We start from the raw sequence: 112,843 nt of genomic DNA on the forward strand, positions 1-112,843 counted from the left end.
ACTACGGCATTGGTAGGATGACCAAGTCTTCGATGCCACAAAGAGGAACTAACCTTCTGTCCAAGAAAAGCCATTGCCTTGGGCTGTGAAGGCTGAGTCAATGTACATGGGATAGGGTAGATACCATTACGGTTCAGGGAGTAACCTGAATTTCCAAACCTTCACCATTTCCCACTGTAACCTATTCTGCATATTCACAAGGAGTAACCTGATGCAAAGATGAAACATCTGCGACCATATGATGAGATGTGCCACTGTCTGCAATCCAGACATGATTAGGCATATAAGAGCTCTGTGCAGTCATAGCTGAGAGCTTGGAAGATGGAGGTTGCCCCTGATAGGAGTAATTGGATATCTGGAAACAATCAAGAGCTCCATGACCCCTCTTGCCACAGATCTAGCATTCAATCACTTGTGCAGAGCCCTGAGCGGGAGAGGCATCATGCCTAAAATAGCAGTTGACAGCGGTATGGCCACGCTTGCAACAAATCTGACATTCAGGGACAATGTTGCTCTTATGAAAGGAGTTAGAACCAAACTTGGAGCCAGATACCTGGGAGCCAAACATTGGAGAAGATGCAAATACTGGTTTACCAAAATCCCCATTAGAAAACTTTCCTCTACCAAAGCCATTAAACCCATTATACATCATAGAACCTGTAAGATCCCACATCGACCAACGGAGAGGGGGTGATGTGCCTTATATGTGCACACCCGCATCCATCTAGCACGAGGCCTTTTGGGAGCTCACTGGCTTCGGAGTCATGGGAACTCCGAAGTTAAGCGAGTTGGGGGCGAGAGCAATCCCAGGATGGGTGACCCACTGGGAAGTTGGTAGTGAGCTCCCAGAAACAAAACCATGAGGGCCAGAGAGGGGGGGCCCAAAGCGGACAATATCGTGCTACGGTTGAGCCGATCCGGGATGTGACAGAACCACTCGAACCAGAATATCGATTATGAGTATTAGAAGCATATAAAAAGCAACTGTTGAACCAGAAGGGGTCGGAAGTATACCTATACCATTAGATAGAGAATGATGCATAGGAGCATACCCAGTGGAAGAAGAAGCCATAGAATTATACCCATATGAAGGATGGTGAGAGGTAAGCATAGCAGAGTGGGTCAAGATTCGTGCTTCAGCAGTTTGTTCAGCTGCGAGCAATTCAGAACTCCTTCAAAGAAATGAAGGAATCCCTTGCAATCAAGACAGTCATGATCTGTCACGCCCCGGACCCGGGGGTTGGTGGAAACCCCGCGCCCGGTGCGTGATAAAATAAAAACTAAAATAAAATTAAAAAAAATGGCAAAACATGGTTTAAAATGAACTTCTCTTAAAAAAGAAAAATAAAAAATAGATCCGAAATCTTACAACTTTACAAGAAATAAATAAAGCTCTACTCTCTCATCTAATTCAGCCTCAACTGGTTTAGTCCTTGTCTTGCTCACTAATTCATCTGTTAAAATTAAACAGGGTGAGGGATGAGCAACCACCGCTCAGTGAGTAGATTATGTAATATGTCAGTCAAGTAATGCCTTTTTACACACTCTAGAAAATATCATGAAAAGATACACCAATCCAGATCATATCACATCATCCCTTCATATCTCGGTTATCCTTCATAGCATGTAACCAACCACGTGACCCTTATTGGTCTCACTGCCCTATGTCCCCGTGTGGTACATCTATCCCTTGGATACTCCAACATTGAAGTTCTCATGTTCCATGAATAATACATACTTCATAAATATTCCAATCAATATATATATGTAGTGAAAGATTGCACCAAATTAGACATGCTTGACTTGAAATAGAGAGATATTTGTAAATAGAACAAATCCACGATAATTCATGGTTTTCATATTTTATCACAAAATAAGAACTTTTAGAACACATTACATAAACCACTCACCTCGATAATGAGAGCCCTTAAAATAAATTGACAAGACAACCCATCTACCTATCTTCATATACTATCACTCAAAGCAAGCTCCAAGAATTTCATCACCACTCTCTCTCCTTCTTTCTCTCTTACTTTTTCTCTCTGTTTCTTTCTCTCTTCGCATTCATTCTTATGCAAGTTCTTAATGTAGAAGGTTTCCTATTTAAAGAACAAGAGAGGCGGCAAACCAATGTTCACTTATTGGCTGGCAACAAACTTGTTATCCAAGTTTTGGATAACTACATCAAACCAATGACGATAAGATATACAAAATATCTTCCATATTCTAATATTTATGATAGCCACTTGTAAGTCAATTACTATATTAGCATGTGCTAAAGCCACCTCTTACTTATAATATTATAAATTAAACATTTAATTTATATATACTAGCCTCTCTGCACGCGCTTCCGCACCTGCGAGAGGCTTTTTTTTAAAAAAATTAAATTTATTTTAGAATTAAAAAGGAGAATGGGTAGTTGTGTTCCATAAAAATAGGATCCATTATCTGATTTTTCTTTTAATTTTATTTTGTTTAAATATGAAAAATATGAATTTACCATATTATCCTCATTTAATTAATAATTTCAATTCTTAATGCTTGCATTAACCAAGGGCATTTTATGGTATTTTGAATGTTTCACCATTCTCTGCATTTTGCTTTATATATACTAGCCTCTCTGCACACGCTTCCGCATGTGCGAGAGGCTTTTTTTTAATCACGCGCGCTACGCGCGACTTACAAAGTTTCGTTTTAATTTTTTTGCAATTGTATTTTGCTAGATGCCTATATCAACAATTTTAATTTTTTATTGCTTGTATTTTTCTAGATGCCCCTCTCAACAATTCACAGGCCATAAAACAGAGAAAAAAAATACATTGAGACGGGCATCAAGAAAAATAAGGGCGATAAAAAATTAAAATTGTTGATATAGGCATCTAGTAAAATACAATTGCAAAAAAATTAAAACGAAACTTTGTAAGTCGCGCGTGATTAAAAAAAAGCCTCTCACACACGCGGAAGCGTGTGCAGAGAGGCTAGTCTAATGAGTTTTATGAGTTAGGGGGATTCTTTGTGTTCTTTTTTTTTGAATTTTCTGTTTGGTGGAATTAAAAATTTTCCTTGTTTTTTCCCATAATTTGAAATACCTTTTATTAGCTTGGGTAAAAAGCATTTTCCTGTTTTTAATTTTTAGTTTGAATTGTCCTTAAAAATTCTTTTTTTCAATAATTTGGTAACATATGTTGTATTGTATTCATTGATAACCTTCATAAAAATAAATCAATTATCATAGTTGATCATATTGAAAAATTTGAAACAAATGCAAGAACGAATTTAAATTCCTCTTTGTATTTATTGATAACAATTATCATAGTTAATCATTGATCCGAATTTGGTATAGATGCAATTGAATAAGTCTTTATTTAAAACAAAACTCGTTACACCAAAATATAGTAATTGAAGCTAGTATTGCAACCATTGAAAAAGGAAAACAGAAAACAAAAAACAAAAAAATAAAAAAATCATGACAATTAAATTATGATCCTGAAATCCTTTTAGCTGCTGCTTGTACATGAACCTCCTCCTGCAGCAATTTTATGCTCTCTTACTACTATCTTCTTTGGAAGCCTCATGTAGCAAATTGGATCTGCATTTACACAAAAAAAAAAAAAAAAAAAAAAAGAGAAGAAGACGAAAACAACTAAAAAACTTAATATGAAGCAAGATATTAAGAATACTAAAACAATCCATCAAACCAGTAGACTTATGTTTCGGAATAAGTCTATCGCAGTGTGTCATTATGGATGTGTTATTATCAGCTGCATAAAAAGGCAATTATGTCACTCGAAACAAAAAACAAAAAAACAAAGGTATGAATGAGGTACCTTTGGACTTGTCCACAAAGAAGAGCGACTTTGGTTCATTGCTCGAAGAAGTCATGATCGGTGCTTATGTTGACTCACCATGATGCTTCCCTTTTGTTCTGCTTTCATGTTACTCTTGAACTCCCTCCAAGTCTGATCCTCATTTTGCTTTTAATTCCTGTATAAAAAATAATCCCGTGAGGAAAAAAGAAGAAGAAAAAATCAAAGTATAATCTTCTTCGTAACATAAAAAATAGAAGTTGATGCCTGAACTGGACACCTTACATCAATATGAAACTGAATCTGGATCTAAAATGACCTGGACACTTAACAAAAAATAAACATAAAGAAAGAAGAAACTAATAGTGATAGTGTAAACAAATAACAAATGTAAACCAACACCCAATTCCAGTCAGAAACAACCCACCTGCGTCTTCCAGAAAGACAAAAATAGAAATCATGGATTCTCACTAACACATGAACGTAGAGAAATAAAGCCATGGCTTTGTTAGGCACTTTTAGAGGCCCAAATTATCAGCAGAAAACAGAACACCTAGTTATAGTAGAGCCAATATTAAAAAGTCTAATTTTGGGGGAAAAAATGGATTGTATAATAATGGACAACTTTTGAGAGAACCCAAAAGGTAAAAAAAATCATCTTCCAACTAAACTAATGTATGCTGATTGGAAACTTAAAATACAAAATATAACGAAATAAAGAATCATTAACCTTAAATATAGTTTCCTTTGCTTCTTATGGAACCCTTATGCGTCATAAAGAGAGAGGTGAGAGGCGATTCCATCTGTTGAGATAAAATTCTAAAAACTTTTTAATTTCATAAGTCAAACACATAAATAATTACAAACACGAACATAAACATAAACACAGACCTAGACCATAGCCAAGTTTCAGTCAATCAAACATAAATTAGGGATAGCTTTGTGTGTGAGAGAGATTTGTACCATTTACAGAATTGATACTCTGCAGATTGAAGATTATTAAACAGAAAGCATGGAACCGAAATCATTGAAGCAATTCTGGACTTCAAGTTCTTGAACTAATGACTGGACCCCGAAAAGTGAAGAAGAAGAAGATGAAAGCATAAAAAAACTGAAAGGAACTGCTGCCTTATACAGATTAAAACTAAAGAGAAAGAGAAATGGTTATCAGATAACTAAAACTTTAAAAAAAAAAAAATTTCAATTGATCCCTTTTCTCAGAAACTATACAATAATATAAAGGCGGCTAAAAACATAATACTGGAGTAACAAAAACTAGAAGAAAAATAAAACCCATTTTCAACCTTTTCTAGCATAATTGAGGTGCAATATTAATTATAAGTTCCCAAAACAGCCTCCACAACATTCAATGTTAATTCCCTTTCTTCTCTCCAGATTTTTCCAGCCAAAAAGAAAACTGAAGGCAAATGTATGTAAATTTGTAAAATTCACCTGCTCAATATTGACACTGAACGGTCCTTTTGATTGGCATTCAGGGCAAGAACCAACTTTAACTTCTGAATAAGATTTCTGAAAGAATGGCCCCAAGATTGCCCCACATTTATTGCAATCGTACTTGTTGCAATTGGGGAAAGACCCTAAAGCATCGGGTCACAATGCCTCCAATACGAATCATGGTATTCAAATGGATCTGCCTGCACACCATAAGAGCAGGATGACATTTTCACCTCAAAGGAAAAAGGTAGGAAAGATGTAGCAACAAAAGAAGAAAAAAAAATCTCCACAATACCGAATGTTGCGAATCTGATCGTAAACAGGTAAGTTGGTTATCCTAACGTAGATCTTTTGATGGATACGTTTGTAATTGGGGTGTAAACTAAACACCACATTCTTGGCAACATCTTCCATGACTTCCAGGACAGGCTGAGGAGCATCAGCCAACCAAATGGCAATATTGGGATGAGTACCGATGAATTGCTTGTAATCAATCTCCAGACTACACTTATTGGCTACAAAATGCAACAGTGAATTGATTCAAAATTCAAATTAAAGATCCGAGGCATTATGTAGCTTGCAGCTTGCTGCTTGCACAACACATTGAGATAAAAAGCACAAATGGCCAATGTACAGTTAACAGAGCATAAGAGCCAGTTAAATAAAGCTAAGCCCTTACCTAATACCATCTCATTAATGAGGCGCACATATTCAATGTCAGAAGAACCCTTCTTCACAAAGGTGAGCAGAAATTCTTTGAACTTCTTGGCTATAAATCTTCGCACTTCATCTCTAGTAACCCACTTCCTGAGTGTTCCCTGAACACGATACATCTCAAACTTGGCTTCTTAGTCATCATCATCCTGCACATGAAATTCATGTAAAATGAGAAAAGCTTGAAGAAATTTACTCAAGAAATTCATGTAAAAGGTCATCCAAGTCAGAAGCATGATTTGTATAACTAAACCTCATAGCCATCATCATCAGTCTGGTCAGTCATTGGGACATCCTCTCTGGAGTTTCCGTGCTGTGATCTTCTCGGTGAACTCTGCATTCCATCATTATCGTCGCAGCTTCTTGGAGGCCTGAAATCAGCCCTCACCCTTTTTGAAGGCCTGTAGCTGTCATCATCAGTATCTGCAACCAAAATGGCAACAAAATCAACATACACAGCAACATCTTACAAATACTGAAAATTCACAAAAAGAAAAAACGAAAATAAGCACACAAAATCATACCATAATTTTATACCAATTTTCTGGAATAAACACAGGTAAAGAGAAAATCAGCCACACAAAGACATGAACTACCAGATTGATGAGCAGACTGGGGGTTCCAATATTGATTGCTCCAGTTCTTTTTCCTTCAATCTTCCTCCCTGTAAGAACAAACCAAACTCAATTTATGATTTACTTCTCAATTTTCGACATCACAAATGAAGAAACAAACCTAGAAAAAAAAAATAAAAAACCTCCAACCTTTTTATGCAGTGAGTAGATGAGGATTCTTGCTCTACGAAACAACAGAAAGAAGAAACCATGATACAATTAACACTGCTATTGCAAATTCAAAAACAAATGAATGACCAAAACTCTGCTGCACAATTCTCTGATCCTTACAAAATCAAATTTTCATTTCTGTCATGTATTCACGGATGAAAAGATCATAAGAAAAAATCTCAAGCATGATAGCAGATGAAGAACCCTTATTTGAGAAACAACACGACATGCAAGAATAATCTAACAAATATGATTAATTCGAAGATGAATTCCATTCAAAAAGAAAAGAAAAAAAACCCAAAATTAAAGAGAGATACGTACCCCTATATTGATTGCTGAAGTTCTTTTTCCTTCAATCTTCCTCACTATAACAACAAACCAAACTCAATTTATGATTTACTTCTCAATTTTCGACATCACAAAGGAAGAAACGAATGTAGAAAAACAAAAGAAAACCTCAAACCTTTTTGTACGAAATACAGAACTGAATTAGTATAATCGATCAGTGGAAGAGTTAATCCTCGTCCACTTTCTACAATTGGTGATGCTGAATCCGTTTGCCCCCTTACTATTATGCAGTGAGTAGATGAGGATTCTTGCTCTGCAAAACATGGGTGAGTGAGGAAAAGTGTTCCAAGTTTGAGGGTCGTGGTGGGTTTTCGACCGTTTCAGTTTTCTTTTCAGTTTTCTTTTTTAAATCCTTAATCCTATTTCAATAGAACGTGCCAGAATAAACTGATAAGAAGAGCAACTGCTCTGTAATGGGTATGTACTTATTTTGTTTTCTTTTTAAATTAATTAAAGTTCTGCGTAATTGTTCTTTTACAATTGTACCCTGCTTTAATTAAAATTGTGCGCTTTTAATTTTTTCTTTGACAAAGGGCATATTCGGGGTTTTTGAATGTTTCATCATTCTCTGCATTTTGCTTTATATATAGTAGCCTTTTCGCACGCGCTTTCGCGCCCGCAAGAGACTTTTTTTAAAAAAATTTAAATTTATTTTAGAATTAAAAAAGATAATGGGTGGTTGGGTTCCATAAAAAGAGGATCCATTATTTGATTTTTCTTTTAATTTTAAATTTTTTTTAATATGAAAAAGTGTGAATTTACCATAGTATCCTCATTTAATTAATAATTTCAATTTTTAATGTTTGCATTAACCAATGGCATTTTCTGGTATTTTGAATGTTTCACCATTCTCTGCCTTTGGCTTTATATATATAGATAGATATATATATATATATTATATTTCAGGAAATTAAATATTTTGTTACATATTTAGGAGGCAGCCAATGAACAAAATATCGATAATTTCACCTTTTTTGGGGATGCGATATTTTAGCACATTTCCACCAATTTATCATCAATTTATCGATAATTTCACCGATATTTCGGGAACGATAAATGGTAAAAAATTAAAGAACTCACATAAATACACTCACACACGCGCATTGGGGTTCGAACCCCTCCTCATTCCAAGATATGTAGCTTCATAACCACCACACTAGTCATCACTTTGTGATTATAAACTATGAAACCTCATATTTATAATACTTGCAAGCTGTTTCTTAAAATAGAAATTAACATAATTACTTATTGTTTTATAGTTACTTAATTACTTAATATTTCTTTTCTATTTAATCCATTTAATGTTATTGATTATTTTATTATTCATTATAAGTACTTACATTACTAAATTCCCCTTCAAATTGTTGCTTAATTACTTAAATCTATATACTCATTTTCTTTATTTACTATTTAATTCTTCCTTGGATAAATTTATTTATGTTCTTAGTTAATTTTCAATCTTCACTATTATTTTTTTAAGCATGATAAAGTGCCTAATTTTCATGAAAAATCAAGTTGGTTTACATCTTTAATTATTTTTCAATTTTTTATAAATAAAAAATATAAGAACGTGTACAATGTCCAGTGAATAACGTGAAATAAATTGTTGCTTAATTACTTAAATCTCTATAATCATTTTCTTTATTTTCTATTTAATTCTTCCTTGGATAAATTTATTTATGTTCTTAGTTAATTTTCAATCTTCACTATTATTTTTTAAGCATGGTAAAGTGCCTAATTTTCATGACAAATCAAGTTGGTTTACATCTTTAATTATTTTTCAATTTTTGATAAGTAATAAATATAAGAACGTGTACCATGTCCAGTGAATAACGTGAAATAAGTTTACTCATGTATCTTACCATGCAATTTATAAAGTGTAAAATATTGTACTAAAAAATGATAAATAAATTACTAGGGGATGTTTAATTCTCTTTCATTAATTACTCCAAATTTTCAAAGTCACAGAGTTTATCAGCTCGCAATATAATCAACTTAAATCACTCAAACCCACTATGCAATGCATTTCTTTCCAAATTTTTGTGTCAAAATAATAGATGATTGACTAAATAAACTTCTTCTAAAGTTTCATTAAAAATTTCCATGTATTTATCATAATTTCCGTGGTTTTTATCCAATTTTTATCGGTATCGATATTTCCGTGTTTTTGAACCACCGTTATTTCCGAAACTATCGATATTTAAGACCTTGGAGGCAGCCCATTGAGTGTAGCAATCATGAAATCGTCATCTCAGACCTTCACACCGGCTTGAGCAAGCTGATCTCGAACGTGCTTTAAACGAAGAAGAAATCTTTCAATAGAATCCCGCCCCCCTCCCCCTCCCCCCCTTTTTGAGCGGTTTAAAGCTCAGTCTTCAAGTGATTAATAAGGGCTCGTGAAAACTGAGTCATAAAGATCCACCAAATTGAGCCAAGCATCTCGAGCCGTCTTAGTCCCAATGACATATTCCAAGGATGAATCCGACAAAGTGGCGATGAGCAAGCTAAGAAGTGCCTTGTCAGTCTTCAGCCATTCCTTGTAACCGGCAGTGACTTGAGATGTAACACCCTCTTCGTCCAAGATTGCAAATTTTGGTGGCTGAGAGATACAGCCATCGAAATGCCCAAAAAGCTCATACCCCTACAACACAAACTCCAATTGAAAACTCCACTTCAAGAAATTGTTGTCACCGAGACGAATGGTAACCATACTAAGCAGGCCATCAATCTTGATGGAAGGAGAAGAGGCCATTATGAAGCAGGGAGAACCCTAGAATTGCAATTGAATGAAGAAAATGAGAGAACTGGGAAGAAAAGAGAAGGAGGAAAGGAGTGAAATGGCAGCCAGAGAAAGCGTAGAAAGGATCGATTGATTATGTGAAAGCCACTGAGGGCTCTGATACCATGTTAACCAACATATTCAGAGAAGTATGAGAAAGAGATCTGAAGAAGAAGAGGGAAAGATAAACAGAGAGAAATTGCAATCTTGATTTCTATATTGCTTAATTTCCTTTTAGCTATAGCACTATTACACTTTATACCTATAAAGCAGGGCTTAACCGTCTAACCAATCCAGCTGTCTAACGTCCTCACTACTAACAACTCACGTGCTTTGCACACCTAACTCACTAACTGTTTAATATCAACAGTTCACAAGACGGAGGCCAACTCTAACAATTGTTCCACACTTGTCCGCTTCATATTTCAAAACGAAGAGCACCAACTATAAACAATTACACCAATTCCAGTGTATCACCACAAATTAAATGAGATAGAATTAGAAATAAAAAATTAAAAAATTTAAAAATAATTCGGCCTAAGCGGGTCTAGGCGGTTTTTTTTTTAATATCGATTTTTTTTTCCTGACTTTAAAGAAAACCCTCAAGTTGTTGCCTCCTTCACCACATTAAAGAAAACCCTCAAGCTCTTTAATCACCAAAATATCGAGGTTGTATAAGAGTCGATCCAGGTAGTTAATGGCAATGTATGGTATGAAAAGGGTCAAGGTTGCAAGAATATTGTGGGCGGAACCACACTAAGGGCTACAGTGGGCTGTAGCCCAGTGTGGTTTTTTAAGAAAAAAAAAATATAACTTATATATTTAACTTATTTTCAATATTAGCCCAGTCAGTGGCAGTGTACAGATTACCTTATTTCCACTTTCAACATTGAAGTAAATGTCTTTGTCATTTTACTTTTATTTATTTTTATATTACTCCATTTACTTAAGTTTACAATGTAAATAAGGAAGTACCCCCCCATTTGGATTCAAATAAAAATACTAGAAAATCAAATTCCTATCAAATCAAAATATGAAAAATCGGTTTTAGTGCAAAATACGATTTAGGCTAAAAATGATGGCTCATTAAGTCAATATATACTTCATACTAAATTCCCATAAAATCAAGTTTTCTTATTTGATGTGTGAGGAATAAAAGCCGCCAAAAATTATCTTCAAAAAATGATTATTCTAAAAACCCATTTTTCATACTTAGTCAATATTTTTACATCAAACAATTTTTCATGTATGATATAAATGCATGAAGGAACTATGGTCAAACTAGGTAAAAAGCCTTAGATGTTCAATCCACTATGGTGTTAAACCCTATTTGGTTTATGTTAAAACTTATTGAAATTTAGTTTATGGAACTATGAATTAGCATGGTTTATATGATTTAATGTTTACTTTTATTTCTACAAAGACTATAGAAATTGTAACTACTAAAAAAAATAATCATTAAATTTTAAGCTAATAACTTTAGCTAACCCACCTGTTGAAAAATTCCTGGTTCCGCCGTAAATTATGCAAGAAGAGAGAAATTAACTGACGAAATAGAGCTCACAAGTATTCTCTTCTGAGGCAAAAAGATTTTGAGCAGCTTAAGGAATTTTGTGAGGGCATGCGGTCAGATTCTGAGGCAAATAGATTTTGACAAGAACAAACAGTGTGTCACAGACAGCCGTTGGTTATAGGCTCGCACGCGGGATTTAGTTTTAGGAATATTCCTTGGGAAGAGAGAGAGAGAGACTAGAAGCGGGGGTATGAGAGTTTTGAGTGAATGAAAAGTTTCCCCGTGGGCACAATCTTTAGACTGTGGGCGACTTGGCATATTACTATTCATCAATAATATTCCATTGCATCTTATCTTTTGTCTGATTCCAACATTGCAATAAAAATTATTATTATTTTATAGACTCAGTTAACAGAGCTTCTTGATCTAACATGGCATGAACGAAATCTAATAATAACAGAGCTCCATTGCTTTCATGTAAACTCAGTTGGTGCCACAAGGAGTTACAAATTAATTTACAAAATCTAATAATTTGAAAGTATATTATTCTCTGGACTTCCTGGCAGAACTTCTTCTTCTTCTTCTAACTAGTCTTGAATATCGACCCCAATATCATTCTCCTCCTTCCTCACTGCAACCGACGAGACGAGACGAACGAATATCTCCACCATCCTGTGGCACTACCAGGTGGACTCCGCAGCTTTTAAAATACAGTGGATCATAATGTCGATAAAAACTAGCTCGACACATAAAAGGCGGCAGCGGCCACGTAGACTGATTTAGCTTTGCATACTCATCCATCTTACAAAATGGAACATAGAGCAGCCACACGTGAGTTGACTCAAACATTGTTGAACCAAATTCAAACATAACACCATAAATTTGTTCTTCATTGATGTGAATAACGGCATATAAAGTACCGAATCTAGATGGCGTTTCAAAAGCAACAGAGAGAGCCAATCCTTTCTTTTCCCGTCTGAAATCTCGTGGGATTTCGAAGGAAATGTCACAGTTCTTTACGGGCTTCTTCAAATTCTTACGACAGTTGAACCACATTGGAACTTCACTTCCTGGAAATACGACCCCGACTGACAATTGCTTACAAGCGATCAGAAAGTGATCAGAGAAATGAGCCGCAATGTCGAGCAGTCTCCAGCAATTAGACAAGTCCATCGTTATATGCCTCTGTAACTCTTTACCTTCCAAGATGTTTTGCAATTTCGGAAATCTTTCCAATGATATGCAACCACTCACATCTACTGAATGTATGTTTGGTGGAAGATCTGAAATCTCTAAAAGCCTCTTGCAGCCAACCAAGTTCAGTTTTTGCATGTTGACAAATTTGGTAATCCATTCGGGAAGTCTAACAAAATTGGATCCTGAAAGATCAAGTATGCATAATCTGGACCAACAATCAAGAGTCCAAAGGAAATCGATTTCGCATAAATTGGCTCCTTCTATATATAAATGGGAAAGATTGGGAAGCGTTAAAGAACCAGCAATGTCATTTGAGTTGGTTGGAATCACCTTATTTGGAAATCTCACAAGCTTCTGGCATCCACGAAGATAAACAAATTGAAGATTCTGTAACTCATAAATGCTGCATGGTAGATTTGTGAAGTTTTTGCAGTTGCTTAACTTTAACGAATACAGACGAATGAGATATCTGATTGATGAAGGCAATTCTTCGATGGCAGTGCGGGATAGGTTCATCTCTCCCAATGATTCCATCTTTCCAACAATCTCAGGGAAATTTTTTAGACTTCCACAACGACTAAGATCTATAGATTCCAGAGATTTTAAGTGAACCCTTCCTGGAAGTTTCGTAAGTTTACGGCATCCTCTCATACTCAAGCAAATAAGCTTATCAAGGAATCCAACAGAAGGATGAACCTCAACTAAACTTGTACAGTAGTTTAGATTCAAGTCCTCTAAATTTGGGAATCCAGAGAAGTTGGGGGTTTCTGTGAGGAACTTGCATCCCTCCAAACTCATAGATTTTAGATTCTGCAACCTCTATGGAAAGGGAAAAGAAAAAGATCAACCGATAAGCTTTACTTAAAGAGATGTAAACAACAACTTCATAAAGTAAACTCTTGAAAATACCAATGTATGAAAATAAATTGAAAACACGTACCTTGAATCCTTCTCCAAGTTGTGACAAGCTGCTACGAGGCATATTGATTTCAACAAGTTTCTTTGGATTAAAACTCGATGGAAAAGTTTGCAACGGACATTCAGGCCAATCAAGCAACCTCAACTCGTTGGAGAGATAATCCACACGAGTTTCAGAAAATCGTGCATTTCTATTTATGAAAAGTTGAAGATTTTTCATCTTTGAGAAGCTATTAGCACTCAAGGATATCTCATGTTCTTCTGGAAAATTCATCATGATGCCTTTAATTTTACTCGTCCCCTAGTATGAAAGCGCAATAGTATCAAACGATGATAAGATTTTCTTTGTTGTCAAGTTGATTATTTATGTATATATATTCATATTGTATATAATCTACTTAGTACTTACAGTATTTTCTTCTAGGACATGACAAATATCCTCATAAAACCACAATCTGCTTCGTTTTCCTGGCTCGGATGGTGACTCTTGGCGAACTATTTCTTTACCCATTTCTTCTAGCAAGTGATGCATCCCAATACAATCTCTCTCATCTATATTTATGAGGGCCTTTTCCGCGAGCAATACAATACTATACTTAGGGTTGAGGTCACAAATTTCTAGTATTTCTATCACATAGTTTTTATTTTCCCCTCTAAAGAAACAAGCGATGTGCAGGAAAACATTTTTCACATGCTCTTCTAATGCATTATAACTTATTTTGAGAATTTCCTGAATCTCTTTGTTTGGAACTCTTTTATAGCCATCTAATGCAGATTGCCATTGATCAACACTTTTACCAAGTAGAAGTGAGCCAAAAACCATTAGAGCTAATGGAAGGCCTTGAGCATAGTGTACAATAGTTTGTGCGAGTTTCTCATACTCCTCATGCAAATGTTTGTTTCTTGAGAATCCATTCCAACTGCTGAAGAGCTGAAGAGCTTCATGAGGATCTAATTCCTTGACCTTGTATATCTGATTGACTTCATGCGCACTTAACAAATGCTTATCTCTTGTTGTTATGATAATTCTGCTGCCTGAACCAAACCAATCAAATCCTCCAACTAATGTGTTTAACTGGTTCAGTTCATTTACATCATCAAGAATCAAGAGAATTTTTTTGCCCCTCAACCTATCCCTAATCACATTGATTCCTTTATCAACATTGGTCACCCTTAATTCCTTTCCCCTTAGAATCTCATACAGAAGACAATTTTGTAGTTCGACTAGGCCTCCATATGGTATTGATCTTTCTCTAACATCTTTCAAAAAACAACTAGCTTCAAACTTGTGGGCAATTGAATTATAAACAGCTTTAGCGATTGTTGTCTTACCTATTCCGCCTGTCCCCCATATCCCTACCATGCGAACGTCATTTTGCCCAACATCTAAAAGCTTATATACCTCGCATACACGAGACCTTATTCCAATTGGGTACTTCGCGACATTCAAATGGGTACAATCTAATACTTGTAGGGAAATGCTTTCAACAATGTTATGAATAAACTTTGATTCGTTCCTGCCATTTAGAAGTATACAAAATATTTAATGAAATGATGTTTTGCTCTACAAAAGGCAAATGATACAAAACACTCACAAAATGAAAGAAAACTATCTTCATATTATTCTTAGTATTTTTTTCTTCTTAAAAACAACTAATACTTCAAATTCTTGGATATAAATTCAATAAGACTTACAGCATGAGATAATTGTGACTAAATTATAATAGTTTGCCACATACCCGTCCAAGAAAGACCACCCAGACAAATTTGCTGCTCGTGTAAGAGTCGTCCTCCACCTCAAGACCTTCTCCTTGTTGTCTCTGAGTTTGGATTCATGGCCTGCAAGTGCCTGACCAAAACTACGTCTATGGTTTCTCACATCCGAGGGATCCACCTTGTAGAAAACTGGGAAAACCATTTGGTTCTTCGATTCTTTACACTCAAGAATCTTTACGAGTTCATCCAAGCACCACTTGGAGTCTGCGTAGTTTTCAGAGAAGACAATAATAGAAACCATTGACTCTTCAATTGCTTTGAGAAGCGCTGGTGATATTTCTTCTCCCCTACTTAGATCATCATCTATGAAGGTTTTAATACCCTTTTGAACCAAATTGCTGTACAAATGGCCTGTGAAATTGTTGCGTGTATCTTCACCTCTAAAACTAAGAAAGACATCATATGTCCGTGAATGGCGGAAAGAAGAGGCACCTTCATTAGTGGTTGAATCCATTTGATTGCAAAAAAAGATGAGATATCGATGTTGGGAAAGGCTACTTTCCTTTGTTATATATTAGGTGTTTGCTCAGTCTCTTCCAACTCCACCCATGCGGGCTCGAAATCCCAAACACCAATAAATATTTGTGCGAACTCCACTCTGCCAATTGCTTGTATTAAAAATAAAATAAAATCAGGCCATCCCATCTGCGAAGTAATTTCCTCTGTCATCACCGACGGAACTACCTACAGTAGCCCAGGTAGCTTTAAAAAAAGAGGAATTAAACCTATAGCTCATCACATGCTGTTCTCACACAACCCACTTGTGGCCGGGCCCTCATCCATTTTGTGGTCTTGTTGGCTTTTTTTCATTGTCTAGTTGAATTTTATATATGAATAAAGTATTCTAATGTAATAAAGTCTTCTATGAATAAAGTCTTAATTTAATTTTATCGTTTGCTTTTAACAATTTGTATTTCTTAATTCTTATAGATAGTGAAGTGGGAGTGAGAAAGGGTAACAATTTACATGGAATTGGCATGACTTTAGGTTCCCATATAATAAAGTATTCTAATATGACCTCAATTATAAGGAAGTATCTAGTATCCTAGTTTCTATTTTGTGCTACCAAAATCGATTTCATCGCCAATATAAGTGTAAGTCCTTAGCCCTAACTCACCAATTTTTATTTTTTTTCATTGATTTGTCTCCATTGTTCTTGTGTTTATAATTAATATATATGTGAAACCTAATAAATATTTATATTTTTGCATTTTGTATTTGTGAAGCTTATTCAGTTGTTGCCAAGAAATTTTAACAGTTCAAGATGGAAAATGAGTTTCTAGCCGATTTTATGATTGTCTACCTTGAAAAGAACTTATTAACAATATTGATTTATATGGAATACCAAAAGATTTCAATTATCTCAAGGTTCGCAGGGCACAACTTCAATAAGTACACTTTTAATTTATATTGTTGAACATATATTCATTTTGATAATATGTATTTTTTTTGTTGCATTTAATATGTATTTGTTTTATGTTAAAGCTTATTGGACATTCATTAGTCAATGAAACTATGAATTAGAGTGGTTTATATAATTTAATGTACACTTTTATTTTAGTTAGAAATTTTAGCTAGCCCACCGGTCGAAAAATTCCTGGTTCCGCCCTTATCTGTAATCTTCACAGTGAATGAGAAGTCAAAGGCGTATATGAATAAAACAGAAGACTGCACTTTCGTTGCAACATACGGTTGTTTCGCAATTCAAAAGTAACGTAGTAGTTCGCCGTGTTGAAAAAAAAAAGAAAAAAAAAAAGACAAAATGCATAGATGATGAAGATGCATAAAATAACCTCCTCTAAAAATAATATTTTGTTAGAAGACAAAACTTCGTTTCCTTTTCTTTTTTCTTATTATACGACCTAATATTTAGGATCTTATCGACAAAATTTTGAAAAATAATACTGATTCCTGCATCGACAAAATGGCCTAATTTACAGAGTTTAAGTAAATTTTAAACAAAAATTGATTTTTTTTAAAAAGAGCGAAATACTGTCGTATTTTAATCCCCACTAGATACACGCACATCGGACACACTTAGGATATTCATTAGGAAATAAAATATATAGGATCCAAAATTTGGTGTTTATCGGATATAGGACGATAAGCTAATTCGATAGTCACAATACGACATGAATTTGGTATTCTAATTATAATTCACATTGTTAGTTAGCTTGTAATATAATCACCTTAAATCACTCAAACTCACTATGCAATATATTTCATTCAATTCTTTTGTGCCAAAATAATTAACTACCTGAACATCTTCTACAAGTTTCATTACGTCAATGGGGTATAAGTTGATTGAGCTCTTCTACCTCCATTCATGTGGGCAAAAGTTCGAGACACCGAGGCACCCAATGAATATTTGTGTAAACCACCCTTCCCCAATCACTTGTGCTATAAAAAAAAATATTCATTACAAATTTCCATGTTTTTCTCATCATTTCCATTGTTTTTTCTTAATCTAGTTTTTATCAATATCGATAATTTTTCATAGATATATATTTCCAAATTTTTAGACCACAAATATTTTTGAAACCATCAATATTTAATACCTTAATTACTTCTTACCCAAAAAATCTTAGGAAAATTAGGTATTAGACATAGATAACTTTACTTATTAGTATTTAAGACATTTGATATTTTGGTTTGGGTTTTAATACCTAGAAAAGAATTGTTATTTTGGATTAGGCCAAAAAGGAAGACCAGATTTGTTGACCCACCTTACATTAGTCATTAAAAAGACAATTATACCCTTTTCATTTAAAAACCTAACCCAAATTCATTAGTTTCTCAGATCTCTCTCTCTCTCTCTCTCTCTCTCTCCCCATGTCTTCTCCCTTTCTCCTCCCCTCTGTTTCGACCGACACCGACAAAACCCCCAGCCACTGTCACGTCGGCCACCCAGCCACCGAACCGGTCAAGTTTTGACCGGCGTCGCACCCCAAGCAAGCTCCGACCTTCCTCCTACCTCTGCTACTGCTGTTTTGCAGGAAAACCCCGGTTTTGATATGATTTTTACTCGGTTTTCCAATCCCTCGATCTCTCTCTTCCGGCCCTCAAATCCTTGGATTGAGGTATGGTTTTCTAGCTATTTTCCACGATCTAGTTGTTAGTTGGGTAAGATTTCAGAAATTTTGAGGTTTAATTGGTTAATTTCGGAGTTATTTTTCACGAAAACGAAAACGAAACTGCAATGCAGAAAACCGCAGAAACTGAGATGAAGAATCGGCTTCGATCGTTGGTGGTCTTCGATGATCGTTGGTGGTCTAGAGGTTTCTGGAGGTGAAGTTGAAAGGTCGCGCGAATGGGTTATGATTCAATTAATTTCGATTTCGGTTGATGTCGTTTTGGTTCAATTTTGGTTTGATGTCGTTTTTCAGCTTTAGTTTAAAACTAAATGCTGAAAATGGCATATGTTGTAATTTTCATATTTTGTAATGGTATTTTTGTTACATTTTGGTGTTTGGCCTTTTGCTAATTAGACTAAATTGTATTTCTTTCTACTAAATTAGTAAACTATATTATGGTTTAAAACTAAAGCTCCCAAAAATCTTTCCTTATTTATTGTAAAATTAATGAGGCTAACTATTTATAACAAAAAAACCATAATTTCACTCATAATAAGCATCAATATACATCACAGATGCGAAGTAGTTTCCTGTCATCTTCATAGTGGATGTGAAGTCAAAGGGAATAAGAAAATGGTGAAAGGGAAACACCGACAAACCACAAAAAGAAGAAGAAAAAAGAAGCATCAATACACTTTCGTTGCAACATGGTTGTTTACCAAGTAGTGGGGGTTGTGGGAAAAAAAGAAGAAGACAAAAGGTCGATTGATGATGAAGATGACTAAAATAGATCAGGATTGTCAAAAATAACCTCCATAATTGTTAGAAGACTAAATTTTGTTATTGGCGAGTCAGTTAATTCATAATGTGTGTCATGCTAACTATTAAATAGAAAAGTATCCTAATAGTGTATGTGAGTTTAATATATTATCGTCATTCTCTATAAAAAAAAGGTCCTAAAAATATATATCATCTAACAATTGGGGCTTACAGGTAATGAGACACATAACCAAATTAAAAAAAACAAGATTGTAATTAAAGCGATATTTTGTTGATTAAGAATAATGAATGCAATTCTCAAAAATAATATCACGAACCCATTCACATAGAGTGAGAGGGACTTCGTTGGATCTTTTCTTTGAGCAGATCAAACTTGTTGAGTATCAAAATGAAGTCTTTATATGGTCAATGAGTTTTGGGGTGGGTGGTTTCAATTGGGTTGCCACCAAATATATATTACAAGATCAAACAAGCTGTTACTAGATAGTAACTTTTTAATTAATCGCTAAAATAAGTTGGAGGCTTTAATCAGACTTGTTGTTTGATGATGCTATAGTCAATCGTTGCATGACCAAGACCTTTTCCTATTTTTAGTTGAAGAGGTGTCTTTTATTTATTTATATTGTTTTCTCTGCTTACGCTCTTGGGATTTGCAGTACTTTACTGTTTCTTCTATAGTTTTTTTAGTTTAAAAGTATATATGGGTTAAAATAGTAAAAGGCAGAGAATTAAAATCATAAGTGTTTATTAAGAGATTATGTTTCTTAATTGAGTAGATAAATTAAATATAAAATGATTATAGGCCTACAAAATTGAGTGGACAATGGGTTACAAAGGCTACATTTAGGTGGGTTACTAAGTTTTTATGGGATGAATAACATTAAAATATATGTAATATTTTTAATTTAAAAAAAGGTTACTTGGGCTAGAGCCTATGGTAGCCCTCTACCTTGTTCCGCTAGTGGAGATGAGATTGAGAGGGAAGATGCGAGGAAATTATGGGAGGGATAGAGTAACAAAAGTGAAAACTAAAATCTATTTCAAATTATTTTCACTTTTGTTACTCATTCCTCTCATCCTCACCTCTCATCCTCTCTCTCAATCTCATCTTCACTCTTATTTTCCTCTATACTATAGCACAATAAATGAAAACTAAAAATTAAAATTAAAATTATTATCAAACGAGTATTCATTCGAAATTAAGTGGAAATTATAGCTTGGGTTGGGATATTTTTGAAGATAGGAACTTGGTACAGGGTCTATATAAGAAAGTAGATGCACATAGGTACTAGCGCACAGCTTTTGATATATGGAAACAAACAGCCACATTCGTCGTGTGTTTTACCACAAGAAGTTCCAAAACCACAGCAAAGCTAGCTAGTGGTATTACAAATTACAATTTACAGTCATTTTGTCACAAAAATACTCTTGGTAGTGATTTTCTCACTCCTTGGTCGACTTACACTTCTTTTTATTTTTTAGTACTTTTTAATATAATAAAAAAAAGAAAAGAAGTGTACGTGGACAAAAGAGAGTTGTCCTTTTAAGGGAAAACTTGGAGGCAATAATTTAAACATTCGGAGAAACAATAATCCCAAATGTAATAACCATTCATCCACTAATAGCTTGCAAAATATAATTAAAATGGAAAAACGAAAAACAACTACACTAGTAATAAGTTTATGTATCTACTAAAACTTAATTACATGGAGGCAATCTAATGGATCACTAATGATTTTTGAATCAAAACAATCTAGTTCTATATAATTACTGAAAAAAATGATGACTCATTTTTCATGGCCAGAGAAGCGAGCAAAGGTCCTTCAACAAGTTAAACATGTTTACAAGGTGTCACCAAGGCACAAAACGGTCCATAAGCAAACGAATTCTGGCCTCTGAAAGCGTAGAGGAATCCAAGTCCCTCTGAATCTGAGCCATTCTGCTGCTCTCTTTTCTTGCTTCTTTCAACACTTGCTGTTGTTCTTCAACCTCATCATCACCTTCTCCTTGTTTTCCCTTTGATGAAAACACCAGTCGCCTCTTAGCCCCTACCTTGTCTTTTAGCTTTGCCAACTCGCTCATCCAAACATCCACCAATGCAGACATACTTGAAAACTTGAAATTCTGGCTTGGTCTTGACTCTTGAGTTTGATCAAGGATGATGAGGAGAGCTGGCTAATATGCTTGAGTTATATATAGAAGAGGGAGAAAGAGAAAGAGGGCCTCGCCCTTCATGTGGTTTGGATTGGATGAAAAATCAGTGTGTTACAGACAGCCGTTGGTTATAGGCTCGCACACAGACAGACAGCCGTTAGTTTTAGGAATATTCGTTGGGAAGAGAGAGACTAGAAAGTGGGGTATGAGTTTTGTTGGGTGAATGAAAAGCTTCCCCGTGGGTGGGCGCACGGAACTCTCTTCTCTAGATTGTGGGCGACTAGAAGTTGGCATATCACTATTCATCAATAGTATTCCATTGCATCCTAGTTTTTCTTTTGTCTTATTCCAACATTGCAAATCTCTTTCTCCGAAATACCTATTCACCTCTTCATCATCATCTTCAGTAAAAGTAGCCATCTTCATTATCTTCACAGCTGAAGTAGTCATGTTCGGAGTCTTGCTCATCTTCACATAGATCAACACAATTATCTCCATCAAACCTCTCATTAGCATCTTCCAAGTCATCGGATTCAGACTCACCATCTTCCGTAAATATAGACAGGTCTTCATCATCCTGTGTCATTACCAGGTGGACCCCGACGCTTTTAAAATGCAGCGAATCTTGTGTCAAATTCTGAAAATTAACTCGACACACAAAAGGCGACTGCGGCCAGGTAATCTGATCATCCCGGTAAAACATTTCTCTGAATCGAATATAGCACAGCCACACATGACCTGACCCTATCTTTCTGAAATGGTAATCGAACTGAATAAAATGAGGTACCACTCCTGGTTGATTGACGGAAATTTTTGTTAGAAAACCATGGTAACGTCGTCTTTTATTTTGCGGGTTTTCAACAGCAGCATATAGAACCAATCCTTGGTTCTGGCATTTGAAGTTTGGAGGGATTTCAATCAAAAGTTCACATGCTTCATCATGCTCCTTCACATCCTTATGACAGCTGAACAACGTCGAGAGAGCTTCAAAACTTGCTGGAAATACAACCTGAAATCCATGTTTCTGTGAAGATAGAAGGTGATCAAAGAAGAGAGTGATCTGCTCCTTTGCTAAAATGTTTTGCTTCTTTGTGAGGTCACGAGCCAGATTGCCGCACAGTCTGTGGCAATTACACAAGTCCACCAACTCAATCATTTGTGAGTCTTTTTTACCTTTCAGAATGTTGGACAATGATGAAAACCATTCCAATGATACGCAATCACTCGCCTCTAACTTTACTATTTTTGGTGGAAGTTCAGGAATATCTTGAAGCCTCTTGCAGCCATGCAAGTAAAGCTCCTGCAAATTGACAAATTTCGTAATGCATACGGGAATACTTACAAGGAAATCACATCGTGTTAGATCAAGCATGCTCAATGTAGACACACAATCAAGAGTCCAGAGGAAATTAAATTCTGATAAATTGCTTCCTTCCAAAATGAATTCCTCAAGACTGGGAAGCGCTAAAGGATGTGATACTGCACTCCCCAAAACTTCGGACTTCATTTTATTTGGAAATGTAACAAGCTTTCGACTTCCTTGGAGACAAATTTGGTTTAGATGTTCCAACTTATAAATGCTGGGTGGCAGATTCGTAAGATTTTCACAACTGCTTAGGTCTAAAAATTCAAGACTGATGAGATATGCAATTGACGCAGGCAATTCTTTGATGCCACTACCACGTAGAAACACGCGACGTAAGGAATCCATCTTTCCCCCAATTTCAGGGAAAGTCTCCAGTCTTCTGCAATCTTCAAGATTGAGAACTTCTAGAGATTTTGACTTGATTATTGGAAATAGTGTGAGGTTATGGCAACTCTCAAGCCTCAAGTCCACAAGCTTATCATGAAATCCAACAGAAGGATGAACCTCAACTAAACTTGTGCAGTCGTCTAGATTCAAGGACTGTAAGTTTGGAATTCCAGAGATATTTGGGGTTTTTGTTAGGAATTCACAGCTCTTAAAATTCATGGACGTCAAATTTTGCAAACGCTATATAAGACAAAAATAGAAAAGAAAAAGAAGGATCAAACGACAAGGCATAAACAAGTTTAAGCCATAACTCCAAAAACTTAATAAACTTTTGAAAATACGAAGGGATGAAAATATTTTAAATTACCTTGAATCCCTCCCCAAGTTGTGACAAGCGGCTACAAGGCATATAAAGTTCAACAAGTTTCCTTGGATTGAAAGTAGATGGTAAAGTTTGTAAAGGACAACCAGGCCAATGAAGAAACCTCAACTCATTAGATAGATAATCCACGTGATCGCCATAAAATCGTGCATTCACATTGATGAAAAATCGAAGGTTTTTCATCTTTGAGAAGCTGTCATCACTCAAGCATATGTCATCTGGTGTCGGAAACTTTGCTATGATGCCTTTAATATTGTTTGTTCCCTATTATAAAAAAATAAAATAAAAAAGTAGTGTTAACATACAAAGCTCTATAGCAAATAAAAATGCAAAGTGTTCACACACACACACAGACTTACTGTTCCTTCTGTTAGAACACGATAAATATCCTCGTGAAACCACAATCTGCTACGTTCACCAGGCTCATTTGGTGACTCTTGATAAACTATTCCTCTACCCAATTCTTCAAGCAAGTCATGCATCCCAATTGTGCCTTGTTCAATATCTATGAGGGCCTTGTCTACGAGTACTTCAATAGCATACTTAGGCTTGAGGTCGCAACCTTCCAGGATCGTTATCACATCGTACACCTTTCTACCTTTAAAGAAACATGCTATGTCAAGGAAAACTTCTTGAACCGAATATTCCAATGCATCATAGCTTATTTTGAGAGTTTTTTTAATGTCCGAGTGCAGATTCCCATCCAATGCATCATTCCACTCATCTATACTTCTACCACATAGATGAGAACCTAAAACCTTGAGAGCTAAAGGAAGACCTTGAGCATGCTTCACCACAGTTTCTGCAGCTTTCACATAATCATCATCCAAATTTTTATTTCTCCCATTCCAACTAATGAAGAGATCAAGAGATTCACCAAAGTTTAATTTCTTGGCCTTGTATATTATACTAACTTGATGAGAAGTTAGCAAATGCTTATCTCTTGTCGTTATGATAATTCTACTGCCCAAACCAAACCAATCACAACCACCAACTAAGTTGTTTAACTGGTCCAAATGATCCACATCATCTACAATTACAAGGACCTTTTTACGACTCAACCTTTCCTTTATCACATTGATTCCTTTATCGGCACTGGTAACCTTTATTTCCTTTCCCCTTAGAATCTCATAAAGAAGAAGATTTTGTAGGTCGACTAGGCCTCCATATGGTATTGATCTTTCTCTTACATTTTCCAGGAAACAACTTCCTTCAAACACATGGGCCAGTGAGTTATAAACAGCTTTAGCAACAGTTGTCTTTCCTATTCCACCATTCCCCCATATTCCTACCATGCGAACATCATTTCCGTCAACATCTAAAACTTTATGAAGATCTCGTACACGAGCCCCTATTCCGACTTGGTATTTTGCCACATTGATATGGGTATCATTTAATACTTGTAAGGAAATCTCGTTGACAATGTTTTGAATAAATTCAGTTTCACGGCTGCCAATTTGAAGCACAAACAACAATTAAATAAAATGGGATTTTTCTGTATATATGTTTTAAAGAAGTGCTCGACTCGATACTAGTGTAAATTATGTCGTGAATCTATATATATAAAGCAAAAGGCAGAGAATGGCGAAACATTCAAAATACCAAAAAATGCCCTTGGTTAATGCAAACATTAAGAATTGAAATTATTAATTAAATGAGGATAATATGATAAATTCACAATTTTTCATATTAAAAAATAAAAATAAAAATAAAAATAAAAAAATTAGAAAAATACGTGACCAAGCTATGATGTTAGGGAAAGCATGTGATGGAATGGACACTACGATAACAATAGAAGAGATTGGTTTTTGTAACAGAGTGATTTTATTAGAAAGGAGAGAAGTACACTGCTTGGTGTAGAACCATAGGCTATTGGTTGGCTAATTGGCCTTTCAGTGATGTAACTATTTGCTACTTAGTGGGTTTGTAGGACTGCAGGATTCCACTGGCTTGTAATCTCCTCTGTTTCTATTAGGTTGTGTGAGGCTTAGATATAAGACTAGTGTTTGGCTTTCTAGTAGATTTCTTAGTTTTCCGGCAAGACTGCCGACTTGACTAACTGCCATGTCTACGACTTGGCTTTATCAAATATTATCAGCCACATAAGCTGCGGCTTGCTCTAGACTAGAGCATTCTACAAAACTCCTTATATGTTTGTGGCTATTTGTTTAGCCGGCATAGTTCACCGACTTGGTCATTTAGTCCAGTAGCTACCCTCCTCTAGATAGCTATTGTAGCACTTTGGGATTCTAAATTGTTGAAAATACTAATGCCCATTTGTGACAAAAAGATCCAAAAGGTTCTAGAAGAATCATTAATATGACTTAACACTTAACTTGGTGGAAGAGCCTAAACTATTCTAGAGGCTTGGTGGGAAGTCAGCAACTACATGCAACTATGAAGATTATTCTAGAAAGCCACACACTTGTGGAGTAAAGAAATCAAGTCGGTGGAAGAAATCTCTAGAGCATACAAACATGTGGTTGGGAGAAAATGTCCAAGTCGGTGGACAAAGGCTAAGTCGGCTACTCTCATCTATAAAAGGCAATGTAGCCTTCCCAATCAAAGTGAATAGGTAAGGAGTGAACCAATCAACTCCCAATCTATGCGGGAATGTAACAAGAGAACTCCCAAACCATTAGGGAGCCAAGAGCTATCCAAAGGAAGCTATATGTTGAGAGCCAATAAGCTCATCAATCAAAGTGTAAGGGCCAAATAGCCCAAACTATTCTAAATCAAGTGTGGTGGCCAATAAGCCAATATACTAAGGAGGCCAATTCGCCTACACTCACCTATGTACTCCTCCAAATATAATAAAATCACTTTGTTTCCCCTACAATTCTAACAGTGGTATCAGAGCAACACATCACACACCTCTAAATTCCAACATAAATTATTACTCTAGAGAATTCTACCAAATGTCCATCACATTTTAACAGTTACAATAACAGATTCTGCAACCCTGGGAGAAATAAATTGAAATTAAAGCAGAGCCTCCGGATCCTAAATGTATATTAAAGATAGAAATATACCGCATTCAGAAAAGGAAAAAAAAAATATATATATATATATATATATAAAAATACCCCTCCAAGTAATGGGACCCAGACAAATTTGCAGCTTCTGTAAGGGTTTCCTTCCATCTCAGCACCTTCTTCATATTGTCCTCGAATTTACTTTCATCATGGTTAGTAAGTTTCTGTTCTTTGAATTTGCGTTCATGGTTATTCAGTGCCTCACCATAACTACCTCTTTGGTTCCTTACATCTGAGGGATCCACTTTGTAGAAAACTGGCCAAACCATCTGTTGCTTTGATTTTCTACACTGAATGATATGAACAAGTTCATCCAAGCACCACTTCGAGGATGCATAGTTTTCAGAGAATACGACGATGGAACACCTCGATCCTTCAATTGCATCAAGAAGTGCTTGTGATATTTCTTCTCCTCTTGGGAGCTCATCATCTATGAAGGTTCTGATGCCCGTCTGGACCAAATTTTTGTGCAGATGGTCTGTGAAATTGTAGCGTGTGTCCTCACCTCTAAAGCTGAGAAACACATCGTGTGTCCATGAATTGGTGAAAGAAGAAGAAGAAGAAGAAGAAGGGGAAGGAGCTCCTAATAATCGAGTGGTATCTAGATCCATATTGTTGAAAATTTCACAGGCTGAAAGGGTTGGAAATCAAAGTGATTTATTGTCCAAGAGTTTCTGGTTGGCAATGTCAGTGGGGAGAAGAATCATGTGAGTGAAAAATCTTGGTCTTTCTGGGCCCCAAGAGCTCCTACCTCTGGGGGTCTCTCTAGACCCGAGGGACAGTTTAATCAAAAGTAAACGTAGTAATAATAACACACTAGTTCCGGAAAAATAATAATAATAATAATAATAATAACACACTAGTAACAGCACTCTCACCCAATTGTCATGACAAAGAGGGGCTGTTACTATTCAAGCAAAATTGGTCGAGGAAAATGCTCGGCACTTTTTTGGTCAAGGAAAGTGCTCGGCACTTTTTCCTTAAGACAGTTTACGTCCCACTACATTGCTCATGGTCACACTTATCTCCTAAGATACAGCCACCACTTACTTACAATTGTAACTTTTTTTCATTTTACATTTCAAACTTCAAATTCAGTCGGCAATTAGACCAGTATTAACTAGTACATGCGTCGTTAAACTCCTTGCAGTTGCATAAAAATTTGAATGCAAACCCTTTGTGTCTAGAAACAATTCTGCACTAAAAATAGTTTTCAGTTCAACATTGGTCGTGTGTGTTTACTTTCTTGTCTCACCACAACAACTTCCAAAACCACAGCAAAGCTAGCTACGGTCATTTTGTCACAAAAACAACTTTGATGTATTTTATTTTTGATTGTTCGTTTGTTAAAAATAGTTTATGGTTTAATGGTTTATCCTGTTAAGGGAAAGCTTGGTTGCAATAATTAAACTTTTGGTTTATAAATAATTTCTTTAAATCCAAATGTTCATCCGCTAATAGCTTGCAAAAATATGATTAAAATAGAAAAACAAAAAACAAATACACATCAAATTCATAGTACATTTATATATATGCAAGATTAGACTAATATTTAAACATGTTTACAAGGTGTCACCAAGGCACAAAACGGTCCATAAGCAAACAGACTGTGGACTCTGAAAGCGTAGAGGAATCCAAGTCCCTCTGAATCTGAGCCATTCTGCTGCTCTCTTTTCTTGCTTCTTTCAGCACTTGTTGTTGTTCTTCAACCTCATCATCACCTTCTCCTTGTTTGCCCTTTGATGAAAACACCATTCGCTTCTTAGCCCCTACCTTGTCTTTCAGCTTTGCCAACTCACTCATCCAAACCTCCACCACTGCAGACATACTTGAACTACTTGAAAACTTGAAATTCTGGCTTGGTCTTGACTCTTGAGTTTGATCAAGGATGATGAGGAGAGCTGGCTATTATGCTTGGTGGGTTATATAGAAGAGGGAGAAAGAGAACGAGGGCCTTGCCCTTCATGTGGTTTGGATTGGATGAAAAATCAGTGTCACAGACAGCCGCTGGTTATAGGCTCGCACACAGGATTTAGTTTTAGGAATATTCCTTGGGAAGAGAGAGAGAGAGAGAGAGAGAGAGTATAAGTGGGGTATTTGAGTTTTGAGTGAATGAAAAGCTTCCTCGTGGGCACACGGATCTCTCTTCTTTAGATTGTGGCCGACTTGGCTTATTACTATTCAACAATAATATTCAATGGCATCTTAGTTTTTCTTTTGTCTGATTCCAACATTGTATTTCTCCGAAAGGCTGTTTGGAGAATTGTATTTGTAAAATTGGGGATCCACAATTTGGTGATTTTTCAGGTGAGAATCGAAGGAAGTTGGACCTGCTCAGCTCCAAAATGTTAACTTACCCCTCCACCACGTGTTTTTGTGGATTTAAAGAATTGCCCTTAATTCAAATCTTAAGCAAACTTCAATTTCCAAAATTAACTGTAAGTCCTTTTTTATACAAAACTTAAGTTCTGGTCCGGATTAATAGAGATACCATATTCATATTCATGCCAGTCTTTGTATGCCATTTTGGCTTATGAATAAAATCTTCGTTATAAAAAAAACTTAAGTTCTCTGGGTACGTAAAAGATCTCCAACTTGACAAAAGAGGATATTTTCGTTGATATTTTTCACTACAATCCAGTCAAATTTTCCTTTGGCTCCCTATACATGTTCGTGAAAGCTTCTTTAAATAATTTCGCAGTCACCTGGACCAGTGTTGACGTCATAAACACATGGTTTAGAGGCCTCTCTATGTGGGGCAAATATTATGTGATTGTAAGTCGATGACATTGCTAGCCATCTTGCTCATTCCTTAGTAGCTTTAAGTGACCTTAGTCGTAGCTTCGAGTTACGAAAAAACTTAGACTATATGCACATTATAATTTACGAGCAATAAAATAAAATAAAAAACTCAACTTGCTCATCTCTTACTCCATAGGTCCACCACCGAAGATAAGACTAAATATCTTCTGCACCAATAAAAAGTCAAAAGTGTAGAGCAAAGAAAGAACTCTTCAACAACTCCCAAGTGTGTGAAATTATGGGAGATATTTTGAAGCTTAATTGGATATTTTGGAAGATATATAGAAACTTGGTAGGGTATAAAGACTATATATAAACAATAAAGGAAAGCCAATAGTGTTGGAAGTTTGAATGAAATCCAAGACATCGTCCTTATCTATTACATGTCACACTGTCCTTTGAGCCATTAGTTGTCCTTATGCTAGATAAGGCTTGGGTGCCTTGAGTAGTGTCGTCTATTTGGGTGTCTTGAATTTTATGTTGGGTTTCTTCTCTATTATCAAAGCATATACAGAGAGAGGCCGCTCACGCTTCCGTTTATTTTCGTCCTTAAGGTTTTTGTGTGACATAATCGGTCCTGAAGATTACTTTTGCACCTCAAATTGGTCCCTACTATTAGTTTTCGTCAAATTTTCTGTTAAAATGCTGACGTAGCCCACATGTGAGCCCACAAATCCAATAATATAACACATAGCTTTAAATAATAAAAGATACAATATATTTTAAATACCCCCCACGTTCCTCACCCCTTCTTCCCTTCAACCACCATCCTCCTTCCCTGCAATATTTTTGAATGATTTTAGTTGTAGGACTCTAAATTTGTTTTGTTTTGAGCAATAAATTCGTTTTGGGAAGGTAGCAATTATGTCATGTACTCACTAATTTTTATACAATTTTATGAACCACACAAATTTTGATATGACCCAAATATATTTTAGGTTCTAAAATAGGCATAATCCGGCTTGCTTTATTGCCCCAGCCTGACCCACATATTCCAGCCCATGTGAGGGACCCTGGTTGGCTTAACATTAGCTTTAAGCCCTAATAATTTGGGCCGGCCCATTGATCACTCCTAAAGGAATTAATTAATCCAAACCCATCATCATCTACTAGAGAGATGAGAAGTAGACACAAGAAAAATGGACATTTGCACCATATTTTATGCTTATTTAGTTATATTAATATGTACATGATTGAAAATCTAATATACTTTACGAATGCCAAACCCTAGCCCCCTTTCTATCAAAAAACCCTCTTAGGGTCGTTTTCATTTTAAGAGGGGATGAAGTCATTGTTATTTCTTCCCTCTCCCCTCTTTTCTTCCTCCCTCTCTTCTTCCCTCATTTTCAGAGGCAAAAGGTTTTCGTCTTCATTTTGTTATGATTTTCTTTCAACCATCACAGGCGGATGCATATCGGCATCAGATATCCACCTGTGCTTCGGCGTCGAATCTCCACCACCGTCTTCTTTGTTGTTTTTTTATGTTCGGAATAAGTCACAGAGACTTTTTAGGTTCTCTATATAGTTTTCACCTCTTTTTTTGTGAGAGCTTTTCATCTCTCCTTTGTAAGAGTTTTTTTTGTATTGTTATGACTTTGTTTTTTCAAGCTTTTTCTCTTTTTGATTATTTTGTTAGTTTGTAATGGCCGCTTATGACTAGTTTGTATTGGTCCTTTGTGGCTAGTGGCTTTTTTGATTGAATTATGAACGCAATCCTAGAATTTCTCAACCAAAAAAAAAATCTAATATTATTTTAATGGTGGGTTGAGAATTTTTGAGATTTAAAGAAAAGTTGAAGTAATTAAGCTATCTCCAGCCATGGGCTATATCCCAAATATAGCCCTAAAATAATGCAAAACCCATCTCCAGTCAGGGGCTAAACAAAATGTTGGCCAAATTTGGAAGGCCACATTTGGCCCTTTAACCCTCCAACCGAGCCATATGTAGCCCAGCTTTGGCCGTAGCCAAATTTTTTGTGGGCCCCATGCATGTGCTTTTGAAAAAGATAAATTATCAAGTGTGGGTAAGAGCACAAATCATCTCGTGCAAATGCATATCCAACAGCCAACATTAAAAGCGCTGATGTCATTGATGACGTTAGCTGGATATATATATAGGACTATTCTCTAGTGTGGACGTCCGGAACTGCTTAATGTCCGGTCTTTATCGTTAAAAAAAAGCCACTAAAGCACACATAACAGCCTCCAAATTCTCTCTACAGTCCACCAATGAAGGAAAAGCCCAATCAAGAGGTGATGTTTGACTTTTAAGCATCGGCAAAGCAGGGTTTCTATTCTACCTTTACCAAGAAAAGTGATAAATGTGTTTAGGTTGATTTGTTAGCACAAAGAAGGCAAAAAAACAAGTAGTCCGGACGTTAGAAAAAATACAGACGCCCGTAGTAGAGAACAACTCTATATATATATATATATATATATATATATATATATATATATATATATATATATATACAGTCCCGTTCTCCTGGACCCCTGTAGTCCAAGGTGTTTGTGGTCACCCACCATTGGGAATGGAGCGCATTTCGTGGCCAGCCGTTTACCTCCATTGGGAGAGCTCCCGCGGCGAAAGGGATTAGTCACTGCTGTCGGCGGTGGATACCCTTGGGTCTCACCTAAAAAAAAGAAAATGAAATTTTATGTGTTTTAAAATAAATGTTTTCTCCACCCTTAGATTAAATCCAAGGGTGGGTGACCACAAACTTCTTGGACTACAAGGGTCCAGGAGAACGGGACTATATATATATATATATAAGTGTTTTAAAATGTTTTCAATGTTTTCAATTCATGTTTTCACACATACTTTTTAAATGTTTTAAATTCGTGTTATTTAAGAAAAAATTATAAAAAATTCAACACATGTCACTCGAAAATCATAGACTGAAAAATTATTAAGATTCCTTCAGGATAAGACGTGCCACATGGACACAAAATCTTGTTATATATGGAATATTGTCTCTAAATAATAGTTTAATTAAATTAAACAATACATAGTTGTGGGATGTATGAGTGTTGTACCATAGTTTTTCTCAAAATAATAAAATATGAAAGACCCTAAAATATAGCCCTGCATGGCTGGAGATGTAATAATTTAGCTCTGCACTATTCTTTAAAAAATTAATATTTTGGAGGGCTAAATTTTTAGCCATGGACTACATTTAGCCCTATGACTAGAGATGGCCTTAGAGCATCCACAGTGGGAGGGTGTATTTTTGGGGGTGTAAAGCCACTTTTACATCACCTTTACACCTCATGCCTTCAGGGGGTGTAAATACGCTTTTTGCTCCAATGGGGGTTGTAAAGCTACTTTTCTCCATTTTTCCTCTCCTTTTTGCAGCTAGGTCCCACCTGCAAGAGATGTAAAAAAAGATATACAATTGCATCTAAGTATACATCTCTAAGGTAGTGATGTAATTATACATTCATATACACCTCCCATTGCGGGTGATTCCGATTACAACAGGTGTATATTTAACATACACCCCCTTATACACCCCCCCACTGTGAATGCTCTTAGGAGGACCTACTAGATGAGGTATTTGGTTTTTGAACCAAAACTTGTTGTACTGTCCAAAGCTTGAGAATTAATTCTCTAAGTCATCTGCATGTTTCTTGTTGAAAACGTGAACCTTCTATTTCTCCTGATGGAAAGCGATGTCGTGAGAAATTAATTACATTGGTTTAATTTCTTCCAACTGCTACTATAACACTGTTGATCAAGAATTATGTCAATCAGATCGATTCAAAGCGTCTAGATTAATCTACAAAGATGAAAAAACTTGAAGGCTTAAGCCACTCATATGGTTCCAAAGGCCAATGAAAAGAAGGTTTTTCTATATGGTAGGTAATATTTTGAATGATATCTTTCTACTATTTTCAGCTCATGACCAAGAATGAAAAATTAGGTATGAAAATAAGGTTTTTCTCGCCGCCGTTTTTTTCTTTTTTCAAATGTTGGTGGGCTGTTGAACGGGATTGATGTCAACTTATTTATTTATTTTTTTCAATGATTTTTTTCTTTTTGGGTCAACAAGACATGACATTAGTGTCTACAAAAGCAACTTATGGAGACTTTTGGTGTCCAATTTAGTGTTAATATTACTTTAGTATATTGGGCACCAAAAGTGTCAATATAAACGTTTTTTTCGACACCAATGCCAATATAAACTCCTTTTGTGTTCCCAAATGTTGGTTGATTTTTTTTTTTTTAATTGACATGGCATGACCACATCAGTTGCCACATAAGGTGATCGGCTAATATAGTCAATCTTGTGTGTCAAAATAGCATTACTCTTGCCAAAAATGTAAGAGTAATGCTATTTGGACACACAATATTGACACACTTAGTTGACACCCGCTGATGTGTCAATGTATCATTCGATGAACAGAAAACGAGGAGAAAAGAAGAGCAAGTGATACATTGACACATCAGCGGGTGTCAACTAAGTGTGTCAATGTAGTGTGTCCAAATAGCATTACTCTATATATATTTTGCTTAAGCCAAGTCGTATTTTTACCCGGTGAAAGTTGAGATACTTGGCTCTAAAGTAGCTATAAATAAGAACCACTTCTTTCAAATAGAACAACTCATCACACTTTTGCTTCCCTCTCAATTTCTATCTTCTAATTACTGATCATCATCTTCTTAGTTAAGTTTAGAGATGGCTGAAGTTGCTGCTGCTCAAAGCACAGAGGTATTGAAAGTAACGAGCATCAAATCACTTGCTGAATCACCTGCTCTCAACTCTGTTCCTTCTGCATATGGCTTCACCATAAACCCCAACGATGAAGCAGATCCCAACGACCCTGAATTCGCAATTCCCATGGTCGACATGTCTCTTCTCACCTCAGGATCTCCAGATCAACGGTCAAAAATCATCCATGACCTCGTCAAAATTTGTCAAGAATGGGGCTTCTTCATAGTAAGTGGACATGCAAATATACATGCAGTTATATAATCAACGAATTAAAAAATTAACAACTTATTATAATCATGTGCATTGCAGGCCATTAACCATGGAGTCCCTGAGAGCCTCATGAAGGCGATGATCGAAGCATGCCATGGATTTTTCAGTCTACCGGACGAGGAGAAGAATGAGTTCAAATCGGGGAACGATGTGCTGGAGATGTTCAAGTATGGAACTAGCTATAATCTGGCATTGGATAAATTCCTTCTCTGGAGGGACTTCTTCAAGGTCAGGGTGCATCCCGAATTCTACTCCCTCTACAAGCCGGCTTGCTTCAGTGAGGTCTCAATGGAGTTCAGCAAGAGAGCCCGAGAAGTTGCGTTGGAGATAACAAGAGCAATCTCAGAAAGCTTGGGGTTGGGGCCAAACTACATACACAACGCCATGAACATGGATCGTGGCATACAAATGCTCGCCGCCAACTACTACCCGCCTTGCCCTCAGCCAGAACATGCAATTGGTATACCCCATCACACTGATCATGGCCTTGTCACCCTCCTCATCCAGAATGAGATGAAAGGCCTCCAAGTTGAGCACAACGGCAAGTGGCTCACCGTTGATGGCCCTCCCAACGGTTTCTTTGTCAACCTTGCTGACCAGATGCAGGTTTTTTAGTTTTTAATTTTTCTGAACTCAACATGAAATACAATAATTTATCTAAACCTGTTTGGTTTCTTGCAGATTCTTACTAATGGTAAATACAAGAGCGTAATGCATCGAGCCACCGTGAACAACAAAGCTACAAGGATATCGATCGCCATACCGCATGGACCATCTGTAGATACAATTGTTGCACCAGCTCCAGAGTTGTTGGAAAAGGAAGGCCAAGCTCCTAAATACCTTGCCATGAACTACAAGGAATATATACAGCTTCAACAAAGTGCCAAGAACTATATGAAGTCTGCCTTTGATCACATACGAGTCTAAGCTTTTTACAGTGGCCTAGCTTCGTCACGTTTCAACCATATTGAAAGAGCTGCAGTAGCTTCCCTTTTTCTTTTTTTTTCTTTTTTTAAAAAAAAAATTATGCCATCTCTGGTTTTTTATTTATTTATGATCTACTAGCCCAAAACTAGAGTTTATGTAATGAAATTTGTTATTAGATAAAATAAAATAAAAACATATATTAAAAAAACTATTGGCCTTATGTCATAATTTCAGTGTTGAAAACTGTACAATACTTTGAGAGAAAACGAAGATAAAGAAACAGAGATGATGAAGCAACATCCTTCAAGCGCTAAACCAATCAACAAGCATGGAAATTGAAGCCTCAGAATAGCTAGTCAAAAGCGAGTTGGCACCCACGACTCGGCCGAAAATCGGAGCTAAGACAGTTGAGTTGATCCCTCCTTTTGCTTGCACCTCCTGGCTAGACCCAGCATCAGTTGAGCCCGAGGCATTAGAGGCAAGGGTTTGATCCTTTCGGGTCCGCTTGTTCATCTCACTACTCCACATACTTGCCACTGCAGACATGACTGAATATCTTCAACCTTAAAATGCTTGTGAAATTAGAAAGGGGTAGATTTTGAAGCTTTGGGGGTTGGATAATTTTGATGCTTTTTGTGTTGGATAATTTAGGGAACTTGGTAGGTTCTATATATATATATATATATTTATCTGTGGGCTTGTTTTCATAGAAACAAGCACCTACGTTGGTCAGTTTCATTGAACATTCTTGTCTGGCCACAGGAAGTCCCAAAAACCACGGCAAGCTAGCTAGTGGTATTAGAAAAGAACAATATGGAAATGAAAACATTGGGCATTTACTTATCCTATGGATCTCATAAGGCTTCCTGTATTTCTTTTCTGATGGCCCGAAAACCTAACTTTAGTTAGGTTAAGTGAGAGAAATTCTTTGGTCCGGCAGGTAGACAATATCACCAGTCTGGCCACACACACAAACAAGGGTAGTCCCAAATCAATATTTGAAGAAAAACTTGTACACGGAGATGACACTATTTTGCTATTCCCAATCAATCACGCTCCACCACGCATGATAAGAATTCTAAACGATGGAGCATGATTGGATGGGGATGTTTTGCTATCCTTGTGACATGCAAATCTTTCTCCAGTATATGGGTCGCCCTTCAGAGAATGATAATAATAAATTCGATTCCCGAGAGTCAAACTGAGTACCAAAATCTGGATCAGATTTTATCAAAAGAGGGCTGGATTTAGTTTAGTGCATCTTTTTATTAAGAATACCACTGCTCTGTTTTGTTAGTTTCAACTGTCATTCTTACCATCCTCCCCCAATAAAGTGGATATCTAGAAGAAGAAGAAAAAAATGTGAAAGAAAGGGAACTCTCAAAGTTTCCAACTATGAAAGAGGATGGCACTGTCCAAAAACGCATTTCAGGTTGTGTTGTAGTTTTGGTATTCCTGCAGAGATGAAGATCCTGCTCTTTCTGAAACGCAACCTGTGGAAAAATAAACTGATTGCCTATCAAATTGGTAGGAGAAGAAATGGACAACCTGGCTGAGCATATATATAAACGCAAAGAGTACTTCTGGGAAAAAATGCATTTAAATATACAACAGAACAAAAGATTGATGCTGCACTCACATTGGTAAGCAAATTTGCGATATGGAGATCGTGTTGGTTTTCTAGAGACTGCTTTGGGAGATACTGAGAATGGAGCAGAGATAAGCAAATGTGATACACCATGCGAGCAAGCTGCCACAAATCCAAAATCCTCTTACTTTAAATTGCAACTGTGGAAAAACCTTTTTCAAACCTCCAACAGTTTTCTACTTTGGATAATAGTGTGAGGTTGTCCCATCTTCATAAAAGGACTAAAGCAGTGAAGGCAGCTAAGCAAGCCCTTGTTTTGTTCGGAAATCGAGTTCAGCTTCAAGCTGCAAGACTGGTTTGCATGAAACATTCATTAATTTTGTCAAGGCACCGCATGTTCTCCGCCTAATTAACTGCTGACCGTTATAGGGTGGGCACATGCCTAATGCAGTTATTGGACATTTGTGGCCAGTTTCTTTCCAAAGATAACCATGGCACATTTAATGATCAGGGGCCAGGAGATTTGAAACGAACAGAAAGCCGGGGTTGCTGAAGTTTGCCAAGGATGCAAAAGGTTCCATGCTCGATTGTCTGATTATGCACGGCAAAAATGAACCACCCCAACATTCCTGACACTGTTTTTTGCTCTCTGTAAACAAACTTGGAAACACATCATCTTCACAAGTTCAAATCCATGGTGTCCAACCTTCATACATGTTGCAAAGATTGTCCACACTAGTGGCCTGCTTAAGTAGATAGTCAACTTGTTCTGAGATGCTAATTTCTCTGAGAATAAAAAAAAGAGCCAATGTCAATTCCGATTATCATCAACAACCTACACAGAACTCCAGAAGAAGCAGTTACCTGTTCTCAGCAATATCTCGACCATCTAGTTTCATCTCAACTTGCCTCAAGACCGACATTGCGTAAGGGTTTTTACCTATAAAAAGAACCAAAAGTATGTTACTTTTTTTCTCAAGCTATTAAGCACCCAGCAATCACCAGACAAAAAGTAGTACGTATTCAGGCACAGTGAATGCAGAGTTGGAGGGTGTGGGTGGGGTGGGGTGGGTCAGATTGACTTACCACATGAAAACATATTAACGACTATGGGAAGACCAATTTAAGACATATCACCATATTATACAGAATTAACATAATAACGCAGAAATGCTGTTGAACCACATGAAAACATTTAGTGTGTTCTTTCACAAAATAAGGTTGCATACTTATTTCTCCACCTAAATCTTTGGATCCGTTTCATAATTTTATCTTCATACCAAACATATTAACACAAATTTATTTTAACCACATCCAAAACTTAGTCAGTCCTCTTCCCGCTCTCAATCTTGAGAGTTTTCCATCAATTCATAGTCTTGCTCTCACACCACTTTTTTTTGTGATTCTGCCCAGCTTTCAAGTCACCTGGATCCCCCTCCCCCTTCTGGCACTACCCATTCCCCACCCATTGCCCACCTCTTGTCTCTGAACTCTTAAGTGAGAACTTTATACAGTAGTTAAATTGAGCACGGTGAAATACTTGAAGGGAAGAACAATGGAAGTAATAGTGCGGAAGAGAGGGTATAAATCTGTTGTCCATGTTGTAATCTTCAATATGAGAAAAAAGAGAATATTAGCCTTCTCTTTTATTGTTGTAAAGCAAGAAAAGTGAAGTGGAGTTTATACAAAAGCAATATTACTGTTACAGCCCTTGTTATCCTAATTTTCCATTTCTACCCCTGAATGGCTGATGGTTAGTGGAACTTTGGAATTCTACCTGTTACCTAGTATTCCCCTCACTCTTTAGGGGAGGCAGAAACCTGGGTCAGAAGGCCCTTGAAGGGAGCCTGGTTTCCTTCATTAATGGTTTCTTCTTTATTACCAAACCAAACAAGAGAACTAACCATTTTGTCGTTTTCCTTCCACTCTAAGTCATTGAGACACATTTTCATCTTGTAATAAGCTTATTAGTTTTAACACTTATCACCATGGGTTAATTATGGAAATAATAATTCCAATATATCAATCTAGTTACTTCTTTTTCGTAAATAAAATTTATAAGGAAATAAAAGAAATAACAATATTATGAACGGCGGGCATTTTCAATGAGAAATGGGATGAGTTGAACTTTCAAATGAAAATCCTGCTCAGATGTTAAACTGTGTAGACTTGATCTGGGAAAGTTAAAAAAGGGATGGAAAGGAAACAGTAGATATACATATTAAAGAGCAGAGAAAAAATAATACAAGTAGATGATTTTATAGATAGGCATGATACTTACCCCTGCCTACTCGGCTAGAAGCCTGCATAGCATCACGATTTTCATCCTTAATTTTGACCTTGTTTAGTGAAGATATTTCCTCTTTACTCCCAAACTTCTCCTGTGTGTTCTCATTTGACGGACGCGAAATTTCAGGACCAACAGTTGCAGATTCATCACTTGGTGATGCCACAGCCTGGGGATATTCATTTGGGTCACTAAGTGTTGACTTGAAAGAACCAATATGAATGTTATCAACCTCTGTGTACTTTGATTCGAACTGCGCAGAATCTGTGATTTCTTGGTTATCATTTTGAGAGTAAGGAGCGGTATTTTGATAATCTGTAGCCTCTCTGCTGCTAGGCCCAAGCAAAAGCTGTTGTCCTATATCTTCTGGATCATTGAAGCTACCTGGAAAACTCTCTTCAGCTAAGGTAATGCCAGATTCTGTACTACTACTGCAGATACTATCTGGCGGAGATAACCATCCTTTAGCTTCCAAAGGAAGTCCAGTAATGCCAAGAAAATCTTTGGTGCTTTCACCATTTGACATGGAGAGGCTCTCTTTCTCCTCCTTTTCATCAAATCCAGTAGCATCAGCAGCAAGATCTGGCCTCGATACATCAATTACTGGTGATTCTACTTCCTGACTTTCTCCCAGTCCTTCAAGAGCCTATCCAAGATGAGAGAGACAGAGTTCATATTTATTTAACATGCAGTTATCAAAAAGTATGATTTATGTCAAGACTGTGACTATACTTTATGAAGATTCCCAGCATGGAGACTTGCAGTTCGTGCAAGCCTAGTCAACATGGAATAGAGCCCCTTCACAGATGACGTAAGGGAGGGCACCAAAGGCTCTATGGCCTGACGAGCCTCCCTAATTCTTAAAGAATAAGACTGGTATATTGCTTGTCCATGAATGGGAGATATTTCCGTCTTGGTCTCCCTTCCCCTAGCCATAGCATCAGTCATGGCAGCTACATCCTTGGACAACACTGTTTCCAGTGGAAGAAGAATTGCATTTGCCTGCCCAAGATGTCAACAAACAGCATATGTGGTTATTAACATACTTGAAAACAACCAGATATATTAATATTTTCATACAAAACTCATGGAATAAGTAAACTACACTCAAATATAAAATAATAATTGTGAGACAAGGAAAACCTTTGAGAGCTCTTGTACAAGAGAACAGTGTACTGCAGCAGCCTCCTTTCCAAGACTGTGAACATCATGTAGATCTTCAGTTATTGCAAGAACCTATTCAAAGTAGCAGTATTAGTAACACAACGAAGCCATCCCCCAAAAAAGAACAATTAAAAAATGACAAGGGAAATAGAGTGCCAGCTGATAAGATCCTTGAGAAATTCTAATTCCAGAAGAAAAAGAAAGGAAAGAAAAATTCAGTAATGGTGTTTCAATACTCGATCATAAAGTTTATGGGCAATCTATCCATCACCTTTTAAAATCATAAACCGTTTCTACTGAATGTATGACTAACAATTAGAAGAAAGCTAAAATTTAAAACATTGCCAATTTATTGGAATGACTTCAGAATTAAACCTCAAATTCAAAGGACTCAAAGGGAATAAAAAGAATAAAATTAAAATCATCAAAAATGAAATTAACTTTTACATAATTGAGTTTTTAAGAAAGTAGTAAGGGCTCACGCACAGTGAAGATAACTTGGTAAAATTGAGCATGGATCAATATAAAGGACCCTATAAAAATGCATGCATCTATTGGAAAAAACTAATCTCGAGGTACAAAAATATTTACAATATTTATTCAAAAACATGATAGCTAATATGGCAATGCCATGCAACGATCAACATATCAGCTGTGCATATAATATTGGTACACAAGTTTACGGCTATTTGACGAGTATTTCAATACAGTATATAAACGTACAAAGTACATTAAAATATGCTCAAAAGGAAAAATCAATTAGCATCAATGTTGTAGCCCATACCTCTTCGAGCATGGAACCACATTCAGAAGTCAAAGCAGAATGACGATTTGACACACGGGCATATGCACTCAGTGCGACACTGGCTTCGCATGCACAGTCACTCATTGCAAGCACGGTGCTTTGTAAATCACCTGTAAATGACAAAAACCAGCAGGTCTCACATGATTTGTAGATATACGTATTGCGCAGATGGGATTGTGTGGTATTTACTTATTTCTTTTCTAATAAATATTAACTAGTATAAAGTGGAAGATGTATCCATTAGTATATGTGGAAAAGTAGGCATCACCTGAAGCTGACTTTGCTCTAAGAGAGGCAACACTAAGTTCGTTGGTTGCAGAAGATAATCCACTAGAAGCAGTTTCCATGGTCCTTTCTGCAACCTTCCATTCTTGTTCAGTGCCTAATACCAGAAACAACAAACTGCACATTTAGGACTCATATGGATGAGAAAGAAGTACCAGAAACAAGTTGATCACCAAAAAAATTAGAGACTCACGAGCAAAAGAATGGTAAGTAATATCCAATCTTTTTAGTGCATTCAAGTAAGCTTGCTGCCATGTTCGACCATCTGCACCAGTCCTGAATGGATAGATATCTCCAGGAGAATGGAAAATACCATCTCTTGATGCTTCAAACTCCAATATAGACATGCAAATTTTTATAACATCTGATGCCTTTTCTCTAGCTTGCCATAGTAGTTGCCTTCGCCTCATTAGATGGTCATGAAATTCAGGAGGAATTCCAGAAGTCTTGCTTGAATTATTTCCCGTTGCACTGGAGTTTGGGCCACCACAGGCCCACCCCATTGCTCTCTCAAGCTGCCCTTCAGCTGCAAGAGAAGTTCGTTCACAAGCTTGCAGTGACTCCATAGACCTAGCTATCTTTGACACAGCAAATTGTAAACTTTCCAACATGTTAGGTCTGCTCAGTTTTAAGACGATAGGGTATAAACTATCATCACCAGAAAGAAATTTCTGAAACATGACCCTACTACTATGAGAAGGGTTCAAAGTAGCATCATGCATCCATTCCATCTGAACAATCTCTAGGCCAGTCTTCCAAAGAGCCTCTCTGAGCTCATTCACTTGCTTTTTCATTAGAGATGCAGCTACCCTTGCTGCTCTGGCAGTTTCATGTGCATTGCAGAATTCCTCAAGCATAAGCTGAACCCTTTTCAGAGCCCCAACATCTCTTTTAACTTGATCAAGAGAAACTTCCTTTGTAGCCTCTGTCAGTTGCTTCAAACGCTCATTTTCTTTATCTATGCTAGCCAATAAACTAGGGCCAACTCGGTCTTTCAGGTATCGACCAAGATGCTCTTGAAGTTGCATTTCAAGCTTTCTCTTAACAACATTGTAGAGCTGGTCAAACCCTAAGGTTTGATCCACAGATGAAGCTACATCATTTAGGCAGGAATCAAGAAAAGAATCAATAACCCCTAATTTCCAAACAAAGAAAGAATGATGATTCAATGAGCTGCCAAACTTCCAAACATATTCAGATATTGGGTACCCTGAACTCATCAAATCTGCTAAATTAGAAATCTCATTTGAGTGAGAAGTGGATCCAAATGAAGAAAACACTTTATCAATTGATTCCAAATCAGTAAAGGGCTTAACAAGCATCGACAGTAGCACTTTGCTTTTTGAGACATGCAGCTCTCCTTCCTCTTTGACGCCAACTAGAGAGTGAAAATGGTGGGCAGAAGTAGCCAGGGCATTCTTTATATCTGATTCTCTCTTTATGAGAGAGGAAGTGCGCAAATCCCTTTGGTTCCAAGTTTGATGGAGTTGGTCCAGCTGTGCCCTACAAGCTTCTTCTTGGGATGCAAGCTCCTCTGCCTCTTCCCATGAAAGATGATCCCTACCTTTCATGGCAGCTTCTTCAAGAGCCAACTGCTGCTCAGTAATGAGACCAACCTTAAAAAAGTAGTTCTGTTCCAGTTCAACTAAAGATGCCCTCTCCATCTCTACCTCTATAAATTGCTCAAGTACTGTATCAATAGTACCACGAATTTGAGAGATTAGTCCAAATGCATCCATGACTTCAGAATTCAGTGAAACTGCAGATCTTATAACATCTGGAAGAACAGCTTCAGTCATTTGCCCAATCAAGCTCTTGCAGGAAAGTAAAATGGTTTTAAAAATGGAGGCCCAATTTCTATCAGAGTAATATCCTGGATGGTCTTTATCTGTGTCACCACCACTAGGCCCATCTCTACCAATCAATTGCTGAAGTTCATTAACAAACCCTGCTAGAAGTATACACTTCTCTACTTGCTCTTCAAACCCACAGAAAATAGTTTCAAATTCATATTGTAACTGGTTGTTTGCATTTCTCCGTTTATTTGAGTCATTGAATATATCGAGCACCTTATGCTTGACTTCATTGTACAAATAACTGGCTGCTGAGTTCAGAACAAACAAAACCTTTTCCTTTTTCTCATTTAGCTCCCCACGCAATTTAGCATCCTTTGTCCCATTCCCATCATATTTAGATTGCCCAAATTGAATGGAAAGAATAGCATCTTCTTTCTTTGCAAGACCAGCAGATTGCATGTATTTCATAAAAGCAGACAAAAGCCGATCCTTAGCCTTTGATTCAGTCTCCGAGCCAATAGAATTCACTAGTCCAGCACACTCCTCTTCAAGCTTCTCTATCTCTAGAGCATACTTTTTCACTTTAAGACACATATCATCATGACTGTGTTTGATAGAATCAGTATTATCCCCATGTACTTTGGAAATAAGTTCAGCACCCTGTCTTCTAGCAAGAGAAAGGATATCAGAGGAAAGAGCACTCGCAGAAAGCTGCAGAGCCTGTGCCCAGCCATGAACTGCACTCGTTGTAATGTAATTCAATGGTAAAATTCTTTGCAAAGCCAAAGAATATACTTGAAGTGCATTTATCGCAGAAGAGAGTCCATCGTCCAATTCAGATACTAGTTGAGAGACTTCCCTATCTATATCGTAGCATTGTGCTTGTGTAGGCTCAGGAACAATAGTCAGTGGAACCCCAGCCACCAGGACGGCCGACGTAAGAGACAAGGTTTCCTGCATACTACTCAGCTTTGCAAAGGCATTTATTTCTTGAAGTAAATTGCTTCGTAAAGCATCGAGGATGCTTCCATGTTGTTCCATCCAGGTTGCTGCCTCTTGAGATTTCTCAGCAACCAAGGCCTTCGCCTGAGCAAATTCTCGAGCCTGAATTTCAAACGAAGCACGAATTTTCTCTGAATTGCTAGTTGCTTCAGCAACCATTGACTTCGCAGATGTCTCGTGCAGAATTAGGTTAGATCTCTCTTGATCAGCTCGATAAAAGAGTGCAGATGTAAGTTCATATTGGTTTAGAACATCAGCAAACCTCTGGTACAACATTTCCCAAAAATCAAAAACAAATTTCAGGCGCACAAAAGTACATAATAATAATAATAATAATAATAATAAAAGGGAGTTGCCCACCTCAAGAGCAGATTCAACAGCTGGTAGAGTAGCCAATAAAAGATCATGGTGTTCCTGGTCACAATAAAGGACATCAAGGTGCCATTCACATGATCAAATAAGTTCCACTATGGGCATATAAATATATTGAAACATATTCATGCACACACATAACCAAGGATAGATGTAGATACAATAGGCATAACGTGCCAATGCAAAGACCAGAACTTCAGGACATTTGCAGATATATAATAAAATCACAAGAGTCACATACAATGCGCTAGGTTGAAATTGAATTCTATGTATGTTCGAGATTGTTTTCAGCCATCAGGATAAATGAAATAATAGAAGGCAGTGACTAAGAACAACCCACATTTTCACCACAAAGGCATATACAAGCTTCGGTTTCAGAATAAGTACCTGTAAGGGAACACGAATTTCCTGCACACGTGATGCAAATAAACTCAGACTGACAGCCAACTCCATGCCCTTCCTTTCTTCACCAGCAATTGCAGCATCATCATGAAAATCTCCCCGTGTCCATTCCACAAGAGGATCCCAAACAAACACTTCAAGTAACATCAAGAGTATGTCTTTGTTCTTCCTCAAAACACCAATAACTGCTTCACAGTTTGACCTGAAGGTACCTTCTATCCCAGTCATCCCTAACGCTGCTTCAATGATCTGTGTAAGGCGGAAGGGAACAATTTCTGGAATTTTTAATCTTTGCCCTTTATCAAAACAAACATTGTAATCAATATGTACTATATCACCACTACAGAAATCCATTAGAATATTATCCAAGTGTCTATCCCCGAGGCCAAGAATATGGCCCACCATGCTCATGGCAGCAACACTTCCAGAAAACCTACAAAGTGAAGAACACATTAAACACTAAATGGTTTACAACATAGTGTATACTTTTTTTATGAAACAATAGTATCTGATTGCTCAAAAACAAACTAATAGCCAAATACTACAATATATCAGAATGCAAAAAGACTATACTCTACCACAAAAAGGGGGGATAAAAGGAAACTGATCCTATAATGGATTAATATTTCAATGTACCTTACCTCACCTATCAAATTAAAATGCTGATTCTGCTCCACAAATTATAGTGTCAAACCCAGTATATTATTCACATTGTGCAAGTCAACAATATTTACATAATATAAATATATGCATTCCCGTCTCCTTGTAACTCCATGAGCAGTTATACCTGCTAAAGGTATATGCAATTTGAGAGAAATGGAATTTATTGTTTTATATTTTTAATTTCAACCACCTATTCACCTTACCTGGGAGTTATTTGGAAAGTTTAAAGTGGACACCACGTGAGGAATCACCTTTGATTAATAGTATATATGCTACAATAAGAATGCTATAAAGCATGATGACTAGGTTGAGGAACTGGAAGCTCCACTGACAGTGCAATTAATAGATCTCAAGCAGGTTGTTAAAGCTTAGTTAATTACATAGACCAATGCAATACAGATTGTTAGCACCGTAAAGAGTGTTTTCAGGAGTGTCAGTTACCTCTTCTGTTTTGAACTGAACGCTTTGAATCCTTCACTAGCACACCAAAGTTCTTGATAAAGAAGCTGTCTAGGAGTCTCCTTCATAAGCTCCAGAAGAACTTTACGCTTCACCTCATGCGGCCAGTCTCTTCGTGAAATTACTCTCCTTATACCTTTCTCTTTGAGTGCTGGTATGATTTTACCATAGAACATATCACTGGGTCGGGGAACAGCTGGAGGAACAGAACTTTTTGAACTGCTGCCACCCACTGCTGAGAGCTGAGCTAATTGGATGCGGTTTTGCCAGGACTTAAAGACACTGTATATACTAATTACATTGTCCACCCACTGGATGAGGCCAGCCCGGCCACTAATTGGAGTCACAGAATAATAGCGAACACCAAGAAAGTGACTATGAGTTGCAAGAGATGTATGCAGAAAACCATTTATAGCTTGCAAGAGCTGCATGATTCTGGCATCAAGGCGGAGATCTTCCCTGCCCTTCAAGAGATATGTGTACTTTTGACCATCTGAACCAAGAATAACTAGTTTCTTAGGTTTAGTCTTGGTTGATATGATAGCCACCTCCTCAGAGAACGAAGCAATGGTGACAATTCCCTGAAGATTAGCACTGAGACCTCTGTCAGCTTCAGAGACTGTGTCTTGCTTCTCAAGACCAGGCATTGGAACATCAGACGATGATAGTAGAGCCAGTTGTGGTGCGACTTCCCTTAAAGGAATTGATAACTTCCTCTGATAAGATCCTAAGGATGCAGCAATGTTATCAAATGGACGCCATGCATCACCAAGTGCTGCAGCGGATGCTGGAGGGGTCTTGAAGGCCATGATGGCTGATTTCAACCGATCTTTATACTCCTCATGGAACCATACTTCATGAGGTGTTTCAGGTTTCCGAGATGTAGAAGCTAGACGACGCTCCAAGGCCACAACAATAGGAGCCATCATAGCTGAATATTTAGCAGCGTTTATCTTGTTTTTCTCACTCTGGCTAAGAGTAACATTTTCTGCAATGCGTGCAGCTTCCTCTTTCAGCACATTTATGCGCCTCATTACATCTGAAACAAAAATTAAATAAAATAAATGGGTCAGTTTGAAAACAGTACACCAATTTTTATGTCTGGTGCACACATATATTCAGGTCCCAGTGTGCAGTAGCTCATTTGTGATTAAAGCATGTACTGGCATATAGTTTCATATCAAAGTTATATAAGACTGAAAAGAGAACACTTACATCCCACAGAATTTTTGGCATCTAAAAAACAAATGCATATTCAAATAAATGGCATCTGAAACAACAAAAGCCTCGTTTAAGCAAGGTCAAACATACCTGTGTGAATATCTTGAAGTGTGCTGAGCCAGAGCTCCTCCCAAAGAACAGTAACATTTCCCAGCTCATTTATCACAAGCTGAACATCCTGAATCAATCTTGGATATAGTTCACTCTGCATGTAAGATGATTATGCTTAATTCAGTGGTGTACAAGCAAGTTATAATACGAAATCTCAAATTAATAAAGATTAGGATAGTTGGCACCATTTGCAAGATATAACCTTTATTAATACATAAAAGTCAGTAATTAGTAGTTTTGTTATTATTACAAAATGCAAACTTGTCATGTTACTGTGCTTTTCATTGTTATTAATGATAACCTCGCACTCCAGAATTTGGAGTCTAATTGTATTGCACTAAATCCACAACACCCTGAAAAAAAAAGAGTTAAAATAAAAATATTGAAAGAAATTTCCTTACCAAACAACCAAGTATGTGCTGAAGCTCCTCTGAGGGCTTCTCTTCATAAGCATCCACGTCAACTAGTGTTGGGTAGACAATAGACCAAGGAGATTGCTTGGCCAGCATCATCAGTAAGCCCTCCAACTGCTTCCGAACCACTTGCTCAGGATGAGAACTTAACCGAGCAAACAATTGAGGAGTTACTTCCTAGAAGTGCAGATTGTAATCAGAATGAAATCAAGTCATCCATACTAATAAAATAAAAAATAAAAAATTAGCATGTAGGAAACAAACCAAGGAAGAGCCCCTTACCTGCCAGGGTGACAAAGGAACAGTTGAAAGAGCAGGTTCAAGTATATCTTTCAACTCCGCTCCATATTTGAGAAGAATATGTAGGACATACAATGTAGCCCTCAGAGTATAGCTGCCAGCTTTTTGCTTCAGAGGCTCAAAATCAGAGTCAGCCAAGCCACCATTGCAAATTTTAGCGGATGAATACGAAAGATACTTTATAAAGCCATGAGCTGCATGCCCAAAGAGTGACACTCTTCTCCTCCTCAAAGACCACCAAACAACAACTAAATCATCAACTACAGAAATTATATCGGTTTCATTTAGGCCAAAATTTGCACGAAGAAAGCAGATCTTCAACTGAGAAGCTAGAGTGGCAGAAAAGCAATCGTCACTACAATCTTCTGCACCAGGTCCCCTAGAAACAGCTTCAATGATACTCACTACTTGCTGCACCAAAGCCATCACAGGGTTGTTATTTCTCACTTCAGTAGAATCAAGAGAGTAGTTCGAATCTCCCTGTTCAGCTCTAAAACCCTCGTCATCCTTTTTCTGAACGAGCTGTAAAATCAAAGATTCCACTTTTATGATCTCATCTTCAGTTAGCTTGAATCTCTCGGGCAGAACTTCACGAAAAAGGATGGGAGAAAATGAGCATGAGTGAAGGGTATTTTCATTTGGGGTTAAGAGAGAATCCTGGGCCATACTAAAACACCAAGAGGCATAAGAAATCCAGGATTTTCCCATAGTGGGACAGAGACGAGTAGACAATTTTGTAGCTGTACCCACAATTTCCTCAATGATAGGACCCAAAGGTGGTTTAGAGCTTAAGATCTCATCGCCAAATGAGGGCCTACCCCTTCCAGGAGAAGAGGAATCAGCCATCTCAAAGTCTGACCGCATATTAAGAACAATGTCATCTAACCTCAAATCTGAATAGTTCTGTTTAAGCCAATTTGAGAGTTTCAAGCATGCCTTGGCCTTCAGAATACTATTGTCAGCATCAGAAACTATAGACAGTGAAGAAACCATGCAAGGACGCACAAAAGACCAAAGGTTCGTCAAAGCATCTTCAAACTTGTTTTCAGCATGCATTAGCAGGATGCCCTCATACTGCAAATTTGAGGTGAGAAAGTCATGGTGCCTTTCCCTGGAGCAACTCAATATGTGATCTTTGAGATATTTGTTCAGACGGTTTGCCAACAGTAGGTTTTGTTGTTTGCGGGCCAAGCTCAACAAATTCATAGAAAGCTTTAGAGTAGCAGGAGAAATTGGGGAAATGGTTTGATAAACTCGCAGAACTTTTAACCAAGGGTTACAATCTTGATAGACTCTACCCATTTGTGGATGCATAAGTTGGACATATGAACTTAATATTGACTGAAGTTGCCTGGGTTTATCTTGGTTGCCTTTATTCTTGTAAAATTCTTCAAATGCAATGATGCAGTGCAACTGGGTAGCATATGCTGCTGCTTCTTCTAATCCATCAAGCGGCAGAATAGACAATGTTTCCTCCAGCATTGACCTGGCCTTCAGTAATTCATGTGGCATCTTATCTTCCTTTCCTTCATTCTGAAGAAGCATTGCCTGTAAAAGCATCTGCTCACTTCTTTGCAAGGCCAATTTCGGATCAAGTGTGAGCTCACTGCTACTTTTAGGTGTCAAGCCAAGGCATGCCCATGCTGCCTGAAATTCACCCTCATCATACCGTGCCAAGGCATGGATTGCATTAATTTCATTGCCCGTCGTTGTGAGAGCACCGCAATAACTCTTCCCAGCATGCTTAGCACGAAGTGTTTGCAACTCTGATAACCAGGATTCTAAAGATTTCCAATCACAAACAGAAGTATAACACTCAATGATGCGTGCAATGACAAACTGTACACCATCAGAACCCAAGGAACTCAACAACTCCTCAGCCTGTAGCAAGTGAATAAAGTGCGCAGCAGCCTTTTCATATTTACCTTCTGCCTGATATACAAGCCCAGTGACCCATGTAAAGGGTCCCAACGCCCTACTGTTACTGAGGGACTGGTTTTCCTCCACAAGAAAGGGAGCGAGTGTCATTGAAACCCATTTTTCCAGGCCATGTAAAGCCTCTGATTCGTGAGTCTTACACAGAGCCAATGCCATGTGCCGTACAACCCTCAAGATGTCTGCAGAAAATCTGCCCCTGATATTATGGAGGTTCTCAGTTACTTGTGACCTAGACTTTTCATTCAAAGCTGAAGCCACAAGACTCCTCAGCTCCTGTAAACGCAGAGCACAATACTGAATTGTAGCATCATGGCATTGGAGAGCTAATCCAGCATTCATCATTGGCTCACAAATACGAGAAAACCACTCCTCACAGACTTTCTTGTTAGCTCGAAAGAATAAGGAACTAGAGCGAGTAGCAGACGGTAAAACAGCAGATCCCTCATATGCATTATATACATTTTTCTTCAGCGCCTCAACGAAATCGAATAGTAACCTCATTGGTAACAAATGAGCACCAGATGACCCTATCATACTTAAATTCCCATCATTTTGCTCACTGTCAAGCATTAGCAGGTGTGCAACGTCCAAAAGCATTCGCTCTAATGCTGCAAAGGTCTGGGTTGGCCCACCAAGGTTAGTCCGAAGGCGTGTGGCAATACAATATCTAGCAGCTTCATGAACAGCCCACCAGGCACCAGCCAGATTATTAACTGAGCAATGCTTTTCAAGAAAGTCTTCCTCCATTTTTATGTCCAACCACACACCGATGGCACCAAAATTTCCTGTTTCCTCAAGTTGAATTGGAAGGTCTTTTGAACTCCGACAACTATGAATAAGCCGTTGGATCCAAGAGGAAAGAGGCACCTTCCACCTTTGGGATATGTAACTCAATATGGTAACAAGTTGTTGCGAGTGAAGTTGCTGAGGGAGCTGCTTCAAGGCAAATCCTTGCTTCCATTGCAAGTTAGAACTATTGCCTAACCGAAGAGCAACAGCCCTAGAAGAAGTAGATGTCCCATAATCATGAAGCCCACATGCATACAATGTAGTAGGGACAACAATAGCAAGCAACCGAACGAATGCATATTTTATATCACTATCTGGATCACCAAGTTTTCCTAGGACCACTTCAGCCAAACAATAAAAGTAGCGAGGATGTATAATCCTTGCCTGCAGTAACAACTCCAATACTAATGCAACATGTGACCTCACATTTGGTTCCCTGTCAGATGCAGCATCCAAAATTGAGAAAAGCATATTCCCAATAATCTTAATATTACCATACACTTCATAGAAATCAGTTTCTGAGTTTGATTTCTCGTTAAAAGCAATAACATTCTCACCAAAACTTTGAACCCAATCTAGCGCAACTGTTTTAACTGCAAGAGGAGAAGAAACATGGAGAGCTTTCACAAAGAACATACCGTACTTCCTCAGATTCTCAACAACCACAACTGATAGTTCATTCGTCAAATAATTGCCATTAAGTAATTTATCAGCAGTCACAACTGGTGATGATTTCCCACTACTCTGATATGTTATAGAGCACTTGCTTAAGAATTTAACTGTTGTTAGCCTGTCTAATGTCTTGATAACATTGACTTGCAAATCCACATATGCCATAATAGGTAAGTCAAAAGGATTGAATTTCTCTATGATAAAATCCAACAATTTTTCTGACCTCATAAGATATAGTGTTGCAATGTCTAGTTGACAAGTCAAACTGTTCTCCCCACCCAAGAAAACAGATGTCAACAAAACTTTCAAATCAAATTTAATCAATGCAAACAATTCAAGTTTTGAATACAATTTAGAGCATCCAACAACCTCATCTCCAAGACCCGTGGCTTTCTCTAACATGCCCTTCAACAACTCCAGCTCCTCTGTTAAAGATGTCAGTACTTGTTCAACAACTTCATTATTCCCGTGTTGAAGCAAGAAAATATAAGTGGCAGCCGAACTGCCAGTTACTAGGTGATTAGGATGCAAGCGCAGCTGAGATATTGGAGCATCAAATTGCAATATTTTCTGCACAGATGATTGGAGAAGGCCAAACTTTTGCAAGGATAATAATTGGAGATTAGTTTTTAAAACTCCATGAACTTGAAAGGAGGTAATTCTTCCACTTCCCATTGGTTGGGTAGTATTGTCCACTTCCAAACTTTGAAATAAAATATCAAATGCAAGGGGATAAAAGGTGGAAAACCTTTCACAAAATATTTCTGCCAACAGAGTCAAACACTTCCATAAATCCCCAATCCATTCCAACCACCCAAATTTCTTTCCAACCATAGATAAACATCCCAATAAACGAGGAACAATTCTGTTAAGGGGTTCAGTGATTTGTTCAAGTAAATTCATTTCCAGCAACCCAGAAGCAGTGGACTGCAAAATTGTTGAAAAACAAGAAAGCAATGCAAGCAACCTTCGAAATTGTTGTGGGGTTCCATGATTTACATCCTGAAGCAAAACATCCATGTCACCTAGAAACTTCGACAGCAGTCCAACAGAAAACTGCAAATTACCCACCCAATGATTCTGAAATTGCAAAAAACTATCCATTATTATTCGTCTATCCGATTCAGCAAGGTCTGGTACCAAAGCCCACCCAAGAAGAAGATCAACAATGTCAAGAAAATGAGGCTGGAAGCATCTAGAAAACTTTAACGAAATCGATGTTAAAACGCCGAGAAGCAGATGTAACAGACTCAAGGAGGTTCTCTCATCCTCGAGAAGTACTTGGCATGCTTTGAGAATTGACAAAGCATATCTCTCAACCCCACCAACATCCCCAACATTAAGAAACTCCCGTAGGCTATCCAATGCCAATTCCATGGTCCCTTCTCCAGCGCCGCCATTGCTAAGCAACGGCAACGCCCAACCAATGAACCGGTCAACCAAGCTTCCCAGCATAACATGGTTTTGTCTTCCATTTGACGTTATAGGGATCGAAGAAACCACGGCACAAAGAGCCCCGTACGCTACAGCTGCCCCTTGCCTCACCGCATACGATCTACAGTGCAATTTCCAGAGATATTACATAAATATATGTACTTTCAACGAGAATAGATAATTTCCGACATTTTCACAACGCAAAACCCTTCTACCCAATATAATTTTTCCCGATTTGATTAAAAAATATTGCCATTTTAAGTGGTGGTCCATAAATTTTAATTAACCATAGTAAGTTAGAACATCCACTGTGATCTATGCATCACAAACCTTAATAACACAAGCTTCATAGTTCCACATCCAATCCTTTAATTATCCTACGCTTTCTCAGCAAACAAACACAACCAGCAGAACTTGTATAAAACTAAAACAACTTCAGAATGCAAAATACTCGAAAGTTGTACTTCAGTAGAAAATTGAACTAAAAAGAAAGTAAGAAAAGCGAAATATCAACTAAAATTCCAGTGGCTTTACTTGTCTAATCCCTTAATCTGTAACCAAACAGAACAAGCAGGATTTGTCTAAACAATGCGAAGTGCAACGCAAATTCCAATTTAATGGATAATTAAACAAAAAATTAGTAAGGAAAAAAAAAGTTTAATTTTAAAGAAAGAAAAAGTGAAACTGAAATTGAGGAGGCTTTACTTGTCGGAGAGAAGCTGCGAAAAGCCCTGGGCGAGAAAAGTGGCGGAGTGAGTGACGAGGAGCGAGTTGGGCAGGTAAAGAACGGCGCGGTGAAGTGAGTTGATGGCGGCGAGTCTAGCCGAGTCATCGTCGTCCGAGTTAGAGGATGGGGCCGAGGCGGAAGCCGAATCGTCCTTGGGAAGCGCGACGGAGAGAAGCGTCGCGAGTTGCTGCTGTTGGTGATGAAGACCCTGCATCATTCTCTTGCTGCTGCTTCTGTTGTTTTAACATCTCTCATTCTCACTCGACTGAGTCGACTTTCTAAACTCTGGCTCGAGCTTTCTATTGGCTTTGTTTGTTGTTGCTGCTCTGCTCTCGTTTCTCTCTCTCTCTCTTTCGGCTTCAACGTAATTGTCTTCTGCTTTCTTCTGTTCTCCGAAGTCTTTCTTTTGTTTTTGGGTTTTTTTTGTTGGTTTTCCGGCGATGGAAATTGAAGGAGCGAATGACTCATTTTCTTTACTTTTTTAATCCATGTACAGTAAAATCCTACTTTAAACACCGTGAAAGAAAATATCTTAGGCTAAGGCAAGGCAATGGCTGGTGAATAGTGGCAGCCTTGCCTTTTTTGTTCCACCCCAAAAGGCTAGGGCAAGGGTAAATACTATTCACATGAGATATGACGAGATGAATTTGTATAGAGTTTTTGGTTTGAGAAGTAAAGAATATGCCTAGGTATTTATTTAAAAAAATTCTGGAATTTTTGGTTTTTTTTTTTCTTTTTTTTTCATTTTTTTTTCATTTTTTTTTGTTGCGGACGTCATTATGACATCAGCATTGCATCATCCTGCCCAGGCAGCAGCTCGAGCTGAATTTGCCCGTGGGCTTGCCTAGGCTCGTGGGACCCAGGGCTGGCCTTGCGCGCTGGAGACGTTTTGGGCTAGCCTGGGGGGCCTTTAGCCTGGTTTGGTAGCAAGGCTGGACTTGCTCTTATAAAATAATCTAAAATAAATGAGATGACACTTATTTTAGGAAATTAACGGAAAAGATATGAAATATGTTAATTTTAGGCAAAAAGTTGTTTTTGGTCCCTTAGTTTGCCACTTTTACTACTTTGGTCCATGTCATTTCAATTTGATCAATTTTGTCCATGTAGTTTTCAATTTAAGCAATTCAAGGACAAATTACAATTTTTGTCAAAATAAGTAACTTCAGTTAGTTGTTGAGGGTCATTTTGGTCCAGAATTACAATTTCTCTATTGTTTAAATTAATTTTTTTTAAAATTAAAATTAGATAAAAACAAGAATTAAATAACAAAAATTTAAAAAAAATAACCAAAAATAAACAAACCCATATCAACCAACCCCCACTTGCACCCCATCTCATCCTCCCCCACGAGAAATTATAGAATAGTACTGTACTACTACCTCATCTTATGATACTTTCATTAAAAATATGCCATGTGTCATGGTTTTATAAAAAATTTGAAATTTTTTTACAGCTGGATTTAAAACATGTATTCCATTTAGAATAAACTTAAAAAGAAAAAAAAAACCTAAAAGAAAAGAAAAGAACATGGAAGACGACAGAATCCACCTCCCACCCCAACCCAATCTCCCTACACTGCCACCGCACTGCCTCCCCTTTCTGCCCCTCCCTATCTTCCTCCTCCTCCTCCTCCTCTTCCTCCTCCTCCTCCTCTCTCTCTCTCTCTCTCTCTCTCTCTAAAACTGCAAGATCTCTTGAACCCGTGAATGAACCTACAAGATCTCATCAGCATTGAAAAAGGACCAATTTCATTCAATTACTACTAACAGACACCTCCCACCCCAACTTTCTTCACATTTGATGGCAATTTGAAAATTAGAGGTTAACAAATTAGTGAGAAAAAGGAGAGAAAAAAAAAGTCAGTCTTGGGGTAGCCACCGAAAGGGTAAGAGGATTGAACAATGATTAAGCGATTGAAGTGCTTGAGAAGGACCACATATATAGAGAGAGAGAGAGAGAGAGAGAGAGAGAGAGAGAGAGAGAAAAAGAGGGAGAAAAAGAGAGGGAGTGGGCATCGCCGCATCGGCCATGAAGGCAGAACGAGGTGGACGACGGGTCGGGTGGGTGGTGGCTCTTTTCTTTTTTTCTTTTTTGATTTTTTGATTTCTTAGTTTTATTCAAAAGATAATAATTAGATTCCAAATCCAGCTGTAAAAAAAATTAAAATTATTATTCTTAAATGACACATGGCATATTTTCAATGGAAGTATCATAAGCTGAGGTGGTAGTACGGTACTATTCTATAATTTCTCCTCCCCCACCCCGTAACCTAGCCTCCCTACACCCACCAACAGCACAGCCCATCTCTAACCCAACCTCCCCATACCACACCCCCAACATCTGCAATTGCTTTCATCGCACCCTAAATTTGAAACCCATCATCCATTCCCCAACCCTCTCTCTCTCTCTCTCATGGTTAATTTTTTGGGGTTATTCGTTTTATTAATTCATGAACTTAGACCCAATTTGCATTTGACTCCCTCAATATCCAAAATCATTCTCATGGTCCTTCAACTTCAGTTTTGTTAGGACAAATGATCCTTTCATGAATTTTTGTTAACTTTTCTGTTAAATGCATGGGTAAAATGGTTTTTTAATGAATTAAAATATTAAAAACCAAACCAAACAAACAAAAAAAATCAAGTTTTTAGGAATAAGAACTAATTTTATAATTTTTAGTTTGACTGAGGATAGGAATAAGATTTTTTATTTTTATTTTTTTGGGTGAAAGTAATATTCAGAAATTAAAAATTAAAAATAATACAAAAATACCATTTTTCCCCTACATTTAACAGAAAAAGTTAACAAAATTAACGGTATGACCATTTGTTCTAACAAAAATGAAGTTAAATAACCACGGGAACGATTTTGGAAATTGAGAGACTCAAATGCAAATCGGGTCTAAGTTCAGGGACTAATAAAACGATTAACCATTCTTTGTTCTAGTCTCTTCGAAATTTGGAGCCTTATTCAGGAAAATATTTTCCTTTTTTTTTTTGTTCAAGAGATTTTATAAATTGTTCATATAAATATATATATATATATATATATATAGAGCCACATAGATTGCCAAACACCTGATCTTCAGTTTAAAGTCATATCGACGGCTGAATTTTTCCAGGTAACTTGAAGGAATTTTCCAATTAGGGTTTTGGATCTTTCAATTCAAGTTAGGGCTTTTGCAAGGTTTCAAGAATTAACGAACCCTAATCCAAACTCAGGAGCCAAAACGATGTCGTACGACGATGTGGAGATCGAAGATATGGAGTGGAACAATGAGCTCCAGGCGTACACATACCCCTGTCCATGCGGGGACTTGTTTCAGATCACCAAGGAGGACCTGAAGTTGGGCGAAGAGATCGCTCGGTGCCCTAGTTGCTCCCTCTACATCACCGTCGTTTACAACGTCGAAGATTTCTTAGATAAGAAAAACAACAAACCCATCGAGCCCTCCAAGCAGCAACCCATTACTGTCGCTTAAAATTTCAGGTAAAATTTGATATGAAAGGTCCGTAATTTAATATTTTCATATATGTTTAGCGATTGAATGTTCCTTTCCAGAGAATTTTATTTATTTATTTATGAATTATTGTTGTTTGACACGTTCATCAAATTGGCCTTGGATATTTGCTATTGCTAAAATGTTTTTGTCTCCCATGCCAACTGTTGCTCAATCGTCAAAATTTGTTGGGTACCTGTTTTGTATCTAGAAAATAGAAGATAAAAAATATAGTTTTTAGTTTTCTATGGTGCTTAATTCTTACTGTCATTTAGTCAGTTCAGTTTCTAGCTTGTTTCTCATTTTCTGGGAAAACCCATCTGATGTTGAAGCTGGGGCGGATGGATAAAACTCAAGGATTTGGTGTTCCATGAGTTTTCTAATTGTTTCAAATGGGCTATATACCTTTTGAAAAAAAACACATTATGAGAAGCTCCTTACTTGTTTCTTATCTTCTATGACAAGTGTGATTTGGAAGTAGTGCTTCGAACAAAATTAACTTACGTATAGCTTTTTAACACTTGAATTGAAATGCAGTTTGGAATTATTATTATTTTTAAATTGTCAGAGGTTATTCGCTCTTGAATGGAAACTCAACTATACACTTTTAGACAGTATAATTCTTTTAGGGAGGATGGTGCCTGAAGTTTTGGCACTTTCAAGTGTGGCAACTTAATGTGGTAGTGCAATAGTTGTCAGGGTGGACTGAGGATGGAGGTGTCCTGACGAACTTCCATCGTACTAGGAAGTTTGGATTTTCTGCTAATTTGGAAATTAGAAGAAGTCTGGACTCTTTACTTGGAGTTGAAATTTGCTTTGGAGGAGGAATGCCCCAAATTCAGGGTTGAGACTGATACATTGCTGCCTTTGCTGCAGCAAAATACTAGAGATTGTCACCCTTTGGAAACCTTATTACTTGGTTGTAAGATTCTAATGGGGAGGGGTCTTCTTGTCTTTCTCATGTCTGTAGGGAGAGCAAAACAGTAGCTGATAGCATGGCAAGATTTCGGTTCTCACTGGAAGTAGGCTGCACATTGTTATGTCCCTCCAACTCAAGTCAAGGATGTCTATTTTCTCACCTGGTTGGGTTCACTAGACCTTGATTGATTTTGTTGCAGTTTGTTATCCTCTTTGGCCTTTAGTCATTGTTAACGAAACCTTAATTTGGAGCAGTTTCACTTTCTTAAAATATTTTCCCCAAATTGAGTTACTTTGCTGACTTGGGGGATACTATGGGTTTTCCTTTTAATTTCTGTATTCCATTTCCACCAGTCGATACCCCAAAAATTAAAAGGTGGTTGATATAGTTGTATTGTTTAGATCAGTGAAGAGTAAAAACTAAGAACAGTTTGGTGAGATGGGATGTTCTGTCTCAAACCAAAGGAAAAGGAGGTTCAGGGGTGGGTAATTTAGCAAAGAGGAATGAAGCTTTGCTTGGGATAGGGTGCCTTTTCTGGCGTCTTTGCGGCCATCTGTAGCTTCAGAGTTTAGGGAGTTATCTTTTTCAGTTATTTTGTCTGACTGGAAAGCATCTGTTTTGTAGCTCCTTGGAATTCTGTTCTTGTTTTGATGTTTTCCCCAAGGATTGAGGTGTTGATGCAGTTTGCATGTTTAGTTTTTTTTTTGTTTTTTTTAAAGAGTTGACTCCTTGTTTACTTTTGCTGTACTGTTTATTTTTAATAAAGTGTCACGTTTCTTATAGATTATAAAAATCTAATGTAATTTGTGCTTTTAAAAAAACTATTATAATTTGTATACCTGTTTGAGCACAGCAGCACTGCAACTAGCTCGTACGGATGAAACTTAAATTGGAAGTTGTTGTTTTCAAATAGATAATTATGAGTGCACTTCTCAAGGTTTTTCATGCTCTTTTAAATAGCTTCATTTTGTTATAGTTTGCAATCACTCTAATGCTTCTACTATTTCTTGCAGATGGCCTGATCTGGAGATGGCATAGTGGTGGAAGGATTCTTCCCAAGTTTTGTTAGATATATAACAAGATATGAAGTGTGCAAGTAAGGAGTGAGGAAACTTTTTGTATTCAACATGCAAAGGAAAAGTAGAAATTGATATGTTGAGGCTATTCTTGTTGAGCAATTTTATAACTTATTGTTTGTCATTTATATTTAGGGCTAAACACATGTAATCTGATACTAGTAAAATAAAAAAGAGAAATCAGCTTGGTCATTTAAAACTATCCGAAAATGTGTTTCGATCTCAATGTATTATTACCCTTCTGATGGGGGCGCTCTGTGACCCTGGTGTGGCTTGAATTGAAAGGAGCTGATTAACTTACTAACTCCATGTAATCAATTATTAACAAATTGGGTTTTTGGTCATTCATCTGGTTCTTTTGGTAATCCCCAATTTGGTAAAACTGGTTTGTGACTCATCAAATTGGGTGAACTTTGGTACTCAACAAAACCAAACCAAACCAATTTTTAGTGATATTTTTCAGTTTGAGGGCATGAAGAAAGATGGATTCAGCAAACTCTTGGAACCAGACGATGCTCTGTTTGTGTGTGTTAGTACACTATTACTAGGTTAATGAAGTGTCATATTCAGCAACTATATTACAGATTCAAGGGGTATATTCAATTGAAATTTTAAAAGACTATTTTGAGATAAATAAGTATGTGGTATTCTATTAAGACTTTTAAATAATCTAAATAAGTCTTGTCGTATTCCATTAAGACTATTAGGATTTTTAAAATAGAGTCACCAAATCTATTGGTATTCAATTAAGACTTTAAACAAGTAACAAAAAGTATTATGGTATTCAAAAACTTGCTAATTTCATAGGATTTTTTAAAATGTGGAATTGTGTGGGAGTTTTTAGTGGGAAGCATAAATACCAAGCCTTATCTCAAATCCCACCCTAACTCATCAGACTTTTCGCATGAGATTTTTTTATTTTATTTCCTCACCTTGACCTCCATCCAAGCAGTTGTGCATTGGGTATAAGCCATGGCGACCAAACCACCAATGAAGACCACTGGGTATAAGTAATAATGTTCTTTCCGCACATGATGACCAAACCACCAATACCCAAAAGCATTGAAATTGTTGGCTTTGATTGATGTGATGTACTGTATATAAATAGTTAGTTTATGTTGTTTGGGCACAATCGGGCTTGCAAGGTGGGTGTTTGATGAAATGACTGTTAGAGATGTGGTTTCTTGGAGCTCTATGATTGCAAGATATGTTGCTTGGTGTGCGCCTTATTTGTTCAAATTGTTTACCCTTTTTTAATTTTTTAATTTGTTGCATCAGTGCGCAATTTGGATCATGTAGTTTCTGCCTTCTTATGCACCAGTTATTACTTAAAAGATGTTTTATGGCAGTACATAGAACCAAATGTTAACTAGTTAGTCATTCTTTAGAGCTCTACTAAAACAACTTTTCCTAAACACATATATTATTACTCATATTCGTTTCCTTCTTTTGTTTTCAACAATTGTCCCTTGGATGCCTTTAAGGTTTTCAAGATATGAAACTAGGGAATGAAAATCCAAATTCAATCACTTTGGTAAGCATGCTTTCTGCCTGTACCCGTCTACTTGATTTTAGAGCAGGAGAGTCCATTCATCACTACATTGTTGTTAATTGCATTGGGATAGATGTTGCTTTGGGGACAACTCTCCTTGAGATGTATTCTAAGTGTGGGCACGTTAAGAAAGACTTCCAAGTTTTCAGTTCAATGAGTGAGAAGAATTTCCAGTATTGGACAATTATGATCTTTGGTTTTGCTGATCATGGTCATGGAAAGGATGCTATCTCATTGTTTACTCTTATGGAACAAACTGGGCTAGTACCAGACAGCATGCCATTCTCTGTTATCTTGTCAGCATGTAGCCATTTGGGCCATGTACAGAAGGGTCGACAATTTTTCAATCAAATGGTGGGAACGTATGGTATTCAGCTAACATTGGAACATTATGGATGCTTAGTAGATTTGCTTGGAAGAGTTGGTCTCATTGAAGAAGCTTATGAGATTATCAAAAATATGCCAATGGAGCCTAACTCTGTTATACTAAGGAGCTTTTTGGGTGCTTGTAGAAACCATGTTTTGGTTAATTCTTTAGATGATAAACTCAGGAAACTCTTTATATCATAGCCTAACCTGGGAGCAAACTATGTACTTGATGCTATTGTATCTTCTCTTTCTAGTTGTTGTAATGAATCTACAAGTAGCCATGAAACAATGAAATAATATTAGCTATTCATATTTACGGGTCTATTTGTTCTTAAAAAATCTTATGTCGATCCCGAAAGAAATCCATGTGGTCCTTTCAAATCCATAAGTAAAAAATCTTGATTATAGAAATCCATAAATAAAATCTTATAAGTCATTATATTCTGCTTAAATCCACTAGACTTTTTTTATCCCTAAATAGTCTTTTAAAATCTCAATTGAATACACTAGATGCTATTTTTATTGTTGGTCAAAGGTAGATGCTTAACATGTTAAATTGTTTGGTAAAATAACATTATATATTGGCAAAAAGTCACTTTTCGTCCCTATAGCTCGACGAAATTTCCACTTTCGTCTCTATGGTTTTAATTTTGACAATTTGAACCATGTACCTTGATTTTATTGCAATTTAAAGACATGTCCAAATTTTCGTCCAATTTCTTGACGAAATAAACACGTCGCTTACGTGGGGAGTATTTTGGATGGAAATTCAAATGTGTCCTTGAATTGCAATAGAATCAAACTACATGGGTTAAATTGAAAAAATTAAAACTACATGAACTAAAGTGAAAAAAACGACAAACTACATGGTCCAAAAGCGACTTTTTCCATATATATGATTACTTGAAACTTGGACGTACACCATAAGTTTTTTCAGCAACCGAACCCTACCCCTCTCTCCCCAAAAAACTCCCAGCCGCTTTCATCTTGAGTGGGGAGACTAAACTTGGACGTACAGTCATAACTCATAAAGTTAGTTTATAGCAGGAAAGTTTATCATATTTGTGCAGTAAATGCATTTTGGAATTTCATTGTGTCTAGATAGTCAACTGATGAGAATGGACTTAATTGCAATACTACCAAGCTTCAAACTGTTTTTCTTTCCTAGGTTCTGAGAAGACTTTTCCCAACACTCATTCTGTGGCGAGGTAATATTCCAGGAATCTTACAACTTTTACCTTTATTATTGCACAATTCCTTAGTCGCGTAAGGACCACTGGAACAAAAGAGATATCTTGAACAAGTGGAAACATCTTATTTCCCACACACTATATTGAAACCACTTCACTCTCCACTACTTGTATATGGACTAATAAGCAACAAATTAAAGTAATCATCTTGTAATCTTAATCTAAAGTAACTTTCATGGTCATGAAGTAACCCTTAATCTTCTTCAAGGGGTGACACTTCCATTTCGGATATCCATTTTCTTCAGCTTTTTGGAGTGTCACACCTGGCTGGCTGTCGTTATGTGAAATTTTGTTTGTGGAAACACATGCATCATGCACCAAATGCTCTGAAAAATTACCATGATGGACTTTTGTTGCTTTTAGTATTCTCTACCACTGCAATGGCTTCATGTATTTAAGGTCTGTATTGAGATTGTGAGTTAAGCTCTGTCTGCTACAGATCATTCACTGAAAACCCTGATCTGTGAAGACAAGCTTCCAATGGGCACGTTTGTTGGACACATAGTTCCCGGGTTTGCACTCACCCTCCTTGGTTTATGGCACACCATCAACACTATCAGATCTTATTTTCTGAGAGGCCCTAGTAACTTTAGAGTAAGGTTTTGGCACCCATTCAATTCCCCTCTTTCCAAACTCAAACACTTGGAGCTCATTTTCATCTTATCTTTCTCTGTATTGGCAATTTTCATGCAAGTTGTTGATGCTCAAAATGGTTGGGCCAAGATTGAGTCCAACTTAGTGATGAGGTGTGATGAATGATGGGTGAAGGTTTGGACCTTCAGCATGTATGTGAGGACTTGGCCAATTTATGAGTATACAAAAGACAAGATATATGTGGTTCACCCTTAATGAATGGGCTACGTCCACAGAGAAGATGTTCTCATTATGATATTGTTTACATTTGTACAAGGGGATTAGACCCAAAGATAACTGGAAGAAGGCCTAGGGCCTAAGGTACAAAGTTAGGAGTCTGGAGCCCAGGTGTCAAGTCCCCGGGTCTGGAGACCCAGGACTCGGAGGCCAGACTAATAGGAGAGTCCTGAAGAGGGAACCCAGCTCAGTTTCGGATCCTCTCTTAAGTGGAGAGTGGTATGCTTTTATAGGTGAGAGGGAGCCTTCACTTCTTGTTGTTTTCCGATGTGGGACTCCTCTTGCTTTGCTTAGAGTTCCTTCTAGTCTTCTAGTTGCTTGGTCAGTTATGGTGTCAACAGTAGTCCCCCAAGTTCGCGAGTAAGAAGATACTTCTTGCTTGGGGATTTGTAATTTTAAGTGCACTGGCCGAGCAACACCGTAGTTTGTCTTCCAAGTTGTATAGTGCACTATCCCCAGTCCCCCAAGTCCCCGGGTAAGAAGGACTTTGGAGGGAGAGAAGTTGCAACAAAAACTGAAGTGGTTTGCAAGTCTCAAAAAATAAAAAAAAATTTCTCTTTTTTTTTTTTTTTTTTTTTTTTGTGGCTAGGTCAGCCAAGTAGGCACCTCCCCCCAATTTCCTTCTGCATGCTGCCTACCGTTCGGCAGGTGCAAAATTTTTTTTTTTTTTTTTTTTTCTTTTTTTTTTTTGTGGCTAAGTCAGCCAAGTAGGCACCTCCCCCCAATTTCCTTCTGCATGCTGCCTACCGTTCGGCAGGTGCAAATTTTTTTTTTTTTTTTTTTTTTTTTTTTGTGGCTAAGTCAGCCAAGTAGGCACCTCCCCCCAATTTCCTTCTGCATGCTGCCTACCGTTCGGCAGGTGCAAATTTTTTTTTTTTTTTTTTTTTTTTTTTTTTTTTTTTTTTGTGGCTAGGTCAGCCAAGTAGCTAGCCAAGTGGGCATTTTCACTTCCCAAATTCCTTCTGCATGTTGCCTACCGTTCGGCAGGTGCAATTTTTTTTTTTTTTTTTTTTTTTTTTTTTTTTTTTTTTTGTTGTTGGTGGCTGGGTCAGCCATTTGCTTCGGTAAGGGAGCAAAGCTTGAGGGTTTAGCTTCCTTGCCGAACGGTAGGGAGCGTGGAGAGAAAAATAGAGTCCCACACGGGCTTGGCTTTTGAGGCTTCGGCATGGAATTGGGGCCAACATCAAGAGCTGGCCTCTTAATGTTTCAACAGGAGAGCCGGGCATTTTAGGAAGAGCCGGGTCATGTGGGTTTAGCCTGGGCATTTAGCAAGGGCTGGGCCGCAAGGGTTTTGGCAAGGAGTCTAGTTATAGTTTGGGCTGGCATGAGTGTTGGGCTAGGCGGGGGACCAAGGTGCCGATCAGTAAGGGCCATCTATGGCTTTTATTCAGCCTGTTTTGCTCAAGATAGGGCTAGGCAAGGGCTAGGCCTAAGTACTCAGCTTGGCCTTAGGAGTTTGTTTTGGAGCTGAGCCTTCGGAAGGGGGCTAGGTCCCTTGGATACTGACATAATTTTGGAGTTGGGATGGCGAAGGCGATACAAAGCTTTGCATGTTGCAAGGTAATGTTCCTAGGCTCGGGGTGCCGAATGTGGGCTTAGGCATGGGGGGTGCTGAAGGCATGTTGCAAGAGATGGGTTTAGGCACGGGGGTGCCGAAGGCAAAGGGGATGCTAAAGGCACAAGGGTGCCGAAGGCAGAGTGGTTTGCCAAACGCACAAGCTCGCATGTCACAAGGCATTGTGCCTAGGCACGGGGGTGCCGAAGGTGAGCTTAGGCACGGGGGTGCCAAAGGTGGGCTTAGGCACGGGGGTGCCAAAGGTGGGCTTAGGCACGGGGGTGCCAAAGGTGGGCTTAGGCAAAGGGGTGCCGAAGGTGAAGCTAGGCACGAGGGTGCCGAAGGCAAATGAGATGCCAAAGGTGACACAAAGCTTGCATGTGGCAAGGCAATGTGCCTAGGCACGGGGGTGCCGAAGGTGAGCTTAGGCATGGGGGCGCCGAGGGTGAGCTTAGGCACAGGGGTGCCAAAGGTGGGCTTAGGCAAAGGGGTGCCGAAGGTGAGCTTAGGCATGGGGGCGCCGAGGGTGAGCTTAGGCACAGGGGTGCCAAAGGTGGGCTTAGGCAAAGGGGTGCCGAAGGTGAGCTTAGGCAAAGGGATGCCAAAGCTTGGATGTTGCAAAGCATGGAGGTGCCAAAGGTGGGCCTAGGCACGGGGGTGCCGAAGGCGAAACAAGCTTGCATGTGGCAAGGGGAAGAGCTAGGCACGAGGATGCCGAAGGCACAAGACTTGCATGTCGCAATATAAAATGCCGAAGGGCATGGGGTGCCGAAGGTGCCAAGCTTGCATGTCGCAAGAGGAAGTGGCTAGGCACGAGGGTGCCGAAGGCATGAGACTTGCTTGTCGCAATATAAAATGCCGGAGGGCATGGGGTGCCGAAGGTGCCAAGCTTGCATGTCGCAAGAGGAAGTGGCTAGGCACGAGGGTGCCGAAGGCATAAGACTTGCTTGTCGCAATAATGCCGGAGGGCATGGGGTGCCGAAGGTGCTAAGCTTGCATGTCGCAAGAGGAAGTAGCTGGGCATGAGGATGCCGAAGGCATAAGACTTGCATGTCGCAATAATGCCAGAGGGCATGGGGTGCCGAAGGTGCCAAGCTTGCATGTCGCAAGAGGAAGTGGCTGGGCATGAGGATGCCGAAGGCATAAGACTTGCATGTCGCAATAATGCCAGAGGGCATGGGGTGCCGAAGGTGCCAAGCTTGCATGTCGCAAGAGGAAGTAGCTGGGCATGAGGATGTCGAAGGCATAAGACTTGCATGTCGCAATAATGCCAGAGGGCATGGGGTGCCGAAGGTGCCAAGCTTGCATGTCGCAAGAGGAAGTGGCTGGGCATGAGGATGCCGAAGGCATAAGACTTGCATGTCGCAATAATGCCAGAGGGCATGGGGTGCCGAAGGTGCCAAGCTTGCATGTCGCAAGAGGAAGTAGCTGGGCATGAGGATGCCGAAGGCATAAGACTTGCATGTCGCAATAATGCCAGAGGGCATGGGGTGCCGAAGGTGCCAAGCTTGCATGTCGCAAGGCGATGTGGCTTGGGCACGAGGGTGCCGAAGGGAAGGAATGCATATGTACAATTTTTATTATTATTTAAAGAATTTGGGTACCTTGTGGACATTTGAGCTTGTGGCATGTCCTTGGAGCTGGGCCTTCAAAGCTTCGGCAAGGGCTTGTCCTTCGGCGAGAAGAATGAGGGGCTTGATCCCGCAAGTTTCCAAGTTCTTGGTTGGTGGGCCTCATGAGCTGGGGTTTGGCGAAGGCCTGGGGTTTGTGCTCTGTGGAGCTGGGCTTCAGCGGGGGCTGGGGGCTTCCAGATTTGGCGAGGGTGTCTTGGGGAGCACTTTACGAGCTGGGTCCATGGGGGTCCGAGTGTTCGTTTAGTAGAAAGGCCAAGGTGGCGCGGAGGTGTGTTTGAAACTTCAGCAATGGAGTTCTATGCGATGTTGGGCTTGAGCAATGGCCTTGGGGCCGGGTTCCAAAGCTGGGCTTCAGCAAGCCTCCTTGACCCAGGTGGTGGCTAGGGTTTTGAGGGTAGATTCAGATTTTTAGAGGCTGGGTCCTTCCGTTTTTGAAACGTAGCTGGAGCCTTTTTGTAGCTGGGCCCTTGTGCTTTTATAGCTAGGGTCTTTATACCTTCGGTAAGGGAGTCCAAAGATTGGAGATAAGGGCCAGGGTTTGGGGAGAGGAGGTGCAAGTCCCCTATTAGCTTAAGACCTGCAGTCACCTTTTAGCTTGAGGGGCTGGGTCAGCCAAAAATTGGTAAGTCACTCCTTCACCTTCTGCATGCTCCTTGCCGTTCGGCAAGGAAGCTAGGCTCTAAAATATTTATTTATTTATTTATTTTGGTGGAAGCTCGGAGCTGGGTCCGTGGTTCAGCTCGGAGGAGGTGCCGATCGGCAAGAGATATTCGCAGGTATTTTGGTGAGGGGCTGATCTGTCTTCGGCGAGGAGTGGGTCTAGGTGCCTAGTTTTTGCATCGAGTTGGAGCTGGGTCCGTGGTGCCGTTCAGCATTTGTTCGTGGATGGGGGTTCATCCAATCTAGGACCGTCTAGGGTCTGGGTCCTTGACTGACGGCAAGGAAGTGATTGGAGCCTTTCGATCCTTCTGAAGTGTGGGCAAAGTTTTTAGCTGGTCCTTCAAGGCGTTCGCGATTTCTCTTGGCTTCAATTGGTGCCGTGAGGTTTCAAATGCTTTTGCAAGAGCTGGGGTGTCTTTGGCAAGAGCTTTTGAAAGATAGATAGATGGCTGCAAGGGTTTTTGCGAGGAGAAGACTCAAGTTCGTTCGACAAGCTCCGACTGATAGACCTTCGGAGCTAAGGCTGGGGTCTCTTGTACTGTTGTAAAGAACCTGGGTCAGCCAAGCAAGGGTATCGTGACCATTTTTCCTTCTGCACGGCTCTTGCCGTTCGGCAAGGGTATGGTGGGGTGCCGAAGGCAGCGCACGCTGAATGATGGAGCTTGTGGGACAAGCTTAAGTCCCCATATTTTTACTCTTCAAAGAAGTGTCGGTCGGTACTTTGAACTGAGATGTTGGGTTGGCCCTGCAAGCCATGCAAAGTATAGCCACACTGATTGGCTTTTTCTTAAAATATTGTCTTCTGCAATTTGTTGCCCTGGCATTCAAGGTGGCTCCAGTAAGGCCTTGCCTAACGGCAGCCTAGGTGATGTTGATTGTATGGGTGCCGAAGAGCACTGGAGAAGGGAAGAACGACAGAAGCCTTTTGTGTCAATTCCCACAGACGGCGCCAAACTGTTGATGCTCAAAATGGTTGGGCCAAGATTGAGTCCAACTTAGTGATGAGGTGTGATGAATGATGGGTGAAGGTTTGGACCTTCAGCATGTATGTGAGGACTTGGCCAATTTATGAGTATACAAAAGACAAGATATATGTGGTTCACCCTTAATGAATGGGCTACGTCCACAGAGAAGATGTTCTCATTATGATATTGTTTACATTTGTACAAGGGGATTAGACCCAAAGATAACTGGAAGAAGGCCTAGGGCCTAAGGTACAAAGTTAGGAGTCTGGAGCCCAGGTGTCAAGTCCCCGGGTCTGGAGACCCAGGACTCGGAGGCCAGACTAATAGGAGAGTCCTGAAGAGGGAACCCAGCTCAGTTTCGGATCCTCTCTTAAGTGGAGAGTGGTATGCTTTTATAGGTGAGAGGGAGCCTTCACTTCTTGTTGTTTTCCGATGTGGGACTCCTCTTGCTTTGCTTAGAGTTCCTTCTAGTCTTCTAGTTGCTTGGTCAGTTATGGTGTCAACACAAGTTTTAGACTTCCCTTTTCTTCAACTCTCTTTCAAGCTCCACAACTTGGAGCATGCAACTATGTTCCTCCACCTAGTCGTATTTGCAGGATTTACGCTTTGTGCTGAGTTGATTCATCCGTTTCAGACCCTATCCGGGGTTGTTGGAATGCTAGTAGCATCTGTTTTCTGTCAAGAGCTTTTCCTACTTCATTTCCACTCTGCTGACCATGTTGGTCTTGAAGGGCATTACCATTGGCTGCTGCAGCTCATAGTGTTTGTTTCTGTCATGGCAGCTTTGGCAGCAACTTGTTGCCAAACCAGTCTTCCTGCAGCACTTGTTCTTTCAATTTCAGTGGTATTTCAAGGTTGCTGGTTTATGAACATGGGGTTTTTGCTCTGGGTTCCTAGGTTTGTTCCAAAGGGGTGTGTTGTCCATTATGTAGAGGGCACCAATGATACCATGCTTGGAGCCGTAACTTGTCAGTCAAGTGCGGCTGATTTTAGGGCAAGAGCATTGGCCAACTTGCAATTTAGTTGGATACTTTCTGGAATTTTGATATTCACAGGTTGTACATGCCTGAAATTTGCTGTCAAATGCATTCCAAGGGACCTGCCAATAGAGTATGAGCAACTCCATAGCAGAGGAGCAGATGTCCCTATAGTCATAAATGATTTCAAGGAAGCTCATCCATAGAATATTTAGTAGTCAATAAGAGCAAGTCCGATGTTCTTTGCAAGGACAACATATATGACACTTGATTTCTGGGATCAATAATATATCAAAATTGGGCTGGAGTAGCTCTTTGATATTTGTTTCCACAGTTTCAAATTATATATCTTGATAATATGAGATTTTCTTATTTATGGTGAGATTACTGAAAAGGTAGCATTGAACCCTCATGAACTCTGGTTGGGCATGTATAGCCATTTTGTATGAGAAATCATTTATATTGGTGCCCTAACATTTCTAAGGAATTCAGGGCCTAATTTTGTCTCTACGGCATCTCCACCCGATATGTCAAACTATCGTGTGCACATGAAATGGTAAAAATTGAATTGAAAGGGAAGGTTACTTCAACCAAGTTGGAGATAAAAATAAATAATCACATGAGCTCCATTTGTGTTGAAAGATATAATAAAATAATATAGTTTATGATATTTCAGGTAGAGATAAGAAAATTTTACAAAGTGCCAAATTGGAACCTAATTCATCAACTAGATCAGTGTCACGCTCAAATGCTTAAACAATTAAATTTGTCCTAACTTGCCAACTAATGCCACTAAAATTTCAATGCATGGATTATCATCTGACCTGACCAGTAAAAGAAATAAAAAAAATTCCAAAACTGTCTACAAGAAAAAGGTGATGCCCCAGTCTTTTTAGAGATTCAGAAAGATTTTACTCTTTCTGTTATAGTTTGTTTTCAATCATTTGGGAGATGAACTACTTTGTTGGTAAAGCTGGTGCACAATAAGATGCAAGTATATATACAAGAATGAAAAAACTTGGTCCAGATCCTATTTCTTGAACTTAGATTAGATACCCAACTCAATGCACCAGAAAATGAAAATATATAAATCATTGCTACATACATCAAATGAAGTATTTAAAGAGAGATACAATGTAAATATTTAGCAAAACACAGAACCAACCATCACATAATTCTTACTCAGACTCAGCTGCCTCCTCCACGGACGCTTCGATTCGAAGAAGAACAAACCCTACTGCAACTCCAATAAGAGTAAGCCCATTCAGGATTGCTGCAATCTTGAAAATCTCCCCAACAGCATCGCAGGTAGAGGAGAGTGCCCCTCCTCCACCTCTGCCTTTGCCCTGTGAAGGGGCTCTCAAGGAGCTCACAATCTTTGCAAAGGACTGCTCAGTGCCCTGTGGAAGGCCAAGAGAGGCCACACTGCTGTGAGCTTTCAGCCCAGAAAATGAATTGAGCCCTGTTATGTAATTCACATTGTTTGCTGCCCTCCTTGGCTTTGCCACTGTGGTTGTGGTGAACATTGCTGGAGACACAGTAGCTGAGGCTGTTGCCATTGTGGAAAACTTCTGCAGAGGAGAGAAAAAAAAAATTGGTACAAAGATTTAGACAAGATTAACTAAAAACAGATTTTGCTGGTAATGAAATAGAAGGAACCCTTTGTGTAGGGAAGGAGTATATTGTCACCTTTTTTCCTTTTCTGCGGTGGTGCTTGAATTTTTTCAGGCTTCTGCAAGTACAAAGATGATGGGAAAATCAAATGAGTGACTTTGTATTGGCATGCGATAAAAGATGAATGGATAAGGTGAGGAGGGGGATGGTTGGTGGACAAGAAGATTTGGATGAGCTTAGTTTCTAGAGAAAGATTGTGCAACTTTAAATGGTGGCCAAGGAAAAACATAAAACTAAGGCTTGACAATAAAGAATAAAGAGTTTTCTTTGAGGTTGGGTCTTTTTTGTCATGTTGGAATAATATGGGCCGAAACTATCACCCACAGAGCAGAGCAATTTAACCATTGGGCCTTCTTCATGAGATCCACTTTCAACTATACAACAACATGGAATTGCATGACCCAAAACTAAATTGGGAGAAGAAAAGAAAAGCATTGTTTTGATACAATCTAATATAAACTAAAGAGGAGGATTTAAACTCAGTTGCAGAGTGAGAAACACATCCGTTGTAGCCAACCTAGCTAAGCCCATGTTTACATCTATTTTGATCAACAAAGATACATGTATTTTTTACACAACGAACCTTTTCTCATCTAGCAAAGTAAATGAATGTTTTATATAAGATTAGACTATAGTTTGTATAAAAATTTAAATAAAAAAACTCAATTATGTTATTCAGGCAAAAAAAAAAACACAAAGCTGTAAAAGCAGACCACAGAATTGAATAGTAGGCTTAAATCGAAAGGTTATTGGAACGGATGAAAAATAAAAGGAAATAATGAAAATAAAAGGTATTTATAATAAAACATATAAACAACTAACAACAAAGTCGTTGTAGTATAGTGGTAAGTATTCCCGCCTGTCACGCGGGTGACCCGGGTTCGATCCCCGGCAACGGCGATTTACTTTTTAAGTTCAACATTCCAAAATCTCTGTTTACCTTTTTCTCCCTTTGTATATTTCTCACTAACCAATCATCAAAATAGTTAATGAACCCATTCCAAACTCTCTCTCCTTTTCCTTTTCTTTCTCTCTCTATTTTCTCAGCAACCAATCACTAAAAAAAACACTAATGAACCCACCAGATTCCAGAAGAAGAACATGGCCCTTTAGTTTGTTTATTTATTCTTTTTCCTGCTGGTTGGAAATTATTAAATGTTAATGATTTTTTGGAATTATATGACCAATTATAGCGACAAATCGATTAGATGCTTACAAAATGTCAAGCTCAAAGCTTGTGATGACCTTTAAACTCAAACAAATGCAACTTACAACAACACACAAACACATCCAAAGAGTGAGAGAGAGAGAAGGAGAGAGAGAGAGAGAAAGGAAAAAAAAAGCACAGGCCTTAAAGAACACAAAGTAAAAGAAGAACAGCTGAGCCCAAAGATAAAAAATAAAAGAAGATCATTCAAGTTTAAAGCAAAGAAAAGGAGAACCCATTACGCATCCGAAGCCCCCACACAAGCCAAAGCACATTAAAAGCAAAACATCAATCTAAAATAAATTTTTTATATTTATAAATAATAATAAAAAGGCAGAAATCTTCCCATCAACTTGAGCTCAAGAGAGAATATTACTTCCAAGAGATGCGATCAATAAATATGATACAAATAGCTTTATTATTTCGATTTTAAAAGAAGACTTTGCATTACATGTGGATTATCTTATTCTCAGGCTCGTAGCCTACTAGCTTTTTTTTGGCTTGGCCTCAGCAGCCTACCACCTTTTCAAAAAGCACAGCTTGCTTTCGGACATAAAGTAGTATAAATCTTGTAGTTTTCTATTTCTCAGCTTTATAAAACTTCCAAATCGAGTATTAGGTAGTCTTGTCCATCTTATTAAAATGAAGATATAAAAATATTTATACATTTGACCTAATGTATAATCAATCACCATATTCTCTTATTAGGTAATAATAATTAAATTTTTGTGGATACGACGTTTGAAGTTAACAATTTGAAAACATAACATGTTAGACTGTCTAACATCCGTACAAACTGAGAAACGATAAAGAATGAAGCAAAAGGTCATGTCAAATTACAACTTGGTTGAAATTTTCATGTATTTTTTAGCTGGTCAAAAGAAGAAAGGAAATATTCCCACCATCCAAACAATTCCCCCATCTTTTGGCTTTTTCGTGAGTCCTTCACGAAATGTGGACCAAGCCACCTCTTGGCCAACCCCTACTCTCCCACTTGAGAAAAAAAAAAATTACACAAATATTATAAAGAAAAAGAATAAGCTGTGTGAAGCAAAAGACAAAAAATTATTTGTTACAAGTAGCATCTTGAGCTGACTCAGCTTAAGATGCGACCCTTTCCCTTTTCACACAGCTTAATTTTCTGCAACCAAATAGAACTATGACTTCTTAAATGGAAGTATTCAACTTTCTACCAGCCTTCTTGGACAATAGAGGATGTATAGCATTAACTTGCGGAAGAGGCCAGCTCTTTTTGGTGTACTAACTTGATTGATCCCTCGGTTTGATATGAACGAATTTGTGTTCGTTCGTACGAGAGTTGATGTGTTAATTAACAGTTGATTATGATCATTAATGTGCTTAACTAATGATCAAAAAATATGTTATTTTTATTGCAAGCAGAGCTGTAGTGTCATGTTGTGAATTATACAGTTGCAGCTGCCCAACTCATCAAATACCAACCCATGAAAGTCATCAACCACTTCCGTTGATCTCTATAAAATTCTGGAAAAGGTTGCCACAAAAAGAAAGAACTGAGCCGAAAGTATAATATAATGAGGCTTTTCCTTTTGGACATTTAGAATGAGAATAGCGACTTTGAGTGAGTGAGGCCTCTCTTTTTCCCCCCTTTTTTTCTTTTCTTTATTAAAAAAATTATAAAGACAACCAGAAAAGATGGTTTTCAAGGAGATTCTGAATTCTTTTCTTTTTGACCATATTTGTAAACCCTGTGCTCTCTCCACCTGACCTTATGAACATCTAGCATCTGCAGATCAGAGGGAATGTCACATTAAAAAAAAGGTGTCCTCAGCTGTACACATGCAAATGAGAACGAAGGATGGTCGAGCACAAACAAATGCATTGAACAAAAGTTAACAACACCATGAAAAAGAAAATTGAGAAGATTAGGATCCTAGTATTGCACAATCTATTTACAGTGCTAGTCAAGACACAAAAATTTGTATTGAAACTCCTAAACAATGAAAAAAGTTTCCACTATGTCATCCTGCAAAGTTCCACTAAGTCCACATGAACAAATCAGATCACTACCCAAAGAGGAGATTCTTTGATACAGTTTAGACATCCAAATTTACCAGCCAGGTAGCCGCTAATTTCTAATCATTTTAGCTTGGCTGGCATTTTGCTGTGGAGGTTGGTTCACAAATCCTGCAGCTTCGACAACACAAAATACAGTAACTTTCAGCACAACCTCCTTCATCTTGAGCAACTCAAAGACACAAACATCACCCTCTCCCAAATTGTTCTCCAGCGTAAACTCATACCATCCCTGGCTTAATTTTGCTCTACCTCCTCTGTAAAGGCATCGAACCGGCCACTGTCTACCATCAGAGGATTGAAGTTTGATGAATCCCGAAACTCCATTTAAATTCTTTTCGGCAAAGCAGGATGGCAAATACTGCAGGAGGAAAAAGACATTTTAAGCCAAGATGTAACAATTGGAAATCGACAAACATGCTATAGCACATCATATTGAACGACTCACCATTATGCAACCCCTATATAGGTAGGATGGTCGAAGGACAACCCTACAAAAAGGATTAACTGGCTCAAACGTTTTGGCTGCATTAATAGCCCTTTCTCTTTCTTCAGCTGTCACAGTTCTCTTCCTTGCAGATGCACTTTCATAAAATCTAAAGCGGATTTCAACTTCTTTTTCATGTTGAGAAGACGACTCCTGCACAGCTGCACTTTCGTAGAATTAATAGTGAGATTCAAATTTCCCATCAACAGACTATGACAATTAATATGAGTTAGAGAACTTACTAGGATCAAGTTTTCGTTTTTTTCTCATAGTCTTCTTCATGCTTCGTATATCTTCACCTGAACTACGCAATTTAACTTCATCCACAGTCTTTTTAAGCTCTGTTACATTAAATTGAACTCCTATCTCTCGACTAGATTGGTTACCTGCTTGTAGACCAGAACCCTTTGATGGATGCAGGTTCCCTGCATCAGGCCAATTTGTACAATTCTTAGGTTTGGAGCCATTAAACAAATTCTGCAGAGCTGGAGGATTATAATCTTTCCCAGGGATCAGTTGATTTGCACAGTCACCAAAGAGCTTGTCTCTCAATGAATCAGTAACAATAGATTTAGGGGAGGAACCCAAGATTTCGACAGAGTCATCGTCTTCCATTTCTTCAAATACTTGATGTCTGTAAACAGACCCTCCAGTACTACTGAGAGCATTAGGTTGATAGTTAATCTCAGCAGCGGTCAAATTGAATATATGAACAGTGAAAGACGAATGTCCTTCATATCGGAAGGTTAAAAAGTATCCGACACGGATTGTATAACGTTCAATGAATTCCTGCCAGCCATCATGAAACCAAAACTTGTTGTCAGCCTTCTTTATTCCTACACGCCAAACATTACCATCTGGAACACTCAGTGTAGCAACGGTGGATAGATCGTCTCTGAATTTTTTGACAAAATTTTCTGGAATCATCTACAATTACAAAAATAAAGCAAGGTTTTTTAGCATGAATAAAGTGACCACCATGTTAAGTTGTAAATGAACTCTTGTTTTTTTTTCGGTTGCCATTGTATAATATGCTATATCAGTAAATTTGCATAAACATAACCTGAACAGTGCAAGCTTATCACCTAAAATGATAGCATTCCAGAAACGAAATCAGAATTACAGACAGTGGCACAAATATAATACCAAAAGTAAAATTATTTTCCCCACTATATCATATTCATCAAATTTTAAGTTTCAGGCCCAAGAAAGTGACTCTGGATCCCATTAGATAATTACATGAACATAACCTGTGCTACTTGTATGAAACAAATTCATATTGTTTCAGAGGCCTTCCAAAGGAATGCAGGAAGTCAACCATAATTATTTTTCAGCGACAAACATGACTAGAAAAATAGCAGAGGCGACCATTCAGAAGCAGATCACTTTTTGATATGCTCCTAAACAATCACACTTGAGGGACCCAAAATAGAGTTAGATCAATGCTACCATACGGGGAGTTATTTATACAGGTAAAATCCAATTACAACTTATTTATTGGCTCCAATGCAACTCTTTTTTTCAATAAGACATGTTAGAAGGCTGGCAGAGCATTATAACTCTCTTTTTCAATGAATGGCAGAAGATTAACAAAAATAGTTGAAAAGGCTCAAGCACCAGTTTTGTCAATAAGTAAAATTAAGAATAAATTATGTTTCCAGTTATACAGTTATTTGTCAATAAGCAAATGGTCCCAGAAGGTTTATAATCTCAGAATAACTTTCTTTCTAACCAAACAGAGCAAAACTGGTATAAACATTTGATGTATTTTCATCTTTTCAGTCCAGTAAGACATAAATTTAGCAGCCTAATTAAGTTTTGATCCTTATAAATATCAAGAACGAAATTCATTAAAAAAATACAAACAACTTAGTTTTATAATTCAAATTTCGTTTCGAAAAAAATTCTGGGAGTTCTATTAGAACATCCTGTGACTAAAATTGAAAGAAAATATCTAAACAACCTTGATCAGCTAATCATCATCTTTGGCTTTACTAATCTCAGCATACAAGTAAACCAAAGTTTCACCCTTTAGGTTTTGACCCACCCACAAAAAAAACGAAAAATAAAAAACCCAGAGAGTGGGAATTTGAAGGATTCAGTTTCCTCTCCTAAGTGGGTCTGCAAAATCTTCAAGAAAGAGAAGAAAAGTTTCCAATTTGCCATCTGGGTTTCACACACCCAATTTTCTCAGTGACCAAAGCAAAACAAGCACCAAACTACAATCAAGAACAATTAAAGAAAAACAAAAAACCCACAATTTTTTTTTTTAAAAAAAAAATTTCAAGAGAGAGAAAGAGGATACCAGCTGTTTGGCTTGGAGAGTAGAGGAAAGAATCAGCTTGTGAAAACAAGGGCGTATCATTTTTTTCTTTTTTGTTGGGTTTTTTCGGGTTTGAGGTTTGTAGCAAGAATTAAATTTTGCGGGTTAGAAGAAAGGCATTGAAACTGTGTAACTTTTGCAGGGTGAGATTGGCTGAGAAAGGCTGTTTGTGCGTCTGCTTTCAGATCTGAGTTTTAACCCTACAACAGGCCAGAGGCCTACTCAAACACTTACCTGGTTTTAAGAGTCAAACACTCGGTTTTAAAAACCTAACCTTGTACAAATACATCTACTCTCTCTAATCTCTACTTGACCTAAAAGTTGAACGAGTCGAAGCTGGGTCCATCTTTTGTCCATATACCTGCTTCAGTCCATTGGGTATACGGGTCGGGTTCCTCACAACAATTGACCCACTCATCAATTTTCTTGTTTTTCTATGTTTTTTAAAAGCAAAGTGTATACATAAATTAAATCCATAGTGTATACATCGATAAATACGGTTCTAGTATACAGTTGTGGATGTATTTTTAAAAACTCTTGAAATCAAAAACTGCTTCCTCTTTCCTTCCTCCTCTTCTCTCTCCTCACTCTTGGTTTTTGACTAGAGGCGGCTCTAGGCAACAAAGATGATGATGGAATGCTATTGGAACCTCTCGAAGTATGTAACTAAATTGGCTAGCAATGAAATTATTATTGGTACTTCAAAAATATTATTATGCATTCCTCAACTTGAAAGAGTGTATGATGACTTTTTTGGAACGTCTACAGTTGTAAGGATACTTTTCCAACTTTGGATTTAGAAAATGAAATCAGGGACCCCCGACCCGTACACAATAGACCCATAATCTCAGACTTAAGACCTTGGGGTTTTTTATATTTTATTTTATAATTTTATAAATTTACTCTTTGATAAATAAAATGTATAAGTTGAACTTTCTAACAGTTGATTCGTTGGGGGTATAGGATTTTGATGGATTTATTGGTGGCCTATTATTTAGAGGGCCATTTCAATGCAAGCTTATGCTAAAGGTAGTGGTTATAATAATCTCCAAAGCAAACTACTAAAGGTATGAAATGAAATAATATACTTTCTTGGTTAGCAACCAGCAATATTTAAAATAATAATAATACATTTCAATGTTGATATTCTTTAGTTTTGCAATACATACCATTTCTTTTTGCAACAAGATGTACTTTAATAATGTACAAGTGTCAAATCAGGGTGGGCAGCCATATGCATATTAGGCTTGCAATATGAGGAGGCAAACACTGTTTATACTAGTTGGACTATAGAGAATTCAAGAGAATGTTTTTTCATTGAATTTTTACAAAAATCGAGAAGAAAAAAAAAAGTGTATCCTCAAATATCCAAAGAGGCTCATTTCTATTTTCCTTAGAGAGAATTATTTCGTATTGGTGTCTTTCTCAATTAACTTCGTAGATTTTGCACCAGGGTGCTTATTTGTTAGTGCTACTTAATACGAGAGCATATACAGTCATAAGGAGTTGTCGCTGACTAAATATCAAACTCATCATAAATATATATCGTCTTTGTCATTCAAGATTAGATCATCAAACTCATCACTAATATACATCATCATTGTCATTCATGTGAGTCGAACCTAAAATCACGACTTCAACTAAAAGGAGACAAATATCACTAAACCAAAGGCGGTTGGTTATGTCATTATATATCCAAATGAATAAAGTACTATAAATGTGGATAGGATAGGCACTAAATGAAAGGGTAATAAGGAAAAGTGACGATTGTATAGGTGACTTCACTGATATAATATATTGTTCAACTTAGATGGACTTCCACTTCTATCAAGTCGAGGATTAATTACTTATTATTAGTGTTCACCAAATAAGCAAAAGACACAATCAACTGCTGCTGCTTTTTATGCTACGCACGCAGAGTAGGTGCTGGCATTCATGATTGAACATGATAGCCATAGTTTTTTTTTATAAAAAGAATTAGTGATTTATTATAGCAAATGTTGGTAATTTTTATTATTTATTTATTTTCATTTTCACTATTTAATCAATCAAGAAGTCAATAATCATTGTATTTTAGGCATGGGAAAAGAAATAATATTTATTGTACACCTTTTCTTATAGAAGCAGATCATTAGATGGAAAAGAAATAATGGAGAGTTAGAAACCAAGAGCTCACAACCAAAATACCATCATCAAACCCTCAGTTCTGGAAAATGCCTCAACTATGCAAACTATGGCTGGGCTTGATTTGGTTAGCTTTTTGCAAAAGCAAATCCACCCTGCAGAAAAGAAGTGAGTTCCACTGGTAGAGACAACCCTCACTTCCCATCTCCCATGTCAATAAGTTCTTGTTTAGTATGAACTTCAAAGGGAACTTCGGTTGAGGCACCACACCTCTCTCAAAGGAGATAAACTTTTATGAAACATGGATAACACTATTTTGTTATTTTTGGCAAATAACGCTATAACACGTGTGATAATGCTTCCACATATCATAACATTATTGGTCGAAGAAAACAAAACATTGTTATCTCCGTAATGATTTTTCTTCTCTCAAAGAATAGCTAATTAATGACCTCAAGTAAAGATCAAATGCAAAAATGCACTCGAATCTTGATGCAAGAGAATGTGATGTTTACACACATCAGTGTTTGTTTTTCTCGCTTCCTAAAATTGATAACAAGAAGAACAAGGAATGTTTATTGTGCTTATTCATTTGGATATATAAGGGATATTTGTAGAAATGTCACATGAACTTATACATCAATTTCAATTTGTCACCTTAAAGAAAAATTTAAGCAAAATGTCAACTTAAGTTTTCAAATAAAATTCATGATTTTGTCACCTGACTTTAACATCATTCAATTTTCCATCCATTTTGAAGGGTATTTTAGTCTTTCCAATATGTAAACCCACTTTTTTATATAATTTAAATATAAAGCTATGTAAACCCTCTTACTTGGAAAGACTAAAATACCCTTCAAAATGGATGGAAAATTGAATGATGTTAAAGTCAGGTGACAAATCATGGATTTTGAAAACTTAAGGTGACATTTTACTTAAATTTTTCTTTAAAGTGACAAATTGAAACTGGTGTATAAGTTTAGTTGACTTTTTTACAAAAATCCCGATATATAATATAATGGCATGTTTTTCTCGCTAACAAAATGAAATATTCAAAGAAACAAACTACCAAAATAATAAAAAGAAAGAAAAAAACCATTGCATTTGGAATAATTATGGGCACTGCAGTAGGGTTGGTAAATTCTTTAATAAAACATTCACATCGCTCTTAACTGCTGTACAAATCATAGTCAATGCAATTTGACTGGAAAAAAAATAATAACAAGAGTCAATGATCATATTGGGTTTTGAAATTTCGAACAGTAAAAGACAAAAAAGACAAATCCCATATTGAGCTGCGCCTGGCCACGTGGCGCATCACATATGTGCCTGTCGTGTAACGGTTGTGAAGTAATTTGACTTATTTTGGCGGGTAATTGAAAAAAGAAAGCAAATCACTATTTTTTCTTGGTTGTGTGAAAAAGAAACACACTGCACCATCTCCTCCTACTTCATGGAGTCTCAAATCAAATTTTGAGGGATTTAAGTTCTTTAGAATAATGGTGGATAAGAAGAGAATGTTCATAACTTATAGAATTTAATACGACGTAGAAATATAAGATAAGTGTAGAAATAACACAGCTCTTTTTATAAATTTTCTGCCAAATGATCTCCAACTTCAACTGATCAAATATTTTGTTGAACTTCAACTATGTAAAGGATTATATAGAAATAGATATGAGGTCACAAATGATCCAGAACTGATTAACTTCTAACTATTAAACATAAAAAATTAGTAGACTTTGCACCAACATCCAACTTCTTAATCCGAAATATAACTAACTATTTGCAATACAACCCAAATGCAATACAACATTAAGCAGTAACAAAAGCCATTAAAATTAGCTTAAGTTACCACATTATCTCTTCCGCAAAATGTGAACCGTCATCTGGTACCGGCTCAAAAGCTCAAATATGCAAGTATCGCCGATACGGATTTGGTTAGCAGATACAAAATTAGACCACCCTGCAGAAAAGTTGTGTGACTGAGGGAAATTAGGGATACCCTTCACGGTCCATTTTTCTCCCTCTGCATTTTTCAGGATAGCCTTAAAACCTTTGCCTTCAGGAAGATGCTCCCTAGAGAAGGCTGTGGGGATGAACTGCGTGAGAGAAATGCAATATGTCAATTGAGAATTTGACATGTGAGGAGGGAGAGTGTGAGAGAGAGAGAGAGAGAGAGAGAGAGAGGACCAAAAGTTGAAACAGCACCAATCAGCAGAGCAAGAAACTGAGATAAACATTCATAAGATTTTTATTCTAGTTTTCTACATGGCAAGGTTGTATATATATAGTCTACAAGTACAAATTGATGTCTCCCAAGCTTAATAACAATTTGTTGAAACCTGCAGTTAATCATATAAATATAATTAAAACTGTCGCTTCTTGTGAATCAAGTTATTAGAAGCCTAAACCGTGAACATTCTCATTTTCTTAACGATTTAACATATACTTTATGTAAATGCAAGTTACTGCTGCCAACGGCAGTGATATTTTATCTCATATATATATCCTTTCTCCAACTGCATATATGAGAATTTTCATTTCTTGGATGCATGTCAAGCATGTTATGTCTATTGCACAAAGAGGACTGATAGTGATGAGGGAACAAAAATGGTGCCCTAAAGCTAAATTAAAGGAACAAAAACAAAGTTAAAGGTTGCCTTGCTTACCTGACATTTAGTTTTATTGATGATGCCTTTAAAATAAGGGAAGTTAGATTTGAAAGCTTCAGGCTCAACACCTTCCAAATCCTCAGATGTGCTGTCTTCAGAATCTTCCTCCTCTTCTTTGACCTCATTGAGCTCAATGGATTCAGAACTTGAAAGTTCTTCACCTGCAGTTTCACATCCAAAATGAAACATAGCAAGCAGAGATATGAGAGTTATGGGTTCCGCTAGTGACATATGCACATGATATATAGGTATAGCAACATCTGATCACATACCCGATTCAACTTTGCAAGACTTCGATGGACGAGGCTTCGAAGAACTCACAGGGTATTTTCTTGGTCTACCACGAGGCCTTTTAGTAGTATTTTTAGCAAAGGTGGAGTTGTTGTGAAGTGATCCAATCTTGGTAAAATCAGCTTCCAAATCCTCAGATGTGTTGTCTTCCGAATCTTCCTCCTCTTCTTTGATCTCTTTCAGCTCACTGGATTCAGAACTTGAAAGTTCTTCAGTTCTCTCAATCCCATTCTTGCCAAAAATCCTTATGCTGAAATGCATCTTTCCCTCATAGAAAATTGTTAACATCTCATTGTCAGTGCCCAAGGAATTATCCCTTATAAACTCCTCCCAGCCATTCTTGAAATACACAGCACCTTCTCTTATCTTCTTTACTTTAACAGTCCATGAAGAATCTGACGAATTCTTCAGTTTCAGTGTTGCTCTCTCCGACAGGTCCTTCGACATATGTTTCAAGAACTTTGGTGGGATACGCTTAAAAAACCAAAGATAACAGAAATTTCAGAATATATGCACTTGGTAAAGAATTTAAACAGACACCTAATATTAAGCACCCAAATACAGATTCCAAAAAGAAAAAAAAACAGCTGCAGAGTTACAACATTCCAAGATGAAGTGCAGGATATCAAATACACAACACTAGTTGAAAATTGAAATTAATTACCACACAGTCAGTGTTGAAACCAGCAAGAAGCTTGAAAAACGAATGCTTCTTCTCTTCATTCTTGGATATGTTTCTCACCATTTTCTCCTCTGTTAGAGCTGATAATGATGCTCTGTACAGTCAACATTATTGGTAAGTAAAGGAAGAATCTTTAGACAGAAAAAGAAGAGATAAATGGTGAAATCGCAACCGAAGAAACACAAACAAACCACCAAACTAACATGAAGTTCAGCTTCTGATAAGTAACAGTGTTAGAGTTCACATAAAAACAAAGATAACCATGAATTTACTACAAAAACAACGTGATTTCATCCATAGATGGGGACAATACAACTAAAGATAGAATTTTTAAGCTGAAAATAGGAGTTACGGAAGAAGAAACCCAACACCCAGAACACAAACAAACTACCCCAGCTAACATGAAATTAAAAAAGCAAAATAACAAGGAACACAAACCAGCATACCAAGTGGAAGCGAAGATGCAACGAGTAAGAGAAACAAGCAAGAAGAAAACCCACTTAACAAAAAATAAAAATGAATACATAAATACAGGAAACAGATCTATAACTCTAAACTGAATAGGCAACCCAGCTGATTACCTGCGTTTTTTAGGATTTTGCTGAGAAGTGACTGCTGCTGACTGAGAGGACTGCTCCTAACCTAAGCACACTTGAGACTTTGAATATTGGATGGGGGGTTTGTTTTAAGCCCTTTATTTAATAATAAACATTTCTTTTCATTCTGTACTGTACGGAATTAAGGAAAAAAAGACAATCGCATTTTTCAGTTCCCGTTAGGACACGTGGCACGTCACATCTGTCGTGTGTTGTTTTACTGTCTGAAAAAACGTTCCTTTCGTTGTGCAAGGAAGGACTAAATAGGTAAACAGTAATTAAGGAGGAATAAGGATTTTATCACGATTCTAATCAAAAGATCGCTCCATTCATTGTGAATCTGCTTCCCCTCCCCTTTTTTAGGTGAGACCCAAGGGTATCCACCACCGATGGCAATGACTAATCCCTTTCGTCGCGGGAGCTCTCTCAATGGAGGTAAACGGCTGGCCACGAAATGCGCTTCATTCCCATGGACAGGGATCGAACCCCCAACCTCATGGTTAAGGAATAAGGTGAGCTACCACCACACCACATCTCATGGTTGCTTCCCCTCCCCTTCATTTACTGATTCATCTACCTTTGTCTCCCAACCAACAGCCATTAATAACTATGTTTGATTCCCAAATCCCTCGGATCCTAGGACCTTATTAATCTGTTCAAGGGGGAGTTCCTTAATGGCCCATTATCGTATCAACCTAAGAACAACACCAAATGGCAACCACCTCATTAATGTTCCTCCCTTTGCTACTCTGATATATAATGGACTGCTGAAACGTTCTTGAGATTTTGAGGGTCCTGTGCGAAACTTAAATTGGGACTTTACATAATCTAATACGAAAATACTATAAAAAAGAATTTGTCATAACTTAATGTTGTAAAACAATTTTTTTTATAATTAAAAGTCACTATCAATAAACATGTAATTACAATCAAAAATCAAATTCATAAAAATTTAGGAATTAGGAATTAGGGTTTTCTCTTTTTGGTGTTGAAATTCCAGAAATTGAAAGAATAACAAAAATTGTCAAAGGATTGAAAAAAGAACCAAAGAGAGATTGATGAATGATGATGAGTACTTACCAGAAAATAAGAGTTTAATTAAGAGAAAGAAGAAGCTATGAATTTTTTTTGTTTGTTTTGTTTTGAGTGGAAGAAAGTACTTTTTCTAGAGGAGAAAACCCTACTTTTGCATTTGGGGGGGATATATATATTGCTGCCAGTTAGCTTAGTTCGATGTTTCCTTTCTTTTTTCTTTTTTTAACGTGTTTCTGTTTTTTTATTTATAATTATTTAAAGTTTGTTGTTATAATGTAAAAATAATTTTTTTTTAAAAGGCGAATGGAATGACTCAATGAGACTCAAACCCGGGGCCTTCTATTAGAGGGATAAGCATCAAAAAGCCAACTCCGCCACACACCCTTTTGTGCTAATTGTAAACACGCTAAAGTATATTTACAACTCCTATAATATTAATATTTATAATATAAAGATTTTTTTTTCGGGGGCCCTGTGCAGTGGCGCCACTTGCACCATCCCAAGGCCGCCCTTGCTGGACTAGTTCTGCAAATTTTCAAAACCTTAGCTCATCTTCAAGCAATTAAAGCCCTCGTGTACCTATTACCAATGGCGGATCTAAGATTTGAAAGTCAGTTGGACGAAACTTACTTACTAAACTCGACGATACAAATGAATTTGATTAATCAAAACATATGCATGCCTATAATTTACATATCATATTTCTCTATGAGTTTTTTTTTCTCTTTTGTGTTTTGGGTTCTCATTTTATGTTTTATGCTTCTTTTTTTCTTGTATTTGCTTGTATTTTCAAAAAATAATATAACCATCAAATCATTCGTATTGAAAAAACAAATCTCTAGTAAAGAAAAAATCCATTTAGAAATCGTAGTCATGTACAAAGAGTAACTATATAGAAGACAAAACTATAAGAAGACTATTATTGTATTTGTCTTCACAAGCAATGGTATTTTGTTTTTAAGTTTTTTTGTAGAGTTTTTTCTTCTTTGTATTAGGAATGAGGAAAAGAACATATGCTGGGGGGTTAAAAAGTAAATAACAACACAATCACATGTTGATGGGTAAAAAAAAGGAAAAACAATACCTGATGAGGGTAAAAGGGGCAACTAAAAGAATGAGTAGCTATAATATTTAATGAGTGAGTTAGCGTATATTGTGCTATTAGGGTTTAACAAATTGGAGGAAATCTTGAGTTGAAATCGAAATTGTGATGTATAAGGTCACAGATTAATGCTATATTGAAGCATGAATCGATTGAGTGAAAACCGTATCGTGATATGGAACCAAAATATATTGATAAGTTGTTGAATTCATTTTAATTTGGTTTGGTTTTTTTTTTTCCTTTATACCTCACATTTTCGATTTCAACCGAAGATTTCCCCTAATTTGTTAAACCCTAATATACCTTAACTCGTTGAATTAGAGGAAGAAGACTGAAGGTGCTTCCTAAAAAAATAAAAATAAAAACTACACTTAACGGAAGATAACAAAATGACAATTTTTTTATTCACCCTTTGGTATAGCAGTTTGCGCCCCAAAAGCTTGCACAAATTAAGCTATAAATTGTAAACTTCGGGAAACACAGTGATCAATTTGGCTAAATTTTTTTCTCTTTGACTAAATAGAATTTTCGTATAAAATTCAGTGACCAAAAGAGTATTGAACCCATAATTTAATTATCTTGAAGCAAAAATAAAATAAAATAATTTAATGATCTTTGTTTCTTACAAAATTTGCCACGTTAAGAGCACCAACTTCCATAACCGTTTCCTAAACTCTTAGACAAGATCCAGCCAGTCTGCCGAGATAACCGTTTGGCGTGTATCGGATGAAAACAATTCCAGGGAACACAAAACCCCAAAAGAAAACCTCATATCACTCTAATAATTTTATTACAAAGAAAATTTTAATTAACCAGTCATCCAATGTTCTTTAAGAAATCCATTAACCCATTTGCCTGGCTCTTTATTACCCACGTTTAATTGCTTTATCATTGATTAAATCACATAGAATTCATAGAAACTTGTTGCAGCAACACCTTGTGAGCATTGGAAGAACATTCATTACCATTTTGGATATTGGTACGTTTTGGTCATTTTTTTATATAATTTTATTTCCTATATGGATTAGTTTGCTGATTAATTTTGAGACTAGGGTCCTTGTGGATTTTGTGTTTTTTTTTTTCTTCTGTTTTCTTTTTTGTTTTTGTGTATATATTTTATAAAAATTCTATGTTAGTTTCTGCTGTTGAGATTCTGGGCTTTCTATTTCGTCTTTTTCTTCTTGGATTTTTGAGTTATCAATGTTATGACTTAGGAGCATTGTATTATAAGACAGCAAAGGCACATAGTATTGACCACTAGAAAAGTTTTACTGATTCCTTGTATCAATCTCACCAACATTTCTTTTCAATACAAAATTGTTGCTGGGTTTTTCATTTTGTTTGAGTTGGATTGGTGCAGAAGGTGATCAAGACCTGTTCATCATGGAAACAAAAACAATGGTGAAGATCAAGATGATCATGGCCATGCTGTTGATGGTGATGATGGTGTTTGTTGGAGATGCAGCTGATACAAATAGTGTATATGATCCTTGCTCAGATGCAAAAATCCGGAGATTGGATGGTTTTACTTTTGGTCTTTCATTTTCAAAGAAAGACTCATTCTCATTCAACCAGACACAGCTTTCACCCTGTGATAGTCGTCTAAACCTCGCAGGAAATAATGCACAACTTGCTGTGTTTAGGCCAAAGGTTGATGAGATGTCTCTCCTAACTATCAACAGCAGCACCTTCAGCCCGGTACGATATTGAAGCACACTTAGCTTATTTGGATGGAATTAAGATTCTTCTGTCCCTTGTCCCTTATCTATCAGCTCATGCTTTTTAATTTGTTCCTGATTTGGTAGATTTCGTTGGGTTTCAGAATTTGAATAATTATATTGATCAAAGGTGTGAAAAGACTCAAAACCCTATGTATTTATAATAGCTTCTAATGACAAATGGTAGTTTTTATCTCCTACTATATTTACACATACATTACAAGATTAAGAGTAAAAGTTGGTGATCAAATCTCATGAATTTTTCAGATTAAGGCTGGTGGCTATATGGTAGCGTTCGCCGGACGCAAGTATGCAGCAAGATCACTCCCAACATTAGTTGCTGATGATTCAAATACCATAACTAGTTTCACCTTGGTACACCCATTTAACCATGCACAACCTCTCTCTCTCTCTCTCTCTCTCATAGCAGCATTGAGTTGAACTTGCATTTTATTTGTTCAACAGGTACTTGAATTCCAAAGGGGCACTCTTCAAAACTTGTATTGGAAGAAATTTGGGTGCAAGGCATGCTCCGGGGACTATTCTGTTTGCCTCAACAACGAAGATTGTGCTGTGCCAAACTCAAAGTGCAAAAGCAGTGGGGGATCTTTTGACTGCAATTTAAGCATACAGTTGGCATTCTCAGGAACAGACAAGCATCTTCAAGTGCTCAACTCCTGGTATGAGGTGAAAAATCTTCGAAGCTACTCGCTGTATGGTCTATTCTCCAAGCTTCTGCAGTGATCATGCAACAACTGGAACTGCTCTGTATAATATGCTCTGATGGAATGGTCTCCAAACTCACAAGCTCGAATATATGGTTATTGTATTCAACCTGGTCTTGATTTTTAGGCGCCCAAAATCTTCGCAGGAACGAAAAGCTTTCGCAGCTATGCCTATGAATATGTAGAAGTTATATGCACCGGTCAGTGCATCAGGGTGAGCACAGAGAGAAAAATTATAGAGTAAAATACTTATTGGAGGTTTGCTTTGTGGGCTAACTAGAGACACTGCAAATAAATTGAATCAATGTTGATATGTGAACGTCGCGTAATTTGCAAAACAGCTCGGTTTTCTTTTCCACCTATTTGTTAGTTTTTTTTTCTTTACATCTTTTTAATCATTCGAGTCCCAATATTAAGCGTGTAAAAGGTCGTTCCAATGTGAAATAGACCCATATACTCGTCTGCCTCTTTGGTTTTGTAGAACTCCTTTTAAATCATAGAAATGCTGTTCCATAATGGAACTTCTATTGTTGTTTCTTTCTTCCAATTTTCTGTCACAGTTTGGAAAATGTCTTAAATCCGAAAATCGTGTTGGGTCACCACTGAACAGAACACTCTCCGACCATGAAAAAGAGAGTTAAAATATTGGAGTCAAATCAGTAACTCCACAAAAAATTACAGCTGAGACATTCTTTTAGTTGACTTGCTAACAAACGAGGAATATTTGTGCTCAAGAAGAGTTTGGTGTCTCCCTACCCAACCTTTCACCAGTTGATCCAAGACTAGTTAGTATTAAGAACACCGGCATGTCAGACAATCTATAATCCCAAAATATTTAGTTCCTGCTCACCCTTGTCCTCCTCCTTGGCTTTTCCTTTGCCTCACCATCAACAGTATCACCAGCAGCAACAGCATCTAGCTTACCCACATCATCGACATCAACATGCTTGATGCCCATGAAGTGCACCTCTCCCATTTCTTCCTCTGCAGTGAAGTAACCCTCTCCCATATCATCATGCTTTACGTCCACAGGTTGATGTATTGTGCTATTGTCGAGGCTTTTGGCTGTTTCCAGAGATTCATCATGTGAAGAGGGCTCTGCTGAGGGAATTGATCCCTCTTCAGCAACCTCTGCACCTGAGGTTTCTGATTTTATCTGGGAACGGCGGGTTTGAATAAGATAATGCGCCACCGACTTGTAACCCAGTTTTGAGACCTGATAAATTAACAAAATTTAGCAATTGGTTAGCCATGTTAATTTGTGAACTTGCTCACTATGTACCAAAATCACAGTGCCCAAACTATGTAGTGCTTCTAATGAGTGAATGCCTGTATATGCATACCCTTTCTCTTTATTTCTTTTTCTTTTTTTCAAACAGATGATAGGACCTCACTAAGTATGACATGAAAGGACCTAAGATTATCAACTGAGAAACTGTGGGGTGCTGGAAGAGAAGAATATTACACCAAATTATATAACGATCGCAGATGCATGCAGGATGAATAAGGTTGATAGGGTTAACCTTCCTATACAGATTACCAGTGGGTTCCCACCCTTTTGCTTTACGGCAAAGACTGCAGTTGCAGATGCCCCGACAAGCAGGGCAAACCCAATCAGGATTTTGGTTGGCTTCAATCACATTCTCTCCATATCTGTTGAAGACAGTAAAGTTCAATGTATAGGACCATCAGCGCTCATTACAAAGATATAAAATTGCAACACTAGTTCTTTGAATAAACATTAAGCTAATGACATGCTTCTGAGGTCTTGTCAGTTGTTCTCAAGGTACATGTACAACCTTTCATTCATTGCATGTTTTTGGTAAGAATTGAAGCATTAAAATAATAACAAAAAAAGTTACTTTGAACAGGTAACTTATGAAAGAACTTACCTCGTGTATATGCAATCTCCACATAACTGCCCTTGGACCAAGTCACATTTGCAGCAATGCGTATGCTGGCCAAGAGTTTTCTGCCTGCAAGGAAGTACGTCATCTCTAAGCATAGTTTACCAAGTGAAAGGACACCTTTAATTAACAAGTAAAAAGTACGCTCAAATAACGCATGATGAATATATTGTCCGATTAAACAATGACCCCATATAAAAGTAAATTTAGGCACTTTTTCTATACTCTTGAGAAGGTACCATCTTTCGTTCAGTTATAAATCATATGTATAAGCTATGTCAAACATCATTAACCCTTGAAATAATTTTCCATTTTAGATTCAGAAAACAAATTACTTTGAGCATAAAAGATTAAAACATGCACGAATAAGAATGCTGCAACAACGAACCAATGCACTGCAAAACTCAAGGAAGAAAAGGAAGCATCAACAATTTATATCAGTTTGAAACTTGAAGGAATTCTTTTAAGGACAATTATTCAAATGTCAAACAAGCCACGTGAAGTTTTTCGGTGTAAACATGAATGGGCTAAGCTTGCGGACTTAAGAGTTAAATTGTATCTAAAATCTTAGAATGTTCTGCATAAGTTGAGATGTTAAAATCTGACAATGTTGTTAAGAACATCATTATCAGCTAATCAATTAAAGCTGGTTCAACGAATCTGTTTAAAGTATGAAATTAATACATGCACAAATAAGAATGCTGCAACAACCAACCAATGCACTGCAAAACTCAAGGAAGAATAGGAAGGAATCAAAAGGCAACACAACAATTTATATCAGTTTGAAAATTGACGAACTCTGCTGCTCAGAGATTCCTTTTCAGGACAATGATTCAAATGTCAAACAAGCCACATCAAATGTCAAACAAGCCACATGACTTTTTTCTGTGTAACATGAATGGGCTAAGCTTGCGGACTTACAGTTAAATTGTATTTTAAATCTTAGAATGTTCTGCATAACTGACATGTTAAGAACATCTTTATCAGCTAGTCAATTAAAGCCGGTTCAACTAATATGTATAAAGTATGAAATCTTTTCACAGTTCAAATCATAACTTTACTGAATAAAAATCTGAAATAATATTTGTCGCAAGTTTACAACAATGCAAAAATATCGACAGTCCCAGGGATTACAACAAACACAGTAAGTCATCTTCAATGGTTACTAGAAAAGCAAGAAACCCATCTATGAATCATGAACTACCTGCATTGGTGGCAAGTTTCTCCCTTAACCCCATCATATATGCGTTTTCTATCTTCCCCATAGCCATCCACACCCAAGGTCCAGCTTGTCATGCAATCCCCCAACAGCTTCTCATGTTCCTCTGTATAAATCTCTGGCTGTGAACCCTCCTTGATACAAATATTAACACTCCCTGAGGTCTCTCTCTTCCCTTTAGGCTTACTAATTTCCACATAACTTACTGGAGTCAGAGTCTTCAACCTAACAAAAACAAAAAACAATTTTTTTAAAAAGAAAATCCTTTGAAGTTTTAACCTTTCCTACCATTTTCTTTTGCATTTTCCTGGAACCCAAACAAGAGGGTCATAAAAACGAAAGAGGAGACAAGTGGGTTACCTAGAAGAGCGCCTTGGGGGGGACCCAGAGTTGTGGATTTTGGTCTGAACAGAAGGGTCTCTCTGATTCTGGGAACGTTTTGGAGGGGCAGCTTTCGGCTTCAGCTTCAGCGAGAAGTCCAAAAGACCCAGCTTCTGCAATCTCTCCTTGTTCTCTTTGATTCTTTGGTCCCTGAACTGCTCGTACCCTGAAACCCCTGCAGTTCCATTCTCTACGGTTCCTTCACCACTGTTCACTTCCGAGTTGCCTCCTCGGCCTCGATTTCTCTGAACCACCATTAAAAACAGGGGGCAGTGGAGATTGATGGACTTTCCTCTGTAAGCGAAAGTGACAAAACCTATTTGCCTGTGCCTGTGTATTTTTTATTATAAGAAATTGATGTTCTTGAGATAGAGAGAGAGAGACAGAGACAGAGACAGAGAGAGGCGCCAATACACAATACGAAACGAATGGGGAAATTCTATTGGGAACCCACTAATGCTTTCTACACCCAAGTTGTGTGTAATCAATTAATTTAATTTAAAATGCATCCATTAATATCACTTGAGGTCTTATATTCGGATATCTCATCCCTTAATATCACTTGTACGAATTAAAAAAGCCAAAATTGAATATTCGATCTGAAAAGAGAACAAAAAAGAAGTTAGTTTATTGCCATTTTGTAGTGACAGTAGAGATTTTGGCACACATAATGAAAGAGCATTTTGGGTTCCCAATAGAACCAAACTTTAAGTTAGTTTATTGCCATTTTGTAAGGTTAGTTTATTATCATTTTGGCAGACACTTGGCATGTTGGCAAGAGAACCAAACTTTAGGTGAAGAAACCCGTAATTGACTTTGAGTGAGAGTTGAGGTCGTGTGGTTGGAGCTGATGGAGATCTTGCGGCTGGATCCCAAATAATTATATTCATGCCTTGTGCCTAAAATTTGAATTATAATGTATTTTCCACCTATTTATTAGCTTTTTTTGTTTTGTTTTTTTCATTTTCAAGCATTCCAGTCCCAAAATCAACGTGCAATAGACTCATATACTCCCTCGTAAAAGCTTATCTGCCTAGTGGGTTTTTGTAAAACTGCATTGAAATCATAGAAATGTTCAATTGTTTTTTTCCCCTTCCATTTTTCTGTCAGTTTGGAAAATGTCTCAAATCCGAAATTGAGTTGCTCACCACTCAACAGCACTCTCCGATCTTGAAAAGGATAGTTAATATATTAGAGTGAAATCAGTAACTCCACAAAATATTGCAGATGTGGCCTTCTTTGTTGTCCTGCTAACAAAAGAGGAATATTTGTGCTCAAAACGAGTTTGGTGTCTCCCACCATTTCACCAGTTGATCCAAGACTACTTAGTATTAAGAACAGGCTTCATGTTAGACAATCAATAATCCAGAAATATTTAGTTCCTGCTCACCCTTGTTTCTCTTCTTGGCTTTTCCTTTGCCTCACCATCATTAGCATCACCAGCAGCAACATCATCTAGCTTACCCACATCATTGACATCAACATGCTTGATGCCCAGGAAGCACGCCTCTCCCATTTCTTCTTCCGTTGTGAAGGAACCCTCATCATGTCTTAAGTCCTCGGGTTGATGTGTTGTGCTTTCCAGAAATTCATCATGTGAAGACGGCTTAGATCCCTCTTCAGCAACCTCTGCACCTGAGGTTTTTGATTTTATCCGGGAACGGTGTGTTTGAATAAGATAATGCGCCACAGACTTGTAACCCAGTTTTGAGACCTGATAAATTAACAAAATTTAGCAATTGGTTATCCATGTTAATTTGTGGACTTGCTCATTATGTACCAAAACCACAGTGCCCAAACTATGTAATGATTATATTGAGTGAATGCATGTGTGTATGTGTATGCATTTAACTGTCTGTAGATGCATGAGTTACTGTCCTTGTATGCATGTTGTGTTCTATTGCATGTTTTTCTCTATATTTCTTTTTCATTTTTTCAAACAGATGATAGGAACTCACTCAGTCTGACATGCAAGGACCTAAGAGTATCAACTGAGAAACCATGGGGATCATATGCTGGAAGAGAAGAATATTACACCAAATTATATAATGATCACAAATGCATGCAGCAAACATAAGGTTGATAGGGTTAACCTTCCAATACAGATTACCAGTGGGTTCCCACCCTTTTGCTTTACGGCAAAGATTGCAGTTGCAGATGTTCCGACAAACAGGGCAAACCCAAACAGGATTTTGGTTGGCTTCAAGCATATTCTCTCCATATCTGTGGAAGACGGTAAAATTCATTGCATTTTTTTTTGTAAGAATTGGAACATTAAAAGAAATGTCACTTTCAATAGGTAATTTATGAAAGAACTTACCTCGTGCATAAGCAATCTCCACATAACTGCCCTTGGATTGAGTCACATTTGCAGCAATGTGTATGCTGGCCAAGAGTTTTATGCCTGCAAGGAAGTATGTCATCTCTAAGCATACTTTACCAAGTGAAAGGACACCTTTAATTAAAAAGTCAAAGGTAAGCTCAAATAACGCATGATGAATGTATTGTACGATTAAGCAATGAACCCAGTATAACAGTAAATTTAAGCATTTTTTCTATGCTCTTGAGAAGGTACCATCTTCCTTTGGGTTATAATCATATGTATGAGCTCCTAAGCATCAGTAATCCTTGAAATCTCCTTTCCATGATAGATTTAGAAAACAAATTACTAAAGAGTATAAAATATTAATACATGCACGAAATGCTGCAACAACCAACCAATGCACTGCAAAACTGAAAGAAGAATAGGAAGGAACCAATCCATTGAAAGAGTACCTGGTATATTGAAAAGTTTCAATTGGATGCATAATTTTCATAGCAATGACAAGACTTCCTTCAATGCTACATTTTCATCTATCCATATAAGTAATTTGATGAATTGAAAGCTTAAAGCCGAAAGAAGCAACAAACATTAAATGGTTTTAAATAAAATGTGGTGTAAAGGATTAACTATTGGGAAAAGGGGAACATAAAATAAATTTATTGTAAGGTCAAATGCAAGCTTGATATATTCAAAAAATACAACCCAACCAAAAGGTAACAACAACAATTTATATCAGTTTGAAACTTGAAAAACTCTGGTGCTCACAGAATCCTTTTAAGGACAATGATTCAAATGTCAAACAAGCCACGCTACTTTTTTCGGTTTACCATGAATGGGCTAAACTTGCAGACTTACAGTTAAACTATATCTAAAATTTTAGAACGTACTGCATAACTTGACATGTTAAAATTTGATAATGTTGTTAAGAACATCATTATCAGCTAGTCAATTAAAGCCGGTTCAACTAATCCCTATAAAGTATGAAATCTTTTCAGAGTTCAAGATCACACCTTTACCAAATATACATCAGAATTAATATTTGTGGCAAGTTTACAACAATGCAAAAAATATCCAGTCCTAGGGAATTACAACAAACACAATGAGTCATCTTCAATTGTTATAAGAAAAGCAAGAAACCCGTCACATGAGTCATGAACTACCTGCATTGGTGGCAAGTTTCTCCCTTAACCAAATCCACACCCAGGGGCCAGCTTGTCTTACAATCCCCCAACTGCTTCTCATGTTCCTCTGTATAAACCTCTCGCTTTGAGCCCCTCTTGATATAAATATCAACAGTCTCTGAGGTCTCTTCCTTCTCTTTAGGCTTTTTAATTTCCACATAACTTACTGGAGCCACAGTCATCAACCTAACAAAAACAAAAAACGCTTTTTTGAAAAAGAGAATCCTTTAAAGTTTTAACCTTTCCTACCATTTTCTTTTGCGTTTTCCTGGAACCCAAACAAGAGGGTCTTTAAAACGAAAGAGGAGAAAAGTGCGTTACCTAGAAGAGCGCCTCGGGGACTTGTGGATTTTGGTCTGAACAGACGAATCTCTCTGACTCTGGGAACGTTTTGGAGGGGCAGCTTTGGGCTTCAGCTTCAGAGCAAGGTCCAAAATTCCCAGCTTGTGCAATCTCTCCTTGTTCTCTTTGATCCTTTGGTCCCTGAAATGTTCGTATCCAGAAACCCCAGCAGCTCCATTCTCTACGGTTCCTTCACCGCTGTTCATTTCCAAGGTGCCTTGGTCTCGATTTCTCTGAACCACCATTGAAAACAGTGGACTGTGGACTCTGTAAACGACACTGGCAAAAACGAAAGTGTATTTTATAAGAAATTGATGTGCTTGAAAAAAGAAAAAAGAAAAAGAGAGAGAGAGAGAGATAGAGAGGCGGCAATGCACATTACAAATGGGGAAATTCTATTGGGTTGGGAACTACTAAAATGCTTTCTAGTAGGCCTGTAAAACGGGCCGGGCTGGCTGTAAAACGGGCTGGGCCGGGCCAGCCCGGCCCTAAGAGTTGTGAGCCCAGGCCCTAACTAGTAACGGGCCTTTTCAGCTCTAAGGAATTATCGGGCCGGGCCGGGCCAGTCCTATATCAAATATACAAAGCCCAGGCCCTACCCATGGGCCTAACATTTTCGGGCTTATGATCGGGCCAATGAGTCGGGCCTATTTAGCCCTATAAAATGGGCCATTATTTTATGCTTTATTAAACTCCATTTGTTTTCTATGTTTGAAAACTTCATCCATAATTATATAATAACAACAATACATTGAAATTTTGAAATAATGTTGAAACAAAATTGAAATAGACTACAAAACAATAAAAATGAAAATATTTATTCTGCATCTTGGACAAACCACTCCGGCCATTCTTGTTCATCTTGTACAATCATTTTCTTCTTGACATCTTGTACCCCACTTAACTAATTCAGATGCTATAAGATCTCCTACTTCTACACCTGTGTGGTTCTTTTCAACTCTAATAAATGAAATAATTCTTTTATTTAGTCTCCACTCATCATCAAGGAAGTGTGCTGTGATACACATATAATAAAGATTTTGATGTTTGGCCTTCCATAAATCTGAAGTTAAGCTTATCTTACCTTGATAATTACAGAAATATTTTTTCAACTCCTCCTTCCCATCTTGATGCATCTTTAATATTATATTCCTGCAAGTAATCCTTGAAAAACTCTTAAATTCTGGACAAAATCCACCAGTTATCATTTCAACAAAAGCATCATCCTCACTGGTAGAAAATGGCAAATCTTTTTCAAGAATATAAGTAACCACACGTAATTTTCCAAGTTCAACATTATACTTAAAAGTGCCTACTTTTCCAGAAAGCTGTACATTTAATTGCATTTGCCTAATATCCAAGTTTGTTCTTTTGATACATGAATCTTTATGTCTTTTTAAGTGACTAGTACCACCTGTGGATGCACAAGAAAATAACTTTTTACAATAATTGCATTCGGCTTTTACTTCTTTTTTACCATCTTTTTCAATTTCAATTTTCTTAAAATGTGACCATGCATCAGAGGCTTGTTTTTGTCCTCAAAGTTTCTAGACTCAACAATAAATTACTTCCCCAAATCTTCCTATTTTGCCCTCAAATGAAACTAATAAATAAATAAATAATAAAACTCCCAGTAAATCCGAGGGACTTTTTGGGTTTTTTTTTTTTTTTTGGGGAGCTAAAGTTAGGAATGGAGAGGGAGCGAAACTCACACATTCAGGTAGCATGGAGGCTTGAATCATTGACCACTTGAGAGCACACTAAAGACCTCGGCAAATCAGAAGCCTTTTGAATTTATATCAAATTGCCTAATAATTTATGGTGACCAAGTTTAGTGAAGCTAGGTAAGATCTTAAGTTAAATGGTGTTTATTTTTATCAAATTATCTAAGTTGAGAGTCTAAAACACTTTGAGAAAAAATAAAGAGGATAACGTGGACGAATAACTAAGATGGGGCTAAAATGAAATGATGACTACTACGTAAGCGAAGAGGGAAAAGCATGAATAAAATATGTACGTGTTTTATTCGGTAAAATTTTGGCAAGATATAGTTGAAAAGTTTGGTCACTTTATAATAATTTAATATAATATATTTAAATATTTAAATATATATTATTATTTTTCAATAATATGTGAATTTTGTTTGTATTATTTAAAATTTTATTAAAAATACGTATATTAAATGTGAAAAATACTTACGTACGTGTTTGTTTGTTTTAACGTGTATTTTACGGAGTCTTTGAGACATGTATGGAAAACAGAAATATTATTAAAAAAATACGTACATACGTATATAATACGAATATTAAATGAAAAAAATGCAAACTAGATATTTTGATAATGCAAATATATAGGTCATGTGAAGAGAGACAGAGTGGGAGAGTGACCTACAAAGTAGAACAACTATGAAAGCAAGCTTATGCACAAAAGCTACTACAAAATTAAAAACAGTGAAATGAAAAGAAAGACAAATACTAGATGCCAGTGATACAATTAAGAAATAAAAAGTTTAAAATATAAATGATAAATGCAGTTTTGTTATAAATTAAGCGATATAGAAATGATAAATGATAACTACTTGCGCTACAAAGCCCCTTACAACTACAAATCCATTTAAATTTTGAAAATATATGCCACGACTCATTAAAAAAATGTGGATTATCACAAATCAGAGTTTTCTTCGACAAAAAGGTATAATAGAAAGAAGAAACAATAAATCTAGAGAAATAAAAGAAAATCTGATGCGTAATATGTATGTTGACATAGACAAAGAATCAAAGGAATAAAATCAATTCTTAATCTTACACAAGGGATTAGTCTAAATATGTATTTAGACAAGGACTAGTATAGTTGTATCTAATTTCTTTAAATACATTATCTAAATTGCAAGTACGAACATTTGTGTATTATAGAAAATTGTACGTATTTTTATTTTTACTATTGAACAATCAAATATGAGAATGAGAATAAGTAATACTTTCATATTACCGTTACGAGTATTTTCAAACACTAGAATGGGAGTCATTTGTTTTCATCCACTAAAATGAGTTTAGGAATGACATCCTTATAGAATTTGTTATGTTAAACAAGTGTGTACTTGTAAAAGCCGTAAAGTTCATATTTGATATAACAACTCTCATAAATAGCACGTCCACCTTCTGTCTTAGAACTATAATCTAGAAGTTCTCTTATGGCATCATTGATACAGTTCTTGCAATTACATCAAAAAGATCCCAAGTGCATTCAACTACACCATGAACCGTCCTTGTTTCTGATACTTTTAGCTGCCCATGAGCATGCAGCGATCCACGAACAACTTTGTCACATAATTGGGTTAAGACTTGATGCACTTTCTTTTGAATGAACTTGGCATTCTAAAGGGATTTACGATTTTTCAAATAAATCTCATTATCCATGTCAATTTTGCCAAAGAAATTTTCGTCTAAGTATTTTAGGACGCAACCTACCATCCAAATTATAGCTCCTCGACTTCAAGGGCAATGCTTGCGAACTTTTTGGCTTGCTGATGGGACAATTTTTGCATGGTGCGTAACGCTTGTCATTCAAAAAAGAATTCCAACATTGCGCTAGCTCATATACAGAAGTATTTTTTTTTTTCCTATTATAGATTTAAGATGTGCCGCTGATATTTCCACCTAGTTATCCTAAATTTGGAATTTCTTTAGATAATACTTGTATGAGTATCATACTCAAGTTATCCTCATAAGGCCCATTACGTAGAAATTCCATTTGATTCAAACATTTATAACCCAATACAATAGGTCCATAAGCTCTGGTCTCCCGGAGAAAAAGCCAGAAAGATAAAAGACTGAAGAAGATCAATAGTTTTGAGTAAAACATGTTCAAATGATTGAAATCAGATACACATTAATTCTCTGAAACAAGCGTGTGTGTGTGTATATATATATATATATATATATATATATATCATGAGTGTTTTTCTTATGTTTACATGTTAAAATATAATTTAAGTTAATTTTGCCCCATGCTTATTTATTAATTCATATTTGGACCAATTCGTCTCTAAAAGAGTCATTTGCCATATATATATTATTTAAGAAAGCAAATATATACAATGCAAAGGTATATTTGCATTGTTGTAAGTACAGAAATTGAAGTTTGTATAAATCAACAACATCACAATAGTATAAATCGCATTAATAGGTTAACCATGTGATTGTAAGTCTGAGAGAAGTTTTTTGGTTTCCCCCCTGAAATGTCAGAGCGGGCTTTTTTCGTTTCTTATCTGTAGGGAAATAAATTGAAAGCTCTTGCTCAAATACAAATACCGATCACTTCAAAAAAAGATTGTGTTAAACTTGGATAACACTTCAAATTGGTCTAAGCAAACAGAATAACGATCTTTGAAGGGCTCTTCTCATTGTCTTCACAAATTCTTCACAAATTTAGGACATACGTAAACTTGTATCCAATACAAATACAAATGTATTTTTAACCGTTGGATTGACGAGTTCATGTAAATCTCAAGAAATTAGAAGCAAAAACAAACATATTCATCTTTGAAAAACTGAATTGCTTTATAACTAAAACCGAAATAGGCTCATTTCTCACTGTTGCATTACATAATGACGATAGTACCATTACGGATAATATTTCTTGAGTATGCAACAGTATAAAAACCCCCACAAAAGGGTATCGACTTCACCACGCAGAAGCTATACACAAAGAAGATGACGCCTGTACACACCCTACATCTACATTTTTGTACAGTTGAAACGCGAGAGACAGCGTAAAACAGGACCATTTCTCACATTCTCAAAAGAATTTAGTAAACTTCAACTTCATGACTTTCTCTTTACCTACAAAATGAATACCACAGGCAATGCCGAGAGAATTGGATCATGTGCTCTTGAGTCTTGCCTATCTTGGAAGGTACCTTAGTATTTGAGCTTTGTGATCATTGAGAAGATAAACAGCAACAATCAAGAGGAAGGACGGACATAAGATCTTCACTAAACAGTTTCATTAACACCCATCGTCTGATGAACATCAAGAACAAGATCTCGCAGCTCAGGAAAAATTGAAACAAGCGACAATTCAAGTATGGCATATGCAAGTTGCTTCACGCAGATAGTAGACTGCAGTTCATAATAACCCACAATCACCATATGCAGTTTGAAACCTAACAAAATAAATTGCAGCAGACAATGCAAGAGGATGAGAGACTAACCTGAGTGAAATAATAAATGTCTCTTGCACAATGTCTGTACTGCTTATGCCCGATTAAGCTGACTAAGGCTGTCGGAGTTCCATCTGTCACAATTGTGGATCAGTTTGTTTCTTTTCATGTAGTAGTCAGAGCAGTTAGACAATGACACAAGTAGTTTTAGTCTTCACACTACTCTAACAATCATGGAATACTCTATGATATATATATATATACACACATGAATCAAGCCAGAAAAATGAATGTATGTACGTATATAACAAGAAAGTGGCAGAAGATTCATGAGTTGTCACAGAATTCTGGTGCCGGAAACTTTGTTTCACCTCTCCTGAACAAGAGGCTGTGACAACTGAAAGAGTGTATTTTTCATGAAATATAGTTCTAGACTCACATAACTGTACAATTAATATTCCAGTTCTTTGGTATCTTTGTCTATTCATAAGATTTTAAGTTTCACATGAAAAGTGATGATTAACCTATATCTAAGAGCAATTTAGCCATTTTCTCTATGTTAAAATAGTCAAACTCTCAAAATCCTACAACTCTCAGAGGCCCTTGCTACAATCCTAGGTATTCAATATAAGCACTTATCAGAAACCCAAAAGAAATAAATAATTATAGTCCAAGAAAATTTGGAGAAACAACAGATAAAGAGTACTTGAACCTAAAAAGTGCAATCATAACTTCTGGAAAACAGATTTCACTGGTTAATGAAAAACAAGGCAGCAGAACCATTACCATGAAGACTAATACAGCCACCAAAATTATCTACGACCAAAAAACAGATAATATTAATCACTCACCAAAGAGCATTTTTTTGATATCACTAGCTCTACGAGCAGCCTCAAGCTGCTGCTCAAAAGACCCCGGTTTATCAGCCTTACTGCCACCCAATTGACTTATATTTTGAAAAGGGTTTTCATTACCGTCTTGAGCATTTCCGACTCTAAGGAAGAATATGCCATTGGGCCACAGAACCTAAAAGAAATACATATGATTAGAAAGCAAAACTATTTGCATATGACAATTGCGAGAACAATTTTACCTTAGAAAGAAATTTTGGAAGCACATACCAAATTTATTATGATGATTAAGAATTGAGAGTTGAAAATCAAAATTCAACAAACAGGAATACATGAAGTCGCTCCCTTCAAATGTAACCAAAACTTTTACCAGCTTCAAGAGAAGCAGTTCAAAAGAAAAAATATAACAATAATAGAACCTCCATATGATTTTGTGCAGACAATAAATTAAAAACAAAAAAGAACTTGCAACAGGAGTTCTGTTTTTCACTGCTCAACACAAACATTAATGAGGTGGATACAAGGTTTTGTGGTTGAACCCTTGAGCAAGGTCGTTTTGCATGACATCTTAATGTAGATATATTTTCTTCCACGTTCTTAACTTAAGCTTGAGTCAGGCCAACATCGCAATTGCAATATGTATATAACCCGTAGAATATTTTGAGGGCAAAAGTATGCACAATAACTAAGCCTGCAGAGGTTGGACTGACTTACCCAATAGACCTAATCCCTTTCCATTTCAGAAATCTACCGAGGAAAGTGCAGGCAAAGGTGACTCCATTTACATAATAAAGACAAAGCTACCCATAATATATGTGGTGGACTAATATGCACAAATATTTATTCATATAACTATTCTTCTGCAGTATTCATCTAAGCTTGGACTGAATTCTTCTAATTGCATTTACGGCTTACATCACTAAGTTGGTATATAATACTATTTCAGTAAAATGAAGAAGTTTATAATTGGTTCAGTCCTTACATCTTTAAGCCACCGAATTCCCGAAGCAATAGTATCCTCCCTCCGAAGCCAATGAATCTGCCTCAAGAGCCAGTCATCAATAGCATCCTCCATCATCAACTGTAATATTTGTTTTGATATCCAAAAGACCTGCCTTCTGCATGAACAAAAATAAGCATGTGTGAAAGACCAATCATTTACTGTAATTACACACGTTACAGCACTAATGCATAACATCATGCTTTATAAAATTTAACCAGTACTTGGGACATGGTCTGCAGACCAAAAGGAATTAAGAAAAGAAGTCTTATAAGCTATAGACAGTTGCTCATACAAAAAGGGGAGAACAAAATGACAACAATTCTGAAACTCGTAAGTTATTGACCACATAAAATAGAAAGAAAAAAGAAATTATTATCACTAAAATTAAAGCAGAACCATGGGAGAACAAATTCAAATCAATTGTGAAAAAAAAAGGAAGAGATGAGCAACCGAAAGAAAGAAAAGCACAACAAAGAGAAATGGCACAGAGAATAACCAATATATAAAACTTTGCCATGATGGCATATGATGTTTCCTTTCAATGTTTTCAAGAAAACAGGGTGGAGGTAAGAGTTTTTTACTTTTTGAATGGTGAACTGCTTGCCCACTTCTGGACAACGCTGTTGTACTTCGCCTACTTTATTAAATGAAAACAAAACTGGATACTGGTTTATCATGCATGGTCCGAATGCTTTTATCCAAGATCAACTTACTAGAGCTGAAGACATACCTCAGGTACACTCAGGCATAATAAAAAGATAACAAATTAAACATCTGGTCTCTAATATACACCAACATAATGACTACAGATTACATCATCATACATCATCAGGACACACAACCATAATTTCCTTGAAGTATTAAAAAGAAACCAGGATTTCCTAGCAATCACTAAAAACAAAAATACATCTCAGTTAAGGCATGAACAGCTCACCTCAGCCAGCCCCTTCTCTTAAGCTGAAATACCTTGTCCACTAGATTCAACAGAGGTACGCTAACATTGGGTGGAGTCCACTGAAAGAAACCAAGTTGTAAACATCCATATTAGACACAACCAAAATGTCCTACGAAGCACTGTGGTATTTATTTAAAAATGTTGATTGGAATGGTAATCTTCAGATAAACCTATGAAAGAACCAAGTTCAATGAAAAATCTAAACCTTATACATGCAATTCACAATTACTTTAATGGCAACCTTTCACAAGTCAGGATACTATTTTCTTTTAATTTACATGTCCATATAAACCTCCTGAATCATATTTCTAAGTTCAGCAATGTACAGTTTCAATGGGCACCGCCTCCTTCATTTCTAGTGTTGAGTATGCTTTAACATATATCAAGGTAGGAAACTTTCAGAATATCTTGGTGATCGAGATTTTTACTCTGGTCCAGCAGTGAAAAACTGGAAGTAAATTTTAAATTCAAACTAAAATGGCATCTTGTATACAAAATCCAAGACCTAAACTTTATAACCACGGACAGAGATTGCAATACACTGGAAACAGGAGGATCCAAAATGGGCATAGAGAATATCATCATGCTACACTGGCAGAAAATTAAGAAAGTAAAAAAATGGATAACAATATTAACCTAATAAGTAATTGCTGGTCATATAAAATATCTAAAACTATAGTTTAGTTGTGTTAAGAAAAAGGAACATGCCGTGAAAGAGACTTCAGGTAATGATGGAAGTAGGCAAGTACTCTGGAAATGGGATACCACATAAGATATTGGTGAAAATGGTCAAAAAGGTCCAACATGAAGCTACTGCTCTCACATCTTACCCAAGCCTTTTTCCTAAGAAATTGAGTCAACTCCAGAAGTCCTTTTCTCAAAATACTTCAAGGTGGTTAACATGAATTCTTTTCTACCAGTCAGCCCTATCAAACACTAGTTAGCAGTCTAGTGGCTTACATGCCAAAAACCAACATGAATTTGTTTACCATAATCAACTAATTTAGGATACTAAGTATCATGACAGTGAACAATAATACCTCAGGTGGCATTCCAACTGGATCCTCCAAATTTCTGGAGGTTGCTGTAAAATTTGCTGCAGGAAAGTCACCCTCCCCAGCTAAATCATCTTTCTTCTCCAAACCTAAGCTCCTTGTATGTATAACCCTACATGGATAACCCTTGGAGTTCAATTCATTATCTGAATGCCACCCATTTTCTTGTGCACCAGATCCTGCTTCCTTAGGGTCACAACTTTTATCTTTATCACCATCCTCATTATCAGAAAAGCTATTTGTTGTTTCCACTGTATTTTGCCTAATAGCACGTACGCCTGTCTCATCTGCATTTGTGGACAAGTTCCATGCAGAAACTGAAGATGAGGCCTCAGATGTGGGAGAACCAACAACTTTACGCATTAAGCCATCTGAAACCCCTTTGAACTGGCGTACAATATCATCCACAGCATCATCCACATTGACTGCTTCAATCAAATAAAAAGAATGACCATGAAAACCTTGACTAACTGAATCTCGAAAAGCAATAAGCAAATATGTGAAATTGCCATAACATTAAATGAAGCAGCCAAATCAAGATAAAATTAAAAATAAAGATACTAGGATTTAGGACCAAGGGCAATTATGGAGAAGACCCACTATGGGTTTTCATAAAAAAAAAAAAAATTAAAGGTTCTTTAACATATATGGCTTTCTGAGAATTACTTTGGCGATGGATAATTACATTTTAGTTATTAACTGTATTCTGTATAAGGTAAATAAAAGAGAAAAGCCCAAGTTCACTGAAGATAATTACTAAGAAGTAAGAACAATTGCCTTTTAGTGACTATACTATAATGAAAGGTTTCATGGTCCATAATATATGAATCAAAAACTGTCTGAGCCTCTGAAAAATATTTGCTGCAGGCAGCAGAACAACTCCTTTTCAGCAAGACAAATACTTCTAAATTAATTTTTTATAAGGAAAGAAACCATTCTAAAAGATTTTCAAGGGGGTGCTAATCTGTAAAATATTGAAAAATATAAAGGACCAAAAAATTACGAGGGATAAAATAGATAAAGGACCCCTTAATCTGGTCAAACAATGCTCTGAAGACATATCCTTCAGTTCCATTATATCACTTGTGTTCTTCAAACATGGACACTAATTTCTGAATGTAAACATGGACACCCCAAAAATATGAACAGAAAATATACGAAAAACCACTGAGAATAACCACATACCTGCAAGAGTTCTCATTACTGAGGGAGATTTTCCAAAAGCGTAATTCTAAAACCCAAAAAAAAAAAAAAAACTGTTTAGGAAAAAAAGAGTGAGAGAGAGACATATATAGGTGGTCATCTAAGATTCTAATACTAAGGTAAAGATGATGAATACCTTTGAGGAACCACTTAAAAAATCCCACACCTCATGCTGTTCAGCAACATTAGCTATTGACAAGAGATCCTGGGAAAATACAGCATGAGTAAAGCAACAAGGAGAGAAGAAAGTAGAGAATGAGGAGGGGTGGGGGTAAGAAATACATTGAAGAACTTGCATCATACCTGCAGATATTTGTCCAGCTGAATACATCGCTGATGAACAAAAGCGTCCTCCGTGCTTGATGAAAATATTCTTTTGGGTGGCAAATGTAAAGTGTAATTTGGAATTTCTTTAAGATGGCGATGTAATCGCTCAAAATTCCTATATCTGCGGGTAGAAAAAAAATTCATATATGGACCAGGTAATGTTGAAATAGACTTCAAGAACTTTCTGAACACATGTAAGAACAAACACACACACACACACACATATTTTCTCTAATGAGCATGTCTTCATTTTAAGAAAAACAAGGTCCACATAGTGGGACCACCCAGCAAGAATAACTTAACAAAATCTGAATCTGTTTAGTCATCTAATTTTCGTCAAGTATTTCTGGTAAACATAGAAATTATCATCATGATGATCATCAAAGGGCTAAACGATTTCCATTTAGCTCAATTTTTGCAATGATGATCGTTGAATGGAAACCTAAAAAGTGGATGGTTTGGATCATGGGATTACACTTCAAGGTGAGCCCCAACAAAGTAGTTTTTACTTTTCTTTAAATTAGGACATCCGCATCAGAGGTGGATTCTGTATATGTTGTATGTGTCTGTAATTTTATTTTTATTATTTTTATAAGAGAGAGAGAGAGAGAGAGAGAGACAGAGTGGGCAGGTTTGGGCATGTGCAATAAAAAGAAAATTGAAAAAAAAAGAAAGGAGTAATTTGGTGTGATGATATAGATGAGAATGAAACCTTCTTTTCACAAACCAAGTTCTGTTTTCTGAATCTGTAACTGCAATTGAATAAACTGCAAAAGATTTTGACCCAAGTTTCTCAAAGTATGCGCCCATAACCTGTATAGACATATTGGACAAAGAGTCAAGAAGCTGAAATTGTTTACATCTTCAATACTTACGATATCTGCTAGCCCATTGCCAAAATTTACATCTGCTAGACCATCAAATTTATATCTTCAAAATTTATGATATCTACTAGACCATCAAATTTCACAGAAAAAATGCTTACCCGGCATTTGAGCTTGGGAACTTGTTGTCCCACACAATGGACGACCATATCTGAGGCACTCTTACCAATATGGTCTTCTCTGTGCCTGCCAAACTCAGGGCTATAGAACTCTGATATGATAGACCCTCCACCTTCTGTGAATGCCCTTTTTGTGTCTGATTGGATTTTTAAAGCAGAAGTGCTATTTGATCTTTTAAGCCTACTTTTATTTCCATCAGCAGCAGGGCTTCCAATGCCCTCCAATTCATCAACAAGATTCCCACCCTCAGCATAAGATTTTTTGCTGGGATCCAAAGAGAACTGCATCTCTTTTTTGGTCCCATCACTCAATTGAGAATCTAAACTTGTCTCACGTGTTAGCTTCACAATAGATTTATCCTCTATTCCTGTAGAAATTTCATGCCTGTCAGCTACCATTTCGTTCCCCAACTTTCTAGCAGGTACAGCACTATCAACTCCAGAACTCACAGGTGTATGTTCCTGAGTTGCTCTTATCTTTTTCTTGTGCTCTTTTCTTTTGTAATTTCTCCCTTTCGTCCACATGTTTTCAAGATTTTCAGGAGTAAGAACTTCAGTCCTTCTCTGTGTCGCAGCCTCCAAAATTCTTGCCCAATCAGCAGGCCGTGGCTGCAAAGGATCTTCCTGGAATGGGTTATAATCCGGGGATTTTTCTCTCTGATTGTCAACTTTAGACAATATCATATCAGTTCTTTGATTAAAGGTTGCATATTTGTTCAATGGAGAATCATGATCAGGTACACCCCCTGCAGTTGACTGGTCACCCGCTACCACTTTACTGATTTCATCTTTAATGGCTAGCAAAATGTATTCAATCAATTCGTTGATATACCTGAATAAAGGAAAATTGTAAGTTAAAATGGCTTAATTTGTGTAAGCGATAGGAAAGGCGTGTAAAAATGTGTACCATTTATGTTATTAAATTGGAGGCACATATCATTATTATGCTGTTATACACATATACGCCCACTTATATGATCAGATGCTCCCTAAGCTCTAAATCATGGCATAAATAGATCATGATAAAATAACAATAATAATAATAATCTAATACAAGATTTCAACCACAGTTCTGTAATATATGTTTAAAAATCTGGAAAACAAAATAAATAAAGGTTTAGCCCAGGCCATCAGGTGCTTTCTATAGAATATAGATACTAAATGACAGTTTGATGCTTCTGAACAGTTTTACATGACAATACCTTTCAGGAGAATTTAGCACCCTCAAAACAGAAAAGAAAAAGAAAAAAACTAAACTAAATGGCAATACCTTTTAGGAGAATTTAACACCCTATAGACAGCCAAAAAACCTAAACTAAACTAAAAACTGAAAAACAAAAATAAATAAGGTAATATTAAATTAAAATATTCAATAACATACCCAGGGCTTGCGAAATTCAGAACAGGTTGGATTACCAAGCTTGTAAGAAGTTCTCTGGCAATAGATCGCACCACTGGACATTGAGCTTCTCGCGGCCTTAAAACCACAGCTAACACTCCACCCATCAGCCGCTGAAGAACCTATGGAAGATAAAGGGCATCAACCTAAATCCAAGAGATAAAATCTAAAAACAAAACTTATTTCTGTAAGAACACTCCACTCACACCTTGTACTCACTCTCAGGTGATATCAATGCAGGATGGAGCTCCTTTGAAGCCATGAGATGATGTTTTAACCTATCATCTCTCTCCTCTGAAGACAAAGTTTTCATAACATCAACACCTATAGCAGCTTGGTTTTTTCTGAAAAGCTCCATATGATCCCCTATTAAATCAATTATATCCCTGAAACATACGAAAGCCTTTAATTATGTTTCTTTAATGATAAAAGTGTTTTAACAACTTGCAAATGATTCACTTCCACAAGAAACAGAAGCATACCTTGTCAGCAAGTCAACAAGGTTTATCTCTTTAACTCTTCCTGATACTTCACCAAGAGCATCCATGATTATCACACGTATTTGCTCTGGAGCCTCCTTGTCTGCTGTTATATCTGAATACCATAAATCAATCACAAAATCCTTTAAAATTTTGTCAATGAAATCACTCATCGCATCCTCTACGATTGGAGAACCAATTTTCCTCTTCCACCTCGGAGGTGGAGGCCCAGTAGAAAGGCGTGGATCATTGACCGACAACTGTTTCTTCTCCAAATGAGACAAATATGACTGCGGTCGAACAGGTCTTTGAACCTTCCAATGGAATTCCACATTATTTAATAGAATACGTAATGCGGAAACCAACAAAATTGATATTGGTATATTCATCCACATTGATTTACTCGAATCTGTGAGGATTGACAAAGAATTGGAGTCAGGAAAAAAAAACTCTTTTAAGAGTGAAAAAGACCACATTTTCAAGAGAACCAACCAATTTTCACAACACAGACTACCATAATTCTAACCTGCACTTGTTTACAGATAAATTTTAGAAACTTGAAACTACGTCATGGCTTTAGCTGAGTATAATATACATATGATGAAGAAATCACAGATAATATGTAAAACCCAACATTGTATTTTCACTTGATTATTTTCGACCAGTTTCTCGGAAGCTAAAACAGAGTTATGAGTTAGCTACTGATTCTTAATTCTTGGAATAAAAGCAACTTAGATACAATCAGAAATCATCAACACCCTCAAGAAAAGCAATAATTTCATGAACTTGGCATATTTGTAACAAAACAGAAACAAAGAAAGAACAAAAAAATCCAATTTGCATCAGATTGGAGTACTTACGGGACAGGAAGTAGGTAACGCAGAAGACAAACAAGGCCCACCAAACAACTCGGAGCTTAATTTCCTCGATCAGATCTTGTATGGTCTGCATGGGCTTCATCTTGTTCCCCGAAACCCTAGAATCCCACTCCAATTCGCTAAAAGTAAAACGAACTCAAACCCAATCAAATTCCGTAATCCGAGTCAAATCCTTGAAAGTTTGAAACGTCAAAGCTTCAACACCAAGCAAGATCAACCGTGGACCCTTCCCTTGTCAAAGGGTTCTGTCTGGTTCCCGAGCTCGCAGAAATTGCTTCACGGAGTAAGAGAGAAGAAGAAGAAGACGACGAAGACTAATCTGGAATTCGTTTGGGTCTTTGATTTTGTTTCACCTTCTCTTTCTTTTATTACTTGGTTAATTTCTTTTTTTTTTTCTCTATTTTTCTTTTTTTACAAAATATGTATTATACTGTGAGCTGGTGTGTACGGAGGAAACGGACGAAGAATCAGATATAGGAGAGAGAGAGCGGTAGTTCGTTAACGGTTAACCCGGTTAAGCGTATGCTTGTAATGTCTGGGTGTCCGACCGGTCGGACCGGTTGGACCGGTTTGGCTTCGCTGTGTTCTCTCCACGTTATTGCCATAATACAAAACATTGATGAGAAGGTGGACTAAATCAAGTGTGGGGCTTGACCAAAAAAAAAAAAAAATCAAGTGTGGGGCCCTTTCATGCATTTTGAGGTGAGTTTAAGCAATAATTATTTTCCAAATTGTTTTGTTTTGTTTAATGAAATTGGCCATGTGGGAACATTTTTAAATTAAATTACAGTTTTGTTGATGACCACTAAGAAAAAAGTGAGTTGTCTTAAAGCATGTTTGGCTTATTATTGTTTGGAGCTTGCCATAAATTGAGTGAGTTAAAATAATACTTTTAACATCTTCGTATGTTTATGTTAGTTAATAAATCATGCTCGCATGGGTTTTGATTCTATTAAGATTTGAGCTAGGTAAAATTGAAATTGGATCGGTTGGGCCGGGCCTAATCCTAGGCACACTTCGTCCAAGTCCTACATTTGGGCTCAACCCCTTGTACAAATGTAAATACACATTATTATAAGAATGAGAATATACTTCTTCATGGATGTAGCTCATTCATTAAGGATGAACCACATATATCTTGTCTTTTGTATATTTATCGTTTGCCCAAATCTTCACACACATATTGAAGGTCCTCACCTTCACTCATCATCCATCACACCTCATCTCTAAGTTGGACTCAATCTTAGCCGTCCATTTTTTAGCATCAACAAGTAGTAATCTCACTACAACACAATTGCTCTTGTGTTATAATTAGAATTACGCATATATGGGAGTAGCCAAGTTGGTTAGAGCGGATATACTCCCCACTCAGTACTCGAGTTTGAATCCCCCTCCCCGTAGTTTAAATTAGATCAAATAGAATATCGCTTGTATAAAAATAATAAAAAAATAAAAATAAAGCAAAAAAAAAGAATTACCATATGATTATTATATTGTATATGCTATTTTGACTAAGTGCCAAAATTCATAATGTAGCATAGAACTATAAATGCTGCTTTGACATTATACCGTATAAGCAGTTCCTAGAGGTGGAGCCAAAGAAAAATATGCCATGGGGAACACCTCATTGGCAAAAACATTGACATAGGGGGTGTGGTTATAACTTATATGTGGGCATGTCGATATGAATTTGAAAGAATTATATCTTAAATATAGGGATCGTATAAGACTACTCTTGACACTTATGCTTATAAGTGTGTTTTTTTATAAGCATTTTTATTAGAAGAACATCTAAGTTTGTATGAAAAATTCACATGTTTCTTGGAAAAGCATGTTGGAAAAATACGGGTTTAAAAACTATAACTAATACATTTTCTTCAAACAAAACAAAATTTTATGAAATTGATACATGGGTTTTAAAAGAACCTTAATTGAGTCAAGGTAAGTGTTGGACCAATGATACATCGACTTTTTTATTATTATTATTTTTTTACCAAAGTTAGGAAGGGAAAGTGGTTTTCTCAAATACACTGTCAATATGTCATGGGATTTGAACCTGAGACCACTGGTTAAGGGGTGGGCATCTCATTCGAATTATCCGCGTACCGACCGTACTGTACCGATGGTTTGGTTTGGTTTGGTTAAATAATTATTTTTTAATTTTAATTATTCCAATCCGATCCGTACCGAAATGTTTGATTTGGTTAACGAAAACAAAATTCATATCTCGACGGAAACCCGTACCGATCTGATATTTATACTTATTTTATTATTTAAATACAAAACAAGAAACTAAAGGTAAATACAATCAGCATTTTTTATCACTCTTTTATCACCACTGTATCACTTCTTTATCACCATTGTATCACTTATCCAGGTACGGTGGCACTTTTTGGTCAGAGAGGAATTTATGAACTTCTTATGTTTTCCAGTTTCGACCTTTGTCCCGTTTTTTACCTGTAACTTTCCAACTATTGATCCAAATTTTATGTTCTTTATATGGTTGGATTCAGCATGAAAAAATAAAGAAACTAGGGAACAAATGTCAAAATCATTTACATAAATGTAGAGAATTCAATAAAAAGAACACACAAAAGTTCAAACAACAAACACAAGTGGCTCCCAATACATCTTGAGTACATATTGAATGATATAGTGACTAAGTTTTTTGATTTCATATTCGGATGAATTAAGTTATTAGATTTTTATATTTTTAAAGGATAATTTGGTGTATTTGTTCAAGAACTTATGTTATGTGAAAGTATTATAAATTGTATTTTTATTAGTATGTTTTTATTACGGTACTACCGGCGTACCGGTCAATCCGAACCGAATATTAGGTTAATCGATCCGAAGCCTACCGAAGTTTTTGATTTGGTTAACGAAAGAGAAAATGGTCTGCTGAAGTCTTTGGTTTGGTTAACGGAAGAGCCTCCTACCGTTTCGAACCAATCCGCGCCCAGGCCTAATTGATTTACATATCATTGCCTTTTTTCCATTGGCTAAACTTCATTGGCAATGATACATCAACTTTTATTGTTATATAGTTTTTATTTATTTGTTCACAATTATTGTTCATTAAATTTAAATTAATAAGGACTTCCTCCATTAAAATTGACTTCATAATGTACATAGGTATGTTGCGGGTATTCAACATCTACCCATCTGCTAAAAAAATAAAAACATCTACCCATGATCAAATAACCATTTTTTGTTTTAAGGTCAAAGATCAAGATCAAATAACCTTGAAAATATTTCGCAAAAAATAAAAAATAAGATATCGAAAAAGAAAATATCAAACTTTTGTCAGTATGATGCCTCCGCAAATATCTGCAGGGGTAAAACGGTCACCCTAAAAAGAAAAAGAAGAGAGGGAAAAAAAGAAGCGGTGAGCTGCTGAGTGCATGTGCCCTCTTCTTTTCTCTTCCCGCCCACGGATTCACACAAACCGCCGCGTTTTGCTTAACGGATCCCAAATTCGACAACCTATGACCCGGTCCCACATTGCCACTTTCCACAAAAAGTCACCCTCCTCATGTCTCT

General features: G+C 37.1%; 15 protein-coding genes, 1 non-coding gene and 1 pseudogene across 29 annotated transcripts; 6 read left to right on the forward strand and 11 right to left on the reverse strand.

Moving 5' to 3' along the window:
• Window positions 1–3,349: 3,349 nt before the first annotated feature.
• On the reverse strand, window positions 3,350–7,475 carry LOC148292500 (DNA replication licensing factor MCM2-like). 9 transcript variants are annotated; one of them, XR_015826430.1, is made up of 11 exons: window positions 7,224–7,475; window positions 7,082–7,125; window positions 6,740–6,773; window positions 6,500–6,639; window positions 6,229–6,398; window positions 5,948–6,124; window positions 5,557–5,776; window positions 5,259–5,461; window positions 4,537–4,609; window positions 3,828–3,984; window positions 3,350–3,589 (listed from the first exon to the last, which is right to left on the reverse strand). XR_015826430.1 is itself a non-coding variant. In XM_088246033.1 (11 exons), the coding sequence occupies exons 6-8, from the start codon at window positions 6,092–6,094 to the stop codon at window positions 5,368–5,370; spliced, it is 468 nt and encodes a 155-aa protein (XP_088102159.1). In that variant the 5' UTR covers window positions 6,095–6,124; window positions 6,229–6,398; window positions 6,500–6,639; window positions 6,740–6,773; window positions 7,082–7,125; window positions 7,224–7,468; the 3' UTR covers window positions 3,350–3,589; window positions 3,828–3,984; window positions 4,537–4,625; window positions 5,259–5,367. The 9 variants fall into 9 exon arrangements, 8 of the variants coding, with proteins under 8 accessions (XP_088102159.1, XP_088102158.1, XP_088102157.1 ...); XM_088246033.1 differs by having other exon boundaries at window positions 4,537–4,625; window positions 5,941–6,124; window positions 7,224–7,468; XM_088246032.1 differs by having other exon boundaries at window positions 5,941–6,124; window positions 6,572–6,639; window positions 7,224–7,467.
• Window positions 7,476–11,848: 4,373 nt separating this feature from the next.
• Window positions 11,849–16,053, reverse strand: LOC110772401 (disease resistance protein Roq1-like). Its single transcript, XM_088246029.1, has 4 exons — window positions 15,255–16,053; window positions 13,925–15,032; window positions 13,538–13,816; window positions 11,849–13,416 (listed from the first exon to the last, which is right to left on the reverse strand). Exons 1-4 carry the CDS (start codon window positions 15,743–15,745, stop codon window positions 12,013–12,015), a joined length of 3,282 nt encoding a protein of 1,093 aa, XP_088102155.1. The 5' UTR covers window positions 15,746–16,053; the 3' UTR covers window positions 11,849–12,012.
• Window positions 16,054–21,702: 5,649 nt separating this feature from the next.
• Window positions 21,703–27,234, reverse strand: LOC110765981 (TMV resistance protein N-like). The gene is made up of 4 exons (XM_021969234.2): window positions 26,521–27,234; window positions 23,794–24,883; window positions 23,420–23,698; window positions 21,703–23,292 (listed from the first exon to the last, which is right to left on the reverse strand). Exons 1-4 carry the CDS (start codon window positions 27,078–27,080, stop codon window positions 21,703–21,705), a joined length of 3,519 nt encoding a protein of 1,172 aa, XP_021824926.2. The 5' UTR covers window positions 27,081–27,234.
• Window positions 27,235–27,970: 736 nt separating this feature from the next.
• On the reverse strand, window positions 27,971–28,481 carry LOC148292501 (stress-induced protein). The gene has a single exon (XM_088245260.1). The coding sequence runs from the start codon at window positions 28,294–28,296 to the stop codon at window positions 28,042–28,044; it is 255 nt and encodes an 84-aa protein (XP_088101386.1). The 5' UTR covers window positions 28,297–28,481; the 3' UTR covers window positions 27,971–28,041.
• Window positions 28,482–33,806: 5,325 nt separating this feature from the next.
• On the forward strand, window positions 33,807–35,264 carry LOC110765970 (2-oxoglutarate-dependent dioxygenase 19-like). The gene is made up of 3 exons (XM_021969220.2): window positions 33,807–34,210; window positions 34,295–34,861; window positions 34,937–35,264. The coding sequence occupies exons 1-3, from the start codon at window positions 33,950–33,952 to the stop codon at window positions 35,180–35,182; spliced, it is 1,074 nt and encodes a 357-aa protein (XP_021824912.1). The 5' UTR covers window positions 33,807–33,949; the 3' UTR covers window positions 35,183–35,264.
• A 115-nt stretch (window positions 35,265–35,379) lies between these two features.
• LOC110765969 (uncharacterized) lies at window positions 35,380–54,072 on the reverse strand. The gene is made up of 16 exons (XM_021969219.2): window positions 53,589–54,072; window positions 48,033–53,004; window positions 47,739–47,927; window positions 47,317–47,431; window positions 45,988–47,044; window positions 44,869–45,316; window positions 44,470–44,523; window positions 41,505–44,373; window positions 41,295–41,408; window positions 41,006–41,136; window positions 40,201–40,293; window positions 39,790–40,059; window positions 39,052–39,703; window positions 37,635–37,710; window positions 36,822–37,556; window positions 35,380–36,675 (listed from the first exon to the last, which is right to left on the reverse strand). The coding sequence occupies exons 1-15, from the start codon at window positions 53,825–53,827 to the stop codon at window positions 37,457–37,459; spliced, it is 11,379 nt and encodes a 3,792-aa protein (XP_021824911.2). The 5' UTR covers window positions 53,828–54,072; the 3' UTR covers window positions 35,380–36,675; window positions 36,822–37,456.
• Window positions 54,073–56,601: 2,529 nt separating this feature from the next.
• LOC110765979 (diphthamide biosynthesis protein 3) lies at window positions 56,602–59,309 on the forward strand. 2 transcript variants are annotated; one of them, XM_021969232.2, is made up of 3 exons: window positions 56,602–56,734; window positions 56,835–57,102; window positions 59,045–59,309. In XM_021969232.2, the coding sequence occupies exon 2, from the start codon at window positions 56,846–56,848 to the stop codon at window positions 57,092–57,094; it is 249 nt and encodes an 82-aa protein (XP_021824924.1). In that variant the 5' UTR covers window positions 56,602–56,734; window positions 56,835–56,845; the 3' UTR covers window positions 57,095–57,102; window positions 59,045–59,309. The 2 variants fall into 2 exon arrangements, with proteins under 2 accessions (XP_021824924.1, XP_021824923.1); XM_021969231.2 differs by having other exon boundaries at window positions 56,672–57,102.
• Window positions 59,310–60,268: 959 nt separating this feature from the next.
• Window positions 60,269–61,339, forward strand: LOC110765960 (pentatricopeptide repeat-containing protein At5g43790 pseudogene; annotated as a pseudogene).
• Window positions 61,340–62,610: 1,271 nt separating this feature from the next.
• LOC110765980 (transmembrane epididymal protein (DUF716)) lies at window positions 62,611–69,351 on the forward strand. The gene is made up of 3 exons (XM_088245090.1): window positions 62,611–62,971; window position 64,233; window positions 68,472–69,351. The coding sequence occupies exons 1-3, from the start codon at window positions 62,759–62,761 to the stop codon at window positions 69,143–69,145; spliced, it is 888 nt and encodes a 295-aa protein (XP_088101216.1). The 5' UTR covers window positions 62,611–62,758; the 3' UTR covers window positions 69,146–69,351.
• Window positions 69,352–70,004: 653 nt separating this feature from the next.
• LOC110765978 (cytochrome b6f complex subunit (petM)) lies at window positions 70,005–70,823 on the reverse strand. Its single transcript, XM_021969230.2, has 2 exons — window positions 70,629–70,823; window positions 70,005–70,510 (listed from the first exon to the last, which is right to left on the reverse strand). Exon 2 carries the CDS (start codon window positions 70,496–70,498, stop codon window positions 70,118–70,120), a length of 381 nt encoding a protein of 126 aa, XP_021824922.1. The 5' UTR covers window positions 70,499–70,510; window positions 70,629–70,823; the 3' UTR covers window positions 70,005–70,117.
• A 618-nt stretch (window positions 70,824–71,441) lies between these two features.
• TRNAD-GUC (transfer RNA aspartic acid (anticodon GUC)) lies at window positions 71,442–71,513 on the forward strand. The gene has a single exon. It is a non-coding gene; the product is annotated as a tRNA-Asp (tRNA).
• A 2,190-nt stretch (window positions 71,514–73,703) lies between these two features.
• Window positions 73,704–76,977, reverse strand: LOC110765972 (B3 domain-containing transcription factor VRN1). Of its 3 annotated transcripts, XM_021969223.2 has the most exons (5): window positions 76,668–76,976; window positions 74,749–75,289; window positions 74,605–74,661; window positions 74,324–74,523; window positions 73,704–74,236 (listed from the first exon to the last, which is right to left on the reverse strand). In XM_021969223.2, the coding sequence occupies exons 1-5, from the start codon at window positions 76,725–76,727 to the stop codon at window positions 73,928–73,930; spliced, it is 1,167 nt and encodes a 388-aa protein (XP_021824915.1). In that variant the 5' UTR covers window positions 76,728–76,976; the 3' UTR covers window positions 73,704–73,927. The 3 variants fall into 3 exon arrangements, with proteins under 3 accessions (XP_021824915.1, XP_088101214.1, XP_021824914.1); XM_088245088.1 differs by having other exon boundaries at window positions 74,605–75,151; window positions 76,668–76,977; XM_021969222.2 differs by having other exon boundaries at window positions 74,605–75,289.
• Window positions 76,978–80,404: 3,427 nt separating this feature from the next.
• Window positions 80,405–83,075, reverse strand: LOC110765976 (B3 domain-containing protein At5g18000-like). The gene is made up of 5 exons (XM_021969226.2): window positions 83,039–83,075; window positions 82,440–82,551; window positions 81,757–82,249; window positions 81,482–81,645; window positions 80,405–80,911 (listed from the first exon to the last, which is right to left on the reverse strand). The coding sequence occupies exons 2-5, from the start codon at window positions 82,518–82,520 to the stop codon at window positions 80,669–80,671; spliced, it is 981 nt and encodes a 326-aa protein (XP_021824918.1). The 5' UTR covers window positions 82,521–82,551; window positions 83,039–83,075; the 3' UTR covers window positions 80,405–80,668.
• Window positions 83,076–85,902: 2,827 nt separating this feature from the next.
• On the forward strand, window positions 85,903–88,045 carry LOC110765977 (uncharacterized). Of its 2 annotated transcripts, XM_021969227.2 has the most exons (4): window positions 85,903–86,169; window positions 86,551–86,888; window positions 87,176–87,283; window positions 87,374–88,045. In XM_021969227.2, the coding sequence occupies exons 2-4, from the start codon at window positions 86,574–86,576 to the stop codon at window positions 87,650–87,652; spliced, it is 702 nt and encodes a 233-aa protein (XP_021824919.1). In that variant the 5' UTR covers window positions 85,903–86,169; window positions 86,551–86,573; the 3' UTR covers window positions 87,653–88,045. The 2 variants fall into 2 exon arrangements, with proteins under 2 accessions (XP_021824919.1, XP_088101215.1); XM_088245089.1 differs by lacking the exon at window positions 85,903–86,169 and having other exon boundaries at window positions 86,496–86,888.
• Window positions 88,046–88,258: 213 nt separating this feature from the next.
• On the reverse strand, window positions 88,259–91,635 carry LOC110765973 (uncharacterized). The gene is made up of 5 exons (XM_021969224.2): window positions 91,120–91,635; window positions 90,745–90,984; window positions 89,526–89,609; window positions 89,157–89,286; window positions 88,259–88,849 (listed from the first exon to the last, which is right to left on the reverse strand). The coding sequence occupies exons 1-5, from the start codon at window positions 91,395–91,397 to the stop codon at window positions 88,469–88,471; spliced, it is 1,113 nt and encodes a 370-aa protein (XP_021824916.1). The 5' UTR covers window positions 91,398–91,635; the 3' UTR covers window positions 88,259–88,468.
• A 711-nt stretch (window positions 91,636–92,346) lies between these two features.
• LOC110765975 (uncharacterized) lies at window positions 92,347–95,364 on the reverse strand. The gene is made up of 5 exons (XM_021969225.2): window positions 94,966–95,364; window positions 94,624–94,830; window positions 93,461–93,544; window positions 93,234–93,363; window positions 92,347–92,854 (listed from the first exon to the last, which is right to left on the reverse strand). Exons 1-5 carry the CDS (start codon window positions 95,229–95,231, stop codon window positions 92,516–92,518), a joined length of 1,026 nt encoding a protein of 341 aa, XP_021824917.1. The 5' UTR covers window positions 95,232–95,364; the 3' UTR covers window positions 92,347–92,515.
• Window positions 95,365–99,520: 4,156 nt separating this feature from the next.
• LOC110765968 (phox domain-containing protein) lies at window positions 99,521–109,696 on the reverse strand. 2 transcript variants are annotated; one of them, XM_021969218.2, is made up of 15 exons: window positions 109,283–109,696; window positions 108,426–108,831; window positions 108,152–108,329; window positions 107,926–108,065; window positions 106,527–107,376; window positions 106,254–106,354; window positions 105,518–105,662; window positions 105,351–105,419; window positions 105,197–105,242; window positions 103,997–104,436; window positions 102,936–103,015; window positions 101,981–102,116; window positions 100,999–101,173; window positions 100,199–100,281; window positions 99,521–100,106 (listed from the first exon to the last, which is right to left on the reverse strand). In XM_021969218.2, the coding sequence occupies exons 1-15, from the start codon at window positions 109,380–109,382 to the stop codon at window positions 99,981–99,983; spliced, it is 3,075 nt and encodes a 1,024-aa protein (XP_021824910.1). In that variant the 5' UTR covers window positions 109,383–109,696; the 3' UTR covers window positions 99,521–99,980. The 2 variants fall into 2 exon arrangements, with proteins under 2 accessions (XP_021824910.1, XP_088101213.1); XM_088245087.1 differs by lacking the exon at window positions 109,283–109,696 and having other exon boundaries at window positions 108,152–108,346; window positions 108,426–108,559.
• Window positions 109,697–112,843: the final 3,147 nt, after the last annotated feature.

Source organism: Prunus avium, chromosome 8 (assembly GCF_965620075.1).
Source record: "Prunus avium chromosome 8, drPruAviu1.hap1.1, whole genome shotgun sequence".
Lineage (NCBI taxonomy): Eukaryota > Viridiplantae > Streptophyta > Magnoliopsida > Rosales > Rosaceae > Prunus > Prunus avium.

Excerpts from the sequence above, each read along its gene's own strand:
- LOC148292500 (XM_088246037.1), bottom strand. The coding sequence starts at position 6,094 with ATGTATCGTGTTCAGGGAACACTCAGGAAGTGGGTTACTAGAGATGAA. Across the intron at positions 5,777-5,940 it reads CATTAATGAGATGGTATTAG|CCAATAAGTGTAGTCTGGAG; the intron begins GTAAGGGCTTAG and ends TGCATTTTGTAG. Across the intron at positions 5,462-5,556 it reads GATCAGATTCGCAACATTCG|GCAGATCCATTTGAATACCA; the intron begins GTATTGTGGAGA and ends TATGGTGTGCAG.
- LOC110765981 (XM_021969234.2), bottom strand. The coding sequence starts at position 27,080 with ATGGATCTAGATACCACTCGATTATTAGGAGCTCCTTCCCCTTCTTCT. Across the intron at positions 24,884-26,520 it reads GGGTCCCATTACTTGGAGGG|CCGTGAAACTGAATTTATTC; the intron begins GTATTTTTATAT and ends TCAAATTGGCAG. Across the intron at positions 23,293-23,419 it reads AACTTGGGGAGGGATTCAAG|CGTTTGCAAAATTTGACGTC; the intron begins GTAATTTAAAAT and ends TGTCTTATATAG.
- LOC110765970 (XM_021969220.2), top strand. The coding sequence starts at position 33,950 with ATGGCTGAAGTTGCTGCTGCTCAAAGCACAGAGGTATTGAAAGTAACG. Across the intron at positions 34,211-34,294 it reads AAGAATGGGGCTTCTTCATA|GCCATTAACCATGGAGTCCC; the intron begins GTAAGTGGACAT and ends TGTGCATTGCAG. Across the intron at positions 34,862-34,936 it reads ACCTTGCTGACCAGATGCAG|ATTCTTACTAATGGTAAATA; the intron begins GTTTTTTAGTTT and ends GGTTTCTTGCAG.
- LOC110765979 (XM_021969232.2), top strand. The coding sequence starts at position 56,846 with ATGTCGTACGACGATGTGGAGATCGAAGATATGGAGTGGAACAATGAG.
- LOC110765977 (XM_021969227.2), top strand. The coding sequence starts at position 86,574 with ATGGAAACAAAAACAATGGTGAAGATCAAGATGATCATGGCCATGCTG. Across the intron at positions 86,889-87,175 it reads ACAGCAGCACCTTCAGCCCG|ATTAAGGCTGGTGGCTATAT; the intron begins GTACGATATTGA and ends TGAATTTTTCAG. Across the intron at positions 87,284-87,373 it reads CCATAACTAGTTTCACCTTG|GTACTTGAATTCCAAAGGGG; the intron begins GTACACCCATTT and ends TTTGTTCAACAG.
- LOC110765978 (XM_021969230.2), bottom strand. The coding sequence starts at position 70,498 with ATGGCAACAGCCTCAGCTACTGTGTCTCCAGCAATGTTCACCACAACC.
- LOC110765968 (XM_021969218.2), bottom strand. The coding sequence starts at position 109,382 with ATGAAGCCCATGCAGACCATACAAGATCTGATCGAGGAAATTAAGCTC. Across the intron at positions 108,066-108,151 it reads CACCTGAGAGTGAGTACAAG|GTTCTTCAGCGGCTGATGGG; the intron begins GTGTGAGTGGAG and ends TATCTTCCATAG. Across the intron at positions 105,243-105,350 it reads TTTTAAGTGGTTCCTCAAAG|AATTACGCTTTTGGAAAATC; the intron begins GTATTCATCATC and ends TTTGGGTTTTAG.
- LOC110765980 (XM_088245090.1), top strand. The coding sequence starts at position 62,759 with ATGGGCACGTTTGTTGGACACATAGTTCCCGGGTTTGCACTCACCCTC.
- LOC110765969 (XM_021969219.2), bottom strand. The coding sequence starts at position 53,827 with ATGATGCAGGGTCTTCATCACCAACAGCAGCAACTCGCGACGCTTCTC. Across the intron at positions 45,317-45,987 it reads TTCAGTTCAAAACAGAAGAG|GTTTTCTGGAAGTGTTGCTG; the intron begins GTAACTGACACT and ends TTCACTTTGTAG. Across the intron at positions 40,294-41,005 it reads GTGGTTCCATGCTCGAAGAG|GTTCTTGCAATAACTGAAGA; the intron begins GTATGGGCTACA and ends TACTTTGAATAG.
- LOC110772401 (XM_088246029.1), bottom strand. The coding sequence starts at position 15,745 with ATGGATTCAACCACTAATGAAGGTGCCTCTTCTTTCCGCCATTCACGG. Across the intron at positions 15,033-15,254 it reads GGGTGGTCTTTCTTGGACGG|GAACGAATCAAAGTTTATTC; the intron begins GTATGTGGCAAA and ends TCTAAATGGCAG. Across the intron at positions 13,417-13,537 it reads AACTTGGAGAAGGATTCAAG|AGGTTGCAGAATCTAAAATC; the intron begins GTACGTGTTTTC and ends CCCTTTCCATAG.
- LOC110765976 (XM_021969226.2), bottom strand. The coding sequence starts at position 82,520 with ATGGTGAGAAACATATCCAAGAATGAAGAGAAGAAGCATTCGTTTTTC. Across the intron at positions 82,250-82,439 it reads GTTTCAACACTGACTGTGTG|CGTATCCCACCAAAGTTCTT; the intron begins GTAATTAATTTC and ends TGGTTTTTTAAG. Across the intron at positions 81,646-81,756 it reads GTCTTGCAAAGTTGAATCGG|GTGAAGAACTTTCAAGTTCT; the intron begins GTATGTGATCAG and ends GTGAAACTGCAG.
- LOC110765975 (XM_021969225.2), bottom strand. The coding sequence starts at position 95,231 with ATGGTGGTTCAGAGAAATCGAGACCAAGGCACCTTGGAAATGAACAGC. Across the intron at positions 93,364-93,460 it reads GGAGATTGCTTATGCACGAG|ATATGGAGAGAATATGCTTG; the intron begins GTAAGTTCTTTC and ends CGTCTTCCACAG. Across the intron at positions 92,855-93,233 it reads CTGGTAATCTGTATTGGAAG|GTCTCAAAACTGGGTTACAA; the intron begins GTTAACCCTATC and ends TTAATTTATCAG.
- LOC148292501 (XM_088245260.1), bottom strand. The coding sequence starts at position 28,296 with ATGTCTGCAGTGGTGGAGGTTTGGATGAGTGAGTTGGCAAAGCTGAAA.
- LOC110765973 (XM_021969224.2), bottom strand. The coding sequence starts at position 91,397 with ATGGTGGTTCAGAGAAATCGAGGCCGAGGAGGCAACTCGGAAGTGAAC. Across the intron at positions 89,610-90,744 it reads GAAACTTGCCACCAATGCAG|GCAGAAAACTCTTGGCCAGC; the intron begins GTAGTTCATGAT and ends ACTTCCTTGCAG. Across the intron at positions 89,287-89,525 it reads GGAGATTGCATATACACGAG|ATATGGAGAGAATGTGATTG; the intron begins GTAAGTTCTTTC and ends TGTCTTCAACAG.
- LOC110765972 (XM_021969222.2), bottom strand. The coding sequence starts at position 76,727 with ATGATACGCCCTTGTTTTCACAAGCTGATTCTTTCCTCTACTCTCCAA. Across the intron at positions 75,290-76,667 it reads CTCTCCAAGCCAAACAGCTG|ATGATTCCAGAAAATTTTGT; the intron begins GTATCCTCTTTC and ends TTGTAATTGTAG. Across the intron at positions 74,524-74,604 it reads AAAACGAAAACTTGATCCTA|CTGTGCAGGAGTCGTCTTCT; the intron begins GTAAGTTCTCTA and ends ACGAAAGTGCAG.